At 42.7% G+C, this 144179-nt stretch overlaps 1 protein-coding gene and 1 long non-coding RNA gene across 2 annotated transcripts; one reads left to right on the top strand and one right to left on the bottom strand.

Annotated features, from left to right (window-relative positions):
• Positions 1–48955: 48955 nt before the first annotated feature.
• Positions 48956–64807, bottom strand: LOC126203970 (uncharacterized). Its single transcript, XR_007540433.1, has 4 exons — positions 64764–64807; positions 60477–60603; positions 49184–49368; positions 48956–49085 (listed from the first exon to the last, which is right to left on the bottom strand). It is a non-coding gene; the product is annotated as an uncharacterized LOC126203970 (long non-coding RNA).
• A 372-nt stretch (positions 64808–65179) lies between these two features.
• On the top strand, positions 65180–121852 carry LOC126203539 (uncharacterized). Its single transcript, XM_049937863.1, has 7 exons — positions 65180–65287; positions 91735–91825; positions 92697–92758; positions 92850–92885; positions 105676–105793; positions 116704–116759; positions 121673–121852. Exons 1-7 carry the CDS (start codon positions 65231–65233, stop codon positions 121697–121699), a joined length of 447 nt encoding a protein of 148 aa, XP_049793820.1. The 5' UTR covers positions 65180–65230; the 3' UTR covers positions 121700–121852.
• The last annotated feature ends 22327 nt before the right edge of the window (positions 121853–144179 follow it).

The raw sequence follows: 144179 nt of genomic DNA, 5'->3' as shown, positions 1-144179 counted from the left end.
GGATATGGAGGGGCTTGTAATCAACACACGGCTCTCCCAGCCGTGTGTGAGTTTGCGAGACCGGAGCCGCTACTTCTCAATCAAGTGTCTCCTCAGTTTGCCTAGCGAGGGCTGAGTGCACCCCGCTTGTCAACAGGTGTCCGTATAATGGACGAGATCGATGGAAGATCATAACGTATAGTAATCCACAGAAATTGGCGGAAGTGAGTATAGTTAAAAATTAGCCAACATTGGAAACCCAGCCTAATGCCGATAACAAACTATTTCAAGGTGCAAACTCGTTTTACACAGGCATTTCTGTATCAGGGCTTGAACCTAAAACCAACTCTAAAATCAAAGCGACAGACCCGTCATTTATGTGAAAAAGTGTAGTTTATATGACTTTTTCAAATAGGAAGGGTAAAGTTGCATTCAAAATAATGGACTTATTTACAGCACGTCTGCTCTTCAACTGCATTTATATGTAAAAAGTTGAAAGAGAGGCTTATGACAGCAGGAAGACATTAAGCAATGTAGAGTATTGGATTTCCAATGGAGAGCCGAGGTCTTAAAAGATCGGTGGCCGTCTTTCTCTTCCACAATGTTTGGAACAGAGTTGGAGAGTGAAGGCCTAAGCTTATCTGAGCAGTGATCAGCCGCAGTCTTTTTGATGATAGGAATTTTTCACATCGTCAGTCGTGACACTGTGAAATATTTAGCGTCAGTTCAGTGGGTAATTAGAGATAATCTGCAGTGGTCAGGACTTTTATTTCTGCCACTTGTTCAGAAGAACTACCATTTTGGCAGCACTTGAAGCCGCGTTAGAGTTTCTTGCGCTGAGACTAATTCTCAAGTCAGCTTTCCAGTGGGAACGTTAATTATTTTTCGTAACTGATTTGCACTAAGGGTTAACACACCGTGTGTCAATTAGAATACCATTTACTCCTGTTAGTGTGGAATTCAGCTTCGCTTAATTTTAGCTGTGAACACCACTTCTGTTTTCCAGCTATTTACAATTTATTTTATTTGGTTACTGTTTTCGCCAACCGATGTATTGGGGACTCGAGTTCAGTTCACTTAATCACGTAGCAGTTTATCATCAGTCTACGAACTTTTTTGTGACTTGATCAACAATAAGCTTTATTCGTTAAACTTTATTCTAGTTAGGTATATTCCCTCTTAGCTTGCAACAGAAACTTGTACACTTATACTTCGCCAAGGATCTTGCCATCATTTCCAGTCAGATCAGCTGTCGTATCTGTTGAGAAGCCAGACAAACGTGTGGTTCCTGAAGAGGGGCAGCAGCCTTCTCAGTAGTTGCAGGGGCAACAGTCTGGATGATTGACTGATCTGGCCTTGAAACACTAACCAAAATGGCCTTGCTGTTCTGGTACTGCGAACGGCTGAAAGCAAGGGGAAACTACAGCCGTAATTTTTCCCGAGGGCATGCAGTTTTCCTCTTGGGCAAAGTATTTCGGAGGTAAAATAGTCCCCCATTCGGATCTCCGGATGGGAATTACTCAAGGGGACGTCGTTATCAGGAGAAAGAAAACTGGCGTTCTACGGATCGGAGCGTGGAATGTCAGATCCCTTAATCGGGCAGGTAGGTTAGAAAATTTAAAAAGGGAAATGGATAGGTTAAAGTTAGATATAGTGGGAATTAGTGAAGTTCGGTGGCAGGAGGATCAAGACTTTTGGTCACGTGAATACAGGGTTATAATACAAAATCAAATAGGGGTAATGCAGGAGTAGGTTAAATAATGAATAAAAAACAGGAGTACGGGTAAGCTACTACAAACAGCATAGTGAACGCATTATTGTGGCCAAGATAGACACGAAGACCACGCCTACTACAGTAGTACAAGTTTATATGCCAACTAGCTCTGCAGAAGACAAAGAAATTTGATGAAATGTATGATGAAATAAAAGAAATTATTCAGATAGTGCAGGGAGACGAAAATTTAATAGTCATGGGTGACTGGAATTCGAGAGTAGGAAAAGGGAGAGAAGGAAACATACTAGGTGAATATGGATTGGGGCTAAGAAATGGAAGAGGAAGCCGCCTGGTAGAATTTTGCGCAGAGCATAACTTAATCATAGCTAACACTTGGTTCAAGAATCATGAAAGAAGGTTGTATACATGGAAGAACTCTGGAGATACTAGAAGACATCAGATACATTATATAATGGTAAGACAGAGATTTAGGAACCAGGTTTTAAATTGTAAGACATTTAAAGGGGCAGATGTGGACTTTGACCACAATCTATTAGTTATGAACTGTAGATTACAACTGAAGAAACTGCAAAAAGGTAGGAATTTAAGGAGATGGGATTGGATAAACAAAGAACCAGAGGTTGTACAGGATTTCAGGGAGAGCATAAGGGAACAATTGTCAGGAATGGGGGAAAGAAATACAGTAGAAGAAGACTGGGTAGCTTTGAGGGATGAAATAGTGAAGGCATTAGAGGAACAAATAGGTAAAAAGACGAGGGCTAGTAGAAACCCCTAGGTAACGGGAGAAATATTGAATTTAATTGATGAAAGGAGAAAATACACTCCTGGAAATGGAAAAAAGAACACATTGACACCGGTGTGTCAGACCCACCATACTTGCTCCGGACACTGCGAGAGGGCTGTACAAGCAATGATCACACGCACGGCACAGCGGACACACCAGGAACCGCGGTGTTGGTCGTCGAATGGCGCTAGCTGCGCAGCATTTGTGCACCGCCGCCGTCAGTGTCAGCCAGTTTGCCGTGGCATACGGAGCTCCATCGCAGTCTTTAACACTGGTAGCATGCCGCGACAGCGTGGACGTGAACCGTATGTGCAGTTGACGGACTTTGAGCGAGGGCGTATAGTGGGCATGCGGGAGGCCGGGTGGACGTACCGCCGAATTTCTCAACACGTGGGGCGTGAGGTCTCCACAGTACATCGATGTTGTCGCCAGTGGTCGGCGGAAGGTGCACGTGCCCGTCGACCTGGGACCGGACCGCAGCGACGCACGGATGCACGCCAAGACCGTAGGATCCTACGCAGTGCCGTAGGGGACCGCACCGCCACTTCCCAGCAAATTAGGGACACTGTTGCTCCTGGGGTATCGGCGAGGACCATTCGCAACCGTCTCCATGAAGCTGGGCTACGGTCCCGCACACCGTTAGGCCGTCTTCCGCTCACGCCCCAACATCGTGCAGCCCGCCTCCAGTGGTGTCGCGACAGGCGTGAATGGAGGGACGAATGGAGACGTGTCGTCTTCAGCGATGAGAGTCGCTTCTGCCTTGGTGCCAATGATGGTCGTATGCTTGTTTGGCGCCGTGCAGGTGAGCGCCACAATCAGGACTGCATACGACCGAGGCACACAGGGCCAACACCCGGCATCATGGTGTGGGGAGCGATCTCCTACACTGGCCGTACACCACTGGTGATCGTCGAGGGGACACTGAATAGTGCACGGTACATCCAAACCGTCATCGAACCCATCGTTCTACCATTCCTAGACCGGCAAGGGAACTTGCTGTTCCAACAGGACAATGCACGTTCGCATGTATCCCGGGCCACCCAACGTGCTCTAGAAGGTGTAAGTCAACTACCCTGGCCAGCAAGATCTCCGGATCTGTCCCCCATTGAGCATGTTTGGGACTGGATGAAGCGTCGTCTCACGCGGTCTGTACGTCCAGCACGAACGCTGGTCCAACTGAGGCGCCAGGTGGAAATGGCATGGCAAGCCGTTCCACAGGACTACATCCAGCATCTCTACGATCGTCTCCATGGGAGAATAGCAGCCTGCATTGCTGCGAAAGGTGGATATACACTGTACTAGTGCCGACATTGTGCATGCTCTGTTGCCTGTGTCTATGTGCCTGTGGTTCTGTCAGTGTGATCATGTGATGTATCTGACCCCAGGAATGTGTCAATAAAGTTTCCCCTTCCTGGGACAATGAATTCACGGTGTTCTTATTTCAATTTCCAGGAGTGTATAAAAATGCAGTAAATGAAGCAGGCAGAAAGGAATACAAACGACTCAAAAATGAGATCGACAGTAAGTGCAAAATGGCTAAGCAGGGATGGCTAGAGGACAAATGTAAGGATGTAGAGCCTTATCTCACTAGGTGTAAGGTAGATAGTGCCTACAGGAAAATTAAAGAGACCTTTGGAGAAAGGAGAACCACTTGCATGAATATCAAGAGCTTTGATGGAAACCCAGTCCTATGCAAAGAAGGGAAAGCAGAAAGGTGGAAGGAGTATATAGAGGGTCTATACAAGGGCGATGTACTTGAAGACAATATTATGGAAATGGAAGAGGATGTAGATGAAGATGAAATGGGAGATACGATACTGCGTGAAGAGTTTGACAGAGCACTGAAAGATCTGAATCACAACAAGGGCCCCGGATTAGACAACATTCCATTAGAACTACTGAGAGCCTTGGAAGAGCCAGCCCTGACAAAACTCTACCATCTGGTGAGCAAGACGAATGAGACAGGCGAAATACCCTCAGACTTCAAGAAAAATATAATAATTCCAATCCCAAAGAAAGCAGGTGGTGACAGATGTGAAAATTACCGAACTACCAATTTAATAAGTCACAGCTGCAAAATACTAACGCGAATTCTTTACAGACGAATGGAAAAACTGATAGAAGCCGACCTCGGGAAAGATCAGTTTGGATTCCGTAGAAATGTTGGAACACGTGAGGCAATACTGACCCTACGACTTATCTTAGAAGAAAGATTAAGGAAAGGCAAACCTAGGTTTCTACCATTTGTAGACTTACAGAAAGCTTTTGACAATGTTGATTGGAATACTCTCTTTCAAATTCTGAAGGTGGCAGGCGTAAAATACAGGGAGCGAAAGGCTATTTACAATTTGTACAGAAAGAAGATGGCAGTTATAAGAGTCGAGGGGTATGAAAAGCAGTGGTTGGGAAGGGAGTGAGACAGGCTTGTAGCCTATCCCCGATGTTATTCAGTCTGTATATTGAGCAAGCAGTAAAGGAAACAAAAGAAAAGTTCGGTGTAGGTATTAAAATGCATGGAGAAGAAATAAAAACTTTGAGGTTCGCCGATGACATTGTAATTCTGTCAGAGACAGCAAAGGACTTGGAAAAGGAGTTGAACGGAATGGACAGTGTCTTGAAAGGAATGTATAAGATGAACATCAACAAAAGCAAAACGAGGATAATGGAATGTAGTCGAATTAAGTCTGGTGATGCTGAGGGAATTGGATTAGGTAATGAGACAAAGTAGTAAATGAGTTTTGCTATTTGGGGTGCAAAATAACTGATGATGGTCGAAGTAGAGAGGATATAAAATGTAGACTGGCAATGGAAAGGAAAGCGTTTCTGAAGAAGAAAAATTTGTTAACATCGAGTGTAGATTTAAATGTCAGGAAGCCGTTTCTGAAAGGATTTGTATGGAGTGTAGCCATGTATGGAAGTGAAACGTGGACGATAAATAGTTTAGACAAGAAGAGAATAGAAGCTTTCGAAATGTGGTGCTACAGAAGAATGGTGAAGATTAGATGGATAGATCACATAACTAATGAGGAAGTATTGAATAGAATTGGGGAGAAGAGGAGCTTGTGGCACAACTTGACTAGAAGAAAGGATCGGTTGGTAGGATATGTTCTGAGACATCGAGGGACCACCAATTTAGTATTGGAGGGCAGCGTGGAGGGTAAAAATCGAAGAGGGAGACCAAGAGATGAATACACTAAGCAGATTCAGAAGGATGTAGGCTGCAGTAGGTACTGGGAGATGAAGAGGCTCGCACAGGATAGACTAGCATAGAGAGCTGCATCAAACCAGTCTCAGGACTGAAGACCACAACAACAGCATCATCAACAACAACAGTTCACTATCAGTATTATTTAGTCACACTGGCACTTCAGACGCTAAGATCATTTTAATACTATTTATCAAATTAAAATTGAAGGAAATTATTAGGTAAAAACGGTAAAACTCCCGTCTGACGTAAGAGAGGACTTGCTTGGCCAAGCAAGATCAGGTTAAATAAATAAATAAATAAATAAAATGAAAATATTATTTAGAGTTTCTGCACCTACGACCATCCTTAGGATGTTTTAGCTCTGATTACAACATCAGACGCCATTTTATTATTTTATTTTTTTAAAGTGACAATAATTGGAAAAGTATAATCATCTGCATGATAGACAATTCGCTTTCAGTCAGTCATTTTCCTTTTACTGTCGCAACCTGCGAGTACACAAATAGATCTTTAGATTAAAGTATCAACATTTCAACAAATAATGCCGTGGTCGGTCTGACTGGGGTGCATTTTGTGGAGTTCTTAATCAGTTGAAGATTTGTCGTTGATGATGATGTACCATTTATATTTGACAACCGACGTGAGGTAAACGATGTGTACGTTTCTCCAGATAATGTTCCAGTTCAATCGAGGAGGTTACAATGGGCTGTTGACTTCAGGATATTGTAAATGTTACTGTTGGTCAGTAATTTGGTTTACCCACTTTTCTGTTTTTATAACTCATCGTAATATCGCCTGGTTTTCTGATATAAAATGTTAATTATAGCAAGGTTCACTACCAGATTTTGGAATGGTCTTGGATTTTGCCTTCATACTTCTTCTTGCGATAATTGCACTACATTGGAAGCATCAGCGCGTTAGGACTGTAGGTGAATACATACAAATTAGGACACCAGGGAAGACGTCGATTTTGATACTATGACGGCATATGCCACCTGGGGGATAGTAAATGTATTGATAATGGCTTCAACGTCGTCCACCAACACATAGCGTAGTGGCATAGCTACCAGGGCGCCATCTGTCTCTAACGTTTCACTGGGAACGCTTACAACCAGAATGGTCATAGTGGTGCAAACGTGTGTACTAAGCAGGCAACCATGGCATGGAGATGCATTCGTGTTTGCTACAGCCAACTGAGCGAGTTTGAAACGTGTCAAGTTGTGGACTTCCGAGTGGCAGAATGGTCTTTCGGAAGATTGCCACACAAGTTGGACATGCTGTGTCAGCTGTACAACGATACTGTTATCAGTATCATGTGAACATTCTCACACGCACAGATGAGGTTCTGCACACGCAGCACAGATGGCCGGCAGGATAGTCTGGGTAGATTGTACAGCTACCACAGCACAGATACGAGGCCCATTTGTGCCAACGCGAACTGCTGCAAACCATTTATTAGCAGTGGGACTACGGGCACGAACATCTCTGGCTCATCTTCCACTTACGCCACAGCATCGACGTGCGCAGCTCGAAATCCCTTGAGCTGACTCTCTGTGGTCTTCAGCGATGAAAGCAGATTCTGCCTGCACACAAGTGATCGTCGTTTGCACGTACATCGTAGACCTGGTAAGTACTGTCGCCTAGAGCACATTCGTCCAAGACACACTGGTCCTTAAGGTTTTGCGAAAAGCTACAACTTTTGTACACCTGAAGGGGATGCTAACCAGCACTCGTTGCTTGCAGAATGTTGTTAGACCCTTCCTTTGTCGTTCTTGCAACAGGAAGGTGATGAGTTGTTCCAACAAGAGAATGTTCGCCCACACACTGCCAGTGAAACTCACCGTGCTCTGTACGACGCGCAGCAGCTTCCCTGGTCAGCACGATCTCCGGATTTGTCTCCAGTCGAGCACATGTGAGGTATGACGGGCCGAGTATTAGCTACCTCTACGATCGACTGGATGCCACAGTCTGCGCCTACATTGCCATTCATGAAGGTTACGCTACGTTCCTGGTACCTCAGAACCACTTGTGCTGTTGATTTTAAATGTAATCATTTCATGTACTCTATACGCACTTTTGCATCCATTAACCTTGAGTGAACAGGAAACATCTAGAAGGGCGAATATTTTGCCGGCAGTGCAGGTAAAACAGAGTGATGTTGAGCGATCGTAGTGGGGATATAGGAAAAACCTCAACAACGAAAATTGGAGAGAGTACTAAATAGTGGAAAAGTTTAAATATCGAGGTTCGATAATAACATCAGATATTCAAGTAAAGATGGTAAGTGGAAATCGGTGTTATTAGTTCTTGCTGAATATATTCAAGTCTAGAAATGTTAGTCAGAGCACAGAAACTCAGATATAATTCACTATAATGTATGGGTAGGAAGGCTGGGTATGACCACAAAAGAAGGAAGGCTGATTATGGAGATGGGAAAGGAAGATTTTGAGAAAGATATTTGGGGCTGATAGAAATGAAGGGAGTTGGAGAGTAATGACAAACACAGAGGTACAGACAGTTTCTGAACAAATACTCTAGTGAAAAGCAAGGGGGCAGGAATAATATGGCCTTGCCGAGTATAAGGAATGACAGATATGCGGCGTGTTAAGAGTTGGCCCGAAGGGAGAAGGAAAAGAGGAAGACGCAGGAAAAGATGGCTTCACGATAAGGAGGAGGACCTCGAAGCAGTGGGGGTCAGGAATAGGAGAAGGAAAGTGATCGACAGAGAAGAATAGAGCCGGGTGACAAAGGAGGCCAAGCGTCACATCACTCTCGATAATGATCACGACAGCTTGGTCAGCTTATTTCTGCGTTCTGCCATGGTTGCACGTCGATCTACGTGACTGCGCTTTTTCTATACAACCGACTGGCAGCACTTCACTGCCATGAGTTACGTCACCAGTAGAGGGTTATATGACTGCCTTGTACTAGATACACGCCATCTTCAGAGAGGTCTTTTAAAGGGGTGACGAATGTTTTGATAGGTGAGCTTATAAGTGGAGCAATAATTTGATATAATGCTTCCACTTTCCAATAGATCCAAGATACACTATATGATCAAAGGTATCCGGACACCCGGCTGAAAACGACTTACAACTTCGTGGCGCCCTCCATCGGTAATGCTCGAATTCAGTATGGTGTTGGCCCACCATTAGCCTGGATGACAGCTTCCACTCTCGTAGGCACACGGTGAATCAGGTGCTGGAAGGTTTCTTGGGGAATGGCAGCCCATTCTTCACGGAGTGCTGCACTGAGGAGAGGTATCGCTGTCGGCCGGTGAGGCCTGGCACGAAGTCGGCGTTTCAAAACATCACAAAGCTGAAACTTCCTGGCAGATTAAAACTGTGTGCCGGACCGAGACTCGAACTCAGGACAATTGCCTTTCGTGGGCAAGTGCTCTACCATCTGAGCTACCCAAGAACGACTCACGCCCCGTCCTCATAGCTTAACTTCTGCCAGTACATCGTCTCCTACCTTACAAACTTTACAGACGCTCTCCTGTGAACCTTGCAGAGCTAGAGAACTTGCCCGCGAAAGGCAAAGTTCCCGAGGTCGAGTCTCGGTCCGGCATACAGTTTTAATCTGCCAGGAAGTTTCATAACAGCGCACACTCCGTTGCAGAGTGAAAATCTCATTCTGGAAATATCCCCTAGGCTGTGGCTAAGCCATGTCTCCGCAATACGCTGTCTTTCAGGAGTGCTAGTTCTGTAAGATTCGCAGGAGAGCTTCTGTAAAGTTTGGAAGGTATGAGACGAAGTACTGGCAGAAGAAAAGCTGTGAGGACGGGGCATGAGTCGTGCTTGGGTAGCTCAGGTGGTAGAGCACTTGCCCGCGAAAGGCGAAGGTCCCGAGTTAAAGTCTCGGTCGGGCACACAGTTTTAATATGCCAGGAAGTTTCATATCAGCGTACACTCCACTGCAGAATGAAAATCTCATTCTGATCACAAAGCTGTTCTATAGGATTCAAGTGAGGAGTGTGCAGGCCAGTCTATTACAGGGGTGTTATTGTCGTCTAACCACCTCGCCGCAGGCCGTGCACTACGAACAGGTGCTCGATCATGTTGAAAGATGCAGTCGACATCCTCGAATTGCTCTTCAACAATCGAAGCAAGAAGGTGTTTAAAACATCAATGTAGGCCTGTGCTGTGATAGTTCCACGCAAAACAACAAGGATTGCAAGCCACCTCCATGAATAACACGACCACAACATATCACCACCACCTCCGAATTTTATTTTTGGCAGATGACGTTCATCGGGCATTCGCCATACCCACACCCTGCCATCGGATCGCCACATTGTATACCGTGATTCGTAACTCCACACAGCGTTTTTCCGCTGTTCAATCGTCCAATGTTTACCATCCTTACACCAAGCAAGGCGTCGTCTGGCATTTACCAGCGTGATGTGTGGCTTATGAGCAGCCGCTCGACCATGAAATGCAGGATTTCTCACCTCCCGGCTAATTGTCATAGTACTTGCACTGGATCCTGATGCAGTTTGGAATTCCTGTGTGATGGTCTGGGTAAATGTCTCTCTATTACATATTACGACCTCTTCAATTGCCAGCACTCTGTATCAATCAACAGACGAGGTCGGCATCTATGCTTTTGTGCTGTACGTGTCCCTTCACGTTTCCACTTCACATTGGAAACAGTGGACCTAGGGATGTTTAGGAGTGTGTAAATCTCACGTATAGATGTATGACACAAGTGACACCCAATCACATGACCACGTTTGAAATCCGTGAGCTCCGCAGAGTGCCCCATTCTGCTCCATGACGATGTCTGATGACTACTGAGGTCGCTGATGTGTAGTACCTGGCAGTAGGGGGCAGCACAATGCGCCTAATATGACGAACGTATGTTTTTAGTGGTGTCCGGATCCTTTTGATCATATAGACTCCGGACCAAGAGGCACATATTACAATCCGCCATTCTACCTACCACATTTGTTATGTAAGACGTCGTGGCTTCCTGACTTTCATTGCTTACATATTCTGCTGTCACAATCATATTCAGCACATCAAGACGCTTCATTCGAACCCAAACTCGATAAGATAAAGTTAGTGTTGTATGAATTCATGTAGACGATACGCAAATAATAAGTAAGTGCACCATGGTTGAAATACTTGACGCTAGCATACACATATACATTCCAGACACGACGGTCACAGGGGCTTATAGTTCGAGAGAGGCAGACTGCATGCCAGGAGGCCGGTCCCTTCAGAGGACGAGTCAACCTCGGCCGCCCGTGGAGCGGATGACGTTTGCCCAAGTGAAAGGGGAGAACGACCCCGTGTTCAGCTTAAAAGCAAATTCCGCTACATTGTGTGGGAGCGCCCAGCCTACGCGTTCTTTCCAAAAACAGCACGCAGTTTCAGAGGTTTTCACAGGGAGACAGCAAACGCCAAACGCCAAACGCCGATGCTACAGATTTCCGGATTGGTCGCCTTAAACGAAACGTCATTCTCCCGTTTTAGAAGAGCAATGCTGATTGACAGACGATATTCCTGACGCCTTGAGCTGAAGGAGTAATGGAAGAGACCATACCTAGCAACATTCTAACGAATAATTATTCAAGTTGAGTAGGCACGGCTCTCAGCCATTCTGCCAAGTCAATAACAATCTTAAACTCTGTATAGAAATTTCATTAGCGAATCTTATCCTGAAGAGGTAACTTCACATTCCGAAAAGAACCCAGAAATAACTTGTTCAGTTCATAACTAAAGGTGCCTTGTGATTTCTCAGAATTTTTGCAAAATAAATAATAACTTTCGTTAGTTTCATGTTTCTCGTACACTCACTAGCACTACTCCAGTACCCAAGTGTCCCTCTAGTTACGTGAGAAATTTTGTGAATTTTTGTGTCATTTCCTTACAGCGGGCGACTCCAGAAGATATACACTCCTGGAAATGGAAAAAAGAACACATTGACACCGGTGTGTCAGACCCACCATACTTGCTCCGGACACTGCGAAGGGCTGTACAAGCAATGATCACACGCACGGCACAGCGGACACACCAGGAACCGCGGTGTTGGCCGTCGAATGGCGCTAGCTGCGCAGCATTTGTGCACCGCCGCCGTCAGTGTCAGCCAGTTTGCCGTGGCATACGGAGCTCCATCGCAGTCTTTAACACTGGTAGCATGCCGCGACAGCGTGGACGTGAACCGTATGTGCAGTTGACGGACTTTGAGCGAGGGCGTATAGTGGGCATGCGGGAGGCCGGGTGGACGTACAGCCGAATTGCTCAACACGTGGGGCGTGAGGTCTCCACAGTACATCGATGTTGTCGCCAGTGGTCGGCGGAAGGTGCACGTGCCCGTCGACCTGGGACCGGACCGCAGCGACGCACGGATGCACGCCAAGACCGTAGGATCCTACGCAGTGCCGTAGGGGACCGCACCGCCACTTCCCAGCAAATTAGGGACACTGTTGCTCCTGGGGTATCGGCGAGGACCATTCGCAACCGTCTCCATGAAGCTGGGCTACGGTCCCGCACACCGTTAGGCCGTCTTCCGCTCACGCCCCAACATCGTGCAGCCCGCCTCCAGCGGTTTCGCGACAGGCGTGAATGGAGGGACGAATGGAGACGTGTCGTCTTCAGCGATGAGAGTCGCTTCTGCCTTGGTGCCAATGATGGTCGTATGCGTGTTTGGCGCCATGCAGGTGAGCGCTACAATCAGGACTGCATACGACCGAGGCACACAGGGCCAACACCCGGCATCATGGTGTGGGGAGCGATCTCCTACACTGGCCGTACACCACTGGTGATCGTCGAGGGGACACTGAATAGTGCACGGTACATCCAAACCGTCATCGAACCCATCGTTCTACCATTCCTAGACCGGCAAGGGAACTTGCTGTTCCAACAGGACAATGCACGTCCGCATGTATCCCGTGCCACCCAACGTGCTCTAGAAGGTGTAAGTCAACTACCCTGGCCAGCAAGATCTCCGGATCTGTCCCCCATTGAGCATGTTTGGGACTGGATGAAGCGTCGTCTCACGCGGTCTGCACGTCCAGCACGAACGCTGGTCCAACTGAGGCGCCAGGTGGAAATGGCATGGCAAGCCGTTCCACAGGACTACATCCAGCATCTCTACGATCGTCTCCATGGGAGAATAGCAGCCTGCATTGCTGCGAAAGGTGGATATACACTGTACTAGTGCCGACATTGTGCATGCTCTGTTGCCTGTGTCTATGTGCCTGTGGTTCTGTCAGTGTGATCATGTGATGTATCTGACCCCAGGAATGTGTCAATAAAGTTTCCCCTTCCTGGGACAATGAATTCACGGTGTTCTTATTTCAATTTCCAGGAGTGTATATTGCTGAAAGTTTTTCAGGCATTTCTCTTTAGAACGTTAGGAGCGTCTGACTTCTGTAATAGTGTGGGGGTGGAAATTGCATCTTGCTGGAGCCACAGGGTAAAGGGTACATCTCAGATTAATCCGTTTCGCAGAATGACAGAGTAGCACCCACACGCTCACAGTTATTGTTTACTTATTCGGAAAGAAGTGATTCAGGCGCTTTCTGACTGCAATTACATACCACTGGATGCTTATTGTGAAGGCCTTTCTGGGCTACGAATATCCGATGGGAACTAATGGATCGACCCCATGAACTGGAAAATTTACAGTGAGTACTGAAAGATATTTGACACTCACTTGTCGAATTACAAGGGTCATTGGACTGTACCCCTAGCGTGCTCAGTGCAGTTTCTGAAATCATAACAACAATCAACAAACAAAGCTGAGTCAGTAAACTGAGGAAGTAAACACAAGATGTTCCACCACTTTGATAAGCTATTAACTTTAACTCAATTTCCTTTGTTGCCTACTCACATCCAAAATCCGCCATCAATTTTCAGAGAATTATATAAAATCGAGAGAGCTTCGGAAAAGGAGGAAATTCCAGATTCCTGCTTCCCGATTAATAGATTGCGTAAAATGGTGTATACATATTTAAGGTTGCGTATTGTCAGAGGCGCAGCTCAAATGTGTACCCGTGCCGTACGGCCAGAGTGGGTCAGGAGCCATAGGGCAACAACACGCGTAACAAAGCAATCTAATTTGGTTCGCGGAAGTGCTGCTTGTATAGTAAATTGCCTGTAACGCAAGGTAGCAGCAGGAGAAAAGGATTCTTTTGAAACTCTGTGGCCATAAACATGAGAGGCCGTACCGCACATGTGCTGCGAAATGGTAAATGTTGGGGGACCACCATGCGGGTGCTGGCCGCTTGCGTCGCCGTAATGTCCGTGCTGGTACAAGTCGCTCTGTCAGTAAGTAAGCCATGTTCTGATGAAATGAACGTAACTTAAAATATCGAAGAACACTCCAGTCTTACGTATAATGCAAGAAAAGCGTATGTTAGGAGGACATATTAACATCGAATATAAATTTAATTCTTTTCTGAATGTATTTGTCTGAAATGTACAGGTGTAGGACAAAAAATATACAGACACCCCAAGAAATTCATGCTTGAACGTATATACAGATGTTAGCCAAGCCTGTAGGTTTTGCTGTTGTATTTGACCACGAACGGCACCTGTGCAGCGTCCTCAACACGTTGCAAATGTCAGGAGTGGTCAGAATAGTGTTGTGTGCAGTTATGAGTTCACCATGTCGGAGATAAGTGAATTAGAACGTGGGGAAATGGTTAGGGCTTCTGTAACTACACTATTGGCCATTAAAATTGCTACACCACGAAGATGACGTGATACAGACGCGAAATTTAACCGACACAAGGTTGGCACCGGTGGTGACACCTACAACGTGATGACATGAGGAAAGTTTCCAACCGATTTCTCATACGCAAACAGCAGTTGACCGGCGTTGCCTGGTGAAACGTTGTTGTGATGCCTCGTGTAAGGAGGAGAAATGCGTACCATCACGTTTCCGACTTTGATAAAGGTCGGATTGTAGCCTATCGCGATTGCGGTTTATCGTATCGCGACATTGCTGCTCGCTTTGGTCGAGATCCAATGACTGTTAGCATAATATGGAATCGGTGAGTTCAGGAGGGTAATACGGAACGCCGTGCTGGGTCCCAACGGCCTCGTATCACTAGCAGTCGAGATGACAGGCATCTTATCCGCGTGGTTGTAACGGATCGTGCAGCCATGTCTCGATCAGTGAGTCAGCAGATGGGGACGTTTGCAAGACAACAACCATCTGCACGAACAGTTCGACGATGTTTGCAGCAGCATGGACTATCAGCTCGGAGACCATGGCTGCGGTTACCCTTGAAGCTGCATCACTGACAGGAGCGCCTGCGATGGTGTACTCAACGACGAACCTGGGTGCATGAATGGCAAACCGTCATTTTTTCGGATGAATCCAGTTACTGTTTACAGCATCATGATGGTCGCATCCGTGTTTGGTGACATCGCGGTGAACGCACATTGGAAGCGCGTATTCATCATAGCCATACTGGCGTATCACCCGGCGTGATGGTATGGGGTGCCATTGGTTACACGTCTCGGTCACCTCTTGTTCGCATTGACGGCACTTTGAACAGTGGACGTTACATTTCAGATGTGTTACGACCCGTGGCTCTACCCTTCATTCGATCGCTGCGAAACCCTACATTTCAGCAGGATAATGCAAGACCGCATTTTGCAGGTCCTGTACGGGCCTTTTTTCTGGATACAGAAAATGTTCGACTGCTGCCCTGGGCAACACATTCTCTAGATTTCTCACCAATCGAAAATGTCTGGTCAATGGCGGCCGAGCAACTGGCTCGTCACAATACGCCAGTCAATACAATTGATGAACCGTGGTTTCGTGTTGAAGCTGCATGGGTAAGCTGTACCTGTACACGCCATCAGAGCTCTGTTTGACCCAATGCCCAGGCGTATCAAGGCCGTTATTACGGCCAGAGGTGGTTGTTCTGGGTACTGATTTCTCAGGATCTATGCACCCAAATTGCGTGAAAATGTAATCACATGTCACTTCTAGTATTTGTCCAACCCGTTTATCATCTGCATTTCTTCTTGATGTAGCAATTTTAATGGCCAGTAGTGTAGGATAGAGGAAGTGTTTGGTACTTCAAGAAACACAATATAGAAGATTTATACCGAGATCAGGGAAAGTGGAAAACACTACTCAGTCAAAATGCAGACTAAAGTGTGTGTTCAGTGTTCGGTACATATGATCACTGAAGACGGTTGTGACGAAAAACAAGAAGACGGCATTAGAAAAAGTCACTGACAGAGCTGAATGTCACACTCGCGTACCCTGTCAGTACCAAAGGAGCACCAAAACAGGGAGTCGCAGGGCTAGCTGGGATTTCAAAATCTCTCATCAGTGATGCGAATGACCATAACAGGAAAACATGATGCTTAAGCCTTAAGATCTAGACTATGGAGCAAAGGAAGAAAGTCGTTTGCTCCGACGAGTCTTGTCTCACACTGTTTCCAACTTCTGATCAATTTTACATCCCAAGAGGGAAACACGGCGGAGGTTCCATGATGATTTTCGTAGTCATATCATGGTTCCATGGTTATCAAGATTACTCTGCTTCGTCAGATTACTGCCAGGTATTATGCGATCACTTTGGTTGATCAGGTCCATCCCAGAGTACAGTGTTTGTTACCCAATGGTGATGCTATGTTCCAAGAAGATAGGGCCTCTGTTCACACAGCTCTCATAGTCCAGTACTGGTTTTTTGAGAATGAGGATCAGTTGTCACATCTCCGCTGGCCATTGCAGTTACCAGATCTCAATACTATTGAACCTTTGTGGGGTACTTCGAGAGAAGGGTGCGTGATCGCAATGCACCTGAACTTGCCACTATTTTGCAGAACGAAAGGTGCAACATTCGCTTGAACTTTATGCTGAAATATGCATAAAGTCATTTCGGGAGCACTAACAAACTACACACTAAAATGTCTACGCTCTGCTGCACGGTTGTACTAAATATATATGCTTCTTCAATAATAATATCCGAACAGATACCAGATTATGTAACTTCCACAGGCCATCTCGTAATCTAGCAAAAAAAATGGTTCAAATGGCTCTGAGCACTATGGGACTTAACATCTGAGGTCATCAGTCCCCTAGAACTTAGAACTACTTAAACCTAACTAACCTAACGACATTACACACATCCATGCCCGAAGCAGGATTCGAACCCATTTTGAAACGACTGGGAAATTTTAGGAATGCCAACGATTTTCGTACAAAGTATTAGGCATTGTAATACGGGAGAGAGCTGTGGTTCCATACTTTTGGCCAATGACTGCACAATCACAGTTCAACTGAAATATGCATAAAGTCATTTCGGGAGCACTAACAAACTACACACTAAAATGTCTACTCTCTGCTGCACGGTTCTACTAAATATATATGCTTCTTCAATAATAATATCCGAACAGATACCAGATTATGTAACTTGCACAGGCCATCTCGTAATCTAGCAAAAAAATGGTTCAAATGGCTCTGAGCACTATAGGACTTAACATCTGAGGTCATCAGTCCCTTAGAACTTAGAACTACTTAAACCTAACTAAACTAACGACATCACACACATCCATGCCCGAAGCAAGATTCGAACCTGCGACCGTAGTGGTCGCAGGGCTCCAGACTGAAGCGCCTAGAGCCGCTCGGCCACACCGTCTGGCGTAATCTAGCACTTTGACTGATCAACTCTGATGCGTGAATCAAACAAGATATCAGGATCAAGCCGAATGTCTGACCCAACATAAATTTTCAAGCGAAATTCATAAATGTTAACACATCGAGGGAGAACTGGCCGCTCTTCAGTAGAAAGTATTAATAGACATACAGACACGGTTTCAATACAGATATTAAAAATATAAAATATGGAGATTCCTCGCATTTACTAAAACGGGATGGCTATAAATTGCAGATTTTATGTAAACCTTGCTGCCTTCTTAAAATACAATCAGTTAACAGTAGTCTTCACATAAACGGAGCATTTCCCTTTACTGGAGTCGCATGCAATGACCGGTAGGGTTACTGAAGGAAGAGTGTTTTGGAAGGGACGTGGGATAGAAGATTTGGAGAGGATGGCACCGAAACAAGCATTTGTAAAGGGAGGGAGGGATGTGAGAAGGGATGGGGATGGAGGTGGAGCGTTGATATGTGGAGAGAGTGTTCTGCTAGATCTGGAAGGATGGTTAGATCCCTTGGCGGATATCTTTATCAGGTAGGAGCAAAGTGGCTGAAGTTTCATTGACATAGGATGTGAAGCTTCCCCCATGAACCATGGACCTTGCCGTTGGTGGGGAGGCTTGCGTGCCTCAGCGATACAGATGGCCGTACCGTAGGTGCAACCACAACGTAGGGGTATCTGTTGAGAGGCCAGACAAACATGTGGTTCCTGAAGAGGGGCAGCAGCCTTTTCAGTAGTTGCAGGGGCAACAGTCTGGATGATTGACTGATCTGGCCTTCTAACATTAACCAAAACGGCCTTGCTGTGCTGGTACTGCGAACGGCTGAAAGCAAGGGGAAACTACAGCCGTAATTTTTCCCGAGGACATGCAGCTTTACTGTATGATTAAATGATGATGGCGTCCTCTTGGGTAAAATATTCCGGAGGTAAAATAGTCCTCCATTCGGATCTCCGGGCGGGGACTACTGAAGAGGACGTCGTTATCAGGAGAAAGAAAACTGGCATTCTACGGATCGGAGCGTGGAATGTCAGATCCCTTAATCGGGCAGGTAGGTTAGAAAATTTAAAAAGGGAAATGGATAGGTTAAAGTTAGATATAGTGGGAATTAGTGAAGTTCGGTGGCAGGAGGAACAAGATTTTTGGTCAGGTGATTACAGGGTTATAAATACAAAATCAAATAGGGGTAATGCAGGAGTAGGTTTAATAATAGGAGTGCGGGTTAGCTACTACAAACAGCATAGTGAACGCATTATTGTGGCCAAGATAGACACAAAGCCCATGCCTACTACAGTAGTACAAGTTTATATGCCAACTAGCTCTGCAGATGATGAAGAAATTGATGAAATGTATGACGAGCTAAAAGAAATTATTCAGGTAGTGAAGGGAGACGAAAATTTAATAGTCATGGGTGACTGAAATTCGTCAGTAGGAAAAGGGAGAGAAGGAAACATAGTAGGTGAATATGGATTGGGGGGAAGAAATGAAAGAGGAAGCCGCCTTGTAGAATTTTGCACAGAGCATAACTTAATCATAGCTAACACTCGGTTCAAGAATCATAAAAGAAGGTTGTATACCTGGAAGAATCCTGGAGATACTAATAGGTATCAGATAGATTATATAATGGTAAGACAGAGATTTAGGAACCAGGTTTTAAATTGTAAGACATTTCCAGGGGCAGATGTGGATTCTGACCACAATCTATTGGTTATGAACTGCAGATTGAAACTGAAGAAACTGCAAAAAGGTGGGAATTTAAGGGGATACGGAATCACCTATCCCCGCAATGTTAATATATGCCTACTATAGGGAACATTTTCTCACAAACTACTGGAGACAGAGAGGTAAAAATTTTACTGTATGTGCATTCATACGTTACAACAATACTGAAACAACAGTTTATTGTCAAAGTATTTTCTTACAGAGATATTGTACATTTATTTTTAAGTAAATTTTGTCCATCGCTTTTTACTAGACTATCACCCCTAAGTCTTTTGTAAATCAAGTAATTAAAAAATCGTTGTTTCAGTATGTAATAGGGACCTATGTCACTACGTCATAAAAATTTCAGACTTCTAGGTTGACCAGTACCTGAGATAATGTTCCTAGATGAAGTAAAAAGTAAACTTACGGGAAACGGAGAAAGAAGATTAAAACATTCCTGATCCGTAGCTAATACCCCCTTCACAGTCTTCATAATCATCTTCAAGTCTTCTTTTGGCACCCCTCTGCACCTGTCTTGCTTTTTTCACTAATGTCTTGATTATATTATCAGCATGCCTTAGTCTGTGCTGATCTAAAAAGAACATAGCACGTACCGTACGGGAACCAACACACATACCCAACTTTTGAAGGACCTGGCATTTAGTTATATTTCCAAGATTGAAGGTTGCCACAGCATCATACACACCAAAATGTAGTGTATTAATTCCGACAAACACTGTTTTTGGGAGACGATGCCATATCACACTATTCAAGCACTCGTTGGGGTTCTGCGTTTTTCCGTGAAGACATTTCATCAGAAGACTTCTGTCAGCCAGATCTCTGAAAATGGGCTTTATTTCTGCCATGATGGCTGATGGTAGACTGTGGTGGTGAATGTATTTCTCTCCTGTTGTTAGTCCCCTATTGTATTTACACCAGCTGTTTTCACCTTTGGGGCACAAACCATGTTGTGGATGCTCATCCGTGGATGCGGTGTGGAAATATAAAGCCCATATAGCTCTCCTCATTTCTTCAAGATTGCCTGTATTTTGCCTGATTGCAAGGCCATAGCAGTTCTGAATGTGGTCTATTATGGAATCAGTCAATCTTCCTCTGCCATCCAAGGTTTTCCCATCATCTAGTTTTTTCCCTTTCATAACTGATTTTAACCTTCTCAGCCTGGCACCCATTCTCTTCTGCACATGTCCTATACATTCAAGTTTGCTTATATTTACACTGTTCCCATATGGTTTGCTTTCCAAAACTTCTTTGAATGCTTTAGAGTCACCATCTCCCAGATATTTGACATAGCGAACATTATACCACTGTGAAGAGCGATGAAAAATTTTCTTCACCCCAGCAACCTCCATGCCACCACTACTACCATAATAATTAGCAATACAGTCATCACTGTGTTCATTTTTCAGCCTGCCTGTGCACCTACAGTATTTAGACATTATTGCAACATCAATAACCTTGCCAGTATCAACACTAGTTGCTGTTACAACACCATTGTTGGAGGTGTGGCCCCTTTTCTGCCACGTGCCATCAAACGCCACTGTGAGGTCACGACTGCCGTCATTTTCTTCCACTGCTTCTTCCACAGCAACCTGCATTGACTTCTGTGCTACATCTTCAACTGCAGATCCTAGTACATAATTGTAAGCTTCAAACTTTGAAGGTGCACTTGGAAGATTTAGAACACCACATAGCATATCACCAGCTGCTTTGCCCTTACCAATTGCTCGCAATCCATAAACTAACCTAATATTTACACTATAAAGTTCAGTTTTCTTGTATCCATTATTTACAGTTACTGAAACCGAACTTGGAAACTTACAGCTGTATTTACAAACACTGCATATTAAATTAAACTGGGCAGCCAGGCCAACATGGGATTCTACTTTCAGAGAAACGTTTCCATGACATTTTTTGCAGCACAAACTGTTTTCAAGAGCTTCACACAATATATTCGTATCAATGAGTTCAAAAACTTCATTCCCTCTATCAAGTAAGTTATATTTCTCTTCCAAATCTCTTAGTTTTTTATGAGAAGAACTGTTTTCATTTGGTGTAAGTTCGTTCGGCAAATCAGTAATAAGTGGATTCACATTTTCCAACAGTGATGATGATGAACTGCTTTGCTTTGCTAATGAATCATTATTTCTTTTCTTTTGCCAGTTCACACGCTTTTTAAATACTTTTGCTTTAGCTCTAGGCATTTTCACTGCGAAAAATGAAGCACTAAATACGAAATAACTCAACAACAACTACTTTCTTATATCACACTGTTTACAAAACAGTCCCGCCACAAAGTCAAAGAGTAACTTGAGGAAACCAGAGAGAAACATTTTCGGGCAACTAGTGTATAAATAGTCGCTGGAAACCGGGATATTTGAATTCATGTCACTTTAAAGGTACTGCCAAAAAGTTCATGGTCAGCCACGAGAGACGTGTATAACTAAAGCGCAATACCCGATCTCACAAATATATAAAAATAAAATAGTTATAATTGTAGTAGAGCTATGTATGATACGTCATTTTAAAGAGGAAACATGGCAGAATATAATACACCAATAAAAAAAAATTCGATTTTTTAACCCAAAATCCGATTCCGTATCCCCTTAAGGAGATGGGACCTGGATAAACTGAAAGAACCAGAGGTTGTAGAGAGTTTCAGGGAGAGCATAAGGGAACAATTGACAGGAATGGGGGAAAGAAATACAGTAGAAGAAGAATGGGTAGCTCTGAGGGATAAAGTAGTGAAGGCAGCAGACGATCAAGTAGGTAAAAACACGAGGGCTAATAGAAATCCTTGGGTAACAGAAGACATATTGAATTTAATTGATGAAAGAAAATATAAAAATGCAGTAAATGAAGCAGGCAAAAGGGAATACAAACGTCTCAAAAATGAGATCGACAGAAAGTGCAAAATGGCTAAGCAGCGATGGCTAGAGGACAAATGTAAGGATGTAGAGGCTTGTCTCACTAGGGGTAAGATAGATACTGCCTACAGGAAAATTAAAGAGACCTTTGGAGAGAAGAGAACCACTTGTATGAATATCAAGAGCTCACATGGCAACCCAGTTCTAAGCAAAGAAGGGAAGGCAGAAAGGTGGAAGGAGTATATAGAGGGTTTATACAAGGACGATGTACTTGAGGACAATATTATGGAAATGGAAGAGGATGTAGATGAAGATGAAATGGGAGATAAGATACTGCGTGAAGAGTTTGACAGAGCACTTAAAGACCTGAGTCGAAACAAGGCCCCGGGAGTAGACAACATTCCATTAGAACTACTGATGGCCTTGGGAGAGCCAGTCATGACAAAACTCTACCATCTGGTGAGCAAGATGTATGAGACAGGCGAAATACCCACAGACTTCAAGAAGAATATAATAATTCCAATACCAAAGAAAGCAGGTGTTGACAGATGTGAAAATTACCGAACTATCAGTTTAATAAGCCACAGCTGCAAAATACTAACACGAATTCTTTACAGACGAATGGAAAAACTGGTAGAAGCGGACCTCGGGGAAGATCAGTTTGGATTCCGTAGAAATGTTGGAACACGTGAGGCAATACTAACCTTACGACTTATCTTAGAAGAAAGATTAAGAAAAGGCAAACCTACGTTTCTAGCATTTGTAGACTTAGAGAAAGCTTTTGACAACGTTAACTGGAATACTCTCTTTCAAATTCTGAAGGTGACAGGGGTAAAATACAGGGAGCGAAAGGCTATTTACAATTTGTACAGAAACCAGATGGCAGTTATAAGAGTCGAGGGGCATGAAATGGAAGCAGTGGTTGGGAAAGGAGTGAGACAGGGTTGTAGCCTCTCCCCGATGTTATTCAATCTGTATATTGAGCAAGCAGTAAAGGAAACAAAAGAAAAATTCGGAGTAGGTATTAAAATTCATGGAGAAGAAGTAAAAACTTTGAGGTTCGCCGATGACATGGTAATTCTGTCAGAGACAGCAAAGGACTTGGAAGAGCAGTTGAACGGAATGGACAGTGTCTTGAAAGGAGGATATAAGATGAACATCAACAAAAGCAAAACGAGGATAATGGAATGTAGTCAAATTAAATCGGGTGATGCTGAGGGAATTAGATTAGGAAATTAGACACTTAAAGTAGTAAAGAAGTTTTGCTATTTAGGGAGTAAAATAACTGATGATGTTCGAAGTAGAGAGGATATAAAATGTAGACTGGCAATGGCAAGGAAAGCGTTTCTGAAGAAGAGAAATTTGTTAACATCAAATATAGATTTAAATGTCAGGAAGTCGTTTCTGAAAGTATTTGTATGGAGTGTAGCCATGTATGGAAGTGAAACATGGACGATAACCAGTTTGGACAAGAAGAGAATAGAAGCTTTCGAAATGTGGTGCCACAGAAGAATGCTGAAGATAAGGTGGGTAGATCACGTAACTAATGAGGAGGTGTTGAATAGGATTGGGGAGAAGAGAAGTTTGTGGCACAACTTGAAGAAGGGATCGGTTGGTAGGACATGTTTTGAGGCATCAAGGGATCACAAATTTAGCATTGGAGGGCAGCGTGGAGGGTAAAAATCGTAGAGGGAGACCAAGAGATGAATACACTAAGCAGATTCAGAAGGATGTAGGTTGCAGTAGGTACTGGGAGATGAAGAAGCTTGAACAGGATAGAGTAGCATGGAGAGCTGCATCAAACCAGTCTCAGGACTGAAGACCACAACAACAGGATGTGAAGAGCGTGTAGGTGTAAGATTCGGAAGATCTGTTGGTGAAAGCGTGGCACGATACGAGGGCTAACAAACAGGGATCAAATGATACTATGGTTCAGTCTCGCGGAAGTGTAGGAAATCCGAAGGTGTTCAGTGTGGGAGAAAGAGCAAATTAATAAGTTCATACAGGGCTTTAAAGGGGTATCGTAGACAGATATGGAAGGCACGATGCAACGCATAACGTTCGAGAATTTGGGGGGAATGGAAAAAGTTCGTTGGGGTGCAAAACAAGGCGGCATTGCCGTACGAGAGAATTGATCGGATTAAGATTCTGAGACTGGAGTATGGAGAAGAGATATGATCTCTGTTTTCGGCCGGTTGAAATTTTTAATTTACCACGGGTTTTTTGTTAGATGGTTAGTAAATTCATTTTCCATGTTATTTCGCGGTCGACGGTTAGTCGAATATATTTGTGTTATGGACGTTTGTGATTTTTTTCATCGGACTGCTGGGGACAGCTATGTGGATCTTGGAAGGTTTGATCTTCTGGTGCTACTCGTTGTACGGGGATGTAAACTGGTTGAGTGGGATTTTAAAGGCTCGTTGGGATTTCTGGAGGGTTAAGTATAGCTTTAGAAAGGTGATGTCATAGGAAATGGGAAAAATCCACTGACATAAGCAACTATGAACGTCTGTGGAAAGTGATTGAAGGATGATGATACCACGAGTGGGTGAGGAGGCGTTGGACGTCCACACCTCATCACAGAACATGGAGAACAGGAGTGCAGCATTGATAACAGGGCGAGTCGCGTAAGATTCGTAACATTCCTTTTATTTAGCGAAAGATTCAAGATATCGAAACAACTTTTTGGGAAAATGACAGACAGAATGCAGAGCGGCACATAATTTTGTTTCCTGTTTAATTCTCTTGATTCTTGTATCAAATGAGATACTGATAAAAGAATATCTTAAACGAACGACATACTTTAACAACATTCGAAAGATTTGAAAAGTCGATTAGAGTGATAAAACGGGCTAAAATGTTTGTAATGAAAAAGTACCTGAGAAATGCACCAAAATTGATAGGCCATTGAGGTGTAAAACATCTCTAGGAGACTAAGTCAGTTGACGTCGTACCAAGCCGTTCCACTGTTTACTCGTTACCACAAAAGGTGTCTAAACATGGGTACACCCATTTTAAATAGTTCTCTTTAAGTTGTTTCTGATATGTTAGTATTTAGCATATAGCTGTATTTATAACACTCGTAGGTGACCCAATATCTATGTAGAATAAATTAGGGCGATATACAGACGAAGTATGTGCTGAGAGGCCGATTTGGCGGTGTTTACGCCACAACAGCCGATTCTTGCCACTTATCCATTCAGTTTAAACACATTTCTCCAATACTTTAACGCAAAGTTCAACATTATCAAGCATTATGCCACTTTACGCGTGTTTCCTAGAGTTTTTAACGTCCTTAATAAAAGCACAACGACCCATTTTTTTTAAAAAAAAAACATACTGATTCTGGTTTAAACGATCAATCGTGCAACATTGTGTGCCGCTCTGTGGAGATACTACTCGTATCATGTGCCGAAAACCTGATTTCGATATCTTGAGCCAGTCGCTAATTACAAGGGGTGTTACGTCTTACCTGACTCACGCTATATGTGGAAGAATACGCTGTCATCACCTTCTTAATAGCGCAATGGTCCATCTTTGCAGCGCAATACATCATCACATGGATTTATCATGTTCTTGGAAAATTTCCAGTGGTATTTCACATCTGATTATTACACATAGGTGACGCAGTTCCCGAAAATTGCGGGCGATGTTTTGTAGAAGCGGAGCCAGCGCCAGATAGCGCCCTAGTTGTATTGCATCGGGTTCAGATCATTCGAATTTCGTGATCAAGCCATCAACTCACGTCCACTGTCACGCTCCTCAACACACTGTACCACGATTCTGACCTTCTTACGTGGATAGTCAGCCTGCTGGAAGATGTCAGCGCCATCGGAGAACACAAGTGTCCCAGTGATGTTCATGTAGTCCGTAACTGATACAGTACCCTCAGTTAGAAGGTCAGGCCCCTTGCAAGCGCGGGTGAGCACTGCCAAGGTACCGGGTGATCAAAAAGACAGTGTAAGTTTGGAAACTGAATAAATCACGGAATAATGCAGATAGAGAGGTACAAATTCACACGCCTGCTTGGAATGACATGGGGTTTCATTAGAACACAAAAAATACAAAGTTCAAAAAATGTCCGACAGATGGCGCTTCATCTGATCAGAATAGCATTAATTAGCATAACAAAGTAAGACACAGCAAAGATGATGTTCTTTACAGGAAATGCTCAATATGTCCACCATCATTCCTCAACAATAGCTGTAGTCGAGGACTAATGTTGTGACCAGCACTGTAAAGCATGTCCGGAGTTATGGTGAGGCATTGGCGTCGGATTTTGAGCGTCCATAGAGATGTCGGTCGATCACGATACACTTGCGACTTCAGGTAACCCCAAAGCCAATAATCGCACGGACTGAGGTCGGGACCTGGGAGGCCAAGCATGACGAAAGTGGCGGCTGAGCATACGATCATCACCAAACGACGCGTTCCAGCAGGTGTTTATCAGCCAGGCTGGGGATGATGCGATTCTGTAACATATCGGCGTACCTCTCACCCGTCACGGTAGCACTTTTGCAGTCCAGCGCCATCTGTCGGATATTTTGTGAACTTTTTTTTGGTTCTAATAAATCTCCATGTCATTCCAAGCATGTGTGTCAATTTGTACCTCTCTATCTACATTATTCCGTGGTTTATTAAGTTTTCAAATTTATACTGACTTTTTGCTCACCCGGTATAATGCTGTCTACTTCGTGGCGCGGTGAATGTTTCGAACAGCCGTTTGTCTGGATGCTGGCGTATCTAGACACTACTATCAACCTGGCGTAACATGAAACGAGAGTTATACGAACAGACGACACGTTTCCACTGGTCTGGACAATCCAGTGTCTACTGCAGTCGTTGATGTAATTTTCATTGGGTCTGCGTGGAAACACGAAGGCGTCGTCTGTTTCGGAGCCCTGTGTTGAACAATGTGTGCTGTGAAGTGTGCTCCGAGGCACTTGTGCCTAGACCAGCATTAAGCTCCGTCGTCACATCTGTCACGCACCGCTCACTGTACTGCTTTACAGACCAGTCGAGTACCCGAAATCCAAATTGCGTGATGGGGTGTCAACGTGCAACATCTCAGCTTACTTCAGTTTCTATAGATGCTCACGATGGTTGCACGCGAATAGCCGACCAGTTTCGCGCAATTTCCAGGCTTCGGGCCATAGCAGTCTGCCCTTTGTCAAAAACGCTTATGTCAGAGGACTTCATTTGCCGTCCGTATTGTTGCTAGAATGATTATCCGTTCGTGATATCTGGCATTCCGCAAGGTAGTGTCATAGCCCTTCTGCTGTTCCTGATTTACGTAAATGATCTAGGTGATAATCTGAGCAGCCCCCTTAGATTTTTTGCAGATGATGCTGTAATTTACCGTCTACTAAAATCATCAGACGATCAATTCAGTTACAAAATGATCTAGAGAGAATTTGTGTATGGTGTGAAAACTGGCAATTGGCACTAAACAAAGAAAAGTGCGAGGTCATCCACATGGGTACTGAAAGAAATCCGAAAAATTTTGGGTATACGATAAATCGCACAAATCTAAGGGCTATCAGTTCGACTAAATACCTAGGAATTACAATTACGAGCAACTTAAATGGGAAAGACTACATAGATAATATTGTGGGGAAGGCGAAACAAAGACTGCGCTTTGTTGGTAGAACACTTAGAAGATGCGACAAACCCACTGAAGAGAGCCTACATTACACTTGTCCGTCCTCTGCTGGAACATTGCTGCACGGTGTGGGATCCTTACCAGGTAGGACTGACGAAGGACATCGAAAAGGTGCAAAGAAGGGCAGCCCGTTTCGTGTTATCGCGCAATATGGTTGAGACTGTCACTGATATGATACGAGCGTTGCGGTGGCATTCACTGAAACAAAGGCGGTTTTCTTTGAGGAGGGATCTATTTACGAAATTTCAATCACCAATTTTCTATTCCGAAGGTGAAAATACTGTATTTTGTTGACACCCACCTACGTAGGGAGAAACGATCATCATAATAAAATAAGAGAAATCAGAGCTCGAATGGAAAGATTTAGGTGTTCCTTTTTCCCACGCGCCATTCGAGAGTGGAATGGTAGAGAATAGTATGAAAATGGTTCGGTGAACCCTCTGCCAGGCACTTCAGTGTGAACTGCAGAGTAACCATGTAGATGTAGATGTAGATGTCTCTGCTCCGCTTATGTCCTTACCGCCGCCAGTGTCCGCAAAGTCACCAGGTGGTATTAAATCTCCTACTTTTTAGCCCATTAATGTGTAAAGGCAATAGATTCTTTCTGTTGAAAGCTGTTTCTAGTATCTCTTGATTTAGCCGAGTTGTGGACTGTAGGATTATTATTCCGCTTACTTTACTGCTATGTCTTTGGCAGACTCTATGTTTAATAAGTCGCTCTCTAGGAGCCTGCTACTTTTGGCAACTTTATATACTGTAAATCATCCTCTACACATATCTTGAGCGAAGTGGGTTATCCACTCGTCATTTCTGACATGGCTTCCTTACTCATACTATCTGCTGTAGGTGATGCATCGTCCATAAACATCAGCATTGATATCTGGCCCTCTTTGCCCCATCCCCTTTTACACATTGATTCTTTTTCTGGAACTTCTTTTCCAGTCCATTTTTTCTTTGGCCTGGAACTTATAAGTGTTGAAAAATTTCAATATGTCTTATAATACCTATGACACAAAGATGCCTTTATTGTTGTTTCATCCCTGTTACTCCCACTTGATAGCAGATGACTTTGACAACTGATGGTTTTTGTATCTCACCCTACTCTAAGGTTTCTGTTGTGTCCTGCGATCGGCAGGACTAACTGTCAATTTGAACACACTTTATTATAATTAAAGAAGAAAACGCCTTCTTGGCATACACTAAGTTTTAAACGCAAGAACGACAAGAGAAACCCACAACTCTTGTGGTGAAAACCAAATAAGGAAACAAGACAATGAAAGAAAAATACTAACCAAAATTTACTCTACACAAAGCCATCCGGGTGGTCGAGTGCTTCTAGGCGCTACAGTCTGCAACCGCGCGACCGCTACTGTCGCAGGTTCGAATCCTGCCTCGGGCATGTATGTGTGTGATGTCCTTAGGTTAGTTAGGTTTAAGTAGTTCCAAGCTGTAGGGGACTGATGACCACAGAAAAATCCCATAGTGCTCAGAGCCATTTGAACCATTTGAACTCTACACAATACGAAATACAACATGCTACTACAATGCTACAGCGAGTGAATACAATGCAATGCCGGCGTAAGTACTCGCCGGAGCTGTTCCTAAGTGTTGGTAAACATTGCCGGTCTGACGGTCTAGGCGTGCTTATAAAGCCAGGTTGACGGAGTGCTACAACAGTCATATGAGTTCCGATTGGTGGAACACTGTCACATGTTGTCTGGCGAAGTAGTTCCGTGTTTATTTGGAAAGTCTGTCACTGTTTGTGCTCCCTGCTGCCGTTGGATAAGCAGCTGCAGCAGCAAGTCGTATACCCCTAGCTTACTTATTTGTTACATAGTTTAATTCTTAATGTCTTTGCGTGTTTTTGGGTACTTGCATTGTTTAGTTCATAAATTTCGGGCGTATTATAGCATTTGAGAGCTGTAGCATCGCGCTTTTGTGTTTACTTCGTAGATTCTTACTTAAATTACGAGTGAGTTTCGTATAGGAGGCGTAATTTCGAGTTTTAGTTACTGTAATCGTAAATTCAGGCAGATTGTAGCGCAGTCGTTAGGCATTTGTACAGGTTAGTTAATACATTCTTTGCGTGTTTCCCTTGTGTTATCTAGGCACGGACTCGTGTTTCAGTAACTGTTGTTCAACATCGATTAGAATGGACAGGGACTGTGATTGCTGTGTTCGGATGAGGTCTGAGTTGGCATCCCTTCGCTCACAGCTGCAAGCGGCGCTGACTTCGGTCGCGCAGCTTGAGGCTGTTGCCAATGGGCACCACTGTGGGGAGCCGGACTTGGGTATCACGGGAATGTCAACCTCGTCCCGTCTGTCCACAGATCGGTCTGCCGCTGTGGTTACCCCAGTTGCAGCCCGCAGTGGGGCTGAGCCCTCGCCTGTGGTTGATTGGGAGGTCGTTCCAAGGCGTGGCAGGCAGCGAAAGATCTCCCCGGAGGCTGATCAGAAAGCCTCCCCGGTGCGTCTGACAAACAGGTTTTAGGTACTGTCTCTGGCTGAGCCAGATGCATCTGCCTGCCCTGTTTCAGAGGATGATTCTCAGCCTTCAAGGTCCGGGCAGTCACAGAGGGTGGGCTTATTGGTAGTTGGGAGCTCCAATGTTAGGCGCGTAATGGGGCCCCTTAGGAACATGGCGGCTAAGGAGGGGAAGAAATCCAGTGTGCACTCTGTGTGCATTCCGGGTGGAGTCATTCCGGATGTGGAAGGGGTCCTTCGGGATGCCATGAAGAGCACAGGCCTCGGGAAAGTACGGGGTGGGCTGCAATCTCAAAGGGTGCATGGCAAACACAGGACGTGCTTGGATCAAGGAACAGTCGGAATTGTAAATTGTTGTAGTTGTGCTGGGAAAGTCCCTGAGCTTCAAGCGCTAATAGAAAGCATAGAAGCTGAAATCGTTATAGGGACAGAAAGCTGGCTAAAGCCTGAAATAAGTTCTGCAGAAATTTTTACGAAGTCTCAGACGGTGTTCAGGAAAGATAGATTAGGCAGAATTGGTGGTGGAGTGTTTGTGTCTGTCAGTAGTGGTTTATCTTGTAGTGAATTCGAAGTAGATACTCCGTACGAATTGGTATGGGTGGAGGTTATACTTAACAGCCGAACTAAGTTAATAATTGGCTCCTTCTACCGACCCCCAGACTCCGATGATATAGTTGCGGAACAGTTCAGAGAAAATTTGAGTCTCGTAACAAATAAATACCCCACTCATACGGTTATAGTTGGTGGGGACTTCAACCTTCCCTCAATATGTTGGCAAAAATACTTGTTCAAAAGCGGTGGTAGGCAGAAAACATCTTCCGAGTTTGTCCTAAATGCTTTCTCCGAAAATTATTTCGAGCAGTTAGTCCACGAACCCACGCGAATTGTAAATGGTTGCGAAAATACACTTGACCTCTTAGCCACAAACAATCCAGAGTTGATGGAGAGCATCATGACTGATACAGGGATTAGTGATCACAAGGTCGTTGTAGCTAGGCTCAATACCGTTTCTTCCAAATCCACCAGAAACAAACGCAAAATAATTTTATTTAAAAAAGCGGATTAAGTGTCACTAGAAGCCTTCCTAAGAGACAATCTCCATTCCTTCCGAACTGACTCTGCAAATGTAGACGAGATGTGGCTCAAATTCAAAGATATAGTAGCAACAGCAATTGAGAGATTCATACCGCATAAATTGGTAAGAGATGGAACTGATCCCCCGTGGTACACAAAACAGGTCCGAACGCTGTTGCAGAGGCAACGGAAAAAGCATGCGAAGTTCAGAAGAACGCGAAATCCCGAAGATTGGCTAAAATTTACAGACGCGCGAAATTTGGCAAGGACTTCAATGCGAGATGCCTTTAATAGGTTCCACAACGAAACATTGTCTCGAAATTTGGTACAAAATCCGAAGAAATTCTGGTCGTATGTAAAGTACACAAGCGGAAAGACGCAGTCAATACCTTCGCTGCGCAGTGCCGATGGTACTGTTACCGACGACTGTGCCGCTAAAGCGGAGTTATTGAACGCAGTTTTCCGAAATTCCTTCACCAGGGAAGACGAATGGAATGTTCCAGAATTTGAAACACTAACAGCGGCTAGCATGAGTTTCTTAGAAGTAGATACCTTAGGGGTTGCGAAGCAACTCAAATCGCTTGATACGGGCAAGTCTTCAGGTCCAGATTGTATACCGATTAGGTTCCTTTCAGATTACGCTGATACAACAGCTCCCTACTTAGCACTCATATACAACTGCTCGCTCACTGACAGATCTGTACCTACAGATTGGAAAATTGCGCAGGTCGCACAAGTGTTTAAGAAGGGCAGTAGGAGTAATCCATCGAACTACAGACCTATATCATTGACGTCGGTTTGCAGTAGGGTTTTGGAGCATATACTGTATTGAAACATTATGAATCACCTCGAAGGGAACGATCTATTGATACGTAATCAGCATGGTTTCAGAAAACATCGTTCTTGTGCAACGCAGCTAGCTCTTTATTCGCACGAAGTAATGGCCGCTATCGACAGGGGATCTCAAGTTGATTCCGTATTTCTAGATTTCCGGAAAGCTTTTGACACCGTTCCTCACAAGCGACTTCTAATCAAGCTGTTGGCCTATGGGGTATAGTCTCAGTTGTGCGACTGGATTCGTGATTTCCTGTCAGGAAGGTCGCAGTTCGTAGTAATAGACGGCAAATCATCGAGTAAAACTGAAGTGATATCAGGTGTTCCCGAGGGAAGCGTCCTGGGACCTCTGCTTGTTCCTGATCTATATAAATGACCTGGGCGACAATCTGAGCAGTTCTCTTAGGTTGTTCGCAGATGATGCTGTAATTTACCGTCTAGTAAGTCATCCGAAGACCAGTATCAGTTGCAAAGCGATTTAGAAAAGATTGCTGTATGGTGTGGCAGGTGGCAGTTGACGCTAAATAACGAAAAGTGTGAGGTGATCCACATGAGTTCCAAAAGAAATCCGTTGGAATTCGATTACTCGATAAATAGTACAATTCTCAAAGCTGTCAATTCAACTAAGTACCTGGGTGTTAAAATTACGAACAACTTCAGTTGGAAAGACCACATAGATAATATTGTGGGGAAGGCGAGCCAAAGGTTGCGTTTCATTGGCAGGACACTTAGAAGATGCAACAAGTCCACTAAAGAGACAGCTTACACTACATTCGTTCGTCCTCTGTTAGAATATTGCTGCGCGGTGTGTGAGCCTTACCAGGTGGGATTGACGGAGGACATCGAAAGGGTGCAAAACAGGGCAGCTCGTTTTGTATTATCACGTAATAGGGGAGAGAGTGTGGCAGATATGATACGCGAATTGGGATGGAAGTCATTACAGCAAAGACGTTTTTCATCGCGGCGAGATCTATTTACGAAATTTCAGTCACCAACTTTCTCTTCCGAATGCGAAAATGTTTTGTTGAGCCCAACCTACATAGGTAGGAATGATCATCAAAATAAAGTAAGAAAAATCAGGGCTCGAACAGAAAGGTTTAGGTGTTCGTTTTCCCCGCGCGCTGTTCGGGAGTGGAATGATAGAGAGATAGTATGATTGTGGTTCGATGAACCCTCTGCCAAGCACTTAAATGTGATTTGCAGAGTAGTCATGTAGATGTAGATGTAGATGTAGATGTTTCTGTCCGCTGGCGATGTTTCTCTCTGCGCTCCTGAAAGAGGAGTCAGCAGCCCCTCTTGCGGGTTGGTTCTGCGGGCCCTCTAACAATAAGAGGCCGCTAGGACAGTTTCCATCTTATTCAGCTTGAGATTCTAAAGCGACTTTTCTTCAGCTACAAATACCATCAAAGTATCCGGATTTGCCTTTATATGTCAGTCTTAGTACCAAGTACTAGTTAACATTATTATCTTCCTGGCTTTTCTGAAGGCAATCTTTAAATTTTCTCCAGCCTGCTTCACTCAATTGCAGTGTTACCATTTGTCAGTTCGTACCTTCTTTGGTAATGTGGTAACTCTTCATGTGTTTTCAGTGGATTTCATAGTTCACTTAAGACGAATGTTGGGGTGACGCGAATTCCTACTTCGATTCTCGTCCAGTCCTACAACATGTTTCGTTTCTCAGCCGAATGTACGATAGTCTCGCAGATTTGTTCTAACAGACTACCGTAAAACTGGAAAGTGTAATGTTCTTACTAGGAAAGTTCTATTTCCGCATGTCGCTCTAAATAAATTTACAGACTACTAGTTTCGGCATTTGAAATTGCCATATTCAGATCATCTACATACATCAATCATTGTGTCACTCAATATAGTGCACTGATCATACACACGTTTGGGAGTAACTCGTTAAAGGCGAGGGCAATGTAAAGTCACAGTAAGCAATCCCTGTGAACTAAATATATTTTAGCACAAGTATGCTTTTACTGTATATATGACGTTACACTGGTGAGTCTTCTTCAGCGAGATGCTCTCAAGTATGTTTATGACTACATTGAGTGGTGCAATGGGTGTTCCGTGCTCGTGGTCTGAAGATTGGAATTTAAATTTCCGAAACTGGTTGTCTACATATGTATTTATTGTTGTGAGAGTAAATAAAACTTCTCTAGTAAGAACATTACATTTTTCAAATTCAGAGAGCGCTCTCCTGCAGACAATGAAAGGTAACCATACCATAAAACAACCCTTAACATCCGAATATTATGTTTTCACTCTATCTCAATACTTGAAAATATTTGTGAGGTAGTCGTAGTGTAGAACATAGCCGCAGTTATGATTCATCTTTATCGCTGCAGTCCGTTAACCCCAGCCTCACATAGCTCACGTCACACTCACGTTGATAGCGCTTCATTCCTTCTTTATCGTTCAGCGAACTAGTACCATAAATCATGTTACAGCTCAGGTATGGAAAAGGAGTTCTTCGTTTACTATCACTACCGGTTTCATAAGTTTCACCCATACGTTATTTTTAGTGTCCTCGATTTCTGAAACGTGTGCATCGAGGTAATGTAAATTCACGGAATTAACTAGTTAAAAGCGAAAGCTGACTAAACAGTACCAGTAGCGATAAAATGTGCAGTTTATACGATATTTTTGACAATATTAAGTGACAAAAAACTACAATTTCCACTAATAACAAAACCAGTCCCGTCTTAGCAAGTGGCTCAGGAGAGATCCTTCTAGATGAAGACAAACATCAACTTTTCTTTTCTTTCTTTCTTTTTCTTCAAGATTTGATGTCGCCAGCTGAAAGATAAACAGCGACTTGTATTGTTTTACTGCGATCGAGATTATTAAATTTTTAATAACTCAAATCATTAGTTAATTCTGAAAAACAATAAAAACCCGTATGTCTCTCTCTCTCAGATATTTTCGTTGCAGTGAATTGATCCAAATGGTCCAGTAAAGAAAACTACCAGCGGTTGCTTATATTTGTCTACATTTTTCCCCAAACACAGCTATCCAGTTGCAATCTTTATGAAACATTCAATCTTTATGAAATATTCTGAAAATCACAATTCAAGTAGTTGTTTAGAAAGATTGTGGTTTAAATTTAATTCTTTTATTTGCCTTTGCAATTACCAGTGTAGAACACTTAAATTTAGGATTTCTACATTTATATAATGAAAAATAACCAGTAAAATAACTACTTATCTCTGGCTTCAGATATATTTTTTTAAGTAACAATATACCCTAGTATCATTCAGTATAAGAAATTTGTAAATAATTGTGAATCCATGAAATATAAAATCAGGCAGATGATATTAAATGCCTTGTAGTGGTGAACAATGATTAACATCAACTCACAGAATCGCTAATTTAAACAAAAACTAACTAATAATTTTCCGTGTTTTTATGGTTTCTTATAGAAACTGCTAAACAGCTACAAACAGTCCATTAATTCATAATGAATAGAGTCCAGCTAGAGCACATATTCAGTAATATAAACACTTTTACGGTTATCAATATTGTAACCTAATATTTTGAAGAGCTTTTGAACAAACTATTAACTATCTCTGCTTTTCCGCTTGACTTGCGCTTAAAAGCTACGTGTGGAGCATCCCAGGCAATAGCCCAGCCCTAGTCTGTCAATACTGCATGACTGCAAATATTCTAAAGAAATCGCTCGCCCAGTTCGTCAGAAAGTGCTGCGCTATTTTCAGTCGAGGTGGGCCAGAAGGAATAGTATTCTCAGACACATTACAGAAAGATTTTCAATACATGACAACAGTTCACTCACAAGCTCCTTATAATTTTATGCTCCCTTATTTCGTAATAAATTGAAAGTGACGTTTTTAAAACTTTCCTAGGTAGACTTCTCATCGCCATGTAACATTTGAGCAAACTGCATTTCAGTGAAAAGCTTTCGAATCTGTGGGCCATATAGATACGTTCTTCAACCTTTGATTCACTCACTTTTGCAAATTTTCCATCAGTTGCTTTTATGCTTCGCCTCCATGGTTCATTTTCTTTAAAAAAGGAGAAAAACACAGTTGCGTAAAAATCCCTTTAGAACTAATCTTAATGACAAATTGCAATCACTACTATGTGCAATTAAGGTACTGAAATGATATGACCAGAGGTTATTTGATTGTTTCAGTCTTGTCCTATGTAACCGTTACACGAGTGCTGGAAACTAAGTTTTTATATTTTTCCCCGTAAATCAAAAACCGGAACTAAGTTCCAGTTTTCCTTCTCATATTTGTGGTCAGCACAGTGTAATGCATGAGAATCAGCTAGTTTAATGTATGTTCACTGTTGCACGGTGTTGTTAGTCTTCCACACACAGCATCGAGCGGAATAATGTAGCGTTTAACAGCTTGGCAGTGGTGAACATTTCTGGGGGATTTATTGTTTGCAGCTGCCTCATTGTCGTTCAGCCAAAGCAGGGGCGTCCTTCCCGGCAATCGAGTCAATCTTTCCTGCACATGCAATCGCGTGCAGGACCGGTAGCCGATTATTTGCAATAATCTTCGAGTTCACGGGCGATCTAAAACATTACGAGAACTTGCTTAACAGCGTGTGTGTGCACCTTAGGAAGGCAACAGAACGGTAATTCTGCATGGTATGGTCTCTACAAGACTTTGATAGGTTTTCGGAGATATGTTGCATCAGACGTGGACACATAGGTCGCACAATTCCCGTAAATTCCCGGCCAATGGATTGCAGGCGCGGGACTGCTGCTTGGTAGCGTCCCAGATGGGTTCAGATTGGGTGATACAGGAGGCCAAAACATCGATGTGACTGTAATGATCCTGAAGCCCTTTTAATACTAATCTGGCCTTGTGACACGGACAGTTACTGCATGGCTCCATCCTTGTTGAGGAAGGCGCCTAGCATGAAGGAATGCAGTGGTCCACAGTAGTGTTTGCATAGTCCACAGAGGTCATGGTGCCTTCTATCACTCCTATAATGTCCTCCATAACTCCGACCAAACCGATCTGCGTCCGTAGCATGGTCCTGTTTCGAGCAACTGTTCGCCTGGATGATGGTGTATCCGGTCATGGCCATCGATCAGGCAACACATTTCCATTGATCCAAGGTCCAGTCTCGATGATCCTGCGCAAATCGCTATCGGAACAGACGATATCAGTAGGTCGTCATAGAAGCACATGGAGGCCCTGTGTGAGGACAAGAAAGTGCACTGAATGACGTGCTCCGAAACACTTGTTCCTGCACCAGCATTGCACGCTGTCAACAGATCTGCCATAGATCGCCACCTATCGTACTTTACAGACAAGCCTCCGGTCTATCACGAGATGTGGACATGTGGTTTCTTGGTCCTTCAATCACTTCCTGCAGATGCTCAAAGCCGCTTATACCGATGGATTTCCCCATTTTCTGCCTGTATCGTAGCTAGGCGCCAATGTACTAGCCTCAGTGGTGACATCTGTTCCGGTCAGATCATCAAATCGGGCACGGCTAGCACTTGGATGGGTGGCCGTCTGGGTCTGCTGAGCGCTGTTGGCAAGGGGGATGGGCTCAGCCCTTCTGAGGCCAACTGAGGAGCTATTTGATTGAGGAGTAGCGGCTCCAGTCACGAAAACTCACAATGGCAGGGTGAGCAGTGTGTTGACCACACACTACTCCTCCATCTCCGCATCAGTGTCGCCTGTCAGCTGAGGATGACACGGCGGTCGGTCGGCACCGTTGGGCATTCCGAGGCCTGTTCGGGCGTAGTATTTTAGAGTTTTATCGTAGCTATAATTATTCGTTATTCGTCCCTGTTTCACTTATATAGCGTGGTACGCAAAACTTAAGAACGCAAGTAACTTTCGCATGATGTGTCGCTGCCAAGTAACGTAGATCGATGAAACACGGATCATATGCAGAAAGAACTGTTACAGGATAGCACAGTAACGGAAAGAAATAAGCACTGAGACGAACAGAAATGACACTTTTTTTCAAAGACAGTAATTACACTTGAGTCATCCTGGGTTCTGATGATCCCATGGACAGTACATGGTTCCTAATAAGATTTGTGATGAGCACGGACGGCATTGCATGCTCTGTAACCTGCTCCCATACTGACCAAAAGGTTGGTAAGAAATTCTTGCGGTAGGGCGTTCCAACCCTCCACCAGCGTGGTTGAGAACTACTCGAAGCTCGTAGGTGCATGTGGACATGCTGCAATATGTCTCCCCAGAGGATGACCCACGTGCTCTATTGGATTTAAATAGAAGAAACGGGCAGCCGGTCCATTCGCTGAATATCTTCTAGTTCCAAGAGCTCCTCCGCCTATGCAGTTCGATACACTGACGAATGTCCCGCTCAAAATACACACAGGGGCAGAAGTACAGGGTCACGATAACGTTAACTGGCGCGTGCACTCGGTACAAGGATCTGGAGGTCAGCACGACCACGGAACGTTAGTCTCTGCACACCATAACACCTGCACCATCAAAACGATCATGCTCGACAGTGCTGGTCGTACCCTCAAATTTGCGAAAGGTGGTAACATATAACACACCGAGGAAAATTCTCAAACATGGTTGTTTTCGTGGTCCGGGTGTTACGGTGTGGGGTAATACACTCCTGGAAATGGAAAAAAGAACACATTGACACCGGTGTGTCAGACCCACCATACTTGCTCCGGACACTGCGAGAGGGCTGTACAAGCAATGATCACACGCACGGCACAGCGGACACACCAGGAACCGCGGTGTTGGCCGTCGAATGGCGCTAGCTGCGCAGCATTTGTGCACCGCCGCCGTCAGTGTCAGCCAGTTTGCCGTGGCATACCGAGCTCCATCGCAGTCTTTAACACTGGTAGCATGCCGCGACAGCGTGGACGTGAACCGTATGTGCAGTTGACGGACTTTGAGCGAGGGCGTATAGTGGGCATGCGGGAGGCCGGGTGGACGTACCGCCGAATTGCTCAACACGTGGGGCGTGAGGTCTCCACAGTACATCGATGTTGTCGCCAGTGGTCGGCGGAAGGTGCACGTGCCCGTCGACCTGGGACCGGACCGCAGCGACGCACGGATGCACGCCAAGACCGTAGGATCCTACGCAGTGCCGTAGGGGACCGCACCGCCACTTCCCAGCAAATTAGGGACACTGTTGCTCCTGGGGTATCGGCGAGGACCATTCGCAACCGTCTCCATGAAGCTGGGCTACGGTCCCGCACACCGTTAGGCCGTCTTCCGCTCACGCCCCAACATCGTGCAGCCCGCCTCCAGTGGTGTCGCGACAGGCGTGAATGGAGGGACGAATGGAGACGTGTCGTCTTCAGCGATGAGAGTCGCTTCTGCCTTGGTGCCAATGATGGTCGTATGCGTGTTTGGCGCCGTGCAGGCGAGCGCCACAATCAGGACTGCATACGACCGAGGCACACAGGGCCAACACCCGGCATCATGGTGTCGGGAGCGATCTCCTACACTGGCCGTACACCACTGGTGATCGTCGAGGGGACACTGAATAGTGCACGGTACATCCAAACCGTCATCGAACCCATCGTTCTACCATTCCTAGACCGGCAAGGGAACTTGCTGTTCCAACAGGACAATGCACGTCCGCATGTATCCCGTGCCACCCAACGTGCTCTAGAAGGTGTAAGTCAACTACCCTGGCCAGCAAGATCTCCGGATCTGTCCCCCATTGAGCATGTTTGGGACTGGATGAAGCGTCGTCTCACGCGGTCTGCACGTCCAGCACGAACGCTGGTCCAACTGAGGCGCCAGGTGGAAATGGCATGGCAAGCCGTTCCACAGGACTACGTCCAGCATCTCTACGATCGTCTCCATGGGAGAATAGCAGCCTGCATTGCTGCGAAAGGTGGATATACACTGTACTAGTGCCGATATTGTGCATGCTCTGTTGCCTGTGTCTATGTGCCTGTGGTTCTGTCAGTGTGATCATGTGATGTAGCTGACCCCAGGAATGTGTCAATAAAGTTTCCCCTTCCTGGGACAATGAATTCACGGTGTTCTTATTGTATAACATTGCAGGTTCATTTCAGGGACATTCGCCGTAAATAAAAACCATATCCACGCTTTTCATTGTCATATCCATTCTGAAATGATAGCTTCACGAAGTAGTCTGATCGCTACAATAGTAGAACATGGATTGATGGCCAAAAGCACACATGTAAACACACGGATCTTACGTGAGTTGCAGGACAGTTTATTGTGGCACTGTTACCTTGTTGTTATTTTATCATGTACCAGACATGTAACGTCGCTCCTCTTCCAAACCTCTTTCACAATGCCGTAGAAAATCCTATGATTCCAATAAAAAAATGTCACTTTCTTAATTAGGTAGCTATAAAGATTAAACATTACTGGCATGATTCATAAACTTTGTTCGCGATAGCTAAGCAAAAATTGCACCACGGTATATGTATTCTCTTTGGATATCTCAGCCTCTATAGCGTGTACACAATTAACAGAAGACAATGGAAATCATACAGCCAACCACTTGCACATCGAACGTTTATTCAGACCTTTACTTAGGTTTCGACAGATATAAATAGTGTTCGCTAAAGAACTGCAGAATGAAAGTGGTGAACTGATATCCCTATCTTTATTTGAGTATAAAGAACGATAAAATTGACTTCATAATCTTTCGTAACCAAATTTGTTCACATAGCACTACCCCTGGTTGATATGGCTCACCGCCAAGCACACATATTGGCCTTTTTCCATTCAAATGTTCATCATGCTTCGGCCACTCCGCTGTCCCGTGAGAATTTTCGGAAAGAGATAAATTTGATTAAAACTGCAGCCAATAATAACGGCCATCAAGCGCCAACAGTAAACCGAATATTGCATAATAAAACTGCTAAAAAGTAGTTCACTCTAGGAGGCTACAAACTGGAAAAGACAGTCAAAGAGGTAGGAAATTTCTTTTCTATACCGTGTGTACGGAACATTTCATACAAGATTAGCCGTCTTCTTACTAGGAAATGTACCTGTCATGTTTCGTTTCCAAAAAAAGTCCCGGAAAAAATTTACTCACGCCTTAAAGCGTAATGACGAACTATTTCTCATTCTGGCATCTATAAAATAAGGTGCAGTGACTGTCCGTGTTTTTATATAAAACAGACAGGAAGAGCAGTAAAAGTTAGATTGAAAGAACATTTATTGGGCAAGAAGGTGGTGACGTTCATGGCTCTACTTATGCTCATGGCTCTACAATGTGCTCATTCCACTATTGCAAGACACGGCTATTTTGCGTAGGGAAGAGAAGGATTGTAGGTTGGACTTGCTGGTAGAATTTCGAATTTTTAAGCACGATTTCAGTTATAGGGGCTTTATTCTTAATGATCAGTTACAGCTTGAAAACAGAAACTTTTTTGATGGCTTTAGACCCGTTCTTAAATTGCCACAGCAGCTGCATCGGGTTTTCCACACTGTTTCGAGATGTTATCTTACTCAAAAAAGCCACCTGTCATTATCCTGCTTTAATGTGCGCCGTAATTTTGATCCCGTTTGCGTAGATTTATATTCTTTTTTGTACTCTTTATTGTGTTACTGTTTCTGTATTGCTATTTAATGTAATTTTATCAGCATATCAGGTGTCTTTTGTGGTCGGCACCGCTTCGTATGTGAGCCCCACTTGAGCATAAGTTTCCGGTGGGCTTGTCCCTTCTATTGTGTTAGTTGTCTGTTCATATGTATGATGCACATGTCTTAGATTGTACGTGGATCATTTTTTACTGTTGACTAAGCCTTATGGCTATGCCACAGCATTTGTATAGATACTTTTTACTGTTGACTAAGCCTTATGACTACGTTTCTCTTTTCACGCAATATGTGACACGAAAACGTATTTCCAATGTATGTAATTTTTAGGTTTCTTTTTGCTGCACACGTGATTTACGTGTACTGCTTGTAATGCACCCTATTTTTAGGTGCTATTACTTCTTCTGAGGAAGACAAGTTTATATTCATCGAAACCTACGTAAAGGCTTGAACAAACTTTTGACGTGCGAGAGGTTAGCTGTAAGATTCCCATTGTATTTTATAATACTACACTTTCTGACGGCTGCGAAGTTCATGATTTTTAATTAATGGGACATTATGAGATTGTCGACTTCTTAAAACTATATATTGCACGTTGTATGTTCTTTAATTAAGATTTTACACAAGATCTGAGCTACTGATTGAAGAGGGAGAGGGAAGAGACGAGATCTATGTAAGATTTTCTGTGGTCATCAGTCCCCTAGAACTTAGAACTACTTAAACCTAACTAACCTAAGGACATCACACACATCCATGCCCGAGGCAGGATTCGAACCTGCGACAGTAGCGGTAGCGCGGTTCCAGACTGTAGCGCCTAGAACTGCTCGGCCACTCCGTCCGGCTGATCTTTCTTACCTGTGAAAAATCACGCCAATGGACGTATCTACACAGATGGGAAACGCCGCGTTTATTGTGTCATACTTAGCATCTCGTGTATCGGTGGACGGCTGATTGAAATTCCGTTGTTAAAGTGTTGCCTGTCATTGTGAAAAATACAGAAAAGCAGCTACAGGAAACGCAAACGACAAAAAAATTAAGTGCTTCATGTTGTTGTTGTTGTTGTTGTTGTCGTCTTCGGTCCTGAGACTGGTTTGATGCAGCTCTCCATGCTACTCTATCCTGCGCAAGCCTCTTAATCACCTAGTAACTGCTGCAGCCTACATCCTTCTGAATCTGTTTAGTGTATTCATCTCTCAGTCTCCCTCTACGATTTTTACCCTCCACGCTGCCCTTCAGTACTAAATTGGTGATCCTTTGATGCCTCAGAACATGTCCTACCAACCGATCCATTCTTCTAGTCAAGTTGTGCCACAAACTCCTCCCCAATTCTGTTCAATACCTACTCGTTAGTTATGTGATCTACCCATCTAATCTTCAGCATTCTTCTGTAGCACCACATTTCGAAACCTTCTATTCTCTCCTTGTCCAAACTATTTATCATCCATGTTTCACTTCCATACATGGTTACACTCCATACAAATAATTTCAGAAAAGACTTCCTGACGCTTAAATCTATACTCGATGTTAACAAATTCCTCTTCTTCAGGAATGCTTTCCTTGCCGTAGCTTCTAAATTTTATATCCTCTCTACTTCGACCATCATCAGTTACTTTGCTCCCCAAATAATAAAACTCATGTACTACTAAAAGTGTCTCATTTCCTAATCTAATACCCTCAGCATCACCTGATTTAATTCGACTACCTTCCATTATCCCCGTTTTGCTTTTGTTGATGTTCATCTTATATCCTCCTTCCAAGACACTGTCCATTCCGTTCAACTGCTCTTCCAGGTCCTTCGCTGTCTCTGACAGAATTACAATGTCATCGGTAAACCTCAAAGTTTTTATTTCTTCTCCATGAATTTTAATTCCTCCTCCAAATTTTTCTTTTGATTCTTTTACTGCTAGCTCAATATGCAGATTGAATAGCATCGTGGATAGGGTACAACCCTGTCCAACTCCCTTCACAACCACTGCTTCTTTCATGCCCCTTGACTCTTATAAATGCCGTCTGGTCTCTGTAAAAATTGCAAATAGCCTTTCGCTCCCTGTATTGGACCCCTGCCACCTTCAGAATTTGAAAGACAGTGTTCCAGATAACGTTCTCAAAAGCCTTCTATAAGTCTACAAATGCTAGAAACGTAGGTTTCCCTTTCCTTAATTTATTTTCTAAGATAGGTCGTAGAGTCATTATTGCATCATGTGTTCCTACATTTCTAGGGAATCCAAACTAATCTTCCCCGAGGTCGGCTTCTACCAGTTTTTCCATACGTCTTTAAAGAATTCGTGTTAGTATTTTGCAGCTGTGACTTATTAAATTGATAGTTCGGTAATTTTCACACCTATCAACACCTGCTTTCTTTGGGATTGGAATTATTATATTCTTCTTGAAGTCTGAGGGTATTTCGCCTGTCTCATACATCTTGCTCACCAGAGGGTAGATTTTTTTCAGGGCTGGCTCCCCCAAGGCCATCAGTAGTTCTAATGGAATGTTGTCTACTCCCGGGGCCTTGTCTACTCTTCACGGAGTATCATATCTCCCATTTCATCTTCATCTACGTCCTCTTCCGTTTCCATAAGTTTGCCGTCAAGTACATCGCCCTTGTATAGAGCCTCTAAATACTCCTTCTGTTTTCCCTTCTTTGCTTAGAACTGGTTTTCCATCTGAGCTCTTAATATTCATGGAAGTGGTTTTCTATTTTCCAAAGGTCTCTTTAATTTTCCTGTAGGCAGTGTCCTCCTTACCCCTAGTGATATACGCCTCTACGTTCATACATTTGGCCTCTAGCCATCCCTGCTTAGCCATTTTGCACTTCCTGTCGATCTCATTTTTGAGACTATTGTATTCCTTTTTGCCTGATTCATTTTTATATTTTCTCCTTTCATCAATTAAATTCAATTTCTCTTCTGTTACCCAAGGACTTCTACTAGCCCTTGTCCTTATTCCTACTTGATCCTCTGGTGCCTGAGCTAATTCATGTCTCAAAGCTACCCACTCTTCTTCTACTGTATTACTTTCCTCCATTTTTGTCAATCGTTCCCTAACGCTCTCTCGGAAACTCTCTACAACCTCTGGTTCTTTCAGTTTATCCATATCCCATCTCCTTAAATTCCAACCTTCTTGCAGTTTCTTCAGTTTTAATCTACAGTTGATAACCAATAGAATTTGGTCACAGTCCACAAATGCCACTGGATAGTCTTACAGTTTAAATCTCTGTCTTACTATTATGCAATCTGTCTGAATTCTTCCAGTGTCTCCAGGTCTCTTCCACGTATAAATCCTCTTTCATGATTCTCAAACCAAGTCTTAGCTATGATTAAGTTATGCTCTGTGCAAAATTCTACCAGGCGGCTTCCTCTTTCATTCCTTACCCTAATTCCGTATTCACCTACTGCTTTTCCTTCTCCTCATTTTCCTACTATCGAATCCCAGTCCCCCATGACTATTAAATTTTTGTTTCCCTTCACTATCTGAATAATTTCTTTGACCTCATCGTACATTTCTTCAATCTCTTCGTCATCTGCGGAGCTAGTTGGCATACGAAGTTGTACTACTGTGGCAGGCGTGGGCTTCGTGTATATCTTGCCTACAATAATGCGTTCACTATGCTGTTCATAGTAGCTTACCCCCGTTCCTATTTTTTTATTCATTATTAAACCTACTCCTGCATTACCCCTATTTGATTTTGTATTTATAACTCTATATTCACCTGACCAGAAGTCTTATTCCTCCTGCTACGTGTAAGGGATCCGTGATCCCACGAACATAGATGCTAGTATCCGACACCCAGGTCGATAGTAGACAGGAGTCGATTGTCAAGCGCTGCAGGAGGCAGTGAGACTAGTGACGAGTGAGGGGTAGTACTAGAGTGTCGAGTGACAAGTGGTGCGGGAGAGACAGACAAGAATGGTGGTCGAGTGAGTTGTAAACGGTAAAAATTCACCGGAGAATGACGAGTGAGCACGTCCCCCTGATCGTCGTGGGGTTGACCATCACTAATACCGATTCGCGAGTGATACGAAACAGAAAGTGACAAGTGCCGAATTACGTGTTTCGCGTCAACCGGGTCGGCCAACAACAACCGTGGATTGCAGTGAGGATTGTTGTGAATGTTAACCATCAGCATTGCGTGTGACGAAGTACTGAAAATCAGCAACTAATAAAAAGATGTAACTGTAGTTAGACGTGTAAGGCGAAGGTAGCAACTGCCTCAGAATTTGTGTGTTAGTAGGAAATATATATCAGTTTGTACATCGCAATCTTTATGGTCCTTAATAATAGACAAACTTTCAATCATTCCACTATTCCGTTGCTAAACAGCCGCACTCGGTTGAAATACCCCCGAAACCACAGCAGAAAAACCGATAGCCTTTCATCCATTAAGCACACGGTCATATAATTATAGTAATTAACTGTTTGGCGGCTTCGATAAATTACACAAAATCCAGTTAAAGAATTTAAACGGGGGTGTTTCACACCGAACTGCACCACTTCCCAATATATCTAACTTATCCATTTCCCTTTTTGAATTTTCTAACCTACCTGCCCGATTAAGGGATCTGACATTCCACGCTCCGATCCGTAGAACGCCAGTTTTGTTTCTCCAGATAACGACGTCCTCCTGAGTAGTCCCTGCTCGGAGATCTGAATGGGGACTTCATATTATCTCCCAGGATTTCTCGGCCTTACTGATTAACAGGTATACAGCAGCGTTGTCGTTTCCCTCTTTTTTGCGCAATATTTCGACGACCAACCCAGTAGTCTTCTTCAGCTTCTGAGAATTGCATCGTTGTGTGTACTCGTTGCCTGGCTGCAGTCCAGTCAGCAGGTTCGAATAACGTCAAAATAGGGTGCAAAACAAGGAAACAACAACTCGGCTGTTACACCAATAAATGTCATTTAACCTTTCTAGTGCTCACCTAGTTTTTCTTATTTTAACATATGAACGAATAACAAATTCCTGAAGAATGTGTTTATTGATCGTTAGAGGAGACGCTTATGATGTCGATATCCTCTTGTAGTTTCCAGCGTCCAGAGCAGAAGAAGCAGCTGCCAAGGTTATAATTCCTGAGGTTATAGCGAACTGCAACAGAACTTTGCCCATTGCACGGTGTAAGTACAGTTTCTGCACAGTGTAAATTTGAATCAGCCAATGTTGGCCCAAAATTTATGATGTAGTTAATTACAAAACTAGTCAGATTAAGAACATACTCATTTTTTTTACCGAAGCAGGTCCTATGTACTATTAGCAGCAATAAGTATGTATGCTATTACTTTAAATATATGAGGAATAAGTTTATAAATAAAAATCTGTAAATGGCAAAGAAATGATAAAATCCTACTTTTCTTTTGTAAAATGGCTCTGAGCACTATGGGACTCAACTGCTGAGGTCATTAGTCCCCTAGAACTTAGAACTAGTTAAACCTAACTAACCTAAGGACATCACAAACATCCATGCCCGAGGCAGGATTCGAACCTGCGACCGTAGCGGTCTTGCGGTTCCAGACTGCAGCGCCTTTAACCGCACGGCCACTTCGGCCGGCTTTCTTTTGTACATTAATGGGCATATGATGAAAGAAACTGTCACGGAATAATACACCTGTATTTTGACCACTCGGTTTTAACGAACAGTAATGATGCTGATATATTCAATTACTGACATAATTAAAGATACGACACTAAAGTCAATGAAAATTGCAACACTGAGACAAAGTCCTTTGACTGAAACGTATTTTATACCACAGATTAAAAGTAGAAGAAATATATATAAGGAATATATTAAGATAGAAAACTTGAAGATAATGTAAAGGAAAAAAAGAAGTGGATGAAGATTAAATGGAGCATGCGATACTAAGTGAATAATTTGACTGAGACCTACATCCAAACAAGACGTCGGGAACAGACGACACACATTCGGCATTATTAAGGTCCTCAGGAGAACCAACCACGACAGAGCTTCCCACTAAGTATACGTGATATATGAGATAGGCGAAACAACAGTGAAACTTTAACAAGAATACAATAATCCAAATACCAAAAAAATCGTGTTTTGGGGTGTTTTACCGAATCATAAGGGTAATAAGTCGTGGTGTAAAATCCCGTGGGACTAATAATGTGGAAACAGAATAATGATTCTTTGAATCCAATAAGCCTTTATTGCAAGTAATTCATACGATGCAATTCGTACCGTTCCACAAATACAGATTCAAATGAAAAGAAAGATAAATAATAATTAATGTACTGCAGCAGATGATGTTGTAAATGGAACACAAACGTTTCAAGCTCGTTTAAAAGTTCATTGACCACGAAATTCGAAAGCATAAACTTAAGGTCCTTCTGCACAGTTTCTCACTATAAATTGCATCATTCAACTCAATTACATTATCCCAAATAAACACTGTGCAAACAAGCAAGCAAGTCCATCATATTAGATTGTCAGTAGAAAATGCAGCAAAATAGTTAAAGTTCTGAGCTGCTTCAGTTTCCACACAAATGAAGTTGAAGTTCGTATTGACACTCAGACACCGAAAGTGCCATCAAATATTCGATCCAGTGAAAAGTTAAAGTACGAGGCTGCACTCAACCAAATATAAGTCCTACCTGCACTCTTCAATATTATATTATGTCCAATGATAGGCAGCTATCCATATTTTTTAACTGTCTCCATTGCCGCTGAATAAACTCCAGATATAGCCCCAAACGGCCAAACACCACCGACCACATATGAAAGACGAAAGACCACATTCACATTACTGCTCGCCTTTAAATACTTTCTGATACCTTACACATGGACGATTAATAGTTTTTACAAGAAGAGAATACAAGCTTTCGAAATGTGGTGCTACAGAAGAATGCTGAAGATTAGATGGGTAGATCACATAACTAATGAGGAGGTATTGAATAGAATTGGGGAGAAGAGGAGTTTGTGGCACAACTTGACAAGAAGAAGGGACCGGTTGGTAGGACATGTTCTGAGGCATCAAGGGATCACCAATTTAGTATTGGAGGGCAGCGTGGAGGGTAAAAATCGTAGAGGGAGGCCAAGAGATCAATACACTAAGCAGGTTCAGAAGGATGTAGGCTGCAGTAGGTACTGGGAGATGAAGAGGCTCGCGCAGGATAGACTAGCATAGAGAGCTGCATCAAACCAGTCTCAGGACTAAAGACCACAACAACAACAACCTTACACATTACTGAATCCATGTTAAATATTAAAACAACGTCCAACACAACAACGAACGTTATTTGCACATTTATACGTATTATTAGAATATATTTACAATTATTATGGTCATTTTCCACTGTCTCATTACAACTACAGCACAGAATTACGTAAGTTATTAGCGATATTGATAAATACGTTAAAACTACCAAATAGAAGATGTGGTCAAAAAGTAAGGGTAATTTTTGCTTTTCTTAAAAAATTTTCATTTATTCAGCAACTTTGTCCCCTTCAAAGTAATTCTTCAGCGATTCACCTTTTATCTCATCAGTGGTGGCAAAACAATGTCCTTTCATGGTTCTCTTCAGCATCGGGAATAGAAAGAGGTCCCTTGTGGCCACTTCCGGCAAATGCTGTAGCTGAGACAACATAAGTGTTTTGTCTTTTGCCAAAAGATGACGAGTAATATGCATATGAATCGTTATTGAGAACAGAATTAAAAATTTGGTGGCATTACCTTTCAGCAAGTCCTCGTATATACAGATCTTGCCTTCGTAGTTCAGTCTGACATTCCTATGACGATTTCATTGACACATTCCAGTTTACACTCGCTATCTCAAACTCTTTCCTTATTATCTAAATCTGCTTCTGCTTTTTTAAAAGTCTAAAGAAGATATAAACACTGGGGAAGTTGTTAGTGCACTGGAAGAAGACAATATGACGTATTAGTATAGCAATCAGTTTAACGTACAGCTACGATTACCAACAAAAGAAGTATGTGAATATCTTAAACAACGTTATTCAGTGAAATATTACGTATTTAAGCTACCTAGTTTTAGATAGTAGATACTTCCGATTAATAGTGAACTTACTTACGATAAACTGAAATGCTTAAATCGCGATGACGATTACTTATTCGGTTTAAATACCACTGCGTTCACATTAGACAGTGTTTCTTATTCTTTATTTTTTTTTTTTTTTTTTTTTACTGAGCATCATATGACAGAATTGTACAAAATATTTTCTGGTATAAAATCGAGTTATACAAGCCTATCGCTACCATTCTTTCTTTCTTCTGATTCGTGATTCTCTTCAGGTGTTTCAATCTGCCTTCTGCTGATCATTCTGTGATAACCTACAATCGCACTACTGCTTTTCACATCGTCTTTCAGTGATATGTATGTATAATCTTACATATGAAATGATGTTCTAAGGCAAGCGCTGTGACTACAGTTTCCATCTAACATGATGTGTTGTGCATATTCCAGAAATTAGTGAGACTTGAAGGTGCCATCGAGGACAGGATCCATTGCTAGAAACGACACACGGGCGCAGTTCACTATTGCACACTTGTATTGCAGCATGATACGTAACATTCAACTTCACCAATAACTTAACTGCTAACCATTGAGATTAATACTCTTAGGTCACTGTACTTAAATTTCGAAGTGAATAAACTGAACCATTTATGTGCACATTAAAAAGGGAAGCGAAGACTTTATATGTTTCTGTTTGAAGTGAACGACACCAGTTCACAAGAAAAGGAGCAAGTCCTCATATATTCTAACTACTTACGCTCTAAGATCAACAGGCACTAGAAGTTTCTGCTACACACTTACTGCATCTGCAACTCCTTGCCTTTGATCGGCGTAGTAATAACCGGGTAAATATTTTCAAAAGAAATATAGTGTTGCTTGAGTGTACTCAGACTGATAGCAGGAAGCCCTTTCGATCACTGAAAGGAAAAAGTATGTGATGATGGAAACTCTCCAGACCATAGAAGGACACAGATTTTTCCCTTGGATGTACTGTTTCAGCACTAATAACGTCCCAGCAATAAGTACACACATCCCGATGGATGTAAAGTAACATCGTGAAATACTTGACTCATCACTACATAAACTGCATCATTTAATTGTCACATCTACTGAAGTTTATCTTACTGTAGCACGTTCGGCACTTAAAATCATGGTAACATGACATAACATCCATAAAATGACGATCGCTCGGTCTTCTCGTTTGACCCGATGACAGAGTTCCTGATTCGTGCATTGTTAACAGGTGTTCCTCCACACTCAGATAGAGTACCGAGAGAGATGGTGGTATGGTTATGTCATTGGACTTGCATTCGAGTTGATTGGAGTTGAAACCCGTGTGAGATACTCCACAGGTTTTCAAAGATTTCCACAAATCGATTAAGGTGAATGGACACTGCCGATTTCTTTCCCCGATAACTGCCCGACTGATGCTCCGTCTATGATGACCTGCTTGTCGACTGGTACTTACTAATTGCCCTACGTTACCAATACACGCCAAGTGTTCAGTCATCGTCTCTAAAAGGATAGAGGGGTTTTTTATGGGGAGCTGTTAAGAAAAACACTTTTTTATTAGGAGTAATCAGCTGTTGGTGAATGAAAATTGGGTCGTTACCTGTTCCATATATCGTTTGCATTATTAATTTTATCGTAAAGTTACGAAAGCAGTCAGTTTGCATGATTTATATACATTATTTGTTTCAAGCGGACGGCTATATGCTAGCCATTTACAAGTGTCTAAATGGCATACTGACCTAAAGGAACATGTTACTTTTCACTCCAACTCATGCAACTACATCTAAGACTAGTTATTTTTTACGGGCTATCAGTTTATAAAAAAACACTCTAGAAAAAAAAAACTACGCACCACGAAGGAATTATCCTAATGGGACGGGAATCGGTAGATGTGATGTACGCGTGCGGACAAACAAATCATTACAATTTCAGAATAATTGGATGATTTATTCAAGAGAAAGAGCTTCACAAGTAGTGCACGTCAATAGCGCGTTGGTCCACCTCTGGCCCATGTGGAAGCAGTTCAAAATGGTTCAAATGGCTCTGAGCACTATGGGACTCAACTGCTGTGGTCATAAGTCCCCTAGAACTTAGAACTACTTAAACCTAACTAACCTAAGGACAGCACACAACACCCAGCCATCACGAGGCAGAGAAAATCCCTGACCCCGCCGGGAATCGAACCCGGGAACCCGGGCGTGGGAAGCGAGAACGCTACCGCACGACCACGAGATGCGGGCTGTGGAAGCAGTGATTCGGCTTGTCATGTACAGAGTTGTTGGATATCCCACTGAGAGACACTATGCCAAATTTTTTCCAGTTGGCGGAGGGCCTTGTCCAGGATGCTCTAAATGTTTTCAGTCGGAGAATTGTCTGGCGACCTTCATTACCAAGGCAGGGCTTGGCAAACACGAAGAAAAGCAGTAGAAACTCTCGCGGAGTGCGGGCGGACATTATCTTGCTGAAATGTAAGCGCAGGATGGCTTGCCATGAAGAAGAACAAAACGGGCCGTAGAATACCGTCGACGTACAGTTGTGCTGTAAGGGTGACGCAGAAGACGGTTGTCGGGCTGTATTGCGGGCGAGAATCAGTTTAGTATCGCACCGCTGTCCGGGGTGTGTAGACACGTTATCGCTGGTCATCGGAGCTCAGTTCGAATTGGGACTCATCACTGAAGACAGTTCTTCTCCAGTCAAAGATTCCAGGCCGAATAATCTTGACATCATTGCAGACGAGCTTGTTAGTGTACACAGAGGTCAATTGCACTCGGCGCAAGGAACGACGTGAGCTAAGCCCCCTATCTGTGGGCCGCCTATTAATGGTTGTTTCGTCACTGAAACACCAGTTGCACGTCAGACCGATGAAAACGATGAATCCGGGGCTCTGAGTGCGTCTCTGATGAGTGCGCTGTCCCCTTCCTGTCAAGTCTCTTTAAGTCAACCGCTTCCTTGCTGATGCTGTGTTTGGCCGAGTTCACCAATTTGCATAACTCCTTCGCGGTGGGTAGTTGGTTTCTTTTTTCCTTACCACCTGTCAGACATTACATACACTCCTGGAAATGGAAAAAAGAACACATTGACACCGGTGTGTCAGACCCACCATACTTGCTCCGGACACTGCGAGAGGGCTGTACAAGCAATGATCACACGCACGGCGCAGCGGACACACCAGGAACCGCGGTGTTGGCCGTCGAATGGCGCTAGCTGCGCAGCATTTGTGCACCGCCGCCGTCAGTGTCGGCCAGTTTGCCGTGGCATACGGAGCTCCATCGCAGTCTTCAACACTGGTAGCATGCCGCGACAGCGTGGACGTGAACCGTATGTGCAGTTGACGGACTTTGAGCGAGGGCGTATATTGGGCATGCGGGAGGCCGGGTGGACGTACCGCCGAATTGCTCAACACGTGGGGCGTGAGGTCTCCACAGTACATCGATGTTGTCGCCAGTGGTCGGCGGAAGGTGCACGTGCCCGTCGACCTGGGACCGGACCGCAGCGACGCACGGATGCACGCCAAGACCGTAGGATCCTACGCAGTGCCGTAGGGGACCGCACCGCCACTTCCCAGCAAATTAGGGACACTGTTGCTCCTGGGGTATCGGCGAGGACCATTCGCAACCGTCTCCATGAAGCTGGGCTACGGTCCCGCACACCGTTAGGCCGTCTTCCGCTCACGCCCCAACATCGTGCAGCCCGCCTCCAGTGGTGTCGCGACAGGCGTGAATGGAGGGACGAATGGAGACGTGTCGTCTTCAGCGATGAGAGTCGCTTCTGCCTTGGTGCCAATGATGGTCGTATGCGTGTTTGGCGCCGTGCAGGTGAGCGCCACAATCAGGACTGCATACGACCGAGGCACACAGGGCCAACACCCGGCGTCATGGTGTGGGGAGCGATCTCCTACACTGGCCGTACACCACTGGTGATCGTCGAGGGGACACTGAATAGTGCACGGTACATCCAAACCGTCATCGAACCCATCGTTCTACCATTCCTAGATCGGCAAGGGAACTTGCTGTTCCAACAGGACAATGCACGTCCGCATGTATCCCGTGCCACCCAACGTGCTCTAGAAGGTGTAAGTCAACTACCCTGGCCAGCAAGATCTCCGGATCTGTCCCCCATTGAGCATGTTTGGGACTGGATGAAGCGTCGTCTCACGCGGTCTGCACGTCCAGCACGAACGCTGGTCCAACTGAGGCGCCAGGTGGAAATGGCATGGCAAGCCGTTCCACAGGACTACATCCAGCATCTCTACGATCGTCTCCATGGGAGAATAGCAGCCTGCATTGCTGCGAAAGGTGGATATACACTGTACTAGTGCCGACATTGTGCATGCTCTGTTGCCTGTGTCTATGTGCCTGTGGTTCTGTCAGTATGATCATGTGATGTATCTGACCCCAGGAATGTGTCAATAAAGTTTCCCCTTCCTGGGACAATGAATTCACGGTGTTCTTATTTCAATTTCCAGGAGTGTATTATTGCACACATGATCAAAACTTTCATTGCTCCATACTGAAGTCCTTTAGGATTCACTGACATCTCTAATGCGTGAGAAGGGTCATTGTTTCTTCCAGTGTTGTAGATAAAGACATTTTTTTCAGATCGTGATAAATTATTTATGATAATTTTCCGTAGAGAATATGTGTACTGTAAAGTGTAACGATTCGTTGTTTAGAATCAAGGACATGACCATCCTCCAGATAGTACATCACATATTTGATTTTCATAGGCAGTAATCTTGTACGTCCCTCTTCAACGAGATAGGCATTTCCACTGCACCTTCAGTAATATAACCCACAGAAAGGAAATAAATAAAATTGAGTGATTTTTTTTAATGTTCTAGAGGTGAGAGACATCACATTGACAACATCAGGAGTATTATAATAATGTAGAGTCGCAGAATCGTACATCAATAATAGAAATGAATCTCCTGTGGATTCTGTAATATCACGTTACCTTTAATGCTCAGATTCTTGTAAAAGTCAGTCACGGAAGTCGTTGAAGAGGCAAAAAGCTTGGTGACGCTGTATCGTGACAAGATTAACCTCCAGCGTAACAAATATTTTGCGCAATAATAGAACTGACAATCAAATTAGACTGCAGGCTCAACTTGTGGAAATGTGATGTACATTCGACAGCACGCTGATGGCGCACGATTGTCATTTTACCAAATCGATCACTTTCAACTGCTTAATTAGCTGGAAACGTTTAACTGTTCACAATTAGTAGTACACGATCATAATGATTACAGAAATTAATTAAATAGCGTGCATTTCTAATTACTAAATATATTACAAAATTAAATCTAGAACTTCTTTTTCTGCACGTCCATTCTAGACACTGAATAAGAAAGATTAACTCGTACATCAAGTTTTTGAAAACGTTGATTCACATTCGTTTTGTTCTGATGGACAACGAATGTTGGATAAAAAGGTTCCTAGCTTTTCCGGTCTAATGCTTCAGTTATGTGAGTACTAACATTTTGATATTCTCATATAAAGTTTGTAATATTCTTCTAAAATTTTCAAAATCTTAAAATAATTTACCATACCAGTGTATATCTCAGTGTTGTTATTCCTTCCGATTTTATTGTTATATTATGTTCGCCTGAAGATGTGGCTTTTAGTGCCACGAAACTGGCAGTGATGGTATAATAAAGGAATAAATACAAATGAAGCGGTTGAATAATACCCAATATATTACGCAAAGATTATGGAGTCCCAATTCCTCTTAATCTTCCCAAGAAAGTCGGCCACCAGAAGTTGTCAAAAGCTCCAGCAATGTCTATCATTATAGCTGCAGCATATTTGTCATCATTTGTCTGCATTATTTCTGTTATTTCTATTTCTCTGATTACTGCGTCGTCTATAGATTTGTGCTGCCTGAAGTCGTACTGATGGGGATTTCGTCTGACTAGCTGTGCGTTTGCCACATAGTAGTCATTCTTGTATTTTCTCTAGGTTGTTGATAAGGCCTGTTGATCTTTGGGTCAGTCGGGTCTCGTTCTTCCATACCAGCCATAAGACGAATAAGAAGGGGTGACAATAACCCTGATTGTGGGCTAGTTCTATTAAATAAGTAAATAAATATGCAAGACGAAGATTATATAAATGAATGCCTTCACGGCGCTATGTGCTGATAAAATTCTCTAGACCTTTCAGCCGCGCCAATTGATTTAAAATCCACGAGCTTTCCTCAGCATACTCGTCGGCCATTGTCAAGTGGCGACTGTTTTTTGCTTGCTGCTACTGTCCTTATACAGCCGCGCTGCCTTGTGTGATGTCACTGGTGCCCGCTCCAATGCCAAATAGGTTACTGCTTTCGTTGCGCACCCATCGCGCTCGCTTCAACCTACCGATGGCTGGGTCCCAAGCCGCGCTTAGCTGTGGGCCGCCGTCTTCATTGAGGTTGTTTTCGCGTGCCTGGAATCTCCAGAGAATTTTATCAGTACATATCTCCGCGAAACCATGCATTCACATATTACGTACCTCTACGGGCTGGATACATGGTGCAGCATCAAACGCCTCGGGTAGCTGCATGTTAAGAAGGATAATTTATTAAGCTCTCTAGCCTTCCTACTAAACTGCCTTCGTGAGCCACCGTATCAACACTGCTGCAGCCAAGAGAGTATTTCGTCGTGCCAGCTTCGCCCTGCTGCAAGAGAGGATACATCGCACCAGAAAGCAGTCTGACACAAATGGCCTCGAGATAATGGCCGTCCACCTGCGGTTGACGGAGTAGCTCTCAGCTTGGGATTGAGAATAGATTGATGCAGCCACTGTAGTACAAGAAACGTCATCACAGAGGACAACCACGGGGAGACAAAAAGGGAAATTCAACCGCTTTCACAGCAACAGCACGGCGCAGAATGGAAAACAACAGAACGCGCCACAACCAGCAACACGACGAGAAATATTGACACGGGAGTCATGTCAGCTCCTAAGAAAGGACTCAATTTACGTCATTACCGGGGAATATCAGTTTCACTGTCAAAACAAGTGGTGTAAAACAAGCAGTTCTCAAGACACACAGTGAAACTGCAAAAGAAATTCGTCGAGAAATGAGCCGCTTTCTTTCAGAATCCGAGCCGCCAACCTCTATCTTCTTCTCGTAGTCCTGTTAGCTGAGAAGGGCAATTCAGCCTCATTATGGAACGAGCCGACTACGCCGCGAAGTTTCGATTGATGCTCTAGGAGGAGGAATATCAAAAATTAAAGGGACCTAACACTCAGGTAATGAGGAATTGGTCAGAGCTTCTCAAGGGGTCTTCACTGGAAGAGAATGCCATTAAAAATGTCCTCCCTCGGGCCCCTCGACCAGTTACATTGTATGGTCTTTCAGAGGTTCACAAGGAGAACAAACCTCTGTCTCATCGTGACCACCGCTGGCTCGGCGTCTTACAGACTGGGGAAACGTCTGACCAGCCTACTTACTCCGCATCAGTGGAATTAAATGCCTGCGTCTTGGGGAAGGAGATGTTTTGGTCAGCTTTGATGTGGTGTTATTATTCACATGTGTTCCCATGAAGGTTTCCATAGATCTGCTCTCCCATTTAATTTGACGACACTGTTGTGGATTTATTTAAACACACTCTGACCTCACTAGTTATTGTGTAATGGAGAGCCCATTAGTTCCAGTTATAACCAGCCTGTTTATGGAGCACTTTGAGGACATTGCCCTGGAAACGGCTCGTCCAAGGGCTAGTTTCTTTTTTCGTTACGTCGATGACACGTTCGTTGTCTGGTCCCATGGACGAGAAAAGCTGACAGAATTCTTGGACCACATCAACAACATCCTTAGCAACATCAACTTCGCGATAGAGGTAGAGACCGATGCTGCCTTGCCTTTCTTGACGTACTCGTCTGTCATAAAGCAAATGAGTGTCGCAGCCCACAGCCCACACGGATCGGCATCTGCACGCTAACAGCTATCACCGTCCGTCGCTGAAACGTTCTGTTCTGAGGTCCTTCGATTATCGAGAGATAGCCTCCGCAGACGCTGAAAACATGGCAAAGGAACTGAGCAGTTACGGAAAGTATTCAACGAAAACGGTAATGACAACGCCCAGATTCCGTAAGCCATCTTTCGGAAAACACAAAGCGAAAGGACCCAGAGGAGAACTCGAAGAAGCTTGCGTTTTTTCCGTCCTGTGGCTCAGCAAGAGGAAAGATTAACCGGCTCCTAAAGAGGCATAAATCGATTTTGTCTTCAGGGCTCCAACAAAAATTCAACAACACATGAAGCCTGTAAAAGACAATGTAGCCCTCAGAACGCCAGGAGTACATAACATACCGTGTGGGTGTGGACAATTTTAGGTTAGACACACTGTGAGTACTATTGAACAGCGCCATGTACAACACTAGATATGCTTTCGCCTCCGGTACCCTGAGAAATCAGCAGTAGCGAAGCATGCTATAGAAGACGGACATCGTATTGCATTCTAAAAAATATCATTTACACTGACTAGCAGTTTCTGAGATAAAGCAATTAAAGAACCGATCGAGAGAAAAATTTGTGACAACACCCGCAATAAAGACAGCGGCCTACACCTAAGTACGGCTTGGGACTCAGCCATCGGAAGACTGAAGTGAGCGCGGCATGACCGCAACGAAAACATTACCCTGTGTTATGGCATTGGTACGGGCACAATTGACGTTAAAGAAGGCAGCACGGCTATATAAGAAAGCAGCAACCTATAAACAGTCGCCACTTGACAGTGGCCGAAGAGTACTCCGCCGAAAGCATGTGGATTTTAAACCACTGGGTGGGGCTGGGAACTAGAGAGAATTTTGTCAAGATAAATATTGTCGCTTCCCTTCTGTACGAGCCCGATTTTCTCTAACTTTAGCATTGTGGCCGTTGGAGAAATGTGTGTTTTTTGACTCATTGTCGAGCGTGTGCTCTCCGATTTTTGTAGGTTGCAGGCGATCCCTATCATGTGTGATTAGGCCAATGAATATGAGACTCGCATCTGCCTTCTCCATGGTGACATTTATTTGATTGTGGCAACTTAAAACACTCTGGAAAGAAACTTTTAGATACCTGTAGTTGTAGCTGATTCCAGTCACTGACAGTTTTGTCAAGCATTTCGGATCTCGTCATCTATTTTGTGCATTACATTACATTTATTGGTTTGTAGGATTAACTGGCAATCTCTGCTCAAGACGTACATAACCCGGGAGTCTTTCTGCATATACAAAGAAATTCCAGCTATGAAAAAAAATTATAAAACACTTATGATTTGGGTATGACACAGTACTTTGTGCTGTCAATGAAAGATTACATACCGAAGTAACAGGCAATATAGGACACTATGCCAAATATTAAACAGCCGGAAAGTTAAGATCAAGAAATTAATTTGAATCGAAATTGTCAAAATGGAGTTTTAAAGAGCCCCTTATATAACGCCAAGCGTAATCTAGAGGTGGGACTGTCGCGACAGCGGACGTCAGAACTGGAAGTTTTAGCTCGTTTCCATACAATGCCTTTCTGTTTCGCTCTACTTTTCTAAAATATTCGTCAAAGACCTGTACAGACACAAAACGATACTTAAGTTTTATGTCCGCTGTAGCATATACTGCATAGTAACACTGTTAATTTAATGCCCGCAAGACCTACACCTCGTGCAAAGCACCGGACAGGTACAGTTAGATATAGACACAGATTGTCTGGGATATAATGACGCAGAAAGAAATTTAGAATAAATCTAATCCGCTGACTCCGATCAAGTTTTTGGGAATGTTTTTTTCTTGGATGTAGGGCAAATCCTAAAAGCGGAAATGTTCTGAAGAGCATTGCTAATTAAGAAGACAGTCCTAGTGCACTGGGATCTGACATAGAATATCTGAGCACTTAATGGATCGAGATCTGAAGCAGTGCGCCTTGGACATTAAGTCAAAAAATTGACCTGAAAAATATGCCAAAGTGCTATTTTATAAACGTTCTGCAACTTCACTATATCGAGGCTGGTCCAGTTTCTCCCTTCACAACTTGTAAACTGCGGACAGCGGTAAACTGGGGTTAAGTGAACGGCGGATATGGGAGTAGTCAGCCGGTTTGCATTACCCTGGAGACACACACTTTCATAAAACGTCAGTCAAAAATAAGTCTTACAGTTTCTTCTTCTTCTGTTCTTGGGGCAAAAATTTGAAGCTAACTCTTAACAAACCCAAACCGCTCGATGATTCCTTTCCTCAAGTCTTCCATCTGCCTCCGTAAAAATTCTTCTTCCTTTCCTGTACTTTTTCGATGTAGAACATGACGAAGCGCGAATGTGAAACACGTACGTAAATAGTGAGTAAATAAAAGTGAATAAAAGTGAGTGCATGAGCAGAACTACATGTTTTGCGAACGTGAGTAAGTGACTTCTGTAGTTCACAAGTTTCGACAGCGACAGTCCAGGGCCGATTATCGGATTAGCCGACAAGGCGATTAGGCGATTAGCCGTCTCGATCCGCAGTTCACATGACAACATAACGAGGTGGAAACCGGTGTATGCAGTTCACATGCATCGCTCCATTTCTTATAGTTTAAATAAGTAAGTTGATAACTTAGTTCTCTCCAATTTGCAACAGACACTACGAATGGAACTGGTGGAATTTCTTCGGTCAGTAGCTGTTGAGAGAAGTATATTGTTCACTGAAGTACGCCGTTATCGATTACGCAAAGTCACATCTACATTTTAGTTATGCGTTGCGTAGATAACTAGTGCCGTTCCCCGTTTCCTATCCTATTCGCCGTTGTTACGTCTACAAATGTCCAGACTCTAACTAATCTAACAAATATCATTATTACACTAAATGTATTTGGAAGAACTGTACGTTTTTTTGCGCATTTTTTGTTTTCATTTTGTTTTCATTTTCATTTTTTTTTTTTTTTTACTCGTATTACGACAGTTTCTGCCTGCAAAGTGTCTTGATTACACTTCCTGCCATTGAAAGTATCAGAACATTACTGTAGCGCTATCGCTCTAACTCAACAAACCTGCGACGATTCGAGCGACTTTTCTCTGAAATTTCTCCCCATTCTTCATCCTCAACTTTCAATGACGACTCATTGCGTCATGACTTCTAGTATAGCTGCTGTTTGAAATAAGCTGTAACTGCGGAACCTGAAATGAAATGATTGAATATTAGCTAAACGTAATAACAGTATAAACAGAGGTGAAAAGAATGAAGCCGAAAAACAAAGATAGACGACCAATGTATAACATTCACGAAAATGTAAGTAAAATGTGTGTAGTGTCTTAAGTTGAAAAAATGGTTCAAATGGCTCTGAGCACTATGGAACTTAACATCTGAGGTCATCAGTCCCGTAGAACAGAGCTAGTTAAACCTAACTAACCTAAGGACATCACACACATCCATGCCCGAGGCAGGATTCGAGCCTACGACGGTAGCAGCCGCGCGGCTCCAGACTGAAGCGCCTAGAATCGCTCGGCCACACCGGCCGGCAGTGGTTCTTTCATATTGCAAAGGGTTTAAGTAAGTTTAACCTTATTGACAATTCTGTTCAATGTCTATATCTAAGAGGACACGATAGAAATGTAGGAAACCTTCTCAACGGGAACAAAAGTTATTGTAAACACGCAACAGTAACGCTAAGGTCCGATACCGCACAACCTTATCGCCAAAATTAAATTAGCGGTAAAAAGCTACAGAAGTGCGATGTACACCCCGATTAAAACAGAATTTGTGTTAAGAAGAACAAAGATCAAACTTATGTGGAATAAAAATATAACTATAAACACGGCCTGTTAAACAACAAATTTGGGAAGTGTCTGGAGTTCTTCGCCTAAGAGGAAAAAGGCTGTAGGTATGTGGAGGATCGCAGAGCAGATTGAAGAAACGGTAAAAGAATTCGTCAACAGCAAAAACTGCTATTATCAAAAGCACACAGATAAAATAAGAAGTTTCCGATTCCAAACATATATCTCCTACCACTGAGGGAAATTGAATCCTGCATAGTAAAAACACCAAAAGAAGAAGGAATTTGATTTCGTTGCAATGAAAACAAGTTATGTGAATAGACAAATACGAAATTAATAGGCATTAGAACGAATAGCCAACGCAAAAAAGAGTACAGAACACCTTCTCTAAAAGAAGGGACCTGCTGGTTGGACGCGTGATACGATATTCCGGCCTTGGTAATCGTCACCTGATTCAGTGTTGAAGGGGAATTGCTATCCCGGAAGGAGAAAATTAGGTGCTTTGCCTTCTTTGATTTATTCATTCTGATTGGTAGATAAATACTAGTTACCCATTCTGATTAGTAAACAAATAGTAGTTACTAGTTCCTTATTGGTTTCACAATAATTACAAACGCCTATGTTTTGTGAAACAAACTTCAAGATGAAACATATTGCGAGAAGAATTTAACAGAGCACTGAAAGACATTTGTGGGAATACCGGTACCTAATTCCAAACAACGCAACTAGAGTAGACAGTATTCCCTCAGAATTATTTAGATCCTTAGGAGAACCGGCCAGGACAAAACTATTTTTTCCGGTATGCAAAATGTATGAGACTGGCGAAATAATCTTCTTCAAGGAGAATATAATCATTCATATTCCAAAGAAGATAAGTGTGAATATTACCGAACTATCAATTTAAAAGGCATGACTGCAAAATATCGACACGAAATACTTACAGACGAACAGAAAAACTGGTAGAAGCCGAACTCGTGAAGATCACTTTCGCTTCCGGAGATATCTAGGAACACGCAAGGAAACAACGATCTTACGACTTATCGTAAAAAGATCTAACAAGGGCAAACTTAACATTTGTAGCAATTTCAGATGTAGAGGAAGCTGATTAGAATGCAATTTTAGAAACTGTGGTAAAAGACGGGGAACTAAGGATTGTCCACATCTTCTACAGAGTCAAGATTTCTGTTATGAAAGTCGAAGGACATAAAAAAGAGAAGCACCTATGTCAGGCAATTATTACACTGAGCAAGCAGTAAAGGAAACCAAGGAGAAATTTGTAAAGGGAATGAACGATCAGTGAGAAAAAATAAAAAAAGTCAAATAAAACTATATGGTTCCAGAGACCTTTTTAAGTCTCAAACATCTATGTTGTGTATACGCATATATGCACAGTCGTATATGGCCCCAGAAACCTTTTCAGATCTCAGACACCTGTGCAACTATGAATATTCGTATACATTACGGAGACCTTTTCAAGTCACTGGCATGTACACAATACAGACGTTTGAGAATTCAAAAGGTCTCTGAAACGGTATTCCCATTCAATAAAATTGGAGAGCCTCTAGAATACTGTTCGAGTTTAGGAGGAACACCAAGTACGTTGAGGCATGATAGGGAAATTGGATTCACGGGATAGGCGTGCTAGATAGCCCATGCATTTGTGCAAAGCCACAGTGGTTAGCACATCTACCTACCGAGCAGGAGACCTGGGTTCGAATCCTGCCGACACGGTAGCTCAGCGTGTTCGGTCAGAGAGGTAGATGCCCTCTTTAATAAATAAAAAATAAAAAAACTGGTTTAGAACGAACAAAAAATGAGATTAAAAAAATCCCAGTCGTGATATAAATTTTCATTTGTCACTTCATTCTGCATATATACAGCAAAGAAATAAAAACTTTGAGATTTGCCAATAACATCGCCACCCAATCAGAGATAGCAAAAGACTCGGGAGATCAGTTTAACGAAATGGGAAATGTGTTAGAAAGAGTTTATAATATGAACATCAACACAATGTAGTCGAATTAAATCAGGTGGTGATGACAAGATCGTGTTAGGTAAGACACCAAAAGTAGTAGATTAGTCCTTTTATTTGGATAGCAAAATAACAGAAGGGAGATAACGCACAGACTGAAAGTTGCAAGAGAAGAATATCTGGAAAAGAGAAATTTGCTATCGACAAATATAAATTTAAGGGTTAGGAACTCTCTTCTGAAAGCTGTAACGGTCGGGATTTGTGAGCAGTACATTCGCTTTTTCATTCCCTTGTCAAAATAACCTAAAATAAAATGCTAGGACGTTGTGTTAAAAGTGTTCGCTAAGTGATGGGATAAGGGCTGCAAGATGGGGAAAAATCATTTTATTACTTATGTTTTTGAAAATCTGGAATAAGTTGAATTTACGAGGCACTGCGCTACATCACAACCCGGGAGGTGAGTATCTGGGCGAAGAATGCCTAAGCTGTGGAGGCGAGAAAACAGTGAGTCGCATAGGACAGGGTCTATGGATGCAATCGCCACGTCAAAAGAATATTTGATTAAAACTTTGTACAAGCCAGTCACAGTTTCGTGCTCGTCACAGACTGACGTAAACCTGTTATTGTACCAGGTCTGAATAATTTATGTTGATACTGCCTGACTTGAATTTAAAGATAGTGAACTATTTGGACAGGGGTTGTGAATTTATTGTTATTGGAAGAATATACACAGAATTTTGTGTGCAACACTTTTTCTTTGCACACAGAGAGGATTTGCGTTACAATATTTTGAGATATTTTCAATTAATTACAGTGCAGTGCAAATTTTCTTTTTATTTAATGCTTGACGTGTGTAGTAGGAAGAACAATTTCTTTGAATTGATGTGAATTACTCGTTGGAATTGTTTCACGATCCGAGCGTTGGAATTTTACTGTTGTAGGAAGTTCGATCACATAAACGCAGTCAGATATGTTTTAGGTCCCCAGTTTCACTTTCTACAGTGACAACATTCGGGAACTTTTTTTTTGTTAGGTCCCAATTACGATCATTTCACCCGAACAAGATTAGCAGAACTGATATTATTAGGGAACTTTAGTGCTCGGCAACTGAATGTTGGCATTCTCACAGTTAAACACAATCATTCAGAATAAATAACAGAACGGCAGGAAGATATAGCCTTGTACGGAAATGAAACGTGGACGGCTAACAGCTCAGACAAGAAGAGAAGCTTTTGAAGTGTGGTACTACAGAAGAATGTTGAAGATGAGATGGGTAGATCGAATAACAAATGAGGAGTTACTGAATAGAACTGGAGAAACAAAACTTTATGGCACAGCTTGACGAAGGAAGTGATCACGGCTTCATTGCAGTAAGCACGTTCAGATGGCTGTAGGTTGCAATAGTTATTCAGAGGTGAAGAGATATACTAACATTGGAGAGCCCTAACAAACCAGTCTTCGAACTGAAGATCAAAACAACAATTTGTTTTATGTCTTAAATTTGTAAACAAGTACAAATTACAAATTTCCTACGTCCTAAATCGACCATGCCGTGCCCTACCTTGTCCAGAGCCGATGTTCCCAGTCTTACCTGTGAGACGAGTGCTTGCCTCCTCACAAAGTGAGCGTCTGCACAGCCTGCGAACAGGGCCAGATGTTCTGCTGGTATATGCCGTTGCCGACGCCGTATGGTGGGGGAAAATAGCAGGTGAATTTCGAGGATGGCCTTCGTAACCCATTACCGGACTTTCATAAGAGGACGAGTAACAAAGTTATTCGTCATCGTCTACTGCTCTAGCATTGTGAATAGGGTTATTTCCGTATCGTGTTTCCCACCATACGTGACACAAAAGTAGTTAAACGACGCAGTTTTAGTCATGCGACGGCGATTTGGGTGGCAATTTTGTAAAGACTGGCGCAACGGAAGCTCTCCGAACAGAGCCGACGGATAATCGGTGGGAACGACTAGTGCCTGCCCGGACAGATATCCTTCAAATAAAGGATGCACCTCCACGGATTTCCTATTGTTTGGGGACGACGAGACGTTAGGGCGCTACCATGACATTTTCTGTGCGATTCTTTACAGTTACTCTGCTGTTGGGTGCACTCGTGTTCGTAAGTATTTCGAGACTTTACTCCTTATGCTATTGATTGCATATATTGTGTTGTTTCATTGTGCAACTACACTGAAGAGCCAAAGAAACTGATACATCTGACTAATATTGTTTAGGGCCCCCGCGAGTATGTAGAAGTGCCGCAGCACGACGTGGCATGGACTCGACTCATATCTGAAGTAGTGCTGGAGGGAATTGACACCATGAATCCTGCAGGGTGATGCATAAATTCGTAAGAGTACGAGGGGGTGGAGATATCTTCTGAACAGGACGTTGCAAGACGTTCCAGATGTACTAAATAACTTCATGTCGGGGAAGATTGGTAGCCAGCGGAAGTGTTAAACACTCATAAGAGTGTTCCAAGAGCCACTCTGTCGCAGTTCTGGACATTTAGGTTGTTACACTGTCCTACTGAAATTGCCCAATGGCAGTGGACATTAACCGATGCAGGCGATCAGACAGGATGCTTACGTACATTTCACCTGTCAGAGTCGTATCTAGACGTATAAGGGGTCCCATATCACTCCAACTGCTCACGCCCCACACCATTACAGAGGCTCCGCCAGCTTGAACAGTCCCCTGCTGACATGCAAGGTCCATGGAGTCATGAGGTTGTCTCCATACCCGTACACGTCCATCCGCACGATACAATGCGAAACGAGATTCGTCCGACCAGGCAACGTGTTTCCAGTCATCAACAGTCCAATGTCGGTATCGACGGGCCCATGCGAGGCGTGAAGCTTTGTGTCGTGCAAGGGGTACACGAGTGAGCCTTCGGTTCCGAAAGTCCGTATCTATGATGTTTCGTTGAATGGTTCGCACGCTGACACTTGTTTGTGGCCCAGCATTGAAATTTGCAACAATTTGCAGAAGCGTTGCACTTCTGTCACGTTGAAAGGTTCTCTTCAGTCGTCGCTGGTCCTGCTCTTGCAGGATTCTTTGCCAGCCGCAGCGATGTCAGAGATTTGATGTTTTACAGGACTTCTGATATTCACGGTACACTAGTCCTACGGTAAAATCTCCACTTTATCGCTAGCTCGGGGATGCTGTGTCTCATCGCTCGTGCACCGACTATAGCAGCACGTTCAAACTCACTTAAATCTTGATAACCTGCCATTGTAGCAGCTTTAATGGATCTAACAATTGCGCCAGACACTTGTCTTATATAGGCGTTGGTGACCACAGCGCCGTATTCGCCTGTTTACATATCTCTGTATTTGGGTACGCATGCCTATACCAGTTTTTTGGCGCTTCAGTGTATTACACGCCTTACGAGGTGTCTTTAATAAGAAAAATGTATACCTACTAAAACATCATTTGCGCAGAATAGTGTCCCAAATAAACCGCCATATATATGGGTTGAACAGAAACGTGGCACACCGCAAGAAATTCTTGTTTATACATAAATATAGATGCAGGTATTATTGGGGACTAGGACAGTGTTCTATGTCGCGTTGACCGCCTGTCTCGGAGCTACATGAATTCGAACGTGGGCACATCGTTGGCGCTCGTATGGTGGATGCTTCCGTAACCAAGGTAGACAAAGTGTTTCTTGTTTCAAGAGGCACCATATTGAAAATTTATTGCGCATACCAGGGGAGCGGAGAAACATATTCTGGTAAGTCACAACGCGGACGCAAGTGTGTATTGAGTGGTCGGGACAAATGGTCGCTGAAGAGGATTGTGACGAAAACTGAGAGGACGATAGCAGCAAAAGTCACTACAGAAGAGAATGTCACACCCTCGAACCATGTCGGCTCCAAAACAACACGAAGGGAGTGCTGTAAACAGGATATTGCAGGGCGATCTGGAACTGTAGTCATAAAAAAATATTTCTCTTATTATTATTGCTATTGTAAGAGAATACATGTCGTTTACACTTTTTTATATTTCATCTGTGTGAATCCCTATGCCTTTAATGGTTCCGAAATTTTTTAATGTTAACAGCTTAAACGACTATTTACAAACAGATGCAGAAAAAGTCTCATTTGCTTTGCTGAATATTTTGTAGAGATGTTGTTTTTATGGTCTTCACTCCGAAGGCTGGTTTCATACGACTCCCCATGCTAGCCCATCCTGTAGAAGCCGCTTCAGTCTACAAGCATTTGAATCTGCTTACTCCATCCAGTCCTTGCGCTCTCTCTCTCTCTCTCTTTCTCTGTCTCTCTCTCTCTCTCAATAACTTTTAACACACACTTCCCTATATTACGAAGCTGACGATCCCTATATGCCTTTATTCCTCTTATATGTACTATCAACGGATTCCTTCTTTTAGCCAACATGGTGTAGCACAAAAGTCTTTCTTCCTCAGTTCGTTTCAGTACCGACCCACGAGTTGCTCTAACTTCCCACCTAAACTCCCTAGTGGTTGAGAGGGGAGTGAGACAGGCGACGTTATTAAATCTGTACATTGAGCAAGTAGTATAAAAAAACCAAAACGAAATTTGGTGAGGGAGCTAAAATTCATGAAGAAGAGAAGAATCTTAGAGGTTGGTAATGACACTGCAGTTCTGTCAGAGACAGAAAATGACATGGTAGATGAGATGAATGGAATGGACAGTGTTTTCAAAAGAATTTACAAGACGGAAATCAACAAAACCAAAACAAAGATAACTAAACAGTCCAATTAAATCAGACGATAGCGAGTGAATTAGATTAGAAAATGGGACACTCAGAGCAGTCTATGTATTTTGTTCTATGGGCAGCAATATTACTGACATTGGCTGAAAAATGTAAAATGCCTATGGCACAAAAATCATTTCTGAAAAACATCGAACATTTTGGGATTAGGAAGTCTTTTCTGTAGGTACTTGTATAGAGCGTAGACTTACATAGGAGTGAAACGTGGACCTTAAGTAATTCAGACACGGAGAGAGCAGAAGCTTTATAAATTCGATGGTACTGAATAATGAAATATATACAGGGTGGTCCATTGACCAGTCCAAATATCTCACGAAATAAGCGTCAAACGAAAAAACTACAAAGAATAGGGAAACCAGATGGTGCTATGGTTGGCCCGCTAGATGGCGCTGCCATAGGTCAAACGGATATCAACTGCGTATTTTTTAAAATAGGAACCTCCGTTTTTTATTACATATTCGTGTAGTACGTAAAGAAATATGAATGTTTTAGCTGGACCACGTTTTTCGCTTTGTGATAGATGGCGCTGTAATAGTCACAAACATATGACTCACAATTTTAGACAAACAGTTGGTAACAGGTAGGTTTTAAAATTAAAATACAGAACGTAGGTACGTTTGAACATTTTATTTCGGTTGTTCCAATGTGATACATGTACCTTTGAGAACTTATCATTTCTGAGAACGCACGCTGTTACAGCGTGATTACCTGTAAATACCACATTAGTGCAATAAATGCTTAAAAAGATGTCCGTCAACCTCAATGCATTTGGCAATACGTGTAACGACATTCCTCTCAACAGTGAGTAGTTCGCCTTCTGTAATGATCGCACATGCATTGACAATGCGATGACGCATGTTGTCAGGCGTGTCGGTGGATCACGATAGCAAATATCCTTCAACTTTCCCCACAGAAAGAAATCCGGGGACGTCAGATCCGGTGAAAGAGTGGGCCATGGAATGGTGCTTCGACGACCAATCCACCTGTCATGAAATACGCTATTCAATACCGCGTCAACCGCACGCGAGCTGTGTGCCGGACATCCATCATGTTGGAAGTACATCGCCATTCTGTCATGCAGTGAAACATTTTGTAGTAACATCGGTTGAAATTACGTAGGAAATCAGCATACATGCCGGCCGGGGTGGCCGAGCGGTTCTAAGCGCTACAGTCTGGAACCGCGCTACCGCTACGGTCGCAGGTTCGAATCCTGCCTCGGGCATGGATGTGTGTGATGTCCTTAGGTTAGTTAGGTGTTAGTAGTTCTAAGTTCTAGGGGACTGATGACCTCAGACGTTAAGTCCCATAGTGCTCAGAGCCATTAGCATACATTCCACCATTTAGATTGCCATCGATAAAATGGGGCCAATTATCCTTCCTCCCACAATTCCGCACCATACATTAACCCGCCAAGGTCGCTGATGTTCCACTTGTCGCAGACATCGTGGATTTTCCGTTGCCCAACAGTGCATATTACGCCGGTTTACGTTACCGCTTTTGGTGAATGACGCTTCGTCGCTAAATAGAACGCGTGCAAAAAATCTGTCATCGTCCCGTAGCTTCTGTTGTGCTCAGTGGCAGAACTGTACACAAAGTTCAAGGTCGTCGCCATGCATTTCCTGGTGCATAGATATATGATACGGGTGCAATCGATGTTGATGTAGCATTCTCAACACCGACGTTTTTGAGATTCCCGATTCTCGCGCAATTTGTCTGCTACTGACGTGCGGATTAGCCGCGACAGCAGCTAAAACACCTACTTTGGCACCATCATTTGTTGCAGTTCGTGGTTGACGTTCCACATATGGCTGAACACTTCCTGTTTCCTTAAATAACGTAACTATCCGGCGAACAGTCCGGACACTTGGATGATGTCGTACAGGACACCGAGCAGCATACATAGCACACGCCCGTTGGGCATTTTGATCACAATAGCCATACATCAACACGATATCGACCTTTTCCGTAATTGGTAAACGGTCTATTTTAACACGGGTAATATATCTCAAAGCATATACCGTCCGCACTGGCGGAATGTTACGTGATACTACGTACTTATACGTTTGTGACTATTACAGCGCCATCTATCACAAAGCGTGAGATATTTGGCCCGGTCACTATCAATGGACCGCCCTGTATGTCATTTCCATGATGAATCGCCATTGTCGATTTTAGCGATAACATACTAAGATAGCTTGATAATACGACAGTCTGTGTTCAACGTTATGCGTAAGTGTGTGTCGAATGGAGCAGCTGAAACTGATTGTTAGGTACAGTATCAGGCAGAAAAGACACGTCATGCCAAGTACACACATCAAAAAAGTTTTGCATCACCCCAGTTCCCAAAATTCCTGAAGATAGATGTTGATCGTGGATATTCTATCACAGACACAGTCCCTTTGACTCTAAACCCGTCGAGAGATGTAAACAACAATGCATGAGCAGCGCTATTAGACGGAGGGGGTCTGACAACCCATCATTTCCAGTCATTCCACCACGAAGGAGGTACATTGCTGGTGTTGTCTGTAGTTCAACCATGCCTAGACGGTCAATACCGCGGTTCGATCGCGTCCGCATTGTTACTTTGTGCCAGGACGCACTTTCAACAAGGGAAGTGTCCAGGCGTCTCGGTGTGAACCAAAGTGATGTTGTTGGGACATGGAGGAGATACAGAGAGACAGGAACTGTTGATGGTATGCTTCGCTCAGGACGCCCAAGGGCTACTACTGCAGTGGGTGACCGCTACCTACGGATTATGGCTCGGAAGAACCCTGACCGCAACGCCACCATGTTGAATAAAGCTTTTCGTGCAGCCACAGGACGTTTTGTAACGACTCAGACTATGCACAATAGGCTGCATGACGCGCAACATCATACCCGACGTCCATACCGAGGTCCATCTTTGCAACCACGACACCATGCATCGCTGTACAGATGGGAACAGCATGCCGAATGGACCGATCAGGATTGGCATCACGTTCTCTTAACCTACGACTGTCGAATATGCTTTCAACCAGACAATCGTCAGAGACGTGTTCGGAGGCAACCCGGTCAGGCTGAACGCCTTAAACACAATGTCTAGCGAGTGCAACATGTTGGAGGTTCCCTGATGTTTTGGGATGGCATTGTGTGGGACCGAAGTGCACCGCTGGTGGTCATGGAAGGCGCCGTAACGGTTGTACGATACGTGAATGCTATCCTCCCATCGATAGTGTAACCATATCGGCAGCATATAACAGCAGATAACATCAGAAGACATCGGTTTAAATATTGCCTTTATACTCTACAAATAAGATGATTTACAACAAACATTTCATCAATCGAATCACCTATGTAAATGATTTTGACATATGTAAAACTAAAACCAAAGCGTTAGTTTCCTAAAGTAATCGTCATGTCACACTTAAAATGTCGATTTTAAACAAGTCATCCTTCAGCCATTTGCGAAAAACTGACGTAGACAATAATAAAGCTGTGTATGTGTAAAGCGAGTTAGATTGCGATTCACAGTAGGGAGAGACTAGACAGAAGACGGAAAGTTATACAATTATGGTTTTCTCGACGCTTCTTCTTTGGACAGAATGCTAGTCATCAGCAAAAAATGTTTATAAATAAAATTAAATAATGAAACAAACTAGGCTAAATATGAAATGTAAATACATATACCTGAGAATGATAATAAGTTACTCTAGAGCAAACCGCATAAGAGAAAGCACTTTTTGCTAAAAGAGCTGCAAGTAGAACGAAATGAATATATAACAATTAAATACTTTTAGCATCAACGTGTTTTCAAGGTTTCCTAAATTAACATTGTCTTACAATACAGGAAGTGCAAGTGATTTACGAATATCTAACAAGACGTGGTCTAAAGTTATTGAAGACGGAATAGGATTAAAACTTAATTACGTACAGATGAGGAACTACACATAGGGACGTAGGTGGAGACGAAGCGTGTATCGTAATAGAGGTCTTTGCTGAATGTCTCTATGGTAGACGCTTTGGCAACCGCCAACAGTTACAGGAGCGACGGTGAGATATACATTATGCCCCAAGATGGTATGATTAGCAACATCGTTTCGCTACATTCTCTCATTCATTACACTGTTGAGAAATCTCAATTTTAAAAATATTATCTCTTCTTCTCAGAAGCTGCTCTAGTGATCTGATACTTAGACATCTTTTGTTAAAATGTGATACAATGATGTGCAGAATGAAGAATGATTAAATCGTTTACTGCCACGTGTGAATAAGGAAAGACTGCAGGACTACTTCCACATGGGCGCTGCTGCTCTCGCCCGCGGTACATCGGCAACTGGCACATCAAACCAGATACTGGTCGCCGAAAGGAAGCGACCTCTGTTGACAGCAATTATTACGTTGCTACTTGCACTTCATTAGTTGAGAGGAGGGGGCGCAGGAGATTAAGGTTTAACGTCCCGTCGACACGATGCCATTAGAGATGAGACAGAAGCCCAGATTATGGAAGAACGGGGAAGGAAAGCGGTCGTGCCCTTTCAAAGGAAAAATACCGAAATTTGCTTGAACTGATTTAGGGAGATCACGGAAAACCTAAATTCGGATGGCCGGACGCAGGTTTGAACTGTCGTCGTCACGAAAGCGAGTCCAGTGTGCTAACCACTGCGCCACCTCACCCGGTTATTTCTTAAATTACTTATTTACTGAGGAGCTCCTCCCATCATTAGTTAGCACCCTGCCCGTTAGAATTATTGTTTTATCTTCTCCTAGACTCTCCTTACATTTTGTTGTTTTCAGTTGTTGGACTCCTTTACTTTCATAACATAACCTGACAACAGTCTCATGTATAGTGTTTAACATTAAAATAGTAAATTCTGAAATGACATCGGAATAATTAACTGTTGGGTGGGAGGGCCAGGCCACATAAATCAAACGAAAGTGATATTTCAAACATCATCCACAATTAAATAACGCAGTTTAAGAAAGATCTATTTTACGAGGGTCACTCCAAAAGAAATGCACACTATTTTTTTAAATCCATATTTTATTCTACATATTTGAAAGTTTTACAGTGTATAGATACATCCTTTAGGATCAATATTTTCATTTCTCCACATAATTTCCATCCCTCTCAACTGCCTTACGCTATCTTGGAACTAGTGCCTGTATACCCGCACGGTAAAATTCTGGACCAACCTGTTGGAGCCACTGTTTGGCAGCATGAGCAAGGGAGTCATCATCTTCAAACCTTGTTCCACGAAGAGAGTCTTTCAGTTTCACAAAGAGATGATAGTCAAATGGAGCCAGGTCAGGACTGTAAGGCAGGTGTTTCAGTGTTGTCCATCCGAGTTTTGTGATCGCTTCCATGGTGTTTTGACTGACATGTGGCCGTGCATTGTCGTGCAACAGCAAAATATCCTGCTATTGCCGATGTGGTCGAACACGACTCAGTCGAGCTTGAAGTTTCTTCAGTGTCGCCACATATGCCTCAGAATTTATGGTGGTTCCACTTGCCATGATGTCCACAAGCAAGAGTCCTTCGGAATCGAAAAACATCGTCCCTGCTGAAAAATGATGGAGCCATGTTTCCTCACCTGTCACAATTCTTCCAAGAAATTCGTCTCCACCATTCTCGTACTGTTCCAAAAGTTCGCTGCATACCGTTTTTCTTGTTTCTTTGAGAGCCACTGTCAACATCCTGGGAACCCACCTGGCACAAACCTTTTATAACACCAACAATTTCAGTATTCTGCAAACACTTCCTTCCCCTATCCCAACATAGCATGACAATTCGTTCAATGTGATGCGTCTGTCAGCAGTCATCAATTCGTTAAGTCTCTGCACATTGTCTGGTGTGTGAGCAGTACGAGGCATGCCGCTGGGAGGACAATCCTCAATATTGCCATGCCTGCTTTCATCATGTAACCCTCTTGCCCACCGATTAACTGTACTGCGATCGACAGCAGCATCTCCGTACACCTTTTCCAACCTCTTGTGGATGTTTCCCACTGTCTCGTTTTCACAGCACAGGAATTCTATGACAGCACGTTGCTTCAGACGAACGTCAAGTGTAGCAGCCATCTTGAATACATGCTGTGACGGCGCCACTCACGGGAACAGGTTGACCTAAGTTTGAAAACAAGTGGGAAGGATGTATCTACACACTAAAACTTTCACACACGCAGAATGAAAACTGTATTTTTACAAAAATAGTGTGCATTTCTTTTGGGATGACCCTCATAAAAGATTATTTTACACATAACATACAATGAAATTTATTAGATATTGATTGCAAACTTTTTCGAGAAGAACACAAAATCAAATACAGAACAAGAATATTTAAATTGGCGCCAACGCAGACTGTCACAACTCCGTCGACCAAGTCGGCATAACAGGATCACGCAACAGGACTCGTAGGCATGGGTCGAGGGCAATTATAATCAAATAACTAGAACAGAGTAAAAATTAAGATTACATTTCAAATGTAAACAGCCTAAACAACTTTTTCTTATCCGAAACCTAAAACGCTTTAAAATCTGAACTTGGCACAATAGAAGAGTCCTGTAAATACTTAAAAATTTTTGGGTACTGAGCTTGGGTTGGCATTGAGCGGCCATAGAGTATTTAAACCTTGCAATTTTTTTTAAATTCTACCTCTTTAAGAAAATTCCAGTATGCTTCCAGAAGTTCTCTGTTTTAAATGGCATTAATCATGATAAATTTATTACAAATAGTTAAAAATGTTAACTTAAAAACAAGTACCTCCTTGAGGTTTAATAACTATAAGAACTTCAAGACGGTAAAGGACAGCTTTGTAGTAAAATTTATACTAAATGAGTTAACCACAATTAAATGAAAAAAATGCCATTTAACAGCCCTTCAAGTAAGGAATCTTACTAACTAAGCTTCCTTTGTGTTAGTTGAAGAAACCAATTTTCTGCACGCCACACGTTCACCATGTCTTTTGAATCTCTTCACGATCTCTTTTAAACCTCTAGAAAAATACATTAAATTCTAACTTGACAAGAACGCTCGTCGTGTTCAGCCTACTGCCTTGGAAACCCATTACTATTTGTATGAGATAATGTTGAATTCATCACGTTTAATAGTGAAAGGTATTTGTGTGACTGTGTGTGTGTGTGTGTGTGTGTGTGTGTGTGTGTGTGTGTGAGCGCGTTTAAGTTGTTTAATTCTGTTATGTTGGATAAGATTTTAATGAAAACTTAGGTAAACTGAATTTCGCCATCGCGAGATTCTGTTAGCCTGTTTGACGTTTGTATTGCACACAGAACTAAGAAATAATGATTTAGTACAGGTTATTTCAAAGTATGGCCAGTTTCAAAACATTCAATTTGAAAGCTGGTCCAGTACGTACAAGAGCCAGTGTTATAATGGCATCAGGTCCGTGCAAATGTTTATAAGATTTGACATCTCCCATAGCACTGTATCTGGTTGCATGGCACATGTTATCCACCTCAGAACAGAACCCTACGTGTCACTTGTGTAACGAGTCAGGTACCTTCGCGAAAATTGTCCACAGTGGGTTTTTGTTTTGAAGAATATACTAAAACAGTGTACCAGACAACAACTACAAGGTATGAGAACTGCCGTTAACGTACAGGACAATAGAGAAGCCGCCAAATTGAGTGTACAGAGAACAACTGATCTTATTTGACGATTTCCCTCCTTTGACTAAAGAAACAAGAAAAGCATCACTAGCTGAATCGACCGGTAGGGACGTAAGTAGAAAGTGCACTCAGCTCCAATCCGTAACAACTACGTAATAAAACAGTATAACAGTGGTTGACGCGGGAATTCGTCGAAAAGTTAGTGACCCAGAAACTGGAGTGTAGAATCATCTCACTACAAACGATCCTCAGAAGAACAAAATGCGACCACTGGGAAAGGAAACTGCGAACTCAGAAGAAGGAGAAGGTGGTGGAAAACCAACACAGACATCAACAAAGTAGAAGTCTGATATAGTAATGAATTTACTGACCGGACGTGAGATGGAAGCAAGAAATGAGGTGCAAGCTGTGATAGAACATTCGTATCAACCACATGTAACAGACGACCTGAACCTTGCCCCACAAGAAAGTGAATAACTCATCAGGCTCCACTGTAGCAACAGTCGACTGAAACTTCAACAGTTCTGAATGAAAATGAAAACAACATGCAGGAAGCAAAGCGAAATACACTCAGAAATACTCTTACTGTCACTAATGAACCAGCTGAGCACACTGTTCGGGACAGTGAGAAAATCTCCGCCGGTCGCAAGTCTCTCAAACACCAAAGTGGAACAGAATCGTCAAAGTTGAAGGCCATACCAAACTAACTGTGGGACGTCATAAAATGAAAAATGGAGGGGGGAGGACACAACGCAGAGTCGCAGGAAAGGTCTATATGGATATTGAACAATCAGACTCTGAATCTGGCCGAAAAGGAAGCAGGGAAATATTACGTACTAGCAGAGAAACCCATTTTCTTCTTTATCGTTATTTCGTCCCCCAAGGCCCCATACGGGCGGGAGGGGGGCTGTAGGCGGTATAGGCAAACCACTCTTCAGCCAGTGTACAATAAAATAGTAAAGTTGATGAAAAATAATTTAAAAATTTTTAGTGGTGAGACATACGATGAATGACTTTTGCACTGGTAGTTGAAAACGGTAATAATAAAAGATAAAATTAAATACAATGAGCGCACATTTAAAACAAGTTGCTGAAACACATGTAAAAGAAGCAATTTCCTGTCACTAGAAATTGTAAGGATCGTTGAAGGTGAAAAGGTTGGCTGATGAAGAGAGTAGGAATATGGGGCCATAAGGAAAAAAGACTCGTGCATTGCAGTGATGGGTAAGAATGGCTGTTGGGACAGAGGACTGGGTAGAGTGAGTGGAGGAGAATAGAGAATTGGTGACAGTAATAGCTGTTGGGAAAAGGGGGTGTGGAAATAATGGCAGAAGAGAAAAAAAAGGGTGTAAGGGGAGGGAGAGGAATTCCTGACAAAGTGGAATGGGTGGGGTGAACATATAGGTGGTAGGAGGGGTAAATGTTAGGGTGGAGTTCATATTCTGGGAGGGAGTGGTCAAAGTGTCTTTGGGAGAGTATGTGAAGGGTCTGTTAAATGGAGGGTCGGTGGAAAATGCTGACAAAGGCGCGGCAGCGTATGAGGATTGGAAAGCATTGGGGAAACGATAGGATTATTGGAGTCGAGTTTGCGCATAATGTAGATTGTTCAGAGGTATTGTTCAGGGAATTTGATGAGATGGTAAAGGTTCCTTGTGGCGATGAGAAACCCAGCGTTTCGCAGGTATTTATTTATAGCCATGCGTCCACGCCCGTACCACAGTGCATCTGGCCTTGTGGTTAATGTTTATGACGTCGTATCTCCTTAACTGTGTGATATCCTCTTCAGTCCCGAGGTATCACATATGGTACCTCCAGGTTTTTTTTTTTCTGGGGCACGTACGCAGATGAACTTTTTTAGCTTGTGGTATCACGTAAGATACTCATCGTGGTTGCCACAGTTCTATTGCTCGTCCTTCTGCCGAGTATTTTGTGGCAGCACTGTCAACTTCGAGTTCTGCAGCTGCACACATTTGTCTCGGCGAAATAAAGGTAAAAACATATCTTTTTTCTAATTATGATGTTTTTCCATGTTTTAATTGCTTATTAAAGCTGGGCATACATTCCTCAGTCACTATCTAACTATAAATTAATGTTATGACGAATTTTCAAGTTTTAAACTTTTTGGTATGATATACGATACCCTGGGACTCAATGGCACACTGTGAAAGTGGGGTTATACGATGGTTACCCAGAAAGTAATGCACAGCATATTTTTTTCTTCAACAATTCTTTATTGAACATAATGAGAATTATACAAAAGAATGGTGTTTCATCTACACACCCTATTTTTCCACGTAATCAGCATCCCGTTGTATGGTCTTCCTCCGGTGTGAAAAAAGGTCGTGTATGCCCTGTTCGGTACCCATCCTTGTCCTGGTGGTGGAGCCAGTGCTTCACTGCATGAATCACCTCCTCATCGTCCTCAAAATGTCTTCCACGAATGCCAACCTTTAATGGCCCAAACAACTTCGAGGGGCTAGGTCAGGCGTGTCAGGTGAGACAGCCGTGGATGGTCTCCCCGACCTCTGCAAATCTTGAAGCTCCGCCGAACCGCCTTGTGACGACCTCACCCTCCGTGCCCAGCGACTAACTGTACATTTGTAGACAGCAGATGCTCTGTAGACTTCGCACATGCGTTTCTGAATATTCCCCACGGTTTCGTTCTCTGCAGTGAGAGATTCATTGATGGCACGTTGCTTGTAAAGTACATCACCTACAGACGCCACTTTGAAACTGTCCTGCAGCTATGCTGTCTGACAGAAACTTGGCGCACTCATTCAGGAGACTTGAAATAATAGATACGTAACGTTTCGCATTCGTAGCATTGTTTTCGGCTGAGGAAAAAAATGCGGTGCGTTACTTTCTGGGCAACCCTCGTATGTTTTTTAGCTTGATTACCAGGTTTGATAGTAATGTTCAGATGATCATCATGCAAAAGGCCGCAGGGGCCTCAGCTTCGTACAGTGTGAGCAGTGTAAAGTGTTCCTTTGCTTCAACACTAACGGTGCTCTCATTCTCAAATGCTGAGTGAATAAAGCCTAGAAATTCACGCGTCGCGAGGTACCCTTCTTTTCCACGCCACCCCTTTCATAAGTAGGTGGTTCTTAACCATCCCTCCCCCCACCCCCCACCCCCTTGCGATTGTTACCTGACAGTAAGGTATATGTGTACCAAGTTTTGCTGAATTGGTCTCGTGGTTCAGACGGAGATCTGGAACGTACATACAAATGCATACACCACACACACACACACACACACACACACACACACACACACACACACATACACACACACACACACACACATCCATTTTTATAATATGTATGTATTAGCATAGAAACAGAAAAGTGCTCACGTTTGTAACGTTAAATATTCGTGGAATTCAAAAAGATGAACATTTTGGTGAAATTTATTAGAAAAATGACATTGATATTGCCTTCTTGCAGTAAGTCGTCTGTGAAGAGATCTTCGTCTTCTTTCCATTTTACTTAACTAGCCACCACTATAGAGAAAATGGAAAAGAGAAAATTTCTCACCATGTATACAACTTGTTCAATAGTTTCATTTAAAGTAAATGTAAAAGTTTTGTAATACCTGTTGCTGAATAAATACATATATTTTTTTAAAAAAAAGTGTGGTTTTATGGTAGACTGTTCGCCTGCCACGTAGGCTGGGCTCGATTTCCAGCTCCAGTTTCAAGTTTTTGTACGAGTTCTACGAGTATTTACTTGAAGCGTAGAATACGTACAAATGAAAAAATTAAGTTGTAATGTTTTTTTTTTATTTAAACGATCTGAATTTATAAAAATCGTTTAAGAACTTTCGTTAGCAATAAAAACTGGTGTTTTGTATGCGATATTTAGAAATAAGAAACGTGCATTTTACAAAATAATGACAGATATTGTTAATTAGCATATATTTGATGAATGTTGTATTCAAACGAAACTCCTCCAGCGATTACCAGCCCCGAGCGCTATCAACATTTTTTCATGTACTTTACGATTCACGAAAATGTTCGTAGAACAAACACCTCTGTTTAAAAATTTAGTCCGCCTGGAATGAAACGCAATCTACCCACATTACACGCGAGCACTCTACCAAAGTGGTACTCTGCTTATCAAAGAAACTATATTATTTTAGCTTATTAAATAAGGTCCGAAAACTAAGAAAATTTTCTCGACAATTTTTGGCAGTTGTATCGAAAGACTTTGAAAGATTGATGCTTCAGTCCTGAACTCGACGTCCCATGAATCTAAAATGTTACAAAAGTCCGATTGGCATGTGGTCTTGTTAGAACTTGATTGTACAACTTATGATGTGTACACTCTTTTTATTGGTGCACACGCGACGGTACGAGCTACCAATATGATCCAAAACTCCGCGCACGAAAACGCGTTTTTTTCCGGGGCTCATACCTCGGGTTCTGTTGGTGACAGAAACTTAGGCTCAAGTGCTTTGGATAGTCCTTGGATCACGGACCATTTGTATTCCCACCATAATGACCGTCTTACTGTAACCATCCTACAGTACAAAGTCAAATTATGAATATTACACACTTCCTCCAGCTTAGACAAGTGGAGCAAATCGGTTGGTCCTTTTTGCATTTGATGTGGTCTACAGTACTCCTTAAGAGGGCTTATGGAGGCACCATTTAGTTCACTGGCGATCCCGAGAAAATGCGAAATTCCGGGATACAGAGGTTCAACCTTAACTTCCTGGTACACGTAAGATACGCACGTTAAAGCCGGTATGAGGGAAACACGTAGTTTATGAAGTGACCTAGCACAGGAAAACGTGTTGAAAAATGTCTCCATCATCATCAGAAGGGTTCTGGGAACCCTACATTTTTGTAGTATTGATGCGCATGCGATATTTTTGTGCAGATCAAATCCGGTCTGAGATGTGAAATCATACAGTCTTCCGTTATTTCAGTTTCATAAAAGTAAATCATCAAAATGTTACTGGCCCCTTCTCTTCATATGGATGGCATGCCCTGTTGTAGAAGGGAAAAGAAGGGAACCAGAGGAAAAGTGCTCCTGTGGGAACAAAGAAAGGCGAATACGCTCCTCATTATTAAAAAACACTTACTGAAAAGTAGTGTACCAGCTGTCTCATTCTACCTTCCTCAGCGCCTTTAAAATTTTCTCAAAACGTGTGAACATAGTCACACTTTTTTATGCTGAGAGAGAAAGACGGAAAAGCAATAAATACTGGAATAAAGTAGAAGTTATAGTGGTATAGAAAGAGGAGACAATGGCAGCGAGAGAGGAAGACAAGGACATAGTGGCATGGGACATAGTTCACAGTGACAGAAAGGAGAAGAGTGAAAGAGAAAGGGTCACTAGGAGAGAATAAAATTTGAAAATTTGTTCAAAAACGGCTCCGAGCACAATGGGACTTAACGTCTGAGGTCATCAGTCCCCTAGAACTTAAAACTATTTAAACCTAACTAACCTAAGACATCACACACATCCATGCCCGAGGCAAGATTCGAACCTGCGACCGTAGGAGTCGCGCGGTTCCAAACTGAAGCGCCTAGAACCGCTCGGACACACCGGCCGACAGGAAATTTGTAGTAGGTTCTATGGGACCAAACTGCTGAGGTCATCGGGCCATAAGCTTGCACACTACTTAATCTAAGTTACGCTAAGGACAACACACACACACATGCCCGAGGGAGGATTCGAACCTCTGACGGGGGGAGCCGCGCGAACCGTGACAAGGAGCCTGAGACTGCGCGGCGAGAGAAATAAAGAGACAGAGTAAGTGGAAGTGGGTGAGAGCGAATGATAATGAGAGACAGAGTCTATGACAACAAGGAAGAGAGCGATAGTGACATTGAAAAGAGACAGCAGCAGCGGAAGGAATAAATGAAATAGTAGCAGTAAGAGAGAGCAAGAGGGAGACAGTAACAGTCAGATGAGACAGTATGAGTAGCACAGAACGAAGAAACAGGGCAGAGTCACAGAGACACACAAAGAGATAATGACAATGAGTTCGGCTCAATGACTGAGTGAGAATGTGCAAGTGGGAGTGGATGGGTATGAGCGACTTACAGCAGTGGCCTAATGGGTGTGCGGGAGTGAGAAGTGAGTTGCGTGTTAAAAAGAGCACGAACACGTTCGCATGCCAGACTTTTGGATAAATTTTTAAAGCTGCCGAGGAAGATAGAATGAGGCAGCTGGAACCCCACTTTTCAGTCAACGTCTTTTAATAAACAGGAGCCTATTCGCCTTTTTTATGCTCGTATAGGAGCATTTTTCCGCTGGTATTGTACGTATTGTAAGTATACAAAACTTTTTTACTAAAAGCATATTTCTGTCTGTTTTAGATCTGAAGATGATTGCTAGCACAATCGAAACAAGTCATTTCATTTTACAATTCACGATCCAGACAAATAAAGTTATATAGAAAATTAAGCTCGCTTTTCGACATTGTTGGCCATGTAAGGCCTTAATAACTACACTTGAGGCAAAATCACATCTCAGATCAATGAATGAAGTAATAAATTACTCTTTTTTGGTCACTTAGCCCTTTTTTACATTCTTTACTCCTTATTGACGTGTTTCGATCTCAGCATCATCAAATCGTAATGAATACTTACTATACAGTCAATTGTAAACATTCTTCCTTAAGAAACTTCCTGGCAGATTAAAACTGTGTGCCCGACCGAGACTCGAACTCGGGACCTTTGCCTTTCGCGGGCAAGTGCTCTACCATCTGAGCTACCAAAGCACGAGTCACGCCCGGTCTCACAGCTTTACTTCTGCCAGTATCTCGTCTCCTACCTTCCAAACTTTACAGAAGCTCTCCTGCGAACCTTGCAGAACTAGCACTCCTGAAAGAAAGGATATTGCGGAGACATGGCTTAGCCACAGCCTGGGGGATGATTCCATCTCATTCTGGATTCTTCCTTAACATCAGTGGCCAAAATGATGTTAAGAAAAAACATTTACAATTAACTAGACAACACAAGAATCGTGGCCCGGCGACAAGCCGCATTTTCATCCACAAAAATTACATCGTTGTTTGGGAACAAGACCATGAATGGCTGCAAATTGTCTCCAAGTAGCCGAACATAACCATTTCCAGTCAACGATCGGTTCAGCTGGACGAGAGGACGCAGCCCATTCCACGTAACCACAACCTACCCCATAATGGAGCCGACACCAGCTTGCATAGTGTCTTGTTGACAACTTAGATTCATGGCTTCCTGGGGTCTGCACTACACTCGAACCCTACCATCAGCTCTTACCAAATGAACTCATCTGACCAGGTTCCAGCCGATACGGTCACGAGCCAAGGAGAAGCGTTATAGACCATATCGTGTTGTTAGCAAAGACTTTCGCAATCGGTCGTTTGCTGCCATAGCCCCTTAAGGCCAAATTTCGCACGTTGTCCTAACGAATACGTTCGTCGTACGTCCGGCATTGATTTCTGCGGTTGTTTCACGCAGTGTTGTTTGTCTGCTAGCACTGACAACTCTACCTATACGGCGCTGAATGTCAGTCGTTAGCTGAAGGTCATCGGCTACTGAGCTGTCCGTGGTGAGAGATAATACCTGAAATTTGGTATTCTCGACACACTTCTCACATTGTGGATCTCGGAATATTTGATTCCCTAACAATTTCCAGAATGGAATGTCCCGTGCGTGTAGCCCCAACTGCCATTCCGAGTTCAACGCCTGCAAATTTCCGTCGTGCTGTCATAATCCCGTCGGGAAACTTTTCGCATGAATCAACTGAGTGTAAATGAGAGGTCCGCCAATGTACTGCCCTTTTATACCCTTTGTACGCGAAACTATTGCCATCTGTATATGTGTATCTCGCTGTCCCATGACTTTTGTGACGTCAATGTACTGCATGAGCAGAGTTAGAGACCAGTATCGTTGATGTCCGACCGTTCCAGTACCTTAGAGCGTATTGTAAGCTCAGAAATTACGACACCCTGGAGACAAAACATCTTGCAAATCACAGATCGTTGTGAACAGGTCGATTGCGTCTTCGTAGATGTTCGACGCTGTACCTCACCAATTACTACGACTGCTACAATTACTCAGATCTGTTGTTGACTGGAGGAATGCTTCATTAACAGAGTCCAGTACGGTTCACTGGACTGCGAATGTTCCACAGGAAAGGAAAAGGTGTGCAGTACGACTTCTACGTTACAATGCGGTGAATAGAAACAATGGGGTGAATAGTAACGACACTTACAGTTGAGTTATTTCCTACCGAGTCGGAAGGCAAATGGGAATATAATTCAAAGATTTGTTTGTCTAGTGTGGTAGTGAACAAATCTAGCGAGGAGATTATGAATATCAAACTTGACGACACTACAAGTCGACGTTTTTTGTACTATATGACAAGCGTCAGATAGGGTGCTGACTTTGCTTACTTCGAACTTTACCTGTAAGTACCAATCTAAATGGTGTTGTTTTAATTTAAGTACGTGGAAAGCAAATTTGCAATTCCGTTTCATTAAGCAAACGTTTACTTTTGAAGTACACTTCATTTTGACTTGTGTTTCGGCTAATGTGGGGTAGTGTTTCCGTAATTTGTGGGGTGAACAGAAACCGTAATCGTCGCTGTTTCTTCAGAAGAAGGCGAAGAATTTGATGGAAACGAAGAACCATCTGGCATTGTTCTCAATCCAGGAGATTACGCTATGGCCAAAGCATGTGCAAAAAGTTAGCAGTCATTTCGATTTTTCGGTATGAAATTTGTTATTTATATGGTAAAGGTTATGTTGATATTTCTTTAAAAAATCATGGCCGACTAAATACGTTTATTCCAACGGATGAGAAGTCATTTATTATTTAAGGAGATGATGTTCGAAAGCCCTTCATTTCTTCTAGGGGTACGACTTGTAGATTCAAAGACATAATTCTTAAACATGATGTCACTGACTTAAAGTATGAACAAACAAATCAAGTTCATAAATTTAATATTACAACAATGTAAATACAGACATAACTTTGTTTAAAAAACGAGTAGAAACAACAATTCACTCAATATTATTTCCTATTGCATTAAATAAAAAGCTTTTTCAAACAGATAAGTTTTGTTTCTTACTCTCCTAGATCCAAAACAGTTATTGATATGGCCCTATTCACCCCAAAGGCAATAAACAGAAAAAAATAATAGCATTAATACTGTTGTACCTATTCATCGCTCTCAGCAGGATGAATAGGAATACGGAGTTTTTATTTTTTGTGTTCTGAAAGCATAAATCAGGTCTCAAATGTAATTACGAGTTTACAATTAGGTACACATAATTTTTCTTCTCATACTTATTTTAAAAATTGTCAACTGAATACTGTTTCTACTCAAACCATTTTACGGTAACATTCACAATAGACATTAGCGATTTTCCACATAGGATGAGCAGCACCATAAGTTTACCAGCTGATGGAACTGCACTGGGAGTATCGTCGTTGTACGAAAGTAAAGAATTGCAGAAAGACATTAGCAAAATTTCGACTTGATGATTGTGATAGGCATCTCTCGTCAAACGTGGATAAATGGGTCATATAACAAAAAGACAGAACATGATCTCATCCAATAATAAGATTAGTGGTGAACTTGAGCACGTTAAACTGAATATGTATCTATGGACAAAACCAAGAAGAGATATTGAATGGGATGACGTAAATCTGTAGTAGGAAAGGCGAATAGAAATCTCTCTCTTTATTTCACTGGAAAAATCCACTGCATTCGAGAAGGTAGTACGGTCAATTCTATTGTTCCATTGTTTAGAATCCTTATCAAGTTGGCATGACAACAGACAAAGAACAAATTCTGAGATGCGCTACAAGGATAGTAACAGGTTGGGATATTTCCCATGAATAATAGAGGTGTTGAGGAAACTTAAATGAGAATGCCTGGAAGACAGAAGGCCTAGTTCTCGCTAAACCCTGTTGTGTGGCTTTAGAGAGAATATATATATATATATATATATATATATATATATATATATATATATATATATATGAGGATCATGAGAACGAGAGACAGCACGAGACGTATAAATGCACATAACAGTGATCTTCCTCTGATTCATAAGGCAAATGGAATAGGAAAGAAAATCAATAATATTGGTGCGATGTACCCCCGCCAAGCAATGTACAGTTTCTTCCTGAGTATATATGTAGTTGATATAGAGTTAACATCTCACCATATGAGCAAACCGGATGCGTCTAGCACGGCAGGACCACGGAATTAGTGCCACAGTCTCATTTACTTGAAAATTACGGCCGTGCTGTAGCGCTCGCCGCCACTCTTTTAATGTATGCAAACTCTCTCTCTCTCCGAATTAAAATACGGGCGGCATTACTTACTACGTAAAATAGTTCCCGCGAGGCCTGAAAGCGACCAGTGTCCGTTTACGTTATATATTTTTTATTACGCCTCAATTTTGCTTTATGTTGTTCTTATTAGTTTGTAACTAATTATTTTTGGATGCCCTGGTAAATTAATTTATCTTTATTGAATACATACCACGTAAAATTTGATGAATAAGAATTGTATTTCACTGGAACAAGTTCCCAGTATACGCGTCTGTAATTGCCACTGCCGACAGCCAATTCCACGGCTCATCAACCCTGTTATCCAGATTTGAATTATTATGGTTGTTTCATCTTTGTGAATTTCAGATTGCTCGATTACGAGAAACTGACGTCGGATAAAGAAATTATAGGCAACTCCTATATCGCAAAAATCAAGAAATCAGAAATATTGAAAAGTTTAATTAATAAAAAATGTTGTTGTGGGTATCTAACACAAACGTTACTGAGAAATTTTAATTTTGTACACATGTTTTAAAAATTGTAGAAGGAGATTAGTTAATTTTCCTCGCTTTTCTTAGTCCGAGAGGGTAACCTCGAGCTCTGAGTATTCCTGAAATTGTCATTACACGAATTTTTAACATTTCCGGTACTCAATTAACACACAAAGTTGAATTTTACAAATGCTGCAGAGAATTACTAATTTTTCTTGACATGAATTTCCACTAACAACTGTTTACTAACGATTATTCTTCACATATTTGGTAGAAAACAGCAAATATGTTATTATAATTACCAACAATAACGTGAATATGCTCCTTATTGAAAGACTCTGAAAGACGGATTGCCAGCTGCGTCATTCTAACTTCCTCAGCACCTTTAAAAATGATGCCAAAACTTTTGGCCTGTGAACGGATTAGCATTCTTTTTAACATGCAACTCACGTCTCACTCCCACAAATTTCCCTAACTGTAACTCGCTCTATGATTATTACGGAGATCCTTTACAGAACATTTCTCCATGCTACGTCACTTTGTAAACTACGTTTTGGCATCACCCCAGATTTTACGTGTACAGGTAGGGTAAATTTGCAGCTCCATATCTCGGAAACGCATAAAAACGTCGAGAAAATTTTCAAGTTTGTTCGACATCGGGATCTTAAGAATATGTTGTATAAACTACATCCATCTTGGATACTGCGGCTCAGTTTTGGTACGAAAAAGTGGTAAAACGCGCTATCTTTGGTGTTTCTGTGGTACTGCCAATGAACTAATCGTACCTCTATATGTCTCGTAAGACCCACTGTATATCACAATGTGATTTGCTCCATTTGTCTAAGCAGGTAGAAGTGTTAATTAAATGAAACAACAAGTTTACTGTTACCAGTCAATGCCTATTTATCTCCACGACGCTTTTCAAAGATTTAAACCTCCATCATCAGGTGGATTTACGTTTGTTAGTATGACATTTGTGTGTGCTGTGTTACGAATTTTTTGTAGGAACTTGTGGCACTGTCTTAAGCGGTCACAGGTTCCTTTCACTGTCGTAACACACCACATGTACACTGTCATACATGTGATGTGCTACGACAGTGAAAGGAACCTGTGACCACTGGAGACAGTGCCACAAGTTCCTACAAAAAAAAAATCGTATTACAACAGACACAAATGTCATACTAACAAATGTAAATCCATCTGATGATGGAAGTTTAAACCTTTGAAACGCGCCATGGAGATAAATAGACAGTGACTGGTAACAGTAAACTTGTTGTTTAGTTTAATATAAATAACAGTCACGGTAAAGCCTACACTAAAATGTTTGCAATTAAAGGTAGAAGTGTGTAATATTCATACTTTGACCCTGTACTACAGCATAGTGACACTGAGACGGTCCTTCTGTTGGTATGCAAATGGTCCTTATCCCAAGGGCTGTATAAAGCACTTGACCCTACCTATCTATAACCAATAGAACACGACGTTTCCTTATCTATATAAACGATTTGGGAGACAATCTGAGCAGCCGTCTTCGGTTGTTTGCAGATGAGACTGTCGTTTATCGACTAATAAAGTCATCATAAGATCAAAACAAACTGCAAAACGATTTAGAAAAAATATCTGAATGGTGAGAAAAGTGGCAGTTGACCCTAAATAACGAAAAGTGTGACGTCATCCACATGAGTACGAAAAGGTTACACGATAAATCAGTCTAATCTAAAAGTCGTAAATTCAACTAAATACCTCGGTATTACAAATACGAACAACTTAAATTGTAAAGAACACATAGAAAATGTTGTGAGGAAGGCTAACCAAAGGCTGCGTTTTATTGGCAGAACATTTAGAAAATGTAAGACCTACAAAGGAGACTACTAACACTACTCTTGTCCGTCCTCTTTTAGAATACTGCTGCGCGGTGTGGGATCCTTACCAGGTAGGACTGACGGAGTACATCGAAAAAGTTCAAAGAAAGGGAGCACGTTTTGTATTATCGCGAAATATGGGAGAGAGTGTCACAGAAATGATACGGGATTTGAACTGGAAATCATTAAAAGAAAGGCGTTTTTCGTTGGGACGGAATCTTCTCACGAAATTACAGCGGCAGAAAATGGCATAACGGTAGAGGACTCGTTATGAACTGGAATGTAGGGTAGAGAGTGTGTTACTGTGAACAGTTCAGTGGTAGGGTTGTTCTTATCAGAATCGACAGCAAACCAATACCGACAACGATACCTCAGTTATACATGCTGACGCCGCAAGCTGAAGATGAAGAGACAGAGAAAGTATATGAAGATATTGAAACGATAACACGGCATGTAAAGGGAGATGAAAATCTAATAGTCATGGGAGACTGTAATGCAGTTGTAGGGGAAGAAGAAAAGGTTACAGAGAATATGGGCTAGGGACAAGGAATGAGAGAGAAAGACTAATTGAGTTCTGTAATAAAATTCAGCTAGTAATCACAAGAGGCGGAGGTGTACTTGGGAAAGAGCCGGGTCGATACGGAAAGGTTTCAGCTAGATTACATCATGGTCAGACAGAGATCCCGAAATCAGATACCGGATTGTAAGGAGTACCCAAGAGCAGATATAGATTCAGATAACAATACAGTAGTGATGAAGAGTAGGCTGAAGTTTAAAACATTAATCAGGAACAATCAGTACGCAAATAATCGGGATACGGAAGTACTAAGGAATGACGGATACGCTATAAGTTCTCTAAGGCTATAGATACAGCAAAAAGGAATAGCTCAGTAGGCAGTAGAGTTGAAGAGGAATGGACATCCCTAAAAAGGGCCATCACAGAAGTTGGAAAGAAAACTACAGGAACAAGGAAGGTAACTGCGAAGAAACCATGGGTAACAGAAGAAATACTTCCGTCGATCAATGGAAGAAGGAAGTAGAAAAATGTTCCAGGAAACTCATGAATGTAGAAATACATGTCATTGAGGAATGAAATAAATAGGAAGTGCAGCGAAGCTAAGATGAAATGGCTGCAGAAAAAATGTGAAGACATCGAAAAGAAATGATTGTCAGAAGGACAGACTCAGCATACACGAAAGTCAAAACAACCTTCGGTGACATTAAAACGAAGGGTGATAAGAGTGCAACGGGAATTCCAGTGTTAAATGCAGAGGAGAGAGCGGATAGGTGGAAAGAATACATTGAAAGCCTCTGCGAGGGGGAAGATTTGATATGATAGAAGACACAGGAGTCGATTTAGAAGAGATAGGGGATCCACTATTAGAATCAGAAATTAAAAGTGCTTTCGAGGGTTTAAGGTCAAATAAGGCAGGATGAATAGATAACACTCAATCAGAATTTCTAAAATCATTGGGGGAAGTGGCAACAAAGCAACCACGTTGTATGAGTCCGGCAACATACCATTCGACTTTCCAAAAAAATATCATCGCCTCAGTCTTCGGGACTGAGAGACCTGACAAGTGCGAGAATTATTGCAAAATCAGCTAAACAGCTCATACGGTCAAGTTGAAGAATGTAAAAGAAAACTGAGGATGTGCTAGATGACGATCAGTTTGGCTTTAGAAAACGTGAAGACACGAGTGAGGCAATTCTGACGTTGCGACTGATAATGGAAACCAGACTAAAGAAAAATCAAGACACGTTCATAGAATTTATCGACCTAGAAATAGCGCTCGTCAATGTAAAACGGTGCAAGATGTTATGAGTTCTGAGAAAAAAGGGGTAAGCTGTAGGGAGAGACTGGTAATATACAATATGTACGAAAACCAAGAGGGAATAACAATAGCGGACGACCAAGAACGAAGTGCTCGGATTAAAAATGGTGTAAGACAAGCATGTAGTCATTCGCCCCTGCTGTTCAGTGTGTACATCGAAGAAGCAACGATGGAAATAAAAGAAAGATTCAGGAATGGAAATAAAATTCAAGATGGAAAGGGTATCAATGATACGATTCACTGACGAAATTGCTATCCTGAGTGAAAGTGAAGAAGAATTACATAATCTGCTGAATGGAGTGAACAATATAATGAGTACAGAATATAGATTGAGATTAAATAGAAGAAATACGAAAGTAATGAGAAGTAGCAGAAATGAGAACAGCATTGATGGTCTCGAAGTAGATGAAGTTAGGGAATACTGCTACCTAGGTACTAAAATAACGAATGACGGACGGATGTCTGGTTTGTGGGGAGCTCAACTTCGTGGTCATCAACGCCCGTACGAAGTCCCAGTTCTTACACAGTCCATTTTTTTACGCAGTCCACTGTCACAAATGATGATGGTGATGATTATGATGATGAAATGATGAGGACAACACAAACCAGTCCAATTTTGTACACAGTCCACTGTCACAAATGATGATGGTGATGGTTATGATGATGAAATGAAGAGGACAACACAAACATCAAGTCCCCGGCCAGAAAAAATCCCCAACCCGGACGGGAATCGAACCCGGTACTCCGTGATCCAGAGGCAGCAGCGCTAGCCACAAGATCACGATCCGCGTGACGGCCGGAGTAAGGATGACATCAAAAGCATACTAGCAATGGCAAAAGGTCATTCCTGGCCCAGAGAAAATCAAACATAGACCTTAATTTGAGGAAGAAATTTCTGAGAATGGACGTCTTGAGTACAGCATTATATCGTAGTGGAACATGAATTGTGGGGAAAACCGGAACTGAGGAGAATTGAAGCATTTGAGATGTGGTGCTACAGACGAATTTTGAAAGTTAGTTGGACTGATAAGCTAAATATTGAGGAGGTTCTGCGCAGAATCGGAGAGGAAAAGAATATGTGTAAAACACTGACAAAGAGAAGAGACAAAATGATAGGACATCTGTTAAGACATGAGGGAATGACATTCATGGTAGCAGAGGGAGCTGTAGAGGTCAAAAACTGTAGAGGAATACAGAGAATGGAATATGTCCAGCTAATAATTGAGGACGTAGGTTGCAAGTGCTGCTCTGAGATGAAGAGGTTGGCACAGGAGCGGAATTCGTGACGGTCCGCATCAAACCACTCAGAAGACTGATGACAAAAAAAAGTACATATATTAGTTGTGTGTTAGTGAAGTGTTTTTAGTGTTCACATTGTTGACAACCGCAGCTGTGTGTAGTCGTGTTTTGTTTGCTTGCGGTGTCGTTATGCAGTATGATATAAAAACAAACTGCCTTTTATTTAGTTTTGCAGAGGGAGCAGATCCCGTTTATTTAGTTTTGCAGAAGGAGCAGACCTCCAAGAACTCATTAACCAATTAGCCAAAGAAAACATAATTTCCAACAATGACTTGATGGAGAGACGCAGGTCGTAAGCTAAGGCAAACTTTTTTTTTGTCCATTCACGTTTTAACTTTGTTATGCTCCAATGAAAGCTGCAAGTTCATCATTTCGAAACACTTCAGCGTCCTGTACAATAACTAAACTGTACTTCTCCGGTTGACATTTCAGGATGGCATTTGTAGAGCAGGAGAGACTTTCACCAAAAACCAGCTAAAGGCGGCCGTGAACGAGTGCAACGACACGTACTTCTTATCTCAGAGTAAGTACGCTTACAATAATCTAGCTAAAGCTCTTCGAACCCATAATCTCCCAGCTTAAGGCTAAACGGGATTACTTGCTGAAAATACCATTTTTTGTGTTACTCTTCCTAGTCTTTTGCTGAGAGCTCCTTCAATTGAAAACAAACTTTCAGAATCCATTTACTATCGGAAATGACACAGAAAGAGCTAAATTATTTTTAACATTAAAAGCACTTATGATGGGGACACAATGAATTGACTAACATAAAGGCCCTACAGAGATTTGGTGATAGACTCTACGTGAATTAGTGTAGACGCTCACAAGATTATTTTTGTGTTACCAATTGCACTACTGGTACGCGCTCCACTGTTCATGTTCGCCTCAAATTTCGGTTGTCCCTTGTTTGTTTCCATACTTTGAAAGCTCAACAAGTGCTCTAGCGGTAGCTTGCAGGAGTGTGGAAGTTATTGAGAGATGTAAGTGACAAATTGTAACTTTTAGTGAATCCCTGAGGTTTGCACGGATTGTGTTATTGTACTGTAATGTCCGCAGAAAGCAGATATGTTGATCTGAGTTCAAGTCTGTCACACAATTTTAATCTGCAGTAGATCATATAAAACGGTATTTACTCGCTTGTAATCTTTGCAAACCATTCCATAGTATTAAAACGTGCATTTCACCTTAGAGTTTTTGTATAAATGCCAGGGTCTAGCTACACATCAGTGGACCCTAATAGAGGATCCGGCAAAAGCAATCTTTAAATTATAATGCAACAAGTTTTTAAACGTATTAAATATACAAACTAAGCTCCTTTCAGTAAGGAAATTGCGTGTTAGGCTTTAAGGTTATAGTTGTAAAGATAACAGTAGTAATTTTGTTTTACATTACAGAAAGCTGGGACAGCGTGTTCACCACTGGCTCTCTTGACGACGAGAAAGATCTGGTGGCGAAGGTGAGTTTCTCTTTTAGCTGTTTCGTCTGAGAGTCACAGACTAGTGGCCAGCATATTTCACGAATAAACTTGAGGTTTCCTTCTTTTCCAGTGCTTCTTCGAGTGCGTGCTACTGCAGACAGGCGCGGTAAGTGAATAGCAAATGTCTTCTTTTTTTTTCTTTTTCTTTTTGCACGAATTCCTTTCCTGTGCCAACGTCTTCATCTCAGAGAAGCACAGTCTACTTAATTATTTGCTGGATGTATTCCAGTCTCCGTCTTCCTCTACATTTTTTGCCCTATGCAGCTCCCTCTAGTGCTAGGAAAGTCATTAACCGATGCCTTAACGGATGTCCTATCATCCTATCTCTTGTCGTTGTCACTATTTTGCACATATTCTCCTCTCAGATACTGCGCAGAACCTCCTCATTCTCACCTTATCAGTCCATCTAATTTTTAACATTTCAAATGCTTCGATTATCTTCTGTTCCGACTTTCCCACAGTGGCCGAGCGGTTCTAGGCGCTACAGTCCGGAACCGCGCGACCGCTACGGTCGCAGGTTCGAATCCTTCCTCGGGCATGGATGTGTGTGATGTCCTTAGGTTAGCTAGGTTTAAGTAGTTCTAAGTTCTAGGGGACTGATGACCTCAGCAGTTAAGTCCCATAGTGCTCAGAGCCATAGAATGCAGTGTTCCAAACGTAAGTTCTCAGAAATTTCTTCCTCAAATGAAGGCCTCTTAACCATGAATGTGCTTTTTGCTAGCGCTAGTCTGCTTTTAATGTTCTCCATGCAGTGTACGATATTGGTTATATTGCAGCCTTGATAGTAGAATTCCTTAACTTCATCTACTTCCTGACCCTGAATCATGATGTTAAGTTTTTCGCTGTTCTCATTTCTGCTATTTCCTATTACTTTCGTCTATCTTATATTTATTCTCATTAGACTGTTCATTCCATTTAAAAGATTATTTAATTCTTGTTCACGATCACTCAGAATTGCAATGTCACCAGCGAATCATATACTGATATCATTTCACCTTGGATTTTGATTCCACTCCTGAACCTTTCTTTTATTACCATCATTGCTTTTTCGATGTGCAGCTTGAAGTCCTCTTGGCTTTCTACATATTTTATATTACCCATCTCTCTCTATAGCTTACTGTTCCTTATTGCTGTATCTATAGCCTTCGAGAACTTCAAGTGTATCTCGTCATTTCTTAGTACTTCCGTATCCCACTTCTTATGTATTCGTTAAGGAAATCTGCTTAACAACTAAAAAAACTCGTATAAACATGAATTTCCTTTCATGGTGCATGTATAGGACAAAGCTTCCGACGAGGCAGCTGTATTCTGCAGTAGACCCCAAAAATCGTCAGTGGTTCAAGAAAGTCTTCTGAATACAGGAGACAAATCAAATGAAATTTCTCATGACTTTCATGAAGTTACGAAAGTCAATAACTCTTTATCACTGTAATATCAATTCGTATTGCGACATCTATTGAGGTTATGTCCTGATGCTATTAGCTTCTCTCTGTTCAGTGCTTATCATTGTAATATCATATGATATTGCTAGCACTATTGAGGAGATGTCGTGATTCTTAACTTTCTCCGGTCCAATGTTTGTGATATCAAATGGTACTGCAATCTGCGCTGAGGTGATGTTGTGATGCTATTAGCTTCTTCTGACCCAATGTTTATATTTTAATATAAAATAATATCGCTAGCACTATTGAGCTGATGTAGCGCTATCAGCTTCTACTGGCCCAGTGTTTATCACTGTAATATCAAATGCTACTGCAACCACTAATGAGGTGAAGTCATGATGGTATTAACTTCTGTTAGTCCAGTGTTCATCACTACATCTACATTTACAAAGTACTTCGGAAGCCACCTTACAGTGCGTGGCAGAGGGTACCCTGTACCAACACTAGTCATTTCCTTTTCCGTTCCACCCGCAAATAGAGCAAGGGAAAAATGGCTGTCTATATGCCTTCGCATGAGCCCTAATTTCTCGAATCTTCGGGGCCTTTGTGCGCAGTGTGTGTTGGCGGCAGCAGAATCATTCGCCAGTCAGCTTGAAGTGCCGGTTCTCTAATTTTTCTCAACAGTGTTTCACAGAAAGAACGTCGCCTTCCCTCCAGAGAGTCCCATTTGAGCTCCTGAAGCATCTGGTAACAAACCTAGCAGCCCGCCTCTGAATTGCTTCGATGTCTTCCTACAATGCGACCTGGTACGGTTTCCAAACACTCGAGTGGTACTCACAATTGTCAAATGGTACTGCTGTAAACATTGAGGTGATATATTAGTTTTTGCTGGTCCACGTTTGTCACTGTAATACTAAATGGAGTTGTTATCACTATTGAAATGATGTCGTGATGCTGTTAGTTTCTTCCAGTGCAGTGGTTATCACTGTAATATCAAACTGTATCGGAATACCTATTGAGGTGTGTCGTGGTGCTATTAGCTTGTACCAGTCCAATGTTTATCTTTCTAATATCAAACGGTATTACAAATACAACTGTAGCCTTGATCTTCCTCTATACTTTATAACTCCACCACACTTACTTCTATCGCCAAATCAGTTCCCTTAATATCCGTCACAAGTGGAATAACAGTCATCTCTTTGTGGTGACTAGTTTCGGACAATCACGTCCATTTTCAGACCATGACTTAAGACGTAATTATAATCGTACAGTTCCCACCAATATACATGTGAGTAACGAGATAAGCATTATCCCTCACTATAATCATTATTACATAGATTTTATAAACCTCGTACGAACATACAATGTGAATTCTTTCAAATAGGACGCAGTAAACATATATGAACCTTAATAATGTCCAGGACTAACTGAAAGATCAAGTAACTTCAGCCACGAATTTAGAACGCTGCAATACAGATTTCTGGAAGTAGACACAAGTTTCCGTCATCTTCCGGATGTCATATTCTAATTACTCAGTCTATATCAACATTCGACCAATGAGAAATTTCTGCTCTGTTACGGTTGGTCAAAGCCTAGCTTATAATGGCTCGCATTTCACAGACAGCTACACATAGATATGTAAATTTCACAAATAACATTCAAATACACAGGTGTAAGAACAGAACTCCCAAAAGAGGCAAGAAAACACATACAATGACAATCAAGAATAGAAGAAAAAAATTCGGACACGTATGGCTGTTAACAACACGAAAATGTTTGATATTTGTACATCTACTCCAAAGTAAAAGTTCAAACCACAAAATATTTCTCTTTAAATACAAAATACAAAAAAAAATTTGAATTACTACATTTTCATAGTAAATTATGTAAAAGATTGGAATGGGAATTTCAAGATTATGTAAAACATGAGTACTGGAACCAGAAATATGTAGGACGATTGATTCAGTAACTACTAAAGGAAATTTATTGCAAAATAATGATCTGGTAAATACTTTAAAACAGAAATACAATATCGGATTCGCAGTTTCTCGTCATCCCTATGTAATGCGGGGTAGACCACTAAATGACACGAGCGGCGGACCCCGCGGAGTAAAAGGAAGTGAAAAATATTGTGTTGTTAGCAGAGAAGCAATAGCACATAGAACCAATCAAGACAGCTCAGTGACTTTGAACGTTGACTACTCGTCCATCATGGACGTTTAAACGCTTCTAAAACCACCTATTTCGACTGTTGGTGGTGTGATTGTGGAGACGCAGAGGAATAAGCACAGCTAAAGGAAGACTAGACATCGTGTACTGACGGACGGGAATCGTAAAGCAGTGCGTAGGGTGGTTAGTAAAGTCACATGAAATCAAGTGAGCGAATCATTCGTGAGTTCCAAATGTAGCAGTCCAGCTACGACAATGGCTGTGCATAGGGAGTTAGTGGTAAATAATCGAGCACATTTCTGTACTCAGTGCCATGAGACATTCGAAGTGCTGTAAAGAACGAAATCACTGTACAGTGGGTGACTGGGAACGTGTGATTTGGAACGATGAATAGCGCTGGACCCTTATGAAAGGGTTTGTGTTTGGCGAACGCGTGGAGAACATTACCTGCTACCATGTGTAGTGCCAACAGTACAGGGAAGATCGTTTCACTGTATGACTGTCTTTTTCGTGATTACGGGGAGGTCACCTTATTGCTCTGAAAAATAAATAAATAAATAAATAAGAAACTCTGAATGCTGCATTTTGAACATGGGTATTATTCAGCAACCGTATACTAATTTCAGCTAAACAGCCAACAGGTTGCACGTAAATAGTAGGTACATTGACCTAGATTTCCACGCCTACTAGGAGGGACTTCATTAGAATAAATGTTGCTAAATCCTATAAAATAATACATAGGACATGAGGTATGACGAAAAACACATTAAACAACACGACAATTTTTATGACGCACAAAGGTTACTTTCGTCACATTACTTTGATAAAAAGCGATAGTCAGAATTTGCAGCAGCTATGCTCCTGTAAAAGGTAAAATATAACGTTCTAGCCTTTGCCATGTGTGCCCAGCTGGGAACGACATCAGACCGATCGGCCCAGTGACTTACGCTGCTGCCGGCCGCCGTGGCCGAGCTGTTCTAGGCGCTTCAGACTGGAACCGCGCGACCGTTACGGTCGCAGGTTCGAATCTTGCCACGGGCATGGATGTTTGTCATGTCCTTAGGTTAGTTAGGTTTAAGTAGTTCTAAGTTCTAGGGGACTGATTACCTGAGATGTTGAGTCCCATAGTGCTTCCATGAAAACAATACGACTTGCGCCGCCTATCAGAACATGTAACATGTGCTCATTTGAAACATTGTAACAGAAATAGTTTTAAAAAAGGCAGTTAATTTTAAAAACAAAATATAAAGAGAGCTGAATGTCTTTCTGAAAGTACACAGCAGTCAAGCAGATTGAGTATAACAGAGGCTTTAAAGAAATTACTATTACGTCAAGGGCAGAATGACACAGAAACTGTTCTATAATCCAGAAAACATATGCATGAAGTTTACTTCAGCAGCACATATCTATGAGATTAGGTGAAAGTAATGTTTCGACACCAGAAGCAGGGAAAATATAGTAAAAATAGAAAAATCAACATTTCCCGAATAGTGGATTGAAACCATTGAAAAAATTCGTGTTACGTAGTTGTAACTGCCCATCGTTCTTAGAAACAGGCTTGAAAATCTCTAGCTCTTCGAGTCTATGACCTTTCTTTTTTCTATGTAAAATTGAAATATGTTAAACGCAATTCGGTTTATGTCCGAAAATTAGCAGATGATCAGCAAAAGTGGAGCTGTGTACACAACAAATGTTCCTTGTTTCCAGAATGAAACTTCCTGGCAGATTAAAACTGTGTGCCAGACCGAGACTCGAACTCGGGACCTTTGCCTTTCGCGGGCAAGTGCTCTACCACCTGAGCCACCCAAGCACGACTCACGCCCCGTACTCACACCTTCACTTCTGCCAGTATCTCGTCTCCTACCTTCCAAACTTTACAGAAGCTCTCCTGCAAACCTTGCAGAACAAGCACTCCTGGAAGAAAGGATACTGCGGAGACATGGCTAAGTCACAGCCTGGAGGATGTTTCAAGAAGTTCCTTGTACCTGACACTAAACGACTTTCCAGTTTGTTCTACATAATAAACGGGACACGCATCACAAGTGATTTTATATGGTTCAAATGGCTCTGAGCACTATGGGACTTAACATCTATGGTCATCAGTCCCCTAGAACTTAGAACTACTTAAACCTAACTAACCTAAGGACATCACACAGCACCCAGTCATCACGAGGCAGAGAAAATCCCTGACCCCGCCGGGAATCGAACCCGGAAACCCGGGCGCGGGAAGCAAGAATGCTACCGCACGACCACGAGCTGCGGACAGTGATTTTATACACACCTGAATAGCGTATCGGAGCAACTGCGGTCTTGAGATTGAGCATGAGACGTTCTTTGCAAGTTATTGTTCGTGGACAGGGCAACTTTGAATCCATATTTTTTAATCATAAGACGACGAATTTTGTACGAAATGGGGCCCAGAAATGTTATCGAGAAAACATTTTTATTCTCGTTACTGTCAGGAATAGCACTGCTGCCGAAAGTGATCACTTTAGCGTCAGTTTTAACTTTGAAGATCACCTCGAATTTCTTGTCTACTATTGTGGGATCTTACTCGTTATCAACTATAATAGTTTTTTTATGGTCATCTCTTCATTAAGGTTGTCACGTGACAAAGGTACAGAGACTTCACGATGAAAAATGCTTCCTCATTCCCATAATAATTTCTATTATAATGTTTCAAATGGGCACACGCTACTGTCCATGCCCGATAGGCGGCGCAAGTCGTATTGTTTTCGTGACAGCAATGTAAGCCACTGGGCCGATCCGTCTGATGTCGTTCCCAGCTGGGCACGCGTGGCAGAGGCTAGAACGTTATATTTTACTTTTTACAGGAGCATAGCTGCTGCAAATTCTGACTATTGCTTTCTAGTTATGCAATTTTATGTAAGTAACCTTTGAACATAATGAAAATTGTCGTCATGGTTAAGGTGTTTTTAGTCATACCTCATTTCCTATGTATTATTTTATAGGATTTAGCAACATTTATTCTAATGAAGACACCCCTAGTAGGTGCCGAAACCTAGGTCAATGTACCTACCGTTAATGTGCAACCGGTTGGCCGTTTAATCCTAGGTTCAAAGGCTAAATGCTCAGGATGTGAACACATCTCAGAGCACTGTGTACTGCATGTAGTAGAGGAACAGTACGGAGATGATGACTGTATCAGCTGACAGTGCTCTCTCTCACAAAGCAGTATCTGTGAGACACTGGTTCGTAGACAGTAGCATTCCTGAAATAGATTACGGTCCCCACTGTCCCAGCCTGAATCAAATGGAACATGTTTCGGATGAGATTGAACGTCGACTTCGCTCTCGAGCCCACCGTCAAAATCCCTACCTTCTCTGGTGTCGGTTGTTGATTCCTCCACAGATTTTAGAGACTTCATTTAAAGTATCCCCGCGGAGTCTGAGCCGTCATAAAGGTGAGGGGTGGAAACACGCCATATTAATATCTACTAATAAGTGACCGGATACGCATGACCAGGTACATAAAAAAATGAAACTCTTCGTTAATTTTGCTGAGGGAGAGCTTTCTGACAGTCCAAAGTATAAATTTATTTAGCCGTGCATTCTGAATGATCTCTTCCAGCAATTTCTGCTGCTAGGCGGTGGCGGTGACGGCATAGCACGCACATAAATATTCAAGTACAGGTATTACATACCTCATGACGATAGTAGGTACTTGTGCCTGCTTATACTGAATTCATGCTGGCTGTAAGCAACGACGCTCGTCGTTCGTTTATGTCAGACTCAAAAATTGCAATGTTTCCGACACATTACGCTATTACTTTGGCCACTCTCATGCTTTTAGTGCTTGCAGAATAACATTAGCCTGCAGAAGACTATACGCGAGACACCAGTTTATTTCCTCGCGTGGGTGGCACCAGACAAGACATAGCGCCTTCGTGCATTCCTCTCATAAAGAGGAATATATGCTATACTCGCTATACTCGCTATACTCAGATCTTCGACGACTTTTGAGATGCAATGACAAGGAAGAATATGAATTTTATTGCTGGCCTCTTAGGTTCCAGCCTAACCACATACGCGGTAATCGCCACATATTCGGATATAAAGATGTAAATATTTATTTCGTCCTTCGTTTTCCAATCAGACAGAAATGTAAATAACATCGAATATACTAGTACTACATTCATAAGAAAGTCGCAGAATGTGTTAAAAACGCTAAGACGAAAAAAAATTAGCATATGGTGAAATGCGAACTACTTCCTTTGAGCCTGCAATTCGTATCTTTATCCGCTTCGCTACCGAAAAGACATGTGTTTTTCGTTTCTCATGTCGACTGTGATAGAACTTCATGAAGGTTAATATCGTCGAAGCATCATTAACTGACATTTAATTATAAGGGTAACGTGCCTGTGATAAATCTTCAATGCGCCGCTGCCTTCAAACAGCGTACTGGTAGACGCTGGGGCCTTTGAAACAGCATACTGCCATAACACGCAAATCAATATGGCTTTTCAAAAGTTGTCGGAGATACCAGTACAGCAAAGACCATAAGCGGAAATATGTTCCTCTTTGTGGAACGAGTGCATCAGGACTAAACGTCTACTCGCGCCAGCGCGTTACTATCACATCTTTCTCCACACGCTCCTTATTGTCCGACTCTTGACTATGGATATTTTACCGTAGTTTCTCTCTCAAAGAGCCGTTTTATGTACTTATTACATTTGCTATTAATATTTTAAAGATTTACATGAAAATACAACGCCGTGCACCACGTGTCAGAGCTCGTGAAAAGTAATGTGCCACTTGCACACATCCTCGCCCTGAGTGCTAAGAGGGTCCGCCCCTGTGATCCGAAGGCGCAGCGCCGTCATTTAACTGCGCCTGCCGACCTGCGCACTTCGAACGTGATGTTTGCTATCTCTTCTTTTTCACGGTTGTCAAAAACAGTCCGAAAAGCTTCGCTGAAATGGTTCAAATGGCTCTGAGCACTACGGGACCTAACATCTGAGGTCATCAGTCCCCTAGAACTTAGAACTACTTAAACCTAACTAACCAAAGGACATCACACACATCCATGCCCGAGGCAGGATTCGAACCTGTGACCGTAGCGGTCGCGCGGTTCCACACTGAAGCGCCTAGAACCGAAAAGTTTGTAACGCTGTTAAAGGATAAGTTGTGCTGAGAAATAATTGTTAAAAATGAAATTCGATACGTTACGCTGTTTCCGAATTAAATAGCACTGACTTTAACTTTTATTAACAAGTATTTCTCAGTAGAATCTACCCTGCAATACCCTTACAACCGTTCTAGACTGATCACCCTCTATAGGGCAGTGAGCTCCACAGACTTCACACACCATAGGTGGTGGGCAGCACGTTCAGAGAAATGCGATTACACAAGGTGATTCTGTGGTGATGTTATAAATTTTCAGGAATGCTGGCGTAGGATAAATGTATCAATTTGAGGTAATGTGTTTAACACAATTGCTCAGCAATTAAAAAGATGAAAAATAATAATACTGTACATCAAAAATTTTGTTGCTGGGGATGTGTTTCCACCAAGAAATCGAGCACGGAGTGTGGACAAGTAGTCCATTTCACGCTTGGAGGTATCAATGACACTGTGGTACCAGCAATAACATTTATTTATGGAGTAAAGTATACAGGTATCTACAGTGCTGCGGCCGTAGTCCATGCGTAAACGTGTGAACCGCAAAGAAGTGTTGATGACTCGTCATTAAGTCACGATGTCCCTCCGGCAGGTCAGTGTCACTGCCGCGTGCTGTGCTTGCAGTAGTGGAGCAGACGTTCCACGACCCAGTGCCACGACTTCCACCTCTGCACCCTCAAATAAGTCCTTTAACACGACTGTGGCCCCGAATGTCGCATGTCGTGAGGGCTAGGCCCTGATCATCCACCGTGGATCAGCCAAGACGACAGGAGACGTTCACGGGTCGGCCAGGAGCCTGCAAGCACATGCCACGCCTCAAAATGGTCGCTTGCAGATCATCCGCGATCACCTGTAGGGTAGGAGGGTTGGCTGCACACCAGTCTCCTCATCTGCAATGATCTAGGCTTTGACGTGCATCAGGTTGGCTGCATCTCGGCATTGAAGGCAGCAAGCATGTAGCAGACTGGCCACAATCAATTGCCTTACATTGGTTTCACTGAAACTCAATAGACTGTCATTCTCTCCGGTTATAGTGACATAGACAGAATGCTAGCACGACAGAACGTGTTGTTGAGCTCCAAACGCCTCGCTACTTTTATTGGCAGGACCCTTAGAAAATGTAACAGATCTATTGAGGAGACTGCCTACACTACGCTTGTCCGTCCTCTTTTAGAATACTGCTGCGCGGTGTTAAATCCTTACCAGATAGAACTGACGGAGTACATCGAAAAAGTTCAAAGAAAGGCAGCACGTTTTGTATTATCGCGGAATATGGGAGAGAGTGTCACAGAACTGATACAGGATTTGGGCTGGACATTATTAAAAGAAAGGCGTTTTTCGTTGCGACGGAATCTTCTCACGAAATACCAATCACCATCTTTCTCCTCCGATTGCGAAAATATTTTGTTCACACCGACCTACATGGGGAAGAACGAAGATACACTACTGGCCATTAAAATTGCTACACCACGAAGGTGACGTGCTACAGACGCGAAATTTAACCGACAGGAAGAAGATGCTGTGATATGCAAATGATTAGCATTTCAGAGCATTCACAAGGTTGGCTCCGGTGGCGACACCTACAACGTGCTGACATGAGGATAGTTTCCAAACGATTTCTCATACACAAACAGCAATTGGCCGGCGTTGCCTGGCGAAATGTTGTTGTGATGCCTCGTGTAAGGAGGAGAAATTCGTACCATCACGTTTCCGACTTTGATAAAGGTCGGATTGTAGCCTATCGCGATTTCGGTTTATCGTATCGCGACATTGTTGCTCGCGTTGGTCGAGATCCAATGACTGTTAGCAGAATATGGAATCGGTGGGTTCGGGAGGGTAATACGGAACGCCGTGCTGGATCCCAACGGCCTCGTATCACAAGCAGTCGAGATGAAAGGCATCTTATCCGCATGGCTGTAACGGATTGTGAAGCCACTTCTCGATCCCTGAATAAACAGATGGGGACGTTTACAAGACAACAACCGTCTGCACAAACAGTTCGACGACTTTTGCAGCAGCATGGACTATCAGCTCGGAGGCCATGGCTGCGGTTACCCTTGACGCTGCATCGCAGACAGGAGCGCTTTCGATGGTGTACTCAACGACGAACCTGGGTGCACGAATGGCGAAACGTCAATTTTTCGGATGAATCCTGGTTCTTTTTACAGCATTATGATGGTCGCAACCATGTTCGGCGACTTCGCGGTGAACGCACATTGGAAACGTGTATTCGTCATCGCCATACTGGCGTATCCACTCGGCGTGACGGTATGGGGTGCCATTGGTTACACGTCTCGGTCACCTCTTGTTCGTATTGACGGCTCTTTGAACTGTGGACGTTACATTTCAGATGTGTTACGACCTGTGGCTCTACCCTTCATTCGATCCCTGCGAAATCCTACATTTCAGCAGGATAATGCACGACCGCACGTTTCAGATCCTGTACGGGTCTTTCTGGATACATAAAATGTTCAACTGCTGCTCTGACCAGCACATTCTCCAGATCTCTCACCAAGTGAAAACGTCTGGTCAATGGTGGCCGAGTAACTGGCTCGTCACAATATGACAGTCACTATTCTTGATGAACTGTGGTATCGTGTTGAAGCTGCATGGGCAGCTGTACCTGTACACGCCATCCAAGCTGTGTTTGACTCAATGTCCAGGCGTATCAAGGCCGTTATTACGGCCAGAGGTGGTTGTTCTGGGTACTGATTTCTCAGGATCTATGCACCCAAATTGCGTGAAAATGTAATCACATGTCAGTTCTAGTATAATATATTTTTCCAATGAATACCCATTTATCATCTGCATTTCTTCTTGGTGTAGCAGTTTTAATGACCAGTAGTGTAAAATAAGGGAAATCAGAGCTCGTGCGGAAAGATATAGGTGTTGATTCTTTCCGCGCCCTATACGAGATTGGAATAATAGAGAATTGTGAAGGTGGTTCGATGAACCCTCTGCCAGGCACTTAAATGTGATCTGCAGAGTATCCATGTAGATAGATGTAGATGTACTTAAAGGGCCGAGCCCGCGCTTATGATGTGGTGACTAAGTGCATGAGCTCATTTTCCCTCTTTCAACGGACCAGCGAACACTCGTCGCTGCAGTAATTCTATAATTATTATCGCCACGTTCGGCTCTTTCTGCCTTTGCAGCATCGCTTGGGTGGTGAAGTTAGTAACGTTATCTGACGGTGCCTTGTTATGTAGCACAGCAATGTTTGATGTCCTGCCTGCCTCAGCCTGAGGTAGTGTAGGGGTGATCGCCTCATGCCCTGATGTCTGTTACATTGGCGGTACGTCTTTTTCACACTCCGACTGGCACACTGGCCTAGAACTAACCTTCTCTGTCCTGAACTTGTCTGTTAGACCTTTTAAAAAATTTAAACGTGTACAATGGAATTATTCCACTGCACAGTAATATGTTGACACACTGTAACTGCTAAACGTTTGTACTTTGATTTAAATTCCGTTATCAGTTGAGGCTTGTTAATTTTGACTGCACCTAAAAGTGGTCAAGTGATTTTCAGTAATAATTTTATGTAATTATAAAAATGTAATTTAATTAACAACTTCGTTCCTATTGGTACATTGAATACAATAATTTTCAGGACATCGCTGGTGGAAGCAGACAGTTCATAGTCGCTCATTTACTGTTTATAGAAAAGCATTATGTAAAGAATAAACGTATGAATCACACAAGCACATTATTTTTATGCCGTATTTACAGACGTTTTTGGTACGTACGTCTTGAAGCTGCATCGTAATCGAACTAGAACCAAAATTTCAGAAATAATGACATTTTCTCCAGTCGCAGAATGATACAAAAAACAATACTAATAATTACTAATAAATAGATACTATATTCCGTGCATAGCTGCTAGCTTATAAAAAAATTTAATTTCTGATCTTGTGGATCGATTGCCAGTCTCACCTCTGAGACAAAATTTGCCACTAGACTCGGTATTACAGTATGAATTCCACAGTGACGTTATTTTCAGCAGCAGTGCCCATTTTCAACACTTCCTACAGGATGTGGCTTCCTCACTACCACAGCTCTAAACACACTGACCTACTGCACGAATCAATGAAGCGATTCTTCCATTCTCCACTCTAGTTCCTATATTCCATGAAAACGTGGGCGATCTTCTAGATAAACTTCGTGTGTACATAAATATTGTGTGACAGGTCTCATTTTTGTTCAGATGGACGACAAGGGAACCATCAACAGCGACGTGACTAAAGCTGTGTTCCTCGCCAGCCACGACGGCACAGCTGTAGACGGCCACGGTGAGCTGATCGACATGTGTGTCCCGGGAAGAGGTAAGTCTCCGACAGCACTCGTTTCTGCAAATCGTATTATGCTTACAAGGGAACCTCCCCATCGCACCCCCCTCTGATTTAGTTATAAATTGATACAGTGGATAGGCCTTGAAAAACTGAAAGATCAATCGAGAAAACAGGAAGAAGTTGTGTGGAACTATGAAAAAAATAGCAAAATATACAAACTGAGTGGTCCATGTGCAAGATAGGCAACATCAAGAAAAACGTAAGCTGAGGAGCGCCGTGGTCCCGTGGTTAGAGTGAGCAACTGTGGGAGGAGAGGTCCTTGGTTCGAGTCCACCCTCGAGTGAAACTTTTACTTTCTTTATTTTCGCAAAGTTACGATCTGACCGTTCATTCATTGACGTCTCTGTTCACTGTAATAAGTTTAGTGTCTGTGTTTTGCGACCGCACCGCAAAACCGTGCGATTATTAGACGAAAGGACGTGCCTCTCCAATAGGAACCGAAAACATTTGATCGCAAGTTCATAGGTCAACCGATTCCTCCACAGGAAAACACGTCTGATATATTCTACACGGCTCTGGTGACGGCATGTGCGTCACCTGACAGGAATATGTTGTCGACCCACCTACCTTGCACACTTGGCGAATGGCTAAAATGATTCTTCTGCCTTGCCCGATTTAGGTTTTCTTGTGGATGTGATAATCACTCCCAAAAAAGTGATGAAAACATAAGAGTTTGTCACATAAACTGCAACAAATGAATGCAACAGTTTCACAGTCGCACAGTTTTCTCTGTGCTCTATCAAAACATATGTTTTTTACGTTTTCAAATGTTTCCGTGTGTAGACCGTCAAATCCTGCATATGTCCTAGCAAATCTGAACATGTCCTGGAATTTTGGAGAGCGAAGTTGATTATGTGTGAGTGCCTGAACTTTGATAATTGTCTGAAAATAAAAAATTAAACTTTTCACTCGAGAGAAGATTTGAACCAAGGACCTCTCAATCCGCAGCTGCTCACGCTAACCACGGGACCACGGCGCTCGTAGGCCGATACTCTCCTTGATGTTGCCTACGTTGCGCATGGACTACTCAGTTTGTATATTTTGCTTATTTTTTTCATAGTTCCACACAACTTCTTCCTGTTTTCTCGATTGATATGTGTTCAGTTTTTCAAGGCCTATCCTTGTGCCAACTTATAACTAAATCTGAGGGGGGTGCGATGGGGAGGTTCCCTTGTTAGACCTCAACGAAAGTATATAGTCGAAATGAAGATCGTTAATGGGAGAGACTTTTCAGCTATATTGGAATTGTGAGGTGAATTTAAATGGAAACACATAAGGATTTCTGATCATACGACTGTACGGTAATATCAACGGCAGCATAGAAGTGTGTAACAGGAGAAGGGATCGGGGGCAGTGAGTAAGTAACTGCGAACAGTTCAGTGATAGAATTATTCTCATCAGAATTGATAGCAGTTTGCACCAGCAACACTGACACAGGTATCAGTGCTGACGTCTCAAGCAGAAGATGAAGAGACAGAGAGTATAAGATGAGACTGAACAAGTAATTTAGTATTAAAGGCAGATGAAAATCTTACAATCACGGGTGGCTGGAACGCTGTAGTATTACCTCGGTAGTAGGAATGAGAAAGAGAAAGACTAACTGAATTTAGAAATGAAATGAAGTGATCGTATGGCATTGATGGCCAGTGCAAAACTGATGAAATAATGAGGAATGATGAGATCCGCTTGAAGGTCTCTAATTTGTAGTTGCTACGATAATGAATACCGCAGTAGATAACCCAGTTAAAGAGCGATGAACTGCTCTTAAAGGGTAATCACAGCCGTTTGAAACGTAGACGTAGCTACAAAAAAGGTAACTGCGAAGAAACCATTTTTGACACAAGAAAAGAATTGATCCACGAAACAGGGAAGTACCAAAATATTTATGATAAGACAGGAATACAGAAATATAAGTCAGTTTGGAATAAAATAAACTACATGAAGCCAAGGGCGAAATCGTTGCAAGAGAAATGCGAAGAAATCGAAAAAGAGAAGGTCGGTGGGAGGAGGGAGTCAGCAAATATAAAAGTCAAAACAACCATCAGCGAAATTAAAAACAAGTGCGGATAAGAGAAAAGGAAGACACAGAAGGCCCCTACGAGAGGAAGGACTTGTTACGTATAAGAAGAAATAGAAATAGATATGAAAACATAAGAGATCTAGTATTAGAATCAGTGATTTGGAAGACTTTCGATCAGTCATTGGGTGAAATAGCAATTAACGACTATTCAAGATGGTTTGTGAACTAAGAGTCTGGAGACATACCATCATCCACACAACCACCGAAGACAGCAAGAGGTGATAAGTGTGAGAAGTATCCCACAATCAGCTTAACAGCTCATACGTCTAAGTTCAAATGGCTCTGAGCACTATGGGACTCAACTGCTGAGGTCATAAGTCCCCTAGAACTTAGAACTACTTAAACCTAACTAACCTAAGGACATCACACACATCCATGCCCGAGGCAGGATTCGAACCTGCGACCGTAGCGGTCGCGCGGTTCCAGACTGTAGCGCCAGAACCGCTCGGCCACAAACGGCCGGCCCATACGTCTAAGTTGCTGACAAGTATATTATACAGTAGAACGGAGAAGAAAACTGAGGATCCGTTTGACCGGGATCAGATCGACCTCAGGAAAGGTAATAGGTACGACAGATGGAGTTCTGACGTAGGGCTAGTAATGGATGCAAGACACGTTCGTAAGATCTGTCGACATAGAAAAATCATTCGGGGATGTAAAACGGTGCAAAAATGTTCGAAATTCTAAGAAAATAGATGCGAGCAGCAGGGAAAGACGGATAATATGCAATATGTATAGGAACCAAGAGGGAACAATAACATTGGAAGATCAAGAATGAAGTTTTCGTATTAAAAAGGGTGTAAGATAAGGATGCAGTCTTTCACCCCTACTATTCAATATATACATCGAAGAAGCAGTACGCAAATAAAAGGTAGGTTCAGGAATGGGAATGAAATGATAAAGTTCGCTGATGACATTTCTATCCTCAGTGAAAATGAAGAAGAATTGCAGGACATTTTGAATGGAATGAATGAGCAGCCTAATGAGCGCAGTAAACCGAATAAAGACGAAAACGAGGAGTAGCAGAATTGAGACTAGCGATAAATTGATCAAAATTGAGACCAAGAAGTTACCACAGGCAAAGAGGGCATTCCTAGACCAAAGAAGCTTAATCTCGAACGCAGAACATAATTGGATGGACAATTTTTTTAGAACGTGCTTTTCGAGCAGTACATTGTATGGAAGTGAATAATGGACAGTGATAACATAAGAAACCAAATGAGCCGAAGAGTTTGAGTTGGGGTGCTACAGCAGAATTTTGAAAATTGTGTAGACTGATGAGAAATGAAGAAATTTTCTGCAGAATCGGAGAGGAGAGGATGCTGTGGGAACGGTTATAAGAAGGGACAGGGTGAATGATTATAAGATGTAGAGGAATAAATTCCGTGAAACTAAAGGGAGGTCTAGATGGTAAAAACTTTAGGGGAAGACAGAGATTGGAATACATCTTCCAAATAATGGAGGACGTTCGGTGCAAGTGCAACCTTGAGATGAAGACTTGAACACGGAAGAAGGATTCTTGCGCACCGTACCAAACCAATAAGAAGACTGAAAACACGAAAAAGTGCCGGCCGGAGTGGCCGTGCGGTTCTAGGCGCTTCAGTCTGGAACCGCGTGACCGCTACGGTCGCAGGTTCGAATCCTGCCTCGGGCATGGATGTGTGTGATGTCCTTAGGTTTGTTAGGTTTACGTAGTTCTAAGTTCTAGGGGACTGATGACCACTGATGTTAAGTCCCATAGTTCTCAGAGCCATTTTTTTTTACCCACGAAAAAGTGGAAATAAACTTTGATAGACCCACGCCCGGGTTCCCGGGTTCGATTCCCGGCGGGGTCAAGGATTTTCTCTGCCTCGTGATGACTGGGTGTTGAGTGATGTCCTTAGGTTAGTTAGGTTTAAGTAGTTCTAAGTTCTAGGGGACTGATGACCATAGCTGTTAAGTCCCATAGTGCTCAGAGCCATTTTTTTTAAACTTTTATAGAAGTTTCGGTGACAACGTATAAACCTGCTGGTCCTTTTTAGGCAATCCGCAGTAGATCCGCTCTAGCTTAATCAGACTCTTAATATACCGTCAGCACATTGAATGAACTCAGAACGTGTGTGGCTACCGCTTGCCTACCTGGTAACGATTATATGGACTACAATAACAATAATGGTAATTTCTGGACGGGACGATACGTAGAATAAGGGAAAGGCAACCACATACCTATGGCGGACTGGTGTGTAAGCTTAGAAACCCGCAACAGAAAATAGTTTTCGAGTTATCACACTTTTGTTAGTGAAAGTACACACATTCACACAAACAACTTCACAGACACACAAACGCACACTGCCGCCGCAGCAGCGAAACTGTCGCAAGACTGTATGTTTGCGTGTCTGTGTAGTTATTTGTATGATTGTGTGTACTTTTACCTGGAAAACAGCAATAGCTCGAAAATTGTTTTGTGTTATGATGCTCCACACATCAGTTCTCTGTAGGTGAATGGTTGCCTTTCCGTTATTTTACATGAGCTTTGATATTACACAGTTACGCCAGTTTCCTCTAACTGTCGAATAAGAGCAAGTTTTCTGCACAATGCAACCATAAATTATACTTTTGTTTTTAACCGCTTTCAACTGAAGACCATTATGAACTACAAATAAAATGCTATGTTCATTTACACATATGAATTAGCAAGCAGGAACTCGGTTCATTCAGGCAATATGTCGACAACACGCTTGCTTTCCACATGAAATAAGAATTGATATTAAACATTATTTGTGTTCACATCTCAGTCTGATCTTCCCGATATAGATATCTTATTTATCATCTCGAAGGAAAGTCAGGATATCTGTCCCTTACAAATAATGACTTATGTTCCCAATTTAGCTGATCATTTACTCTTGACATTAAACTGAAGCTTTCAATTCTTGGAAGATAAAGTGTACCTCATGTGTGTGTGTGTGTGTGTGTGTGTGTGTGTGTGTGTGTGTGTGTGTGTGTGTGCTAGAATATTTTTTTTTATGGGAGTTATTCGGTATACGAGTAAACCCTAAGGCGTTTCCTCTTACGAAACTCAACTCAGGCTCCATTATTTTTAATGGAATCAAAATAGAGCATTTTTGTGCAACACTACTAACAACGTAACGTAATCTGGTCTGTTTCATTTCGCTTTTTCACTGCTAATAGGTACTCGTTTCAGGTGCACTGATATTTCTTTGTAATTTTTCTTTGTATTGATGTTCTAACAGGAATAAAAATCTGTCGACAGTACTTGGTACCACCAATAACATTAATAACATTAGAGCTGAATTCTGAGAAAGTGCTGGAGTTTGCTCTCTTCTCTGTGTTACTTCGATAGCCTGTCATCAGTGCCTGTGAAAACCATTCCCGTGGTCTGTCTGACCATTAACATTGTGATTCTGAATGTTTCCATGTTTCGCAGAATTTCATTCAATAAATAATAAACCTCTTATTCATTTTCTTTGTAACAGTCTTATTCTGATTCCGATGGCATTGTGAAAACATTAGTGTACCCACAGTAACTCAAGCAATACATCATTAGCATTGCATTATTTACAAGATGCAAATAAAATTTTGTAATTGTAAAATTAATTTGGCTCGTTGATACAGCAAGTCCAGGCATTTCTCAACCGAGTTAAGTTATAAAGAAATTCATTCATTCTGAACAGTGACTACTGCAATTTAATTAATGTTCAGAACATTAACTAAGTTGCAGCAAACGCTGTTCGAAATAAACGAATCTCTCTACAACGTCCCTTCGTTAACATGAAGAGTAGTCGTTTTAACTACCATCTCGAAAAAATGAAGTTACGTTAGGTTACATAACTAACTGTCGGTTCCTGTTGATATTCATCATATGGTGCAAATGGTTCAAATGGCTCTGAGCACTATGGGACTCAACTTCTGAGGTCATCAGTCCCCTAGAACTTGAAACTACTTAAACCTAACCAACTTAAGGACATCACACACATCCATGCCCGAGGCAGGATTCGAACTTGCGACCGTAGCGGTCGCGCGGTTCCTGACTGTAGCGCCTACAACCGCTTGGCTGGCTCTGAGCACTATGGGACTTAACTTCTGAGGTCATCAGTCCTCTAGAACTTGAAACTACTTAAACCTAACCAACCTAAGGACATCACACACATCCATGCCCGAGGCAGGATTCGAACCTGCGACCGTAGCGGTCGCGCGGTTCCAGACTGTAGCGCCTACAACCGCTTGGCCACCCCGGCCGGCCAAATTCATCATCAATGATAAAATCCTCTACAGCTGTAAAAATTGTAGCCAAAATATATGAAGACGGTTCCCACAGTAATTCGTTTCCTGTATTTGAAGGGGATTTAGGTGAAGACGGTGGTAACAATGTACTGTCATATAATACAGTGCTTCGGTGGCCTAGACGGTTCCAACCTGGTCAAACAAATCTGAATGACGATGAAGTGACACACCATCTCTCTGTGAACTGACAACTGCAGTATAGGTAGAGGCCCTGGTGCTCGAAGCCCACCGGATCACAAGCAATGCAATAGTGGAAGAAGTGAAAATCATGTGTGGGTCAGCTTACAACAACTTGCACAACATTTTGAAAATATAAATCGTTGTCACCCACTGGGTTCTACAACTGCTCATGACACTTGAAAGCCTGATGCCAGACTATACGTCTCGTATGCAAATCATAATTTGACTGATAATCAGTACTGTCTAAGCTAAATTCTCATCTTTGAATAAAAATAATGAACAGTTGTAATTAATGAAATCTGTGATTGGCATACGAAGCCACGTAACTCCATATTAATACCTTTTCTGTGTGGAGGTCTTGCATGAATTTTACTGCAGTTCATTTGAGAGCATGATGAGCCAAATTGGATTGGCCAGCCCGACATGTTCGTCTTTGTAGTGTGTTATTTTATAGCGTCGGCTCCACCAGCGCTCTGCTACCTGCTGCCCCAACCTTTACCTGCCACTCCACACTCCATCCTTTTCCCTTCTGTTTTGACATGGTGAAAACTGCCACATAACTGGGCACAGATTGGGTCCGCAATGCAGTCGCAGTGCGCCCACACACAGTCCGACAGGTAGACGGCCGGCCAGAGTGGCCGTGCGGTTCTAGGCGCTACAGTCTGGAACCGCGAGACCGCTACGGTCGCAGGTTCGAATCCTGCCTCGGGCATGGGTGTGTGTGATGTCCTTAGGTTAGTTAGGTTTAAGTAGTTCTAAGTTCTAGGGGACTGATGACCTCAGAAGTTAAGTCCCATAGTGCTCAGAGCCATTTTGAACCATTTTTGAACAGGTAGACGACCCGCTTATCAGGAGAGGGCGGAGGTTGATGTGGATGAGCAGATTAAGGCACAGCGACCACCAGGAATCAGGTACTGGACACCAGGCCCCGCTATTGTCAGGAACTGGCGACGACCAAACGCCTTACTGCCGGTTTTGCATAACGCTTTGCACCCTGCGTGACGTGGGTCCACGTCTGCAGGCACAGAAGTGCTTAATGTGATGTGTGAACACCTTGTAATGGTCGCCTAGTCGTAGATATTGCTAATTGCTATAATCGCACTATTTCACTCCAATTTACCGAGCTTGTTAGCACTTGATGTTGGGTTGGCGCCATTAAAATGCATTGTAGTAATCGCTGCTGCTTGCTGGATCGCTGCTGTGTCTCGATGCTGATGCTGGCTCTAAATCTGGTTGTCTAGGGTAAAAACATGAGGTCCCTTGTTTTTTATATGCTTTTGATGATAAAGAACGAGCGAAACCAACAAATATGCAAACTTCAAATATTTATTACTCTGGTGGCCATCTTAATTCCACTGTCCACCAAAGACCATAACACAACACAAAGTAGTACTTCCTTTACATGTTCTTTGCATTGTTTATCCATCTCAAACAATAACACAGAAACACACTTTACCAAAGTGACATTCCGACTGTCTCCCGACCCTTCTTGCTGCTTGTATTTATAACATTGTCAAAGAACTACTAAAAAGAGATATAGTTTATAAGTCACATGTACATCTGTTATCATAATTTGTGCAGAAAAGTTATTAATTTGCATCGAGTGACATAATTTAACATGTTATTAAAATGACAGACAGATTTGTTGACTTGACAGAATAATTCTTTGTTACAAAAAGGCCGTTTTTTAGAAGTTTGTCAATTGACTTCTCTAATTTGCATAAATAAGTAAGTAACATGAATTATTAAGAATTACATTGGTTTTCGTCTAAAATAGGATTGATTACGTGAATACTGAGTGAAGACGCTCCTAGTGAACAAATAGGTTTCACTGGGTGATTTTTATTTAAGGAGATCCAAAATACCTAAGTTGGCCACTATTTTTCGTACTTCATATTAACTATTTAAGATGAACTTAGTGTTTTTACATGATGACATTTGCTGTATCAGTGATCAAGTGATATTAACTTTTGTGTGGGTCAGTTATTCAATATAATTTAATGGGTTGACTGTTTATGGAGACATGTTATGCAATCATTGTTAACATACACAATAACTTTTCTATAATCAAAAATACTCATTAAACTGGTTGAATTTGGAGTGTATCGCATACTTCGGTAAAGTAAAGCCTTTAATATGTTCCGTTACAACCTGCACTCAGTATGAAATCGCAGTTTTCACAAGGAAAGGCATGCAGGCCAAACAAACTTCAAAGGAATTTTATGCTGAAGATCTGCTTTCCAGGAACGCTGTGTGATGAGCAGTAACAGACTGATAAACATTTTCCCATGCTGAGGAAAGTCGCTTGCCTGCTTCGTGAAAAGAGATTTTCTTTTCCTTTACCTTCCTCTCCGTCCTCACCATATGCAAGGTGGATGACCCCTGGCTTAAAAGGTTATAAGAGACCTAAAATACATTCTCCCGAGTGAGTCCCAAGATGACAAATTTTAAGAAGTGCTTGTGTGGAGGAGACTGCGTTTACTGAAACATAGAAAAGCGCGGGCAGTGGGCGAAAAGAGCTGCAAGATCATGTGTGTAACGAGCGGTTACTCTTATTAAAGTTTAGCACGGAGGGGAGATTGTTTATGTGCAAACAGATATACGCCTGGCTATTGGCGCCCTCCAATTGTGCAGACTTGCAGAATAAAGAACGAATTCGGATATCGATAAAGAACAGAGAGGATGCTTGCAATCTGATCTCAGTTGAGGACAGACTTAAGTGATTCGTCGGGAATGACACACGACACGACATCAAGGTTGTCTATAGAAGGAAGACTTCAGTTCTCGACTGAGAACACTTGAATTAGACACTTCAACTGAAGTGTTGCATTCTGCAGCATATCATACAGCCCATCTTGCGTCACACTTCAGAGAGCTGAGCATGGTGAGCAAAAGTAGTGCTGGCGAACAGGGTGCGAGAATGCACGTACATTTATCGACATGCTGTTAGGGATAGCAACATTTCATAATCCAATACTTTCGCGAGTTTCGACAGACTCATCACTATCAGTTAAATGTGTTAGCTGCGTGTGTCTTTCTTCCTTTCGGCAGACGTGGCCAATCAGTGAACGATCATTGCAGATTTAAATACCAATAAATAATGTGCAGATTCCAGCTTTATCCCATCCAACTGAATTATCCAATCCATGTCGAGGTATTCATGTGTCGGGTTTATAGTGACCCATGTCTACAATTAATATTTTTCTCATTATGTGTGTTGCTTTTAATCTAACTGATCCGATAATAACTTGTTATTCGTGTACGTCAGCAGAGAATATTGTAGTAAACGGGTTTAAACGCAGACCACAGTTTCATTTAATGGCTTTACAAGATGAAAACAGCGTTTATTACCTTGTATGAGTTACAGCACCCAGGTGTCATATTTTCTATGGCCACCCTTGCTTCATTACAAACATGTTTTGGGACACCTTTTCCACTACATGCATGTGAGTACACGGAGAGCAATCTGACTGTCTGTGAGGTCAACTGAAGCGAATCATTCTGGCATCCACAACTGTAACCTGACACTTACACAGATTCAAAGAAACCCACCGAACCAGGGCATCAGAGGAAGTTTTGCAGTTGTGTCAGGCGAGTCCAGACGACTTCTTTAGTCGCGTGAACACCGTGGACGAGAGCTGGGTATATCACTATGAGCCTGAGATAAAGAAGCAAAGCAATGGGCATGCGTGTATTCACCATTGTCGTGAAAGGTAAAGATACAACCATCATCGCGCAATTTGATGCTGCCGTGGTGTTATACTAACAGATGTTGCTCTTAAGGTGCAAACCACTACAGGAATGCAACTACCGAAATCTGACAAGGTTACAGGAGGTCCTCTGGTCGAGATATGGCGGGAAGCTGTCCAATTTTCTCTCATTCCTCGTGTTCTCCTGACAAGGCATCCTTTGACGAGGCAGTCAATTCCAGAAACACGTTGAACACTTCCTGAAGGGCTAAAATGCAGACTTCTACAGCGAAAGTCTCCATCTTCGAGAAAAATATGTTACAATGAAGAGCAGATAATTAAAACCTCACCCTAGAGTAGGGACAGGTATACTTGGAACAGTCACACCCTCTGTGCTATACTTTCTAAAGTTACAATACGTACTGGCACAGTAATTACCCATTTTGCTCCCAGAAGAGGTTGCCACCGTTGTTTATTGTAAGTCCTGAAAAAATGGAAAATCATTTGCTGTGTAGCAGGGTGCCCTTTTGAAATTTACTTACCCCAGAAGCGTGACATGAACCAGCAGTTGAATAACAAGAATGTGCTCTGTTTATTGTTGTTCCGTAAGGATTACGTTTGTTTTAATATCATTATTTACTTCTTTTTTTCAGTTGAGACAGATACTTGCGAGAAGGCGTATGCACTTGTGAAGTGTGTTACAGTGGAGGTAAGTCACCATCTGATAGATTTTTCTTTTTACTTAACATAACATGTCCAAATAAAGACTATTATAACTGCGCTTTATTTTTGCAGGCGGCTACAAAACCTTATTATGCTTTTGCGGTTGATTAGTTTAGAAACCAATTCAAAAATAAAAATTGTCCTCCCACGTTTCCTGTGACATACGAAATTTGAGAGTAGGGATTACCATAGTAAAGTTTCTTGTCTGTGTCTGTTGTGTTGCCGAAGAATGTGGCGCTGTGACTAAGATGCTGGAACTTTACTCGGGAGGACAGGGGTTCAAATACCTGTCTGGCCGTACAGTTTTACGTTTTCCGTTGTTTCCCCAAATCGCTTCAGGTAACTAAATGAATGGTTCTTCGAATCGGACACCGTCGATTCCCTTACCATCTTCCCAGTTCCAGCACGTACCAGGTGACACAGATAAACGGAAACATTTCCACAATCCAATAAAACTAAAAGTCATGAAGGAAAGAAATTGCGTTCATAGTAATTGAAACCATAAAACTTTGCCATTTACGAAACATTGATGGCATTTATCACTTTTTTAACAATTACGTCTCTTAGATGGCGTCCTCCTGTACGAATACATTCGTGAAATCTGTTGTGATTCCTCATTGAACGCTGCAACATCTCAGCTGGGATACTGTGAGTTTCATCCCGAATTCTCTGTTTTAACTCATCCAGGGTTCTTGGTTGCGTAGACTTTGCTCTTGAGGTAGCTGCACAAGAAAAAATCACGGATAAATCTGGCGATCTAAGGGGCCTGGGAATGTTACCTAATCGTGAGATCTGTTGCCAAACAATTCTCCCACATATGCCATTGATTGCCGTGCACTGTGTAATATCGCTCCATTCTGTCGAAACCAGGCTTCTTCAACGTTTGGAAAGTTGTTCAATGCAGTTGTAACGAAAGTTCGTAACATCTCCTCGTAACGATCGACATTGACAGTTATTGTGTTTCCCTGTTCATTTGCGAAAAAATACAGTCCGATAATCCCATGTGATGAAACACCACACCATGCTGTCACTTTACTAGCGTGTAAAGGGCGCTTATGAACGTCATTAGGATTTGTGTTGCCCCAGTAACCTGTGAGACGAAAATGTGCCACGTCTAACATCCACAAGTTGTTTAGAAATTCATCGTCACTGTCTATTTTTGTTGTCATTTGTTGACAGCATCCTAATCGTAACCGGTAATCTTTGTCCTTCAATTGTTACACCATCTGTAGATTGTACGGATGAAGTTTTAAATCATGAAGAATTCTGCGAACACTCTCCTGGAGCATTCCAACCACTGCTGCTTGCTTACGAATTGAACGACGTGGGCTCCTAAAGACAGACCCTCGTATAACATCAATGTTCACTGGAGAACGCGCACTTCTTGGTCGTCCTGTTGGTTTCTTCTTGGCTCTGAGCACTATGCGACTTAACTTCTGAGGTCATCAGTCACCTAGGACTTAGAACTAATTAAATCTAACTAACCTAAGGACATCACACACATCCATGCCCGAGGCAGGATTCGAACCTGCGACCGTAGCGATCGCGTGGTTCCAGACTGTAGCGCCTAGAAGCGCTCGGCCAACCCGGCCGGCGCAAGCCTTAGATACCCTAAAGAATTAGAAACCTCTTTTACGCAATTGTGGCGAGTGAATGTCATTTTTCATAAAAAAAAAGTCTGAATTTGAAATATTGATACGTAACTCATTTGATTTCACTTTTTCTAAGCTACTTCTTTTATTCAAGGTAGTTTTATTCCTTAAATGAAACTCTATGAGCAGATGTTTTCCGACAAAGAAGACTCTTGGTCATTTATAAAATTTATCACAAATACTGTGTTGGCTGGGACGTAGCCTTGTCTACACGTGTCTCTGTACATTACACTTCACAAAGGAGCACATAACTCCATGATTCTGCGTCGGACGACAGAATAATTTAAAGAGGCATAGTTCCTCCAACTATACCACGGAGATCCTAACTCACTTTGTAGACTGAAACAACAGTACAATAATAATACGATTGTTCAAGTAAATGGTGTCTTCTGATGTGAAACTGTTAATAGGAGACGAAAGGAATCATGAAATTGAACTTGTAGGGAGGGATATGGTTTAACGTCACGTCGATGGCCAGGTCACTAGAGACAACGTACAGGGCGACACAGAATAACGGGAACGATTGAAATGAGGACAGCCATGGGCTCGTGGCAGCACTGCGGGTCCGTGACAGTTAGCGAGCAAACAGTCCGCCAATGTCAGCAATCATGGATGAGTGGAACGGACAACAGCGTTTGGTAGCGGCGCCGAGGGAGTGTCGACGTTTTTATAATTTAGGACGACATGATGCCGTTCCATTGAAACACGTGATAAAATGTTGGATTAATAACTAGAAGCGCATGGCCACTCCGGCCGGCGTTTCTTCTTGAGGGAAGATCCAATCTCTTCAAAGTTATTAATCCAACATTTTATCGCGTGTTTCGATCTCTTCAAAGTTATTAATCCAACATTTTATCACGTGTTTCAATGGAACGGCATCATGTCGTCCTAAATTATAAAAACGTCGACACTCCCTCGGCGCCGCTACCAAACGCTGTTGTCCGTTCCACTCATCCATGATTGCTGACATTGGCGGACTGTTTGCTCGCTAACTGTCACGGACCCGCAGTGCTGCCACGAGCCCATGGCTGTCCTCATTTCAATCGTTCCCGTTATTCTGTGTCGCCCTGTACGTTGTCTCTAGTGACCTGGCCATCGACGTGACGTTAAACCATATCCCTCCCTACAAGTTCAATTTCATGATTCCTTTCGTCTCCTATTAACAGTTTCACATCAGAAGACACCATTTACTTGAACAATCGTATTATTATTGTACTGTTGTTTCAGTCTACAAAGTGAGTTAGGATCTCCGTGGTATAGTTGGAGGAACTATGCCTCTTGAAATTATTCTGTCGTCCGACGCAGAATCATGGAGTTATGTGCTCCTTTGTGAAGTGTAATGTACAGAGACACGTGTAGACAAGGCTACGCCCCAGCCAACACAGTATTTGTGATAAATTTTATAAATGACCAAGAGTCTTCTTTGTCGGAAAACATCTGCTCATAGAGTTTCATTTAAGGAATAAAACTACCTTGAATAAAAGAAGTAGCTTAGAAAAAGTGAAATCAAATGAGTTACGTATCAATATTTCAAATTCAGACTTTTTTTTATGAAAAATTACATTCACTCGCCACAATTGCGTAAAAGAGATTTCTAATTCTTTAGGATATCTAAGGCTTGCGCCGGCCGGGTTGGCCGAGCGCTTCTAGGCGCTACAGTCTGAATTACGCTATCGCTACGGTCGCAGGTTCGAATCCTGCCTCGGGCATGGATGTATGTGATGTCGTTAGGTTGGTTAGGTTTAAGTAGTTCTAAGTTCTAGGGAACTGATGACCTTAGAAGTTAAGTCCCATAGTGCTCAGAGCCATTTGAACTATCTAAGGCTTGCACTGAATTAATACAAAAGAAGTAGCAGGCGCAGTGCATACCACGCTCCCACAGAAAGAGGTCTGGGAGTGTTAAAGAATTGACCGTGTTGACCATGTTCACAAAATCCCTAGTTGTTCCAATATCCTTGTACAAAGAGCATTTTGTATGTAGCACAAAAATTTACAAACTTTATGTATCTGGTTCGATATAGTTACGGCTGTTTTGAGTTCCTCTTCTTTTAAACGTTATGTTACACTCAGTGACAATACACATAAACTTTCGATGTTTGATGTACTGATTGTGGCACTGAAATTGCAAATCAATAGCTGAATGGCGAAGTACTCCAGTTTATGGACCTTTTCTTTATTCGTCATCCAAAAATTTTACCTAGATAATAATTTCGAAACTTTAAAGTTCACAGAATTCCCAATACCTTTGATGCACACCTCAGTTCGCTGATATTATTAGTGAAATCAGAGTTCCAAAGTGAATGAATATTAGCTAAATAATACCTATAAGGAATGTTCCACATATAATTCATTGAACTTTTTTGTGTCATCAGTTCTCCATTTCGTTTAATTCGGCTGCCAAGAACTGTTTACTTGTGCCAGTCTCGTCATCTCAGATTTTCACTTGCACCCTATATCCTCAGTTAATTGTTAAATGTATTCTAAACCTTGACTTCCGAGCGTACGCAGAAATTTATCCAGGAGAGAGGTGTGGAGGGTAGGGGGAGAGAGGGTGGGGGGGGGAGTAGGGAAGCGAAGGCAGGATTATAATATTGCTCTCTTTTACGTCAGTTTCGAGACATGTCAAGCCACAAGAACTAAATTTTACTGGTGGCACAAAAATTATTATATCTCAAAGAACTGAATATATGAATAAAAACTCTGTTCTCCAAATTCCAAGCGTAACTGCCCCCTCCGTCCCGCCCCCGCCCCCGCCCCTCACCCTTGCGGACCCCCATGGTTATTCCCTCTGCAGCTCCTTCTAGTACCACGGAGATTACTCCCTGGTGTATTAAGACATGTCCTATCACCCTGTCCTTTCTTCTTGTCAGTGTTTACCACTTCTTTCTTTATTCGCCGATTCTGCGGAAAACTCCCCACTCTTTATCTTATCAGTCTGTTTAGTCATCCATCTATACCATTTCCCCTTTTTTCCGGTTTCCCGCAGTCTTCGATTCACTACCATCCAATACTGTGATCCGAATATCATTCTTAAAAATTACTTCATCAAATCAAGGTCAATGTTTGATATTAGTAGATTTCTTTTGGTCAGGAATGCCCTCTTTGCATGTGCTAGTCTACTTTTGTCGTCTTCCTTGCTCCTTCCGTCGTATGTTCCCAAGGTATCAGAATTCCTTACCTTATATGTAAGGTGTAATAATCACTTGTGAAACGTCACCTGAAACTTATGCATGTTAAAATGTTTCAGGAGCTGTCACGACGCCAGGCACGTTAATCAAGAGAGGTCTCTTGAATGTCCGTCTGCTGCGAGTGAGTTCTAATGACAAGAGGAAAACGATGTAGCATGAAATCTCAGAAGTTAAAAACAATAGCTGAAGTACCAGTCAGTGCATTTATTCGTAGCAATAAAATGTTGCATTGAATCCTGCTTGTGCAGTTTTATTTCCTGATTCTAATCAATGCACGTGCATTACTACTACCTGTCGACATCTTCGTCATTAGAGAAAAAGTGATAGCTCAGTTGCAGGACACTTGGTGACTTGAAATCGTCCAACAAACCATCTAAATATCTGCATGACAGGGCTACGCAGCTAGTAGCTTTCCCACACTTATTCGAAGTATTTTACAATTATAATAATTTCGTACTATTTGATGTGTCGCAGGAACAAATAGAAGTGATAAGTGGTTGAGGATTGTGATTGCATAACTTCTGAACCAAATGTACACTGGTGTCCAGAATTAAAACAACAAACTGAATTTTGCAAGATTGCTTTTATTTTGCCACAAAACAGTATAAAAAGGTGAAAGCAAAGTAGAAATAATGTAATGAATACAGAACGCAAACAGCTGCAACATGCATAACAGTAGACGCAAACGTTCTTCGTTTTTTCAAACTTAAGAGATTTGCACACACATTCCAACAACTGATTAATGTGCTCACTATGGGGTGCGACCATTTCTGGCAGCAATACAGGTCTGACAACGACGGAGCATGCAGTGAATAACGTCATCAATGAAATGGTGCGGCAATAACACACATATAGCGGCAATAACACCCAGTCTTCACACAGAGCTACTCTCAAATCACGGAGAGTGGTTGGTGGATGTTGACTTGATGCATCCCGTCTCCTTAGTGCATCCCAGACGTGCGCTATAGGACTCAAATCGGAAGAGTGAGCAGGCCACGCCATGCGTGCAGTAACTTCTGTTTCCAAGGAAACATCAACCACTCGTGCTCTAGGAGATCGAGCATTATCGTCCATCAGTACGAAGTCTGAGCGCACTGCATCTCGCAACAATCGTACACGAGGTCCCAAGATCTTGTCAGACGCCGTACAAATTCATGATGAGGTGTTAGAGTGGTCAAAATAATCCATGTCCACGCCACTAGCGATCCTCCTCGATATCGGTCTCTTTCAACAATGTTCGAGTCTCTAAATCGTGTTTCACATTCGCCTTAGATACGAAACCGTCGAGGATCACTCTCCAGACCAAATTCAGAAAATTGGCCCACTGTTCAATTGTTCAGGTGGCATGTTTACGACTCCACTTTAGACGTCCCCCTCAGAGGCACACATATAGCGGGTCTCTGACAATAAAGGTCATTCTGTCGAAGCCTTCTCTACACCGTTTGCCTCGATACGTGTCCAGTGGATGCTGCGAGGTCAGATCCCAGTTGCTGCGCAGCACTAAGGCGGTACCGTCGTGCCCTTACAGCCCAACAACAGTCCTCTCTTTCTGATATCACACTTCGTCGACCCTGTCTTGGTCTTCGGGACACAGTTTTGGTCTCTCTCAACTGTCGCCACATCCGAGAAACAACAGAACGATACATGTTAAGCCATCCTTCCATGATTTTGCGACTGTCTTGCTTCCATTCTTCCTTCTGCCCTCCCTCGCGGAGAATCTGGTATGCGTCTTCTCTGTGGTATACTGCACCGTCTGTAACTGTGTACACAGTGATTGTGGACGTGGGACTGCCCGGCGAACACTACTCCGTTTGATAGGTGCCCCGAGGTCATCGTTGGCGTTGTTTCCCGTTGACCGAAGTGTCATCTTCCGCGCACAACACGAAATCTGTTGACAATTTATATGATTATAATGTCAATTAGACACAGGTCGGGGAAACAGCATCTTGTTGCTTTAATTTTGCACAACAGTGTTTTTCAATTTATTAAAAAGAACAAACAATTCAGATCACATGCAGAATAAGCAACGACCAAAGAACTTACCACTTCCAGTTAACTAGAAAGCAGTATCAAAGACGAAAAAAATATGCACCACGAAGGAATTATCCGAATGGGACGGAGATCGGTAGACATGTACAAACAAATGATTACAATTTCAGAAAAATTGGATGATTTATTGAGTAGAAAGAGCTCGATAAATTGAGCAAGTCATCAAGACATTGATCCAAATCTGTCGATTATGCAAGCGGTTATTCGATCTGGTATGTCACTGACTAGAACAGAAATATCTTCAGTGATGAGTCCCGTTTCGAATTGAGCCCCGACGGCCAGCGAAGACGTGTCTGGAGACGGTCTGCGCAGTGACAGCATACCAATCCGACTGTCACCAACCATACGGCCCGATAACTACGATTGATGGTCCGGGATGCCATTTCTTTTCATCGCAGGATCCCCGTTGGTTGTCATCCGCGGTATCCTTACAGCATAGTGGTTCGTCGACGATATTCTACGCCTCGTTTTGTTGTCGTTCATGGCAAACCCGTCTGGGCTTTCATTTCAGCAAGATAAGCGCGCCCGCAGACTGCGAGAGTTTCTATTGCTGGTCTTCGTGCTTGCCAAACCGTTCGTCAGCCAGCAAGGTTGCCGGACTTCTCCCCACTTAAGAGAGTGAGGAGCATTATGGGCAGGGCCCTCCTACCATCTACTGATTTTGACAGTCTAACGCGTCAATGTTTCATGTTTCACGTTTCACATGGACTGTGGGAAAACCTGAAGAGAAGAGAATCGAAGCATTTGAAGTGTGGTGCTGCCAAGGAATGTTGAAAATTAGCTGGACTGATAAGGTAAAGAATGAGGAGGTTATGCGCAGAATCGGAGAGGAAAGGAATACGTGGAAAACACTGACAAGGAGAAGGGACAGAATGATAGGACATCTGTTAAGACATCGAGAATGGTTTCCACGGCACTAGGGCAAAAGTTGTAGAAGAAGACAGAGATTAGAATACATTCAGGAAAAAATTAAGGACGTAAATTGCAAGTGCTACTCTGAGGTGAAGAGGCTGGGACAGAAAGGAATTCGTGGCGGCCCGCACAAACCAGTCAGAAAACTGATGACAAAAAAAAAAAAAAAAAAAAAAAAAAAAAAAAAAAAAAAAAAGCCATATATCTCACAGGACATCCATCAACTTTGTCGGTCAATACCAAACCGAATAGCTGCTTGCATAATGGCTAGAGGTGGACCAACGCGTTATTGACTTGCCCTGTTTGCGAAGATCTTCCTCATGAATAAATCATCCAGTTTTTCTGAATTCGTAATCATTCGTTTGTCTGTACACGTACGTCACATCTACAGATTTCCGACCTGTTCGCGTAATTCCTTCGTGTTACGTCGTTTCCTCCCCCCCCCCCCCTGCCCCCCCCCCCACAGAGTGTATAAACAACCCAGAGAAAATGCAGAATAAACAAATACCAAATAACTCAGCGCTCAGAAGAGAAAATATGAGTTACAAAGTAAAACAGGTAATGCAATTTTAGTTAAAATGCCCCAACAGAATCAGCGTAGCAAAAACATGGCGTAAATCAGTATACTGTTACTAGCACACTAGTAGCTAATGCAGTAGGCAGAATGTCAAAAAATTTGAGTTCATTCTGGCTACTCACAAGGGCCTGAATTAAGATACAAAGAGAGCGACGTATACAACACAGACGTACAAGAAAAAACGAAATTCGCAATGTTGTTCACTATCTTTACACTCTGCTGGCTACAGAATATCAGAACGGTAAAGGAATGAAAGCCAACAGGAATGCAATTTAATTTTACTTAGCACACTTCCTTCAGCTAATACACCTTCAGCTGAATGCACAGCGGCCTCCTTGTGTTTCACTGCGTAATCGGCAGGCAGCCCAAGTAAGCCAATCCTAGCTCCTATCCAGCATATACCCAGAACTTACCACAGCAAATACACACTACCCTAACCGTCGTTCCCGAAGACACGCCGCCGGAATCAATTCTTGAGTCCCGGCTGCAATGCACTCCTTGGATCCGGGTGGACAGCACCGTCCGCTGTTTCAGCCGGAACGATGCCCCGCGTTGACAAGAAATACCTAACAGCTTCGCCGGCCGCGGTGGCGGAGCGGTTCTAGGTGCTTCAGTCCGGAACCGCGCTGCTGCTGCGGTATCAGGTTCGAATCCTGCCTCGAGCATGGGTGTTGTGTGATGTCCTTAGGTTAGTTAGGTTTAAGTACACTGCTGGCCACCGTAAATGCAACACCCCGAAGGAAGCATCCGAATCAAGTGAAATTTACACCATGGGTTTGCAGCGATGAGATTTGCAACTGATTACAATTTCATCGCAGACGCACATCACACGCGCCTGTGGCGCCACCTCATAACGCCATTTAAGGCTTGGCGATTTCTACGAGTGTACGTTCGGCACGTGTGTTTACTTTGTGGTTGTTTCACAAGACGATCAGTTATGCCTCGTAGACAACAGCGAACATCTTTTGATCAAGTATCCGAGTTCGACAGAGGAAGGATAGTGGCTTACCGAGATTGTGGATTATCATACAGAGAAATCGCTAGTCGTGTTGGACGAAACCAAGCAACTGTAATGCGGATATGTGACCGTTGGATGCAGGAGGGTACGACGGACCGACGTGGTCGATCGCATTCACCTCGGTGCACCACTGCACGTGCTGATAGCCAAATTGTGCGCATGGCAGTGACGGATCGCTCAGTGACATCCCGAACCATAGCACAGCACATTGCGTCTGTAACGCATCATCCAGTGTCTGCGCGTACCATTCGACGCCGTTTACAGCAGAGTGGTCTGTCCGCAAGACGTCCATTGCTTCGTCTACCATTGACGCAGAACCACAGACGTCTCCGTCGCCAATGGTGTGATGACAGACGGATGTGGACGGCAGAATGGAATGACGTTGTCTTTACTGACGAGGTGTCCGCAGCTCGTGGTCGTGCGGTAGCGTTCTCGCTTCCCACGCCCGGGTTCCCGGGTTCGATTCCCGGCGGGGTCAGGGATTTTCTCTGCCTCGTGATGACTGGGTGTTGTGTGATGTCCTTAGGTTAGTTAGGTTTAAGTAGTTCTAAGTTCTAGGGGACTGATGACCATAGATGTTAAGTCCCATAGTGCTCAGAGCCATTTGAACCATTTTTGAACTGACGAGGCACGCTTCTGTCTGCAGCACCACGATGGTCGGATTCGAGTGTGGAGACACCGTGGAGAGAGGATGCTGGACAGCTGCATTATGCACCGCCACACTGGTCTTGTACCGAGTATTATGGTATGGGGCGGTATTGGATATTACTCTCGCACGCCTCTAGTACGCATTGCCGGTACTTTAAATAGCCGGCGCTACATATCCGAGGTGCTGGAGCCAGTTGTCCTTCCTTACCTTCAGGGCTCGGCCACAGCCATATTTCAACAGGATAATGCGCGACCACACGTGGCACGCATTGTCCAAAGGTTCTTCGTCAATAACCAGATTGAATTGCCTCCCTGGCCGGCTCGCTCTCCGGATCTTTCGCCGATAGAAAACATGTGGTTCATGGTTGCTCAACGAATGACCCAGATTACATCCCCAGCTGCCACACCAGATGATCTTTGGCAACGTGTGGAAGCTGCTTGGGCTGCTGTACCCCAGGAACACATCCAACGTCTCTTTGACTCAATGCCGAGACGTGTGGCAGCGGTGATCTCCAACAATGGCGGCTACTCTGGCTACTGATTCTGGCAGGAACCACATGTCACAGACGTCTGTACACGTAATCATCTGATACTTGGTCAACATGTTATCTACAAAATAAATCGTGTTGTGCTACCTCTTGTCTTTCTTGGTGTTGCATTTACGGTGGCCAGCAGTGTAGTTCTAAGTTCTAGGGGACTGATGACATAAGATGGTAAGTCCCATAGTGCTCAGAGCCATTTCAACCATTTTTGAACCTAACGGCTTCGGCCGCCCGTCCGCCAGGCTGCCTCGCTGCCTCGCTACTCCTGCTAATCGTAGTGGCCTCCTCTGCCTCTGCTCCACCACGGTTGCGTGTCGTCCACCGGTGGTGGCGCTCCGAGCACTCGTGAAGCTCTCCTCGCGACCTCTCGCGTGGTCCGCCGCCGAATCAATTTCAACATGCACGAGAAGGGACGGGCAAGACGAATGTACCGCATTTCACGGCACAGTGAGAAAAAAAAGAGCCCGATATATTCAAGAACACAAGACACAATGACTGTAGTGAGGTATACAAAATTACATCGATGAGGCAACGCTATAGCTGATGAACTAGCGCAATATGAGCAATTCAGCTGCACAGCTACCAAACCCACTCCTTTACCTTCTACATGGCAAAAAAAAGGAGCACAATCTAAATTTATTGGGATTTAAGTAAATCAACAAAGCCTTGGCGTACGTCACTTATTCAATTTTGAAGTTTCACATTAAGTGCAGCATTTCTTATTTACTAAGCTTCACCTAAAGCTGTCAACCATTTCTTAATCTTTCCGGAACAGTCTTTTTTTAGGATATGTTTCGTGCGCATTTTATTCTCACGATATTGTAAATTTCTAAATAACGTTGTTTTACTAAAAGTAGGGTATTCTGTAGTTCCAAAATTATTCCGATGTAGTGACTAGAGTTAAACCAGTGTTCCAATTTCTTTACGCTACACACTTCCTTCACATCCACTTGTCTGCACACTGCCAACCGAAAAAGTAAAGCACCCAGAAAGGAATGAGGAAACGATATAAACTTCGCGGATTGGGGGGGGGGGGGGGGGGGGTATGTAATGTTATTTCAGTGATTACAATTTCCTTTCCAGTTTACAAGGAAGTCGGCAGCATGAGCCCACTTATTGGTACGAAGATGCGCCCTCTCTGACCCGGATGCATGCGCTAATTCGCCTCTCGCCGTGCTGCATACAAACACAGTCCCACGTCACTCCACCTCACCGCGGATACCGGCACATCAGCCCCTAGCAGAGCGCGCGCACTGCAGATAAAATTCCCCGCCGCCAAAGATGCGAAGAAGACAAATAATCATCGAAGTCGACTCAACGATCAAAAGACAATCGATGGAAAATGGCGCCAGCAACGCACCAGCTCAAAGATGCTGTGATCCCTGCACTTCCTTTCTTCATGCCTGCGGCTGCATCACCGCCACGTCCAATCTGATCTTTGACGTTAATGGTCATAAACAATTTGAAACCCTGAAACTTCCTGGCAGATTCAAACTGTGTTCTGGGCCGAGACTCGAACTCGGGACCTTTGCATTTCGCGGACAAGTGCTCTACCAACTCAGCTACCCAAGCACGACTCACGCCCCATCCTCACAGCTTTACTTCTGCCAGTACCTCGACAGAAGTAAAGCTGTGAGGATGGGGTGTGAGTCGTGCTTGGGTAGCTCAGATGGTAGAGCACTTGCCCGCGAAAGGCAAAGGTCCCGAGTTCGAGTCTCCGCCCAGCACACAGTTTTAATCTGCCAGGAAGTTTCATATCAGCGCACACTCCGCTGCATAGTGAAAATCTCATTCTGAATAAGAAACTCTGTCTGTAAAATTCCTTCTGGTCCAACTGGATAATGAAATGAAGTCAACAAGCAAAATAAACAAGAGGGCATGCTGAAATGTAATACCTCCGATTTTTTTCTGCGGAAACTCTTATTGATTTTTACATTTAAATAATTCAACATTCTACATGTTTATTCTTCATGTCTACGTATCATTTCTCAATATAGTCACCCAGGATACGAACACATTTCTTCCAACGAGAGACCAACTTCTGCTTGCCGTCGCAGTATGATGTCCGGCTTTCTTGACTGAGCCATAAGCTCACCTATGCTTGCGCCGCTTCATCGCTATCAAAGTGAAGCCCCCGAAGGTGTTCTTTAGGTTTTGGAGGATGATCGGTGGCAGTGAACCCAAGGTGTCGGATTATTGCTGACGTCGCAGCGTTCGTGTGGTACCTGGCGTTGTCATGCTGAAGTAGAGGGTTCTCCATATGTAGACGAACTCTTCGAATTCGAAACTCGATTACAGCTCGCTGTTTCTCACGCACGGCCGTAGTTACGTTAGGCATCGCCATGTTACGCCCTACAATTTGGAGCTACCTAGCAGCAGAGGACCGTAAATATGTAGACATGGAGAATAAAGATGAAGACATTTATAAGTGTGTTTTATTTTAAAAGCCTTAAGAGTATCCACATAAAACATTCGGAGGCATTACTTTTCAGCACAAAATGGTGAGATAACCGAGAAGCTTAACTCAGAATCTCATTGCTGTTTAATTTTACATATTTACACACAGGTTTGTCTCATAGAACTATCTTCTGGGACAGTAAACCTACAGTAATACAATGCTTTTTCAGTAGAAGCAAGATTTAAGAATATTATGTAAACTGTGACGTAAATATACGCAGAGCTCTCATAACGGTCTTGAAATTCTTACATTCATTTCCCGCTTCATTCATTCCTTCATCCTCCTTTATGTTGATACTAAAAATCAGTTTCAGTCGAACTGTGAGTTGCACAAACACAATACAAGACACGAAAATGATTTTCACGTAGACTGTCACATTGTGTGGGGTTCAGAGTGGAGATATGTATTTTATGTGTATTCACTGAAGCAGCGACTGAAAATTAGTACAGAGGCCGGGAATCGAACCAGTGCCTCCTGCTTACTAGGCAGGTGCGTTAGCCACTAAGGCACCTTGGCACAGCAGTCAACAAAACTGCATGGATTGCGTTGGCATACCTCCCTCCCCAATCCTAATTCCCACTGCCGCCCCAGTCTACTTTAAATTCATCTTTACACACGCACAGAATTGCCGAGGTTGTCCGCGTTCCGGAGTGGCACCTCTACAGGGTGGTCCATTGATAGTGACGGGGCCAAGTATCTCACGAAATAAGCATCAAACGAAAAAACTACATAAAACGAAACTCGTCTAGCTTGAAGGGGGAAACCAGATGGCGCTTTGGTTGGCCCGCTAGATGGCGCTGCCATACGTCAAACGGATATCAACTGCATTATCTTAAATTGGAACTCCCATTTTTATTACATATTCGTGTAGTACGTAAAGAAATATGAATGTTTTATTTGGACCACTTTTTTCGCTTTGTGACAGATGGCGCTGTAACAGTCAAAAACGTATAAGTACGTGGTATCACATAACATTCCACCAGTGCGGACGGTATTGGCTTAGTGATACATTACCCGTGTTAAAATGGACCGTTTACCAATTGTGGAAAAGGTCGATATCGTGTTGTACGGCAGTTGTGATGAAAATGCTCAACGGGCGTGTGCTATGTATGCTGGTCGGTATCCTGGACGACATGTTCCAAGTGTCCGGACCGTTCGCCGGATAGTTACGTTATTTAAGGAAACGGGTAGTGTTCAGCCACATGTGAAACGTCAAGCACGACCTTCAACAAGTGATGATGCCCAAGTAGGTGTTTTAGGTGCTGTCGCGGCTAATCCGCACATCAGTAGCAGACAAATTGCGCGAGAATCGGGAATCTCAAAAACGCAGGTGTTGAGAATGCTACATCAACATTGATTGCACCCATACCATATTTCTATCCAACAGGAATTGCATGGCGACGACTTTGAACGTCGTGTACAGTTCTGCCACTGGGCACATGAAAAATTACGGGACCATGACATCTTTTTGCACGCATTCTGTTTAGCGACGAAGCGTCATTCACCAACACCGGTAACGTGAACCGGCATAATATGCGCTATTGGGCAAAGGAAAATCCACGATGGCTGCGACAGGTGGAACATCAGCGACCTTGGCAGGTTAATGTGAGGTGCGGCACTGTGGGAGGAAGGAAAATTGGCCCCCGTTTTATCGATGGCAATCTAAATGGTGCAATGTATGCTGATTTCCTACGTAATGTTCTACCGATGTTACTACAAGATGTTTCACTGCATGAAAGAATGGCGGTGTACTTCCAACATGATGGATGTCCGGCACATAGCTTGCGTGCGGTTGAAGCGGTATCGAATAGCGTATTTCGTGACAGGTGGATAGGTCGTCGAAGCACCAAACCATGGTCCCCACGTTCACCGGATCTGACGTCCGCGGATTTCTCTCTGTGGGGAAAGTTGAAGGATATTTGCTATCGTGATCCACTGACAACACCTGACAACATGAGTCAGCGCATTGTCAATGCATGTGCGAACATTACGGAAGGCGAACTGCTCGCTGTTGAGAGGAATGTCGTTAGACGTATTGCCAAATGCATTGAGGTTGACGGGTATCATTTTGAGCATATATTACATTAATGTGGTATTTACAGGTAATCACACTGTAACAGCATGCGTTCTCACAAATAATAAGTTCACAAAGGTACATGTATCACATTGGAACAACGGAAATAAAATGTTCAAACGTACCTACGTTCTGTATTTTAATTCTAAAAAACCTACCTATTACCAACAGTTCGTCTAAAATTGTGAGCCATATGTTTGTGACTATTACAGCGCCATCTGTCACAAAGCGAAAAAAGTGGTCCAACTAAAACATTATTACGTACTAGACGAATATGTAATAAAAAATTGGGGTTCCTATTTAAAAAAACGCAATTGATATCCGTTTGACCCACGGCAGCGCCATCTAGCGGTTCAACCATAGCGCTATTTGGTTTCCCCCTTCTAGCTAGACGAGTTTCGTTCTTTGTAGTTTTTTTCGTTTGATGGTTATTTCGTGAGACATTTGGCCCTGTCATTATCAATGGACCACCCTGTAGAGGTGCTACTCCGGAACACGGACAACCTCGGCAATTCTGTGCGTGTGTAAGGATGAGTTTAAAGTAGACTGGGGCGGCAGTGGGAATTAGGATTGACGAGAGAGGTATGCCAGCGCAATCCATGCAGTTGTGTGGCCTGCTGTGCCGAGGTGGCTCAGTGGCTAACGCACCTGCCTAGAAAGCAGGAGACCTGGGTTCGATTCCCAACCTTTGCACAAGTTTTCACTCACCTCTTCAGTCTCTTTACATAAAATCATATCAATATAAGACCAGTACCGTCTCCGAAACTTTATCATTTCATTTGGAGAAATGTACTCTGGTACAAGGCAATCAGTAACCTCCCCTCCAACAAAGACGTAGAACAAAGTTCACATAGAACGTATTTAATGACGAAAATTCTCCGTAGCAAGGCAGGATGTGTATCGAAGCTACAACCCCTCCCCTACCCTCCTCTGAAGGTGACCTCTATAGCTGAGGATGCATGTCTGTTTTCTCCCAGAAATTAATTCGACCTCGGAAAATTTTAATAATTGTTATCTGAATTTATTTATCAGGGTGAAACAAATTCTTTGTTCGCATCCCATGATGTTAATGGCCATCAAAAGCTTACTGATATTTCTAAAGTCCAGGGCCTGACGATCTCCTTAACGTTTGCAGAAGACGGCCTGTAGAATCCACACAAACAGAACCATAGCATCTTTTACTGTGTCTTCCTTGTCGTGGTCGGAAACTGTACAGTCCAAACCCTCCTGCTTTAAGGTTTCTTGCGAAAGCGATCTGTGTGTGTGTCTATCTGTGTGTGTGTGTGTGTGTGTGTGTGTGTGTGTGTGTGTGTGTGTGTGTGTGATGAATGACTACGTAATCAGTCAATTTCATAATGTCCCATCGGTTCACGGAAGAATTTTTAAGAAAGACATATATGAGGGGTACTGAACGTCGTGACCGAAATAAAAATGAACAGATATGCTAGACAATAAGACCAAAGGCGGGTCAGCCAAATTTCCCCAACATGTATTTAATGACTTTAAAACAGAAGGAAAATAAACAAAAGAGGATCCATTTCAGCCAGGAGAGTCTTCACACAGCGTGTACTACTTAAAGTTACGATATTTTAAATGATAAAATAAACTTATTGTCTCTCATTTTCTATCGATACGTCTCTTTGCTCTTAGTTAGTAGAGAGAATGTGTAACTTCTCACTTCATTTTAGGATACGTAATTCAACACAATGCATCATTTGATAAATTAATTTATTGCAATCAATATTTTACTGCTCGAAACCGAGAGGTAAGAAGAAAAGGTTCTTATCTTATTGCTGATGCTTTTGGAGTTTTATTGTTGAAGTACTAGTAAATTCCACAGGATCTTCGTCCTCATGAGTTTTAATTACAGTAAATGTGACTGGTTGTATGTTGGTTTTCTTTCTAGTGAATTCAGTGATCTATATTTATGATTTCATCTTTCCTTGCTACTGCTAAACAAACTGTCATGGACAGGATTGCAACACACACTACTACAGATTGCAAACTGACTGTGTTTCAGTATACCTAGAGCCTAAACGGAACAGACTGTTACAGATGATGCTTTTTTTAATTATTTTTAGAGCATTACATGAATTTTATGCAATACTAATTTAACATAATACTAATGATATGGTATATGACAAAAGATTTATAATTAATCATGAAAAATGCAATTTAATTTCTATAAATATATTTTTGATCATTACTACCATCACAGATTTCCTTTTCCTTTAAAATAACAAATTTTACTTAATATTATGGCAATATTAAAGTTAGCAAAATTTTAGTTACAAACAATGCCAAAGATCTGCACTTCGTTTGAAAAACACGAACTGAAGAATTTTACAACTGTAATTTACATATTTATACTAGAATCAACTTTCTATCAAAAGTGTCCCGTCTTTAAAAATATTCCATTTTAATTTCTAAAAATAATTCGTTCAGTACGATGACCCGATAAAATCAATTACCATGTCGCGTGTACTTATCTTGCGTCACAATGAATGGTATTAAACTTGAAAGAATTTTTGTAAAACTATCCTTGTAGTTCGTGAGAGTCGGTAGGATACGTTGCTTGAAAATAATTTCATCAATAATATGGTTTCACAGTCACATATTCCGCCCGTTGCATTTTATCGATTAACTGAAGATTAAAATCTTTGTTGAAAAAGCACAATTTAACTGCATTATTACAAGAAAGTATAAAATAGTAACTTTCATTATCTTTATTTGATTAAAACTCATATTTGGATACTACATCACAAATGGTTGCGTCCAAAGCTACGAGGTCAATACTCTTGAAGTTGAAAATAACTGTTTTCCTCTATTTTCAGTAAACTCTGACAATATTTGTGGGCGGAGGGAGGGGGGGGGGCGGAAAATTAAATTCTGGAATGTGGTAGTTTTGAGACAGTTTGATTCTCCTCAAAAGCCACAGTTTGCAAGTGTTATTTCTTCTTCCGACGATTTTCTACATCTAAAGCTCCATCACTATGTAATCCATGGCAAGGGGAACGTTTTACCGTTCCATATATTAAAGATTCTTTCCATTATAATCACAGACGTGAAACTGGAAACAGTGTCTGTTTTTAAGCCTCTGCGAGCTATTACATTCATAATTTTTTGAATGCTGTTCTCTTCTACATCATTCAGTAAATGCACTATCTCCCACTGTCTTCTCACTAACGTTTTTATTTTTGCGATTGTACCGGTGCACTGCATTGATCGGAACACACCCACTAAGCATGATGTGCTTAGCATAGCTACATGTCCTTGCATTGCACTGCGAAACTTTTCTTTGTTTAGCTGGTTTGTTGCTGTACTATACTTTAATGTTCACCACTTTCGAGCAGTACCGAGTTTCCGTTGTCATAGGTAAGGCACGAAAATTTTTGGGAGCCAGTTTAACGTCACAGTCGGGACGCAACAAAACAAATCACAGTTAAGCTTTGCATTCTAAAATTATTATCAGTTTCAGTGAAGTTCAGTCTACAATTCATTTCATTGTCAGATAGTCTTATTTTTCCAGCGCAGTGTTGCCTAAGCTTGTTTATCGTTCCGTGCTTAGAATTTTATTTAGAAATGTTGCGTTCATTAAACTGCAGGACATTTTATAGAAGCTGTTTGACCAGTGAGTGTACTGTGTTCAGAGATTTGGAAGTCATAAAGCCCTGAGACATTGTGCCTCTCCGCAGCTTAATTCCTGGACCATCAAAACGATCATGTAGGACAATGTTTCTGGTTGCATTACCTGTTACCATCACACGAGGATGCGTCCAGTATTGTCCAGTACTGTCGTTATTCTTTCAACATTAGGTTTGTGATTTTATGTGGAATTTTTATTCTTTTAGTTTTGTGTGTTGTAACTCGAAGTCACATAATGTGACGTCATTCATTGTAGCATTGTTCACTGCACCGCGCAATACAGAATCACAGAACAGCTTATTGAGTATACAGTTTCACGTATTCTAAATATTATTAGTAAAGGTTAATTTGCAATAGAGTCATATAGTTTCAGATTGTTTTGGCTACATGTCTATCAGCTAGCGTTTACGTAAGCATATCGCTTGCACTGTTGAGGTTCGCATTCAACAAGACACACACGAAGAATTGGAAACTATTAGCACTTCCAACGATAACAAACTTTTCCTAATACATGTTACGCCATTGATTGTCCAAATTGACTGAAACCAGAAATATGCAATTATTTTCCTTTAGTATAGCAGAGTAAAAATATCACGCTTACTATAGTTGTCAAGTATATTCAAATAAATATGTCGAACACTGCATGACTAGTGAATATCTTGTGAGGGTTATTGGCTGATGGTTTCACGCGACCTGTAACTTTTTCCAGCTAAGCTTTCTGCCGCCATCCGTGTAACGTACAAATAAACGTAGAAGGAGTAGCAGGTTGGAGCTAAATGTCAGGGCATTGCAAATGGAATAACAGCTCGTGTAGAAAATTATGAAAAATGAAATTCTCACAGTTCGTTTTAAGTAGTATTTCAACAAAAGTTTTCAGAACAATTTTGAAATATTTTCGCCCACTCAGAACCTAAACCTTCTAGGCACAAGGTCATGTTTCTCAACGTAACTACCAGGGTGTGTACGTAAGTGACTCATACAGTTTTGAAAGTATTGGAATGACTCAGATCAGCAATATAGGGTGGATGTCCCACATTGTATTGTGACATCATGAGTGTAATGCATGGAACACAAGAATACTTAAAGAAATAAAGACGGTGCCACTCAGTACAGATTCTTTCACCATTCACCCACCTTGGAATTAGAAAATCTACTAGTATGCTTCAAGATTTTTGAGAAATAAATACATTCTCAGTCGGGTGATGACAGAGGTCAACAATATATATAACTGCGTCAAAAATTTCATAGCAACTACCTCCCAGTTTTTATTCATAAAATTTACTTTGAAATTTATACTTGCAGTTTCTTTCATAAAAATTTCGGAAGTTCTGTGTATTCCACAAGACTGCGAAGGCAGCAAATCAGGCCTAATTTCAGCCAGCATTATGTCAAGTGTATTTATACTCAGTCCAACATACCTGTACACCATTTTACCAAAAGAAATTGAAAATATAAAGTAATTACAATTCTTCGAAAATGTCTTAAAATTTATTGACTGAACAACGGCTACTAAGCAGAAAACAAAAAAATGGTTCAAATGGCTCTGAGCACTATGGGACTTAACTTCTGAGGTCATCAGTCCCCTAGAACTTAGAACTACTTAAACCTAACTAACCTAAAGACATCACACACATCCATGCCCGAGGCAGGATTCGAACCTGCGACTGTAGCGATCGCGCGGTTCCAGACTGTAGCGCCTAGAACCTCTCGGCCACCTCGGCCGGCAGCAGAAAACATTTATAGAAAAAATCTGAAAGTAGATGTTAATGTAGGAAGCATTTGTTCCTAAGAAGTACAATTTGCAAATATTTGATATTCGAGATGTGTGTATGCAGTAATAACATTTGCATATTTAATTATTTTCTATTTGTTTCATTTTCATTGTAAAGAATGATGTAAATTTTGTTTCTGTTCTCTGCTAACTTCAGTGCAATGTAAGTATTCTTTGGGTGGATAAATGAATAAATAAAAATATTATGGAAACTGTCATACACTTGCAGTGATTTAGAGGAAATCATGGAAATTCTAAATCAGCGTTCCCGAAGTGATATTTTGACCCCACTCTTTCCAAAAGCGAGTTTCCTGTCTTAGCCACTGAGTTACCTCGTCTGATGAAAGAACTGCGGTGTGGAATCCTAACATCTGTTGCTTCTAAGATGAGGAGGCGAGAGCGGCTACTGAGAAATTAAATAGCAGTCAAGTCATGAATTTCGGCAGTAAATTTTCTACTGCGCGGTTTATTAAGGCAATGGCACTTTCTTGCCGCCAGGACTTTAACGAAGCGCACCTCGATTTTGGCTTAAATTTAGGGGCTAGCCGAAAATCGGTCGTGATTACAGGGACGAGCACTGGCCATTAGTTTTCACACTAACGATTACACTTTGTTTATAGCCCATTTCACTCGTAGCTCTACTTAAGCAGTTATGACCGGAAGAAAGGAAAGTCTGGCAGGTGACTAATGAAACGAGGAAACCAGAAATGAGAAACAGATAGGCGGGTGAAAACGCCTCCGCGCCTAGAATTATTGTAATTACCTGAGCTCGCGTCACAGGTCAGCCGGAGTGGCTAATGGGAATCACCACAGAGGCCAGGCTGGCTGGGCTAGCTGTCAGCTGGTTTAACCACAGGGCGCCAGCAACAAGCGTGACGCACTAAACAGACTACACTTAACGCTCAGCGGACGTTGTCACGCAAGCAACTTTCACTCCGAATGATGCACTTCCACTTATGGCGATAATATTCTAATGGAATGGAAGCGAAACACCATTCTGACGTTCTAAATTTTAATGAAAAATATTTGTGTCATACTGAAAGGCTGGGTTGCAAATTATCATCTCTAAAATTGCTGAAGAAACGATGGAGGGAGGTTGTAATGGTACTTGAATTACGTAACCATTACGGCACCTCACCTCAACCTCTCGATACCAGCAATATTCTACTGTTTTTCTGTAAAATAGTTAACATATTTCTGTGACAACATTCAGATTTGATTTCATTAATGTAGAGGTACTTCGATACATCGATATGTATATATTGCAATGATATTATTGTTATGCGTATTCTTTCTTTTGTCACTATGATCATTGACGTACTTGTAACTCTGATTTTTGGGCGCTTAAGCGGTTATTAGAGAGTCAAGTTTTGGTCGTCATGTTAAAAAGACGCAAATTGTAGTCAGTTTATGAAATGTGAACTTTAACAGTGAGGAAGATATTTTCAAGTATGTTTTATATTGTAAAGTGATGTTCTGGAACGAGTTACGTGGTATTGCGACAAAAGTAATAAAAAAGAAGTGTAACTTAAATTCGGGGTTCTGATTACTTTTTTACATCACCATTGTCCTAACTTGCAAAAGTTTAATCTTCAAGAATGGTTTATGAAACACATCTATAAAACTTTTGAATATCGCAGAATAACACCTAGACCTCTTTGCATCCGAGCTTGGAATCATCACTACCTAGATTTTCGACGATTGAGCCATGAGTTCACAACGAGGCCAGCGTTGAAACACGAAAAGATGAGTGCTTAGTTTATCCATTATTTCAAGAAATGACTTTATTAACTGCGCTCTAATTACACCTTCCACATAATATAACTTTGTTGTTGCCCGAAAATGCAATATATAGCAGCGTGAGCAACACTACAATCATATTGACCTTTGTTGTGGTAGGGTTGTATATGTAGGGTTGTATATGTATAAAACTGCCTGACACAGTATGTAGCATGTGTTATGTTGGCAGGTAACAGAGCACGAAAGATTAAATAGAATGGACAGAACACGTAGAACAGTAGTTCGTTTATGTACACTCCTGGAAATTAAAAAAAGAACACATTGACACCGGTGTGTCAGACCCACCATACTTGCTCCGGACACTGCAAGAGGGCTGTACAAGCAATGATCACACGCACGGCACAGCGGACACACCAGGAACCGCGGTGTTGGCCGTCGAATGGCGCTAGCTGCGCAGCATTTGTGCACCGCCGCCGTCAGTGTCAGCCAGTTTGCCGTGGTATACGGAGCTCCATCGCAGTCTTTAACACTGGTAGCATGCCGCGACAGCGTGGACGTGAACCGTATGTGCAGTTGACGGACTTTGAGCGAGGGCGTATAGTGGGCATGCGGGAGGCCGGGTGGACGTACCGCCGAATTGCTCAACACGTGGGGCGTGAGGTCTCCACAGTACATCGATGTTGTCGCCAGTGGTCGGCGGAAGGTGCACGTGCCCGTCGACCTGGGACCGGACCGCAGCGACGCACGGATGCACGCCAAGACCGTAGGATCCTACGCAGTGCCGTAGGGGACCGCACCGCCACTTCCCAGCAAATTAGGGACACTCTTGCTCCTGGGGTATCGGCGAGGACCATTCGCAACCGTCTCCATGAAGCTGGGCTACGGTCCCGCACACCGTTAGGCCGTCTTCCGCTCACGCCCCAACATCGTGCAGCCCGCCTCCAGTGGTGTCGCGACAGGCGTGAATGGAGGGACGAATGGAGACGTGTCGTCTTCAGCGATGAGAGTCGCTTCTGCCTTGGTGCCAATGATGGTCGTATGCGTGTTTGGCGCCGTGCAGGTGAGCGCCACAATCAGGACTGCATACGACCGAGGCACACAGGGCCAACACCCGGCATCATGGTGTGGGGAGCGATCTCCTACACTGGCCGTACACCACTGGTGATCGTCGAGGGGACACTGAATAGTGCACGGTACATCCAAACCGTCATCGAACCCATCGTTCTACCATTCCTAGACCGGCAAGGGAACTTGCTGTTCCAACAGGACAATGCACGTCCACATGTATCCCGTGCCACCCAACGTGCTCTAGAAGGTGTAAGTCAACTACCCTGGCCAGCAAGGTCTCCGGATCTGTCCCCCATTGAGCATGTTTGGGACTGGATGAAGCGTCGTCTCACGCGGTCTGCACGTCCAGCACGAACGCTGGTCCAACTGAGGCGCCAGGTGGAAATGGCATGGCAAGCCGTTCCACAGGACTACATCCAGCATCTCTACGATCGTCTCCATGGGAGAATAGCAGCCTGCATTGCTGCGAAAGGTGGATATACACTGTACTAGTGCCGACATTGTGCATGCTCTGTTGCCTGTGTCTATGTGCCTGTGGTTCTGTCAGTGTGATCATGTGATGTATCTGACCCCAGGAATGTGTCAATAAAGTTTCCCCATCCTGGGACAATGAATTCACGGTGTTCTTATTTCAATTTCCAGGAGTGTAGATTCAATTAGATGTTTAGTTTTAGAGGAAATAACCACTCGCCAAATACGAAAATTGCAGACTAAGAATTACAGCTTTTACAATTAGTGTGTTTTAAGGTTGGTGAGTATCTCCAAGTACACAAGGAAGAAGTAAGTAACTAATTTTCCTCTAGACAGCAGGCCAGATCCTGAAGTGCGGACGTGTGGATGCAAGACGGATAGACTATACTGACAAGCGTAGTCCGACTCGCTGTGCAGCTGCGACGTGACATGTCTGCGGGAAGACTGTTAAACTCAGAGAAATTCAACTGACACACGGAAGTGGGTACATATTAAAGTGCCAATTACTTTGGAGAGGACTACATATGGCAAACATAAACCTTTCCTTGATTAAAATAATACAACAGATGTATAAAGATAACATTTGCCAAGTGAAAGTTGGTAATATACTTTCACAGAAATTTAGAACAAGCAAAGGCCTTTTACAGGGCTGTTCCATGCCACCATTATTATTTAAAACCTATATAGATATTAGCCTTAGAGCATGGTCTCGTAAATGTGATAGTATGGGATCAGATTTAAGAGATGGAGTTTACCTACATCATTTATTGTTTGCTGATGATCAACTAGTCGCAGGACAAGATCGGGCCGCGCGGGATTAGCCGAGCGGTTTCAGGCGCTGCAGTCATGGGTTGTGCGGCTGGTCCGGGCGAGTCCTCCCTCGGGCATGGGTGTGTGTGTGTTTGTCCTTAAGATAATTTAGGTTAAGTAGTGTGTAAGCTTAGGGACTAATGACCTTAGCAGTTAAGTTCCATAAGATTTCACACACATTTGACAAGATCGGAAGGATGTTAACTATATGTGCAATCAACTAAAAGTAGCATAGAAAACTTGGGGTTTGAAGATTAATTACCGAAAACCAGAATACTTGACTAATGATTCAGATGAGCTATACATTGAAGGAAAGAAAATCAAAAAGACGAACACTTTCTGTTATTTGGGATCCATTTTAGAAATCGACGGAAAATCAGAGTCAGAAATCAATAAAAGAATTAGAAGCGGACGGAAGGTCACTGGGATACTTAACTCAGTCTTATGGAACAGCAATGTAATGAGCAGAACTAAAAAATTAATATACAAATCTATAGCAGAGAGTGTGGATCTGTATGGAACGGAGACCTGGACAATTAACCTGAAACATATTAAAAAATTACAAGCTCTAGAGCTGGGCTTCTGGAGAAGATCGGCAAAACTCTCCAGGAAAGAGAAGATAAGGAACACCGAAATAATAAGGAGAATGGAAATAAAAGAAAGATTATATGACGTAATGGATAGGAAGACATTACAGTGTTACGGGCATGTGCGACGAATGGAGAAAGCCAGAACATCAAAATTTATACTGGAGTGGGAATCGGAGGGGAGAAGAAGAAGAGGACGACCTATGACCACCTGGCTCCATAATGTACAGCACACAATGAGGAGAATGGGCGCAGAGGAAGAGGACACACAAGATCGAAACACCTGGAGGAATATTTTGAAAATGTAGTTTAAGAACGTTTATTCTTTGTATAGTAATTTCCGAGAATTTGGAGATAAGCCTCAGTAATGATGAAAAGCTCAAAATAGTAATATGATCACACCACCTGTAGCTATACCCCTAACGCCCTGTGTATAAGGTCATCTACATAAATAAAACATATGACAGCATTGAAATATTAGTAAGGTGTCTGTAGATCACGTGGTGTTCTATTATCAAATACAAGTTAAGACAAATAAAGAGATTGACAAAAAATAAATGTCCCGGTTGAGACGGAAATCGGCAGGTGTGATGTACATGTACACACAAATAAATCATTACAATTACAGATAAATTGGACGAATTGTTCAAGAGAAAGAGCTTCACAAATTGAGCCAGTCAGTAACTCGTTGTCCCATCTCTAGTCCTTGGCACTGACAGAGTTGTTCGATGTCCTCCTGATAGATACTGTGCCAAATTCTGTCCAATTGGTGCGTTAGACCGTAAAATTTCCGATATAGAGCTAACTGAAAGGCCTGCCCATAATGCTCAAACCCTCCCAATTGGGGGAAGATCCGGCAGCTGTTGGCCCAGGTAGGGTTTGGCAAAAACGAAGAAAAGCTGTAGAAACTCTCGCCGTGTGCACGCGGGCATTATCTTGTTGGAATATAAACCCGGAAGGGCAACAAAGTGGGGCATAGAATATCGTCGACGTAGCGCTCTGCTGTAAGAATGCCGCAGATGACAAAGGGGTCCTACTAAGAAATGGACCCAGACACTCCTGGCTGTTGGACTACACGGCGGGTGACAGGTAGGTATCCCAACTCTATTCAAGACTTCTCCAGACACTTCTTCACTGGAATCGAGGCTAGGTTCGAAGCGGAAATCACTGAAGACGAATCTACACCATTCGGAGAGATTCCAGGCAGAATGTGCCCGACACCACCGGAAACGGGTTTTTTGGTGTATCGACGTCAGTGGTAGTTGACGCAAGGGGCGCCTCACGACTCGACCCACCTTCGGTGAGCAGTCTATTAATGGTGGTCGCTGAAGGATCAGTTGCGCGTTGGATGAATGCGGGACTTCCTGTCATCTCTGTAGGTCGAGCCCTTCTTTCTTGAAGCTGTGCTGCTCGGCCATGGTTCACCCGTCGAATAGTGGCATCGCTCCTGTTACGATGTCTAGCCCTCCTCCAATTATTCCAACCGGCTTCTTTGAGACCAGCTGGACGTCCCCTCTTTAATGTTGACCAGGGTATATTGCTCAAGCGCCTCTCTGCGAGGCATAGTTACTGTACAAGTGAGTACACGGAATGAAATCCATAGGGACTTCGGGCTTTCCTATCAACATGCCCCTATTTTACTATCATTGTCAGCTGCCCAGCGAAATTACGCTGTAGCAGCACATACTTATCCATCGGCCGCCGAGGTTGTATGAACATCAGTTTACGACCAGTTTGCATACCTCCTTCGTGATAAGTCATTTCTTTTTCTTAGAAAGTAATTTGGCTAGTTTTATTACAGCAGCCAGTGGTAGCATTAATTCCATGGTTCAGTTTTAAATGTGAAGATGACCTATTTGGGCCGGCCGCTGTGGCCGACCGGCTCTAGGCGCTTCAGTCGGGAGTCGCGCTACTGCTAGAGTCGCATGTTCGAATCCTGCCTCGGGCATGGATGTATGTGATGTCCTTAGGTTAGTTAAAGTAGTTGTAAGTCTAGGTGACTGATGACCTCAGATGTTAAGTCCCATAGTGCTTGGATCCATTTGATTTGATCCATTCTGACCGGAACCGTATGTAGACGGTTTGTTCATAAAATAAAAAAACCAAATCATTGAATTTTCCTACAACAAAATATCGTCTTTCTGCACATATGCTAAGTGAAATAGTCTGAGGTTATTAGTCCCCTAGAACTTAGAA

This window comes from Schistocerca nitens, chromosome 9, assembly GCF_023898315.1.
Source record: "Schistocerca nitens isolate TAMUIC-IGC-003100 chromosome 9, iqSchNite1.1, whole genome shotgun sequence".
Lineage (NCBI taxonomy): Eukaryota > Metazoa > Arthropoda > Insecta > Orthoptera > Acrididae > Schistocerca > Schistocerca nitens.
This window is presented reverse-complemented; position numbering and strand designations above follow the sequence as displayed.

Coding starts and splice junctions, on each gene's coding strand:
- LOC126203539 (XM_049937863.1), top strand. CDS start 65,231: ATGACATTTTCTGTGCGATTCTTTACAGTTACTCTGCTGTTGGGTGCA. Junction 65,288..91,734: donor TGTTGGGTGCACTCGTGTTC/GTAAGTATTTCG, acceptor TTGACATTTCAG/GATGGCATTTGTAGAGCAGG. Junction 116,760..121,672: donor TGAAGTGTGTTACAGTGGAG/GTAAGTCACCAT, acceptor AAAATGTTTCAG/GAGCTGTCACGACGCCAGGC.